The sequence below is a fragment of the Anomaloglossus baeobatrachus genome, chromosome 3 (assembly GCF_048569485.1).
Source record: "Anomaloglossus baeobatrachus isolate aAnoBae1 chromosome 3, aAnoBae1.hap1, whole genome shotgun sequence".
Taxonomy (NCBI): domain Eukaryota; kingdom Metazoa; phylum Chordata; class Amphibia; order Anura; family Aromobatidae; genus Anomaloglossus; species Anomaloglossus baeobatrachus.
The window spans coordinates 71,881,458-72,025,636 of record NC_134355.1 but is presented as its reverse complement, the minus strand read 5'-3'; the positions used below and the strand labels follow the sequence as shown (position 1 = coordinate 72,025,636).

Sequence of the window (144,179 nt, the reverse complement as noted above, 5' to 3'; positions counted from 1 at the left end):
ATGGCGGAGCTGAAAAGATAAACTACCAGCTGGCTTGGGAACGGGATCTGAGGGAGACCATCTCACAGGAGGAGTGGGCGAAAGGTTTCCTATTCAGCCACAAAATGTCAATCGCATGCTCTGCCCAGGAGAAAAATTATAAAATATTAACACGGTGGTATCAATATCCGTCAAAGCTTCACGCGATCTTCCCACAGGTCTCCCAAATATGTTGGAGATGTAACAAGGAGACGGGCACCATGATTCATATCTGGTGGGAGTGCCAGTTGATAAAACCCTTTTGGACGAAGGTATTTGACAATTACCGACTCATAACTGGGAGACAGGTGGTGAGTTCTCCTAAAATTGCCCTACTTTCCATTTTGCCACAGTCAATCTCTTACCACAAAAAAGACATCCTGAGATTCTGCATAACAGCCGCCCACTCGGTAATTCCAAGACATTGGAAAACGACCACAATTCCTCCAATCACAGAATGGTATTCGGAAATGACCGATATCTACAGAATGGAGGAAATGTCGACTGACCTCTCTGGATATGGAGATAAGTTCTATACAACCTGGAGTGAGTGGATGAGTTTCCATGACGCCACGGATTTCCACAAGCTATTTTGAGAGACCTTGACGGGGATATATGGAAGGAAGAAAAGGGACTTCGGTTTGACCCGTGTCCACGGGTTCCCCGGGTGACTTCTTTCCCTTCCCACCCCCCTCTTCCCCCTCCCCCCCTCCCCACCCCTCTTCCCCCTCTCCTCTCCCCCCCTCCCCCCCCCCCCCCCCGCTTTCTCTTTTCTCTCATCTGTATCTTTCACGCTGTTCTTTACTCAATCTTATCTATTGTCTTGATGAAGTCATTAACCTCTCTGGAAGTGACGAATAGTATAATATTTCTTAAGATATTCTGTCCTAGTGACCCAGGACGTCCAAATGTAGTTGTCTTTGGCTACATTCCTATCTTTGAATGAACTCATCTAAAGAAGGTCACGGGGATACGTTTGTGAGGTTCGGAGTGGACGGAGGGATTTGTGTCTTAGGACACAAAAGGACATAACTTAACAGTTCGTTACATTTTTGTGTTGAAAATTTGTAAATGTTTTCAATATACGCTCATGATGATTATTGTAATTCTGAAAAGATACCTAATAAAATAGATTGAACATACTGTGAGTACTCCTGCACCACCCGGTCCAAGCCGTGGACTGCACCCGTTATTCCCCAAACCACCACTCCCAATTGGGCCCCGGGACTACAACTCCCCTACCCGTGGAGGGGATCCCACCTTGCTGCCCCCACACCATCAGTCCCGGGCACGGTCCCCAGAGGCAGCGGCGGTGCCACCACCTTATCACCACAACCCACGGATGGCGTCACGGACAATTTCCCCTACTTAATCCCACTTTTATTGTGGAGCCTGGGATCACAGACCGGGTCGCGCCACCGTGATAGTTACTGAAGTGACCCTTGGCCCGGATCTGAGTACCCCTATCCCCCGGGCGACACATGAACATAGCCTTAAAAGCACAAATGTACTATTTTTTTTTTCAAAGGAGTAAAATCTGTCTATATGTACATACTGTACATCCAAGAGCGGTGGGTAATTTCCCTCTATGGAAAGCTACTTATATACTCCCTTTCCTGGAGGTAACACGTGGACATTTCTCCCACATTTAGAAACGCCATATGGATGAAACTTAAGTAAACAATTTCCATTCTGCCGCCATAGTCGTGTGATAAGATGAGTGCTTGGAGACATGTCTGTTATTTTAGCTGCATTGATTTAGCATTTTATTCTATATATATTCCCATAGAGTCACTTTAATACAGTAGAAAAAGTTCACATACAGATTCCGGACATACTGACTATACTACACCGTGTGCAGAATTATTAGGCGAGTTGTATTTTAAAGGGTTTTTTTTATTATTGATCAACAACTATGTTCTCGATCAACTCAAAAGACTCATAAATATCAAAGCTTAATATTTTTGGAAGTTGGAGTGGGTTTTTTTTAGATTTGGCTATCTTAGGAGGATATTTGTTTGTTCAGGTAACTATTACTGTGCAGAATTAATAGGCAACTTAATAAAAAACATATATATTTCCATCTCACTTGTTTATTTTCACCAGGTAAACCAACATACTGCACAAAATTTATAAATAAACATTTCTGACATGCAAAAACAAAACCCCAAAAAATTAGTAACCAATATAGCCACCTTTGTTTATGATGACACTCAACATCCTACCATCCATATATTCTGTCAGTTGCTTGATCTGTTTACGATCAACATTGCGTGCAGCAGCCACCACAGCCTCCCAGACACTGTTCCGAGCGGTGTACTGTTTTCCCTCCCTGTAGATCTCACAATTTATGAGGGACCACAGGTTCTCTATGGGGTTCAGATCAGGTGAACAAGGGGGCCATGTCATTATTTTTTCATCTTTTAGACCTTTACTGGCCAGCCACGCTGTGGAGTAGTTGGATGCATGTGATGGAGCATTGTCCTGCATGAAAATCATGTTTTTCTTGAACGATACCGACTTCTTCCTGTACCACTGCTTGAAGAAGTTGTCTTCCAGAAACTGGCAGTAGGTCTGGGAGTTGAGCTTCACTCCATCCTCAACTTGAAAAGGTCCCACAAGTTCATCTTTGATGATACCAGCCCATACCAGTACCCCACCTCCACCTTGCTGGCGTCTGAGTCGGAGTGGAGCTCTCTGCCTTTTACTGATCCAGCCTCTGGCCCAACCATCTGGCCCATCAAGAGTCACTCTCATTTCATCAGTCCATAAAACCTTTGAAAAATCAGTCTTAAGATATTTCTTGGCCCAGTCTTGACGTTTTATCTTATGTTTCTTGTTCAAAGGTAGTCGTTTTTCAGCCTTCCTTACCTTGGCCATGTCCCTGAGTATGGCACACCTTGTGCTTTTTGATACTCCAGTAATGTTGCAGCTCTGAAATATGACCAAACTGGTGGCAAATGGCATCTTGACAGCTTCACGCTTGATTTTCCTCAATTCATGGGCAGTTATTTTGCGCCTTTTTTGCCCAACACGCTTCTTGTGACCCTGTTGGCTATTTGCCATGAAACGCTTGATTGTTCGGTGATCACGCTTCAAAAGTTTGGCAATTTCAAGACTGCTGCATCCCTCTGCAAGACATCTCACAATTTTGGACTTTTCAGAGCCCATCAAATCTCTCTTCTGACCCATTTTGCCAAAGGAAATAAGTTACCTAATAATTAAGCACACCTTATATAGGGTGTTGATGTCATTACACCACACCCCTCCTCATTACAGAGATGCACATCACCTGATTTACTTAATTGGTAGTTGGCTCACAAGCCTATACAGCTTGGCGTAGGACAACATGTATAAAAATTATCATGTGCTCAAAATACTCATTTGCCTAATAATTCTGCACACAGTGTACTTACTCTTCTTCTAATTTGAGTTATCACTTGTCTTAACATTTTCTCATGACATTTCTGATATATTTCATATGCCGTCCGCTTCACAATACATACAGTGGGTACGGAAAGTATTCACACCCCTTTGAATTTTTCACTCTTTGTTTTATTGCAGCCAATAGGTAAATTCAAAAAATGTCATTTGTTTTATCGTTAATGTGCACTCTGCATCCCATCTTGACAGAAAAAAAACAGAAATGTAGAAATTTTTGCAAATTTATTAAACCAGAAAAATTTAAATATCCCATGGTCATAAGTATTCAGATCCTTTGCCCAGACCCTCATATTTAAGTCACATGCTGTCTATTTCCTTGTGATCCTTCTTGAGATGGTTCTACTCCTTCATTGGAGTCCAGCTGTTTTTAATTAAACTGATAGGACTTGATTTGGAAAGGACCTGTCTATATAAGACCTCACAGCTCACAATACATATCAGACCAAATGAGAATCATGAGGTCAAAGGAACTGCCCAAGGAGCTCAGAGACAGAATTGTGGCAAGGCACAGATCTGGCCAAGGTTACGAAAGAATTTCTGCAGTACTCAAGGTTCCTAAGAGTACAGTGGCATCCATATTCCTTAAATGGAAGAAGATTGGGACCACCAGAGCTCTGTCAAGACCTGGTGTTACGTCCCCACTGGAGTCCGCTCCAGCGACTTCTGCTTCAATCACCAGGCAATGCCATTTTCCTGCCGTGGATAGTGCTGGTGATCTGAGAGGAGTCGATACCAGTGGCGCTGGTGGGGAGTGAATATGACTGTCACTCCCATAGCATGTAACCAAATAAGATTAACAAGCAGCCCAGCAGAGATTAAAGGTGGCATTACACGAGACGTTATATCGGGCGATATGTCGTCGGGGTAACAGATTCCGTGACGCACATCCGGCATTGTTCGCTACGTCGTTGCGTGTGACACCTACGAGTGACTTTGAACGATCACTAATAGGATGAAAATCGTGGATCATTGACACGTCATTCATTTTTAAAAAATTGTTCGCTTTTGGGGACGCAGCCGACATATTGCTTTGTTTGACACTTTGCCAACGACGAACAACATTCAAACGACCGCCTGGGTCCAACAATATATCGTTGATCGCTGATGCGTCGATTTTGGGATCATTACGTGTGACAGCAAATAAACGACCTATGAGCTATACCGGCAAATCATAAATACGATCTGGGCGTGTCACGTCGCTCATGAGATCGCCCGATATATCGTCCCGTGTAACGGGGCCTTAACTCTTGCTAGCCTGTCTATGAACTACAAGTCTGTGGTTCAACGCCCGAGTCTCCCTGCGCTGATCACAGACATCAGAAAGATTAGAAGGCAGAGTGCAAGAATCTGGAGTTTCTACAGATCCTGACTCTGTCATGACAGTTATCAATCCCTGCAAAAACCTCCTTGTGACAATATTGTAAAGATTTTTTATATTACATGTACTATAAAATCTTGTCATGCGAATGTATCTCATACAAACACTATAATTGTCTTGCATTCTGTTCTGATGTTTCTGTAACAATTTGGACCTGCTTCATCTTGTGCTTTCTTACATTACAGCCAAGACACCATCATTTGGCAGCCAACAAATGTAATAACTATCATTTGCATTATGCATTTAGCTGATGAAGAGAAAACATATACTTTATACTGTTTCCATGCGTGGATGTCTGGCCCTGTTTGTAAGCATTGCAAATATACGTAAAATAGCAAATTTTCGAGTTTCTTGAGAGTAAATAATACTATTGATCCTGGCATTGAAGGAAGGAAAATGGCCATTTATTTTCATATAACCGACCTAAATAAGAAAACACAAATCATCAAGAGGCTTAGAAAAAATCTGATTATTACATTTTATCTGCTGTCTGTTCCCATCTATCTGGCCATGTATTGTTTGACCAGAATTTATCCCATCGTACTGATCAGTTGTTGTCCTGAATTGTTCTTATAGCCATTCAAGTAATATTGTATGCAGGATTTTTGATCCAACAATGCACAATGATCCGATACACAAGGTGCACAATTTGTCATTATTATCATCATTATTATAATAATGTCATTTATTCCATGACGCTTTACATGGGAAAAGGGTACACATAATAGGGACAAGTATGATAATCATAAACAATACAAGGCGCAGACTGGTATAGGAGGAGAGAAGACCCTGCCCACGAGGGCTCACAGTCTACAGGGGATGGGTGAGGATACATTAGGTGAGGGCAGAGCTGGTCGTGCAGTGGTACAGCGGACTGAGGGTTACGGCATGTTCTAGGCTTGGAGGTAGAGGTGGGTCTTCAGGTTCCTTTTGAAGCTTGCCAAGGTAGGCAAGAGTCTGATATGTTGGGGCAGAGAGTTCCAGAGTATGGGGGATTAGCAGGAGAAATCTTGGATTCAATTGTGTGAAGAGGAGATCCGGGGAAAGTAGAGAAGGAGATCTTGTGAGGATCAGAGGTTATATACAGGTAAGTACTGGGAGACTAGGTCACAGGTGTACGGAGAAGACAGGTTGTGAATTGCTTTGTATATCATGGTTAGGGTTTTGAACTGCAGTTATTGGGTGATGGGAATCCAGTGAAGGGATTGACAGAGAAGAGAGGTTGGAGAGTAGCCGAGGGTCAGGTGGATTAATTGGGCAGCATAGTTTAGAATAGATTGTAGGAGTACAAGACTGTTAGAAGGGAGGCCACAGAGCAGGGGATTGCAATAGTCCAGGCGGGAGATTATGAGGGCATGCACTAGTGTTATTGCAGCTTCATGGTTAAGGAATGTACAAATCCGGGAAATATTTTTTAGTTGTCATAAATTCAGTTCAGTTCAGTCAAAAAGAAAAGAAAAGTGGTCAAACACAACTGATACAGTTACAATAAGCCTTAGTGCAGAATCACACTTGCTAGTGCCTCGCGTGTTTCTCACGCTAGTCTCTCATGGTAGAACCCGGCATGGCTGCACACTATGCATACAGGAGCGTCTGAGCTGCATAGAGATACATGCAACCGACCCGCTCCTGTCTTGGGAGTGTGCGGCCATGCCGGGTTCTACCATGAGAGACTCGCGAGAGAAACACGCGAGGCACTAGCAAGTGTGATTCTGGCCTTACATGTCCTGCTGAATGATCCTCTTCACTCAACTACTGAAATTCCAAATGACCAAGTTAAAGAGGTGATCACTCAGTGCCATGCTGTTGGCATCAGTACTCAATATTGGGAGCGATGTAGATAGCATTACGGTGCATGACTGCTGAGGCCACCTATTGTCTGCAACCATCGGGTTAGTAAATAAAGACTGGGTGGACCGAAAAATTGGTCAAAATTTGATCTGAAGCAGAATTGTCATGGTCGTCTCCCTGCTGTTTTGAGACTAGTGATAGCCTTACGACTGGAGCCTCCAATCTCCATCTTGACTTCTCATTTAAACAAGGTTTTCTTTCCTTTGGCGTCTCATGAGTTAATTTCAGGTTTTGTTGCCAGCTGCTCAGAGCAGTGCAGGTAAGCTGTTGCTGCATTGGGTCCACACCCATTTAGGTTAAATACTGGAGCCTGCCCAGCAGTCCTTGCTGCTGTTAGAATAACTTCTGCTTTGACCAGCTTGGTGGAAGGAACTACTGAGGTTCTGTCCTCTGCCAGGTTGTGGTGAGTGCAGGAGGTGCCCCCTCTCGCTAGCGGCAGGAACCTCCGTTGTATCGTGAACCCGGTGTGTCCCCCCATTTTGTGGGTTTTTTTGTAGTGTGTCAGACACTCGTTGGTCTGATTGCGTGTGTCACACGTTGTATAAGGACATCTCCAACTCCATGCTTTCCATAGTTTTCCATTTCCTAACATACAGCTGTTGTATTAAGTTGGATCACGGGGATAAACTGTGGAAAGAGAGCGCAATAAGGTCTTACCCCAAAAACATATAGGGTGAAATGCACGTAGGTTACTCACCAAGTGAAGTTGTGATAGTCACAACCACTATACAGGCATAGACAATAGGTCAGCGGCAGCAGTTACCCCTCAGATGAAGTAGAAAAGGATGGGAAAACAGGTAATTTTAATACCGCGCCAACGACCACTCATGCAGATGATGAAATTAACGTAACTTTATTTCATGCTCAGGTCTACGCGTTTCAGGAGGCTCTGCTCCCTTCCTCAGGACAATACAAGCACAAGAAACATCAAAATCTACAGACACAAAATGGACTGGACACATATACCCTTAGGTGTGACGTCATTGAACCGCCCACTTTACAAAGAAAAAAATCGGCGGGAATTCCATACATTCACTATATGACGTAGTAACATGATTTGAATGCAAAACAAAATAACCTTCATTAAAGATATACCTATGGAAATAAAGATCAACGATCTAGTACAATAAAAAGAAAAAAAGAAAAAATGAGTGACGTGTATTTATTGCTGGTGGTAAAATATATATAGAAAAAACCAAAGGTAGTGATAATCAATATGTGGAAGGCGAGTTGGGTCAGAATCGAACCCACAAGAAACATAGAGTCAGTCTATAGAGCAAGTTTTTTAAGGGTTAAGACCCTTGGGCCATCAGTGTAGACAAGAATGAACATAAGAAAAAATGTTTTATTTCCTCGGATGAACACCATCATATAATAAGGAAAACTCTAGTGAGAAAAAAGTGAAAGCAATGTGAAAACCCCAGGACAAAGGAACTGCAAGTATTGGAATAACAGAATTCAACAAACAGGATTCCAGTGGGAATCAAACCAAGGGAATTATAACAAGAGAGCATGGACAATTGGAGTATCTAGATGGCGTGTGCCATTCCCTACAAGCTGTCAGTAGGGAAAAAAGATTTATATTACATCTCGCATAGATACATTGGTCTGTGTAACCCGAGCGCTTTCTGTTATTCCAATAAAAAAATAAAACTTGCTCTATAGACTGACTCTATGTTTCTTGTGGGTTCGATTCTGACCCAACTCGCCTTCCACATATTGATTATCACTACCTTTGGTTTTTTCTATATATATTTTACCACCAGCAATAAATACACGTCACTCATTTTTTCTTTTTATTGTACTAGATCGTTGATCTTTATTTCCATAGGTATATCTTTAATGAAGGTTATTTTGTTTTGCATTCAAATCATGTTACTACGTCATATAGTGAATGTATGGAATTCCCGCCGATTTTTTTCTTTGTAAAGTGGGCGGTTCAATACCTAAGGGTATATGTGTCCAGTCCATTTTGTGTCTGTAGATTTTGATGTTTCTTGTGCTTGTATTGTCCTGAGGAAGGGAGCAGAGCCTCCTGAAACGCGTAGACCTGAGCATGAAATAAAGTTACGTTAATTTCATCATCTGCATGAGTGGTCGTTGGCGCGGTATTAAAATTACCCGTTTTCCCATCCTTTTGTATTAAGTTGGATGACACTTTTGAAACTATCGTGAGCCATATTTACATTTTGCGCTAAGTCTTCCAGTCACCTGGTCACCCATTGGCATTCACAAGCCTTCGGAGGTACAATTTATAGTTTATGAGGTCTGCTCCCGTCTTACGCAAATTTATAACTATACATAATACAAACTTTAAAAAACATGATAAATGTTTGGTTTTGCCTTAAATGTCCTTTCGCAGGAAACATCCTTCCTACCTGAGTGAATCTGAGTGCGTTCAAGGATAATGCATTATCTGTGATAGTAAGTGTACAGTTTCCATTTTGTCTATATTTTTCGAAGACCTTTTACGAACTGTCTGCTTTAGCTTAATCAGTCAATTATGATATACAATGGCTATTATAGTCACATAGTGTGACTCACCAAAATTATCAGCTACTGGAAACTGCAAGTTACTCCACACTGAAAGAAGTTTTTGTTTAAAAAATAAATTTATATGTATGCATTTATGGCCCACGCTGTGATACATATCCAGATACTTGAAACTTCATGTACTTTTGTCACAGTCCTGAAGAATGTGAATAACGTGTATTTGAAATTTCTCTTATTGTATAAGTTCTGCTTAAAAGGTTCATGTTGGAGCATAAAAAGGTTAAATCCAACAAAAGAGACAAAACTAATCTTAAAATACACAGAAAAATAAAAATCTGGTCAATATAAAGGTAACAAGAGGTAGCTGTTATAAGAGAGGTAACTCAAGAAACATGTGAAGTGGATAACGGGAAAAGATAGAAAAAAATAGTCAATGAAGATAGAAAAGGCACTGTAGAAGTAAAAGTAGAAGAGTTGCACGTAGGTGACCTTTTATATTTTGGGTTAAAATGCTTTTTTATTAATGGTTGTATTGTACTTTCATAGCCATTTTGATGGAGCTAGGCAACCACTCTAATGTTCTAACCAGATATCGATATAGTAAATTCTAGAAAGAACAGAGCCAATGTCATGACAGCTGCTCCTTCTGAGAAGTCATGAGTTCACCAATTTCAGAGGGATCTGCCAAATGCGATATATGATGTTTAAAAGGACAGCTTAAAGGGAACCTGTGAGGTGCAATATGCACCCAGAACCATGAGCAGTTCTGAGTACATATTGCTAATCCTTGATTAACCGTCCCTGTATACACTAGTGTGACGCCCTGGGCAAGCCAGGGGTCACAGGTCATCACACCACCACACACTACACCCCAGTTAGGAACACCTAAGCTACCAAAATCCTTGTTGCCTTCCTCCAGGGGCTGATGTTCACACCAGGGGGTGGGCCAGGTGGTTGGCTCCGCCCACCGAGGAGTTCACAGCCCTGGAGGCGGGAAGAACCAGACAGTTGAGCTCAGGCAGAGCTTGAGTGAGAACAGAGTTCAGTTAGGGAAGTGAAGGAGTAAAGGAAGGAGTTTAGGAAGTGAAGTAGAAGGAAGCAGTAGTGGAGCTAAAGAGAAAAGCTGAAGTGACAGAAAAGTGACAGTAGTAAAGCCTGAAGTTGGTCCGGGTGTGTGCCCCGGACAGTGACAGCAAGGTCAGCAGACGGTGGTGATAGTCTGCAGGGGGACTGCTCGGAGGTTGCTGGAAGGACCGCGGACGGGTGGTGACCCGGCGGTCTGGAGCAGTATACGAAGAACAGTCAGCACCAGGGCAGGGGCCTTTCGGATCCCGGCAAGGCTAGGAGTCGCCATAATTTGCCAAATCTGTCAGTGAAGGGGACGTCTGTCTCCTAACAACCAAGTCCCGATTGAAGGCAACAGTCCAACCGCAACGGAGAGACACCGCCACCGCCAGGGCACCAGTTTCTCAGGGCCAGTGCCTGCGGGCAAAGTAGGGCTCCTCCGGCCCATATCCAAGCCGGGGAGCGGGTTATCGGTGTGAACCCATCGCAACCATTATCATCATAGGTGCAGGACAGAGGGACCGTCACCGTCACCTACTGGGGAAAGCAAGTGCAGCCGTCCGTGGGAACCGTCTTTCCAGCCGTGTGTTTTACCGAGAACTGTGTCATCGTCTCAGGCTGAGTGAGTACCACAGTGCCGCAAGGCACAGCGCTGCCCCCGCGTCCCTGCGCCCACCAAGCCCTGCATCTCCCACCTAGTCACTGGGCCCCGGGATCACCAACCCCTACCCACGGAGGGGCAACACAACAACTGGCTGCTCCATACCATCCCTCCCGGGATCCCCATACAGAGCAGCGGTGGTGTCAACAAATCACCACAACCGTGGGTGGCGTCACGGACAATAAACAATCCCCACACCCAAAAACCCCCTTTCACTCACGGGCGAGGAGCGCCGCTCGAGTCCCCGGGATCCGGCCCATCGCTCGAGCCACCGAGCAGCGGCAGGCCGCAGCAGCCGCAGCAGCCGGACCCGAGCAGGGGGAGAGCGCGGCGTCCCCTCCTCCGCCCGCGACAACTTGGCGTCACGAACAGGATCTTACCGCTCTGCCGTTGGGTAGAGGTGCGCCTTGTGACCGCCGGAGGTATCCGGCTGAAAAATTTCGGAAGTCGCCATCTTTGGCGTGAAAAGTTCCCGCTCGAGCGTCTTTTCGAGTAGCAGAGGCGCGAAGGCCAAAATCCCGCCCCAAGAGAGGAGGGGCCGGAAAGAAGCTAAGGGGGACGGAAACAAGATGTCTGCGCCCGACGGAGCCGACAGAGAGCTGTGCAGCGTGAGATCCGAGCCTTGATGTACCGCCAGCATGTAAACTCAACAGGAGGAGAGATTGGTGGAGTGAGAGTGATGGATGTTGCTCCGTTGCTTGTGCCCCCTAGGAGTGAGATGATGATTTGGTGTAGAGCAGCAGTAGGGCCTCAGGGGCATGACTACCCTGCCATGATGGAGCCCATACCCTCCGAGCACTGGCCCACTGTAATGGCCGCCCGAGGGGTGGTAGACGTGAAGAAGGGGAGAGTGCCCGTGAGGGTGCTGAACTGTGGGGAGGAAGAAGTCAGGCTTCCTCAGTATGCCACCATTGCCAAGCTACTCACCCTGGATCCCCACACCATCCACGAAGCCAGTCCCTCAGTCTCCCCACCTACTACCAGCACTTCCCCGCCTCAAGGGGAGGTAAATGAGTGGCACCAACAGCTACACGTGGGCACTGATGATACCCCTACACATCCCAAAGCAGGGGTATACAGGGTGGTGCGGGAGTATGAACAGGTTTTCAGCAAACATCCACTAGACTTTGGGCAGATCAAGGGGGTCCAACACCATATCCCCACCGGAGAACACCCCCCTATCAAAGAGAGGTACAGGCCTATTCCCCCTGCACATTACCAGTGTGCCAAAGATATGTTGAGGAATATGAATGAGGCAGGGGTTATTCGGGACAGCTGTAGTCCCTGGGCCGCTCCGTTGGTACTGGTCAAGAAGAAGGATGGTACCATACGGATGTGTGTGGACTACCGGAAGATTAATCAGATAACCCATAAAGATGCCTACCCACTGCCCCGTATTGAAGAGTCTTTGGCCGCACTGAGAACTGCAAATTACTTCTCTACCCTTGACCTCACCAGTGGGTACTGGCAAGTGGCCGTGGCCCCGGAAGACCGGCAGAAAACCGCCTTCACCACCCCGATGGGGCTCTGTGAATTCAATAGTATGCCGTTCGGGCTGTTCAATGCCCCAGGAACCTTCCAACGGCTGATGGAGTGCTGTCTGGGACACCTAAACTTCGAGACCGTCCTATTGTACTTGGATGATGTGATTGTGTACTCCCAGACGTATGAAGCCCATCTGGAGCACCTGGCTGAGGTGTTCGCGTCCCTTGCCAAATACGGGATGAAATTGAAGCCCTCTAAGTGTCACCTGCTGAAACCCAGAGTGCAGTACCTGGGGCACGTGGTAAGTGCAGAAGGTGTCGCCCCCGACCCTGAGAAGATCACTGCCATCCAGGGCTGGCCGAGACCAACCACAGAGTGGCAGGAAGCTCAAAACCAGGCGCCGGCTGTCCGCCTCGTCAAGACCCTGGTGGAACAAGGTGCTGTTGGGATGGACACTGCCGCCCCGGCTGAAGCCCAGCGCTTGTGGAAGGAACGGAAACGGCTGTATCTACATCAAGGGAAGCTGTAACGTGAGCTGATCAACCTGAAAACTCATGAGAAAATCTGCCAGTTGGTTATTCCCCAAGCTGAAGTGGCTACTGTTTTGCGGGCATACAGTTAGGTCCAGAAATATTTGGACAGTGACACAAGTTTTGTTATTTTAGCTGTTTACAAAAACATGTTCAGAAATACAATTATATATATAATATGGGCTGAAAGTGCACACTCCCAGCTGCAATATGAGAGTTTTCACATCCAAATCGGAGAAAGGGTTTAGGAATCATAGCTCTGTAATGCATAGCCTCCTCTTTTTCAAGGGACCAAAAGTAATTGGACAAGGGACTCTAAGGGCTGCAATTAACTCTGAAGGCGTCTCCCTCGTTAACCTGTAATCAATGAAGTAGTTAAAAGGTCTGGGGTTGATTACAGGTGTGTGGTTTTGCATTTGGAAGCTGTTGCTGTGACCAGACAACATGCGGTCTAAGGAACTCTCAATTGAGGTGAAGCAGAACATCCTGAGGCTGAAAAAAAAGAAAAAATCCATCAGAGAGATAGCAGACATGCTTGGAGTAGCGAAATCAACAGTCGGGTACATTCTGAGAAAAAAGGAATTGACTGGTGAGCTTGGGAACTCAAAAAGGCCTGGGCGTCCACGGATGACAACAGTGGTGGATGATCCCCGCATACTTTCTTTGGTGAAGAAGAACCCGTTCACAACATCAACTGAAGTCCAGAACACTCTCAGTGAAGTAGGTGTATCTGTCTCTAAGTCAACAGTAAAGAGAAGACTCCATGAAAGTAAATACAAAGGGTTCACATCTAGATGCAAACCATTCATCAATTCCAAAAATAGACAGGCCAGAGTTAAATTTGCTGAAAAACACCTCATGAAGCCAGCTCAGTTCCGGAAAAGTATTCTATGGACAGATGAGACAAAGATCAACCTGTACCAGAATGATGGGAAGAAAAAAGTTTGGAGAAGAAAGGGAACGGCACATGATCCAAGGCACACCACATCCTCTGTAAAACATGGTGGAGGCAACGTGATGGCATGGGCATGCATGGCTTTCAATGGCACTGGGTCACTTGTGTTTATTGATGACATAACAGCAGACAAGAGTAGCCGGATGAATTCTGAAGTGTACAGGGATATACTTTCAGCCCAGATTCAGCCAAATGCCGCAAAGTTGATCGGACGGCGCTTCATAGTACAGATGGACAGCCAAAGCTACCCAGGAGTTCATGAGTGCAAAAAAGTGGAACATTCTGCAATGGCCAAGTCAATCACCAGATCTTAACCCAATTGAGCATGCATTTCACTTGCTCAAATCCAGACTTAAGACGGAAAGACCCAAAAACAAGCAAGACCTGAAGGCTGCGGCTGTAAAGGCCTGGCAAAGCATTAAGAAGGAGGAAACCCAGCGTTTGATGATGTCCATGGGTTCCAGACTTAAGGCAGTGATTGCCTCCAAAGGATTCGCAACAAAATATTGAAAATAAAAATATTTTGTTTGGGTTTGGTTTATTTGTCCAATTACTTTTGACCTCCTAAAATGTGGAGTGTTTGTAAAGAAATGTGTACAATTCCTACAATTTCTATCAGATATTTTTGTTCAAACCTTCAAATTAAACGTTACAATCTGCACTTGAATTCTGTTGTAGAGGTTTCATTTCAAATCCAATGTGGTGGCATGCAGAGCCCAACTCGCGAAAATTGTGTCACTGTCCAAATATTTCTGGACCTAACTGTACCATGATGGTGCCGGACACTTCGGGTGGAAGAAGCTGGAGATGCTGTTGAGAGAGCGGTTCTACTGGAGTGGGATGCGGGAGTCGGTAGAAGCCTGGTGCCGAGAGTGTGGTCCTTGCACGCTGAGGAGGAAGGACGAGGCCAGCCAGAGGGCGCCCCTACACCCGATCATCACACATCAGCTGCTGGAACTGGTCGCCCTAGACCATGTCAAGCTCACCGCCAGCCGGAGTGGGTACGCCTACGCGTTGACCATCGTAGACCACTATTCAAGATTCATGGTGGTTGTCCCCGTCAAGGACCTAACTGGTCGAACTGCCGCTCGAGCGTTCCAGGCTTATTTCTGCTGACCACATGGATATCCAGAAAAGGTGCTTACTGACCAAGGCCCGGCTTTTGAAGCGGAGGTGTTCCACGAGTTCTGCTAGTTGTACGGCTGTAAGAAGATCCGGACCACCCCTTACCATGCCCAGACCAACGGCATGTGTGAGAAGATGAACCACTTGGTCCTGGGACTCCTCAAGACGTTACCGCTGGAAGAGCGGAACCTGTGGCCGGAAAAGCTACCCGACTTGGTCGATATGTACAACAATATCCCGTCCAGCTCCACAAAGTGCACCCCAGCATATCTGATGAGGGCTCGCCCCGGCCGCCTGCCGGTGGACCTGGAAATGGGGTTGGAGGCCCCAGAAGCACTCCCTTCGACAGCTCAATGGGAAACTCGGCGGAGAGCACAATACCGGCAGATTCAAGAATATGTCGAGAAGAATTTAAGTCGGGGTCGGGAACTGCAGGAGCAGCGCTTTAATCAAAAGGCGTCTGCTGGCCCTTTCCAGCCTGGAGATGTCGTACTGAAGCGGAAGAGGAAAACCCACAAGCTGGATGATCAATGGGAACAGAACCCGTACGTCATACAGCCCACAGGATGGGAAGATGGGAAAGCCTACCAAATCAGTCGTGACCAAGGAGGCACTTTGGCCACAGTTTCCCAGGACCATCTGAAAAGGTGCCCACCAGCATTAAGGGCGATGGCTGAAGTACCAGCCCCTCCACCAGCAGAGAAGGCAAAAGAGGTGATCCACACTGTGATGGGTGACTTCCCAGCAGACTGGCCTACACAGAACGGCGCGGTGATTCTTCCAGTAATACTGTTCCCACAACCTGTGGATGAAGAAATGGTGGAAGCGGTGAACCGTGAGCCAGAACCAGTGCCAGTGCCCAGGGATGGACCTGTGCCCAGTTCCCCTATGCTATGCTCTGCCTGCCCCGCACGATAGCCGGGAGGAGGAACCGATTGTTCCCCCTGCCCCACTGCCTAGCCCCACTGACACCGGCCCTCGGAGGTCCACCCGTCTCAACCTAGGTAGACCCCCACTTAGGTACAGGGAGACCGTCCTTTAAAAAGGGGGGGGGAAAGGAGTTTGTCTGAGTTGTGTTTGAAAGTTTAAAAATGAGAATGATTACCGAAGCTTCACCTGATTCTACCGTGATTGTGAGAAAACCGGCCGTTGCCGGCACCGTTGTCCCCGTGGGGACCGTTTAAAAAGTTGCATGGAGGACTTTCCATGGACAAGCCTGTGAACTTGCAGGGCAACCACAAACGTTAGTGGCTTGTAAATAAGTTGTTTTACCGTTACCGTTTCCGCATTGCCGCCTCCGGAGAGGCAGGTTGGAGGGAGGGCCCTCAGCAGAGCAGGCTGGGGCCCAGCCACCACAGGAACCGGTGGCTACCCTCTGGAGGGGAAGGACAGATCCCGCTCGGGTAGCTTGTGCTGGACTTGGGTCAAAAGGTGCTGCCTGGGTTTTAGGGGCAGCATCAGGGCCAGGTTGCTTGGGTGGGAGAGAGCGGAGACCGTAACCGTAAACCGTTTGCAACGTTTAAGAAATGTGCCTCCCGATGTGGGATGATGTCATGAATTGTTATGTTATCGTTTTACCTTTTTATATATTTTTCAGAAAATAAAACCGGTGTTGGACGGGCAGCCCGCGGACGGTCTGCATTTTGCTAAGGGGGAATGTGACGCCCTGGGCAAGCCAGGGGTCACAGGTCATCACACCACCACACCCTACACCCCAGTTAGGAACACCTAAGCTACCAAAATCCTTGTTGCCTTCCTCCAGGGGCTGATGTTCACACCAGGGAGTGGGCCAGGCGGTTGGCTCCGCCCACCGAGGAGTTCCCAGCCCTGGAGGCGGGAAGAACCAGGCAGTTGAGCTCAGGCAGAGCTTGAGTGAGAACAGAGTTCAGTTAGGGAAGTGAAGGAGTAAAGGAAGGAGTTTAGGAAGTGAAGTAGAAGGAAGCAGTAGTGGAGCTAAAGAGAAAAGCTGAAGTGACAGAAAAGTGACAGTAGTAAAGCCTGAAGTTGGTCCGGGTGTGTGCCCCGAACAGTGACAGCAAGGTCAGCAGACGGCGGTGATAGTCTGCAGGGGGACTGCTCGGAGGTTGCTGGAAGGACCGCGGACGGGTGGTGACCCGGCGGTCTAGAGCAGTATACGAAGAACAGTCAGCACCAGGGCAGGGGCCTTTCGGATCCCGGCAAGGCTAGGAGTCGCCATAATTTGCCAAATCCGTCAGTGAAGGGGACGTCTGTCTCCTAACAACCAAGTCCCGATTGAAGGCAACAGTCCAACCGCAACGGAGAGACACCGCCACCGCCAGGGCACCAGTTTCTCAGGGCCAGCGCCTGTGGGCAAAGTAGGGCTCCTCCGGCCCATATCCAAGCCGCGGAGCGGGTTACCGGTGGGAACCCATCGCAACCATTATCATCATAGGTGCAGGACAGAGGGACCGTCACCGTCACCTACTGGGGAAAGCAAGTGCAGCCGTCCGTGGGAACCGTCTTTCCAGCCGTGTGTTTTACCGAGAACTGTGTCATCGTCTCAGGCTGAGTGAGTACCACAGTGCCGCAAGGCACAGCGCTGCCCCCGCGTCCCTGCGCCCACCAAGCCCTGCATCTCCCACCTAGTCACTGGGCCCGGGATCACCAACCCCTACCCACGGAGGGGCAACACAACAACTGGCTGCTCCATACCATCCCTCCCGGGATCCCCATACAGAGCAGTGGTGGTGTCAACAAATCACCACAACCGTGGGTGGCGTCACGGACAATAAACAATCCCCACACCCAAAAACCCCCTTTCACTCACGGACGAGGAGCGCCGCTCGAGTCCCCGGGATCCGGCCCATCTCTCGAGCCACCGAGCAGCGGCAGGCCGCAGCAGCCGCAGCAGCCGGACCCGAGCAGGGGGAGAGCGCGGCGTCCCCTCCTCCGCCCGCGACACTAGCATAGATAAAGAGAGCTTTAGAAAAAGTATTTGTAAAGCTCCCATAGGATATGCTAATGAGCGCAGGGACTAGTCGTGAGGGCGTTACTTCTCCTGGCTAGTTGGCCCCCTTAGTATGTTAGTACGCCCCTTAACTGACTTCAGGCATTACAGTCCGGGCATTGCAGTCCATATAACAGATCATGAAATACACTTGTCTAAACTGCCTTATTCTGACAACCACAGCTGATTAATTGGGGTTTGTCCTGTCATATCTAAAGTGTTCAGATGATCACCATGAAATCTTACTTTGGAAAGATGTTATCCTGGTTGAATAACTCCTTTAACTTCTATGATTAAGGCAACTAGCTGAGACAAGTCACAAGATTCCCTGCAGAGGAATGTATGGATTTTCATACAGATAAATAAAAGTTATTTGTAACTTCAAAGTTCAAACAACCACAATCTGGAACTTACAGATAAATTGGACTTTCCTTTCAGCTTCTTGATATAGATATAAAGCTATCTGTAAGAATAATTAAAGCAAAAGTAACATGTAGTACAAAATGTGAGCCTTTTGGATTTGTTCCATTGAGTCTTGCTTTCAGCTAAAAACATTTAGCTCTTACAATCTACACCAGAAGTTGACTAACTGAAAATATTTTCCTTACTTATCTTTTACTGATTTAAAGCGTTATACGTAAGTTAAAATCCTGCCAGCTCCATCTTGGAATGTGCATGTGTTTTGCATTTTATATTGAGGTGTTGTTCTTACATGGAAATAAATGAAGTTTCCCTGAAAATTCTAAGTCTTAGTTGGTGACTGTCAGGAAAGTGGGGGTGACTGGAAGAGAGCCCCTACGCTGATCCTCAGACTAAGTGACTCGCCCACCCCAGGGCTATGGGACACCCGGTGCCGGGCCGGACTAGTCCGGGGGTCGTCAGTGGTGGCGGGGCCCGGCTCCGTGGCCCTGGTGGGTGTCAATTAATATGTCTGGTGACTTGCGGTGAATAAAGTTTATATTTGTCGTGACGCCACCTGTGGTTTGCGGCTATTAAGCCGCCGCTGCTGTATGAGGCCTCCAGGGTGATGGAATGGCAGCAATAGTGGTACTGCTCCCCACAGGTGGAGCGGTGCCCCGGGGACACTGTTGGTGCTTGTAAGTGTCTATGCAGGCGACAATAACTGAGACAACACCAGAAGGTGTAATTTCAAGGTCTTTACTCACATTTCCTGGGCTGCAGCACACTGGTGCCTTTGGGCGGCTGGAACCCACTGTCAGGGACTTCCGCCGTTCCTGGGCAGATCTTGGAATGAAAGCCGGTACCCACTTCTAAAGTGTTTCTGTCTTCAGCTGTCTCCTTAAGCCTTGCCTTTGTAGGATGGACCTGGCTCGGCCTCCACTACAGCCTCCGGGCCAGGGGCTCGCCTGTCGGTTATTTGCCCCCTTTTCAAAGGTTCTGCTGTGGGCTGTGGCCCGGGGAGTTTGCAACTTTCCCTGGGCCTCGGTTTTTACTGTTAGAGATGATTTTTCACTCCTCCGGTTTCTTGGGACCGTCCCCTGTTGCAGCTTGATCCCTCCACCGATGTTTCTGTAGAACAGGCCACCAGCTCAAAAGCTATCTGTGGCCCTGGAATCCCTTCTTCTCGCTACTTGGTGTCACCTGGACCCTCTGAGTCCCAGGATCTTCACCAGGAAGCGTCACTTTCTTATCTTAGCTCCTGTCTGACTAGAGCTTTCTTTTTTGCTTCTTCTTCCTGTCTGCCTCCTGCAGACCTCCTCCTCCTTCCTCCCTCTCCAACTTCAACCTCCACACTCCCAACTTGACCTTCCTTTCCCTGTCTGCTCTCTGGTGGCTCCTCCCACCTCCCCAGTTGCTATGCTACCACCCTATAGGAGCAGGGATGGGTCTTACGGCCCCTCCCAGAATGCAGCATGGGAGGGTTGCTGCCACTGTTCCTGGTCCCAGTGTGTACCTAACAATGGGTGTAGTGTAGATTTGCCTGGGGACCGGCGTTCACTCCTTTCCTTACCCAGAATGGGACATCACACCGCTGGATGGGGTGCAATGTTCCTGTGGCGACGGAAGCCTCAGGGGCGCCACACTAAGCGTACCCTATGCTTTTCCTCAATCCAGAGGTACGCTTAAAGATAGGGAGGTCTGGGACCCCAACGTCTCCCTATCTCCTGTCCTTGTCTCTGATAGTAAGACCCTTCTCCACAACCCACCACCCGGGTAGAAGGGCAAGGACAGAAGTCGAAAAACCCCACTGATGATATTGATAGACAGGGGTAGAAACAAAACACACCCCTATTACCAACAATAGGGAACAACAAAAGGTGTACAGGGAGGGGAAACACAGAAAGAAGAAAGTAACAAAACAAGTGTGGCGCCCTTGACCTGGCCATCACCACTTTGTACTGCACCTATGCTGGGTCAGTACCTTCAGGTGATCCTAAAGGCTGAATAGGGTGTGTACGCACAGACACATAGTGACCAGGTCTCACACACACCATTGAGGGGACCCCTTGGCAGATCTAGGAGAGGGCGTGCCTCCACATCCAATCAAGGGGTGCGGTAGAGAGGCTGGAAGCTAGGCGGCAGTGGCTGTAAGGAAAGTGAGAGGAGTAGTCAGTCTGCTAGTGGAGAGCGCAGAGTGTGGTCGCAGAAGAGTGAGGGGTGCTGACATGCTAGTCAGACCCTGTCCATGTAGTAACCGTTGGCGGGGGAGAACGGTTGCCAGCAAGTCGGTCAGAAAGCTGCTGAGGAAGCCAGTTGGTCAGGAAGACACTGAGGAAGTCAGCTGGACGAGTACGGAGACTTCTGGTGGCTAGGCACGCAGGGGAAACAGGTTCCTGAAGTAGGCTCAAGTTTAACTACCTACTAAACCTGCCGGTGTGGGGACCACAAGTCCCACACCAACCAACTAGAGTCCGAGCATCCGCAGCAATGAGGGGGCCCATAAGGAGGATTGAGCCTGAAGCTATCCACCTTGGTCCATGCTGCCAGCAAACCGGCCAAAAAGGGGAGAAAAGGCAGTTGCGACTTCCCTGAATGAATCCCACGGAACTTCAAGTCAGGGGTTATCTGAAACAAAAAGTGTTAGGAAGTCGAGTTAACGGTTACCCTTATACCAGACTGAAGGATACCTGGTTCTCTCTTGGTGTATCTCAGCTTCGCCCGGGTACCACTTGAAGCATTTGAAAGTGAGTAAAAACCAGTTGCAAGGCACTTTGGACTGAGACTGAATTATTCTGTGACCTATTGTTCTACACACATACACCAGAGCCCCTCGGACCAGCCTCACTCTCGGGAGGCCACACCATCCGACTGCAGATTCCATCAGCCCCAGACGCTCGTTAAAACTGCAGTGGCAGTCACCCATAACCCTGACCGCAAACCGAGAGTGGCGTCACGACTCCCATGTAAAGTACCCTGACATACCTGTCGCCAGAGAAGATCCCCAAGAGAGGTCCCTGCGGCTTCCCTAGAGGTGGAGCGGTGTCCCCGGGGCCACCGCCGCAGCGGTGGCCGACACAAGCTACCTTCAAACACACCAACGCAACAGGCAGCAGCAGCAGAAAGCACCTCCTCACAGATCCAGGCTTGGATCCAGACTGAACTGAATAACCAGCCCCCTCTGCAGGAAGCAGAGGGCCTATATGATATCCAGGTTGGAAGTGATCAACCGCTGACAGCTAAGCAGGTCTGCTGCTATGCCAGAAGAAGAAGTTAACCCCTTATGTACTCAAAGGAAAAAACATGTTAACTGTGCATAGTCTCAGATGGTAAAGAAAAGCTGGCCGTGACCTGTCCCTAGGCACAAGACACGTACTGACAATCGTTACAGTGACCTCAATTTCAGTATCTTATGACATGGGCAGCTGTACTACGACCCATTAAATCAGGGACCACCAACCCCCATAAATGCAATTAGCATCTCCTTAATGCCTATTGGTTCTCAATCCCAGACAAAAAGTCCTGGTATTAAAAGTTTATGTAAGTCTGGATATCTACAGTATATATCAATTGTGTCTAGCCAGTTGATTTATGACCAAGCTGGACGCAAATTGATGAACAAGATGGGCAACAATTCAGCAGACATAGCCAGACAAAACATGGCCCATAAAACATTTTACAATCCAGCTCCTCGACCTGCTCAGCACAAGCAATTATGAATCAGATGCCAGAATCTATTCCATAGAAAATAATGAGATCAGTTCTGGCAGCAGGTTTTTCTCTTGTGTTTCTGTACACAAAGAAATGTACACCCTTTCTTCTACTACCATTTAAATTTGGCAAATGTGCATAACTTTGACTGCAAAGTTTGGAGTAACTTTTCAACAAAATATTCTAACTTATCCAATATATACCTCAAGGAGGTAATAACAAGTTTGTACAAAGAGCCAATAATAGTAGCAGCCTCATATCTCAGAACAGGGGTCTCATACACCCGACGCCCGGGTCGCATGTGGTCCCTGAGGCTGCTTCATGTGGCCAGCAGGCACCAGAGCTTCCATGACGATGTGGGGCTGCAAAGAATCAGCACTTCATTTCAGGTGAATGTGTATCCTTGGACGCACATTCAATTGAAATGCTCAGAGACCAGGTCCCTGCACCACAATATCAATAACAGCCGCCGACCAGACCAATTAGAGGACGGCAGCTGATGTTGGTATGCTAGGTCAGGGCGCATATGACATAACTTCCATGCGTGGTCCCAACTGTGGAAGAGAAGAAGAGGCCAAAGGAGCAAGATCACGTGATAATATTTTTTTTTTATGTGTATGTGACCAGGATGGGGGACAGTACTACAAGAAAGGATCAAAATGGGCAAATTACTACAAGATAGGTACCAGGATGGGGTCCTAACTAAACGATGGGGACCAGGATGGGAGTTGGTACTACAAGATAGGGAACAGGATGGAGACAGTATTACATTGCTGCTGATAAATCTTTGGCTTTACCCAGAAAGAAACGAGATAGGATGATGAAACTTTACATTTATTCCACATACTCTCCACTGATGTCAACACACTTCTTACATCGGTATTCCAAGTTCTGTAAGCCTTGCAAAAAGAAGGATTTTGGTTGTGCCTCAAACCAGGCATGCATAGCAGCCATGGCATCAGAAGTGGTATGACATTTGGAACCCTTAAGGTGTTTCTTCAGGTTTGGAAACAGATGATAGTCGGAGGGAGCTAGATCTGGTAAATAAGGTGGTGGTCAACCACCTGGAAGCCCAGCTCTGCCTGTTTTGTCTTGGTCGCTTGTGCAGTGTGAGCGGAGGCGTTGTCTTGCAGGAGCAAGATTCCTTTGTACAGCTTGCTGCACCTTTTGGCCTTCAGAGCTGCCTTTAATTGGTCCAAAAGTTCAATGTAATACCTTGCATTGATGGTGGAACCCTTTTGAAGGTAGTCCACTAGCAGCACACCCTCCTTATCCCAGAACACAGACGCCATCACCTTATTGGCTGATTTTTGCCCTCTGAACTTCTTTGGATGAGGAGATCCACTTTGCCTCCACTCTTTTAACTGCTCCTTGTTTTCAGGGTCATACAAATAAATCCAGGTTTCATCCATAGTGACCAGTCAATCCAGGAAGTTCTTATCAGTCCAGAAACACTGACAAATTGACCGGGAAGTTTTCACTCGCATGCTTCTGATCTATTGTCATACATTTGGGGACCCACACAAACACATTCACGGGAAATCCCCATGATGTCTGCTATTACTTTAGCTGAAATTCGTCAATTCTCCAGTATGAGGTTGTGCACAGCATCGACAATCTCCAGAACAACAACCACTCTTGGTTGTCCAGGACGTTCCTCATCATTGGTGCTGAAGTGGCCCATTTTAAATTCGGCAACCCAGTTCGTAACTGTGGAATATGAAGGGCATTGATCCCCCAATGTCTGCGACATATCACCATGGATATCCTTCACGGAGTTTTCTTGCAGAAACAAGAATTTTCTCACTCCTCTGCTCTCGGTTGCTGTGAATATCGCATTAGACTCTGCCATTTTGTTTTCCCACGTGTGTAGCACACTGTTGCCATAAGCAACAAACGCAAAAATTTGAAAACATATATTAGACACATAAGTCTTTCATGTGATGTAACATTTGTTACCATAGAAACAAAAAAAGATCATAAAGCCAAAGAGGTATCAGCAGCCCCTTGTATAAGATTAGGACCAGGTTGGCAGTGGTTACTACAAGTTGGGGACATTACTACACAATGGAAACCAGGATGGGGGCTGTTACTACAAGATAGGGAACAGGATGGGGGTCCCTACTTCAACATGGAGACCAGGATGTGGATCTTTACTACAAGATGGGGACCAGGATGGGGACATAACTACAAGCTAGAGACCAGGATGGGGTCTTTACTACAAGATGGGGACCAGGATGGTGGTGACTACTGTAAGATGGAGACATTACTAGACAATGTGCACCAGGATGGGGGATAAGACTACAAGATGGCGATCATGATGGAGACCTATATCTTCATAGATCCAAACTTACATATCAGAAAGGACAAAATACAAGTTGTAAAACCTGATAATGAAGTATGAAAATAGCTCAACAGCAAAAATATACACATACAGTGATGCAAATACCGAAGAGGAATCCTGTCCATGAAGTAGATGCATTGCTGTTAATATAGCCTCATCTCGTATCATATTTAGTTTGAATCTACACTGGATTTTTTGGATTTCCAATTGACCTCAATTTATTATTACTGTATTCCTGTATTAGGTCTTATTACTACCTTAGTATTTGAAAGAAATTCACCAGAAAATGATTGATAATAATTGTGGCACACTGACAAAAAGTTTCGCCACCCCCATCTTGGAACATTTTCCATGTTCTTCCCTGCCTATTCTGCTGGTTAGTTAAATAAATGATATAAAAACATACAAGCTGATTGCTGATAAGTTGTGTTGTTCTGTGGTCTGCCAGTTCCCTGATCACCCCGTGAGTCCTCAGACCGCAGTCAGTCACTGGCCGCCCTCCAATTCTAGGATATCCTGTACCTTCACTACGCAGCTCCACTTCCTTTACTGCTAAATTGAAGTAGAGAAATGCAGGGTTACAAGTGTATGAGGATATCTGCATGCAAAAAAGGAAAAAAAAAATTATATAGAAGGAAAGTGCCGCTACCTTAAATGTTGACGTGACCTTTTAAACATATTCTGTGACATATCGAGTCTACGCTGCTTAATATAGTCCGGAGTGTCACTTTTTATCAATACTCTTTTTATTTGAATAGTCAGGACGCTTCTTTTTGTACTTTTTGTGCTTGTCACATTTCATTTTCTGTCATGCTGACCCAAGTAAACAAAAGAGAAAAAGGACATAAAAATAATCCTAGTCATGCTGCGCTAAAGGCTTTGTGCCGAGGAAGATCAGGGACGCTTTACAATAAAAATGGTACACTTGCCACGTAAAGAATAGAGGCAGGAAATACTTAGTTGCCTTTGTTCTTTACCTCATGAGGCCCCATTGCATTTCCTTCTTGCCCTTTTTTTTGTATGTTTCCCGAGAATTACATTCTTGATGGATTCACAAAGAAAAAAGATTTGTTAGATTTGTTATAAAAGTGACAATGTACAACATTTATATTATATCTTATTCTAAGCTATTTTGATTATCCATTTGGTGTTGCCAGAGTTGTATAGGTAAATGGCTTGAATTAATTATTGCATTTCTCTATCAGATGAAAAGTTTTCTAATAGAAATTTTATTTAAAAAAAATGCTTCTAAATATTACTAAGCCCCAGGGGACAATTGTGATTTATCCCTTTAGGTGGTACAGGGCTCTGCCAGGTATACGGGAACCCCTGGCGAGTGCCACAATACACAGGGTAGAGGATACAATGGTGGCCCTGGCACTAGGGAAAAGGAATCAGGGTCACCTCTTAAACTCACCTAAGACTAATCTCTGCACTACCTAACGTCCCTATACGGGTTCTTTTACCCCGTTGCCGATTGCTTGCCTATCCCTGTCTTTCCCTGAACTCAACTCTGTATAGTGCGTAGGGCAGTGGGAACGCTAGTCCTGCTCTAGGTTAAAGACACAGAGAGGATTAGACAGAGAAGGGTAAAATAAACAGCAATCATACAAAGCACTCTTAAAAACAAGATGTAATAATGAGGACTGGACCAGAGGGGAAAATCCCAAAAAGGACAAAGGAAGGGAATAACTCAACACAGCAAATGTTCTCTGAATGTCTCCCTGGTCCATAGGTCACAGGTTCCGTTTAGAGGCAAGCAAACCAGAAACTATCACCAGTGATTACCTGAGCTAGGAGGGAAGTCTTTATAGCAGACATAAAGATAAAGGAAAATCTGCACAGCCAGCAGTATTAACCTGAGAAAGTGTGTATGAAGCCCTGTGCTGTGATCTCCTGACATCAGAAATAGGAGGGACCCCTCTCCATTGTGGTACCCTCGTGACAACATTAGAAGCTAATTTGCATAATAAAGGACAAAACACAATGGCCTCAATTCAACAAGCAGTTTATTATTAAGGTTTATTCTGATTTCATGTCAGATAGTGAGAAAAACATGTATATGTGTCTTTTTAGATAATGTATGTACACTTCTGGTTTCAACTGTAATTTACATAGAAAATGTACTTTGTTTATACATTGCAATATTTATTTAGCATTGATTCTAAAGTACATATTGCATTATAGCGTTATCACAAAAACACCCCGCCCTTCTGTTCTACCTTTGCACCTGACCTGCCTGGTGGCCTAGTCTCAGATACGAGTGACATATAAGCAATATGACCATTGGTGTTAACATTGTCTGATTATGGGTTATTGGTAGTATTTGTGTTGAATACTGAGGACAATTATGCAATAATTTAAGAAGTTTTCACAAGGATGTATTGTTATTGAGGTTGTCAATAAAATAGAGTATAAAAAAAGAGTGAATCAGCTCACCACCATGTAGTCATTCCAGGAAGGAAAATCCGGACGGTGCTCGTGGGTCAAGAAGGCTGTAGTCAATCAAAAAAAGGCTGATCATGACTAAGGATGATCGCGTCTGAAACGCATAGATCGGAGGAGTTATGTTTTATTCCTTCTTTCCCCTTTTTTAACCATTATTGGAATAAAATGAAATTTTAACTTTATTTCAAGTTTCTATGGACGTTCTTTGTGCTGGGATCTGCCTTTTTTTTTTTAATAAAATAGATTAACAAGTTCAACCTGTTATTAACTCTTAATGTATGATACTAATTCAGAGGATAGAAGAACAAAAGCCACACCGCAGGACGTCTGACAAATTATGGTCCTTTCAAAAGACAAAAATCCTTTTTTTTTTTCAACAAAGTATTTTTACGTATCACTTAAAGTGAAGCTATCATTAGAAAATGGCCTATTATTTAAATCAGGTTTTTGTGTTGCATGTGTTTTTAAAAGAAAATTTGGCAATATTTTTTTTTTCTATTACAACCTTTTGCAAAAAAACAGACTAATACTTCCTGCCCTTACAGGAAGAGTTTACCGGCTCCATGTTTTCAGAAGCAGGATTCCCTTGCTCCCCTTCTATTCACAATGACCTTTGTTCAGGTTTATTAGATGCTTCAATACAAAAGATAGGGTCAGGGTCATTGTGGCTATGTACATGTGTTGTTTCCTGAAACAACAGGAAGTTAAAGTCTAAAAAGCCCTAGTTTCCAGTCTATAAATAGAAAAGCTGTTGAAAATAAAGCGTAATAGGGTCTTACCCTAATATGTATAGGGTAGGGAAGGGGGGAGCAATACTACTCACCAAATGTAGTTGTGACAGTCACAACCACTATAATCGCACGTAGAAATGGCCTAAGGCAGCAGCAACCCAAAACGGCAGATAAAAGAAAGAGGTAGAAGACGGGTTTGTAATGCCGCGCCAATGATCACCAGTCAGAGGATCAGATTCATGTATCTTTATTGTGGCATAGGTCTACGCGTTTCAGGAGCTCTGCTCCCTTCCTCAGGACTGTCAGAAATAAGACCACATCAAATCACAAATCAAATTTGATGTCGTCTTATTTATGACAGTCCTGAGGAAGGGAGCAGAGCTCCTGAAACGCGTAGACGTATGAAACAATAAAGATACATGAATCTGATCCTCTGACTGGTGATCATTGGAGCAGCATTACAAACCCGTCTTCTACCTGTTTCTAGTTTCCAGTCTACAAATTGAAAGATTTCTAGTTTTTTATTTTTAGTTTTGATTGTGATATGTAAAAACAAACCACATTGCCAAAAATATTTTAAAAAGTACATTTAACACAAAAACCTGTCTTACGCAATTAGTTTGCATTTAGATCTGGCTGATTCATGGGCTGAAGAATTTAGCAGCAGATAATATTTCTAAACATTTATGCTACATACAACAGATATTTGTGATGGACCCCAGACTGGAGCTAAAGGGTAGGACAGTCCCTACTACTGATGTGTGATTGAGTGCCCAGCTGTCATTCACAGAGTAGGAGATGTCCATATATAACGCATGACACACACGTTCAGACCACTGGGCGTCTGATGTACTACAAAAACACCAAAAACAAAGAAGGAGGTAACGATACAATGGAGGTCCCTGCCACTAGGGAGAAGGGTGAGGGGGCACCTCCTGAGCTCACCTCAAGCTGACTCCTGAGCTCCCTAGCGTCCCTATACAGGTTCTTTCAACCTCTCAGCAAGCAGGATACCTTGGACCCTCAGCTGGTCCTAAACTCACCCTGCTTAGTGATAAACAAGGAGGCAAAGGAAAGACAGATGGGGGAATAAACAGAAGGATATAAAACACCAAACTTAACAGTAGCAGATGGACACTAAAGTTACAGATGGATGGGCACAGGAATATTCCTCAGCAGTTCCTTCCACCAGGTTGGCCAAAGTAGAAACGATTTCTAGCAGCAGCAAGCTCCAGTATTTAACCTAAATGGGGATGGACCCAAAGCAGCTACAGCTGACCTCTTATGCTCAGAGCAGCTGGCAAAAAAACCTGAAATTAACTCATGAGACACCAAAGGAAAGGAAACTTCTTTTAAATGAGCAGTGAAGATGGAGATGGGAGGCTGCATTCCTAAGGCTGTCACTAGTCTCAAAACAGCAGGAAGACGACTGTGACATCACTTTTAATTGTGTTGAGGAGATACATGTTGTGAGAAATAGAGAGTGTCACACTGTACTAAGGGGGACGCTTCAGCTCCAAACAGTGTAGATTCAGAGTGCAGTTAGCAGGCAAACCTCCAGAGGGCAGTAGAGTTGTCACTAAACCAGGTCAGCAGTGGGAGGTCTCGTCAATAGCACAGGGATAATCAAATCGTGGTCAGGTGATAGCCGAGAGTCGGAAGCCGGAAAGTAACGTATGCAACAGAGGGGAGAAACAGAGTTGAAGTTAGGAACAAAGATATAGGTCAGATGCCAGGAAGTTCAAGTACAAACAAGGGAGGAGGAGAAACAGATCGGGACCGGGTTAAAACAGACAGGGAAATGTACACAGTAGACAAGAGCTGGTAGTCAGGGACTGGAATGGACAGACAGATGAATAAACAGAGGAGGGTACGGGTCAGAACAAGGTAGCTGAGAGGCAGGACAGATTAGGTTACTCACCAGAGCCAGTAACACACACTGCAGAGCATAAACTATGACTGGCACTGAACCGGAGGTGCAGCACCAGGATATAATGTCCCGAAAACCAGAGTGAGGCAGGGAGGAGTTAACCCCCTGTGAGGAATGTGGATGCAGACAACTATTCTATTCAGCATTGGACTACATAACCAATACTTGGGGATCCAGAACCCTAAAATTGGGATTGCTAAGTGTCCCCAAAATTTAAACCCCAGCAGTCAGCAAAGTATCTTGTCCAACATATGGGGGCATTCTTGATTTTTTTGAGGAAGATCCCTTCAAAATAAAAATTTAGTTAACAAAGGTTTAAAAGGGTATTCTCAAGCTATCCCTTCAGCAGCTCAGAGCAATGTAGTCTCCTTAGTTTCCTTACTTTCTGGTTGCTGGTAGGACAGGCTCTCCTTCTTGAGTGACAGCTCTGGAGAATAGGAGAACTGTAATATTAGTACAACTATAAAGCTCAGCCTAAATTTTAATGTCAAATATTTAGATATTAGTGGTTTGCTCTCATGTCAATACCCTTATCATTGTATTTAAACATAGATATAAAAGGCCATTTGAACAAGTAAACAGCTGTGGACATCTCCCCATGATTAGGAGTGCTGCTCTTAAAGCTGTGAGCTAGTGATTTGTAACTTTGCCTCATCAGTAGCTGAGAGTGAAGGGGAGGGAAAAGAACAGCTAACATCTGGGTAGAAATCAATGAACTGGAGAGAGCTGACTTGCTGATGGTAAGAGTTAACTCTTCTCCTTAAATGAAAATACTGTGCACTCTCTTTCTTGGCCAGTGTATGGTTGCTGAGCTCATTGGAAAAGAGCTGGGCACCATTAAAGATAAAAGTTCTCAAAAGAGGATAAAGAAACCTGATAGAATAACCAAGTCAATTGCAAATGTTCTTGTTTTCATGCTGTCTAAATAACTAAAGCAATTTAAGAACTTTAGAATACACTTTTAAGACTGGAGTCACACTACACTGACTTGTGTAAAGATCGGATTGACCAGACCGACCGGCGGCTCTCCTGACACGAATGTGTCAGCTACATAGAAATACATAAAGCGGACACACTCCTGTCAGGAGAGCCACTGGACGGAAAAATAAAAAAACTATAGCCTGCTAAATTCAGTGATGCAAAAAAAAATGTATTTTGTAAAAAAAGTGGATTTTTGTGTGATATTAGCAAAATCTAAAAAAACACTATAAAAATCTGGTATCCTGCCTAATTTCTAGAGTAAGGTAATCTTCTCTGATGAGTCCAATTTTCAGCTTTGTCCAACACCTGGTCATTTAATGGTTAGACGGAGACCTGGAAAGGCGTACAAGCCACAGTGTCTTGCACCCACTGTGAAATTTGGTGGAGGATCGGTGATGATCTGGGGATCCTTCAGCAAGATTGGAATTGGGCAGGTTAAACTTTGCAAAGGACGTATGAATCATGCCGCATACAAGGTTATCTTGGAAAAACAGTTGCCTCCTTCTGCTCAGGCAAACTTGAGGACTGCTTTTTCCAGCAGGACAATGCGCCATGCCACACAGCTAGGTCAATCAATGTGTGGATGAAAGACCACCACATCAAAACCCTCTCATGGCCATCTCAATCTCCAGACCTGAACTCCATTGAAAACCTCTAGAATGTAATCAAGAGGAAGATGGATAGTCACAAGCCATCAAACAAAGAAGAACTGCTTGAATTTTTGTACCAGGAGTGGCATAAGGTCACCGAAAAGCAGTGTGAAAGACTGGCAGAAAGCATGCCAAGACGCATGAAAGCTGTGATTAAAAATCATGGTTATTCCACAAAATATTGATTTCTGATCTCTTCCTGAGTTATAACATTATTAGTATTGTTGTTTCTAAATGATTATGAACTTGTTTTCTTTGCATTATTTGAGGTGTGAAATCGATGCATTGTTTTGTTATTTTGACCATTTCTTATTTTCAGAAAATAAATACAAAATTTATTGCTTGGAAATTCGGAGACGTTGTCAGTAGTTTATAGAATAAAATGAAACAATTTACATTTTACTCAAAAATATACCTATAAAGAGAAATATCTGAAAAACTGACAGTTTTGCAGTGGTCTCTTAATTTTTGCCAGAGCTGTATACTGTAACAATGTACTCAAGAGAAATTGCAAAACAAATTGTATTATTCATATGTTTCTGATACCCTTGTGAAACTGCAAAATTGGGGCTTAAACAACATTTTTGTGGGAAAAAGTAAAATTTTTTTCCTTCCAGATTGCTTTAATTCCTGTGAATCACCTAAAGGGTTAATAAACTACTTGAATGTGGCATTTACCACTTTGGGGAGTGCAATTTTAAAAAAGATGAAACTTTTGGGTATTTTCTGTCATATAGGCCCCTCAAAGTCATTTCAAATATGATGTGGTCCCTAAAAAAATGATTTTGTAAATTTTGTTGGAAAAATTAGAAATTGCTGATAATTTTTTAACCCTTCTAACTTCGTAGCAAAAAAAAAAAATGTTTAAAAATAGTGCTTATATAAAGTAGACATGTGACAAATGTTACGGTATTTATTAACTATTTTGTGGAACATAACTTTGGTTTAAGAGCACAAACAAATTTGAACATTTTCACCAAAATTCCAATATTTTTAAAAATAAACATAAAAATGTCTACCTAAATTTACCACTACAATGTGTCACTAAAAAACAATCTCAGAATCACTGGGATCCATTGAAGCGTTCCAGAATTATTACCATATAGCGACACTGGTCAGAATTAAGAAAACTGACTTGGTCAGGAAGGTGAAAACCAAGCTTCAGCAGTAAGGAGTTAATGGTTTTTTTTTTTTGTTTTTAAATTATACTGTTACCTATAAGGTCTTTACTGCTACAAAGCTGAACATTTTTACAATTACCTTAAGAGAAGGACACATTTCCTTTGTAATGTAATATAGATCTATCACAATGTGACCTCTAAATATAGCAAGTTGGCATTTGGTTCCCATAGGAAATTTAATAAACAAAACGATAGTGACTGATATCTGATATATGTAGTTTTGTCACTTAACCAAAGATGATGAGTGATATCTGATATAGATCATTTTGTAACTTAAACACTGCAGCTTTAGACTCAGCTTTGATGTCACTGAGAACATGGAAAACGTAGCTAAAATGTAAGAAAACAAGGTATAAAGGGGATGAATATCACCCTAATGGAATCAGTCCTTGCTCCCCCGCCTCAATAGAATAGGTTAAAATATACCTGCAGCGATATCTATATCTATACATATATATATATATATATATATATATATATATATATATATATATACATAGAATGCTTACTGTATTATGTATACTTGCTTTCACCTGAAAAATCAGTCGTTTGTGCTGCAGATCTCCCAATAGTGCTGAAGCTGCTGTGCTGTACAAGACTATTAATTAGTAAAACTAGATGGACACTGGCGCTCTCAGACGGTGGGGTTGAAAACCAGGCTGAATGCTAGTGGACTGAGGGTAGAGTCGCTGTAAAGGGTTTATATACGGCCATAAGCTGTTGGCCTAGTATGAGGTTCAATGTGCCAATTCACTATATTTATCAAAACACACTATTTAAAGGGAACCTGTCACAGGTTAATCATAATACTTACCTAACAGTAGAGCAGACTGGTTGGATGGGTGTCTCCGTTCTCCGGGTCCCGCGCCTCCTCTTTCGACCATCTTTGTCCTCTTTCTGAAGCTAGTATGGATGACGCGTTCTACGTCATCTACACTAGCCGACATCCGGGTCCCGCACCGCTTCTTTTGGCCATCTTTGTCCTCCTTCTGAAGCTAGTGTAGATGATGCGTTCTACGTCATCTACACTAGCTGACATTGACTCACTATGGGCTAGTATAGATGACGTAGAACACGTCATTCACACTAGCTTCAGAAGGAGGACAAAGATGGCCGAAAGAGGAGGCGTGGGACCTGGAGAACAGAGATGCCCATTCAACCAGTCTGCTCCGCACCAACCGTTAGATAAGTATTATGAACATCCGGTGACAGGTTCCCTTTAACACAGTGAGAAACACTCCCACACCTTTCTTTCTCACTTTTTTAGGTCCTACATTAATGCAGCCATCATTATCTTTGCCCGGACACCTGGATCTTGGCGTTGCCATTTGATATATATTTTTTAGCATTTTAATGTTTTATATAAAATAAAAATACTTTTAATTTAATAAAACTTTATTCCAGACTTTTTTATTCCTCTTTGTTCCATATCTGTTTCTTTTACTTTTACTAAGACTATTATAGTAATTAGACAGATTTCTTTATATATTCTTACATGTAATTCCCTGTTTGGGTAAGATATTTAGGTTACTTTAATTCTATCACTCATTCTCTATTTCTCTGGCTATTTCTTTCTTGCTAAGCAGGGAGGAAGTAAAGGGATGCAGCAATTTAAGTCGCATTCTGACACCATAGAGCACATTAAATCTAGATAGAAACTTGAATTTTATAGAATAATCATTTGTTTTTAGTTGTTTTGTTTTATTTGATTTATTTTTTTTTACTGGAGTTATTCTTTAAACATTGGTGTCGTGGTTGCGGGGTGAGCATGGGATTAGCGGACAAACTGGGCCACAGTACACAGAAAACCCTGAGTTGCTTGACTATGGAACCAGACCTGGTTTTCCCCAGAGCCTCTAAAGGTGAGGGTGTTGCCCTGCAGGTGTGAGACCAGGTACCACTCAGGAAAGCTGATTATACAACAGCTTGCCCCATGGGTACGAGCTCTTACAGTCTCAGATGATAGGAACAGCGGAAGCAGCTGGGGTGGATTCGGCCAGGATGGATGGACGCAGTAGCAGCAGTCGATGGGGATACTTGCAGAAGCGGATATCATAATAGGCGGCTGGGGTGGATGCTTGCAGCAGCTGATATCGTAGGAAGTGGCCTGCGTGGATAGCTGCAGCAGCAGACTTGTGTAAGACTGAAACACAGTTACGAATCAGTACCAGAATACAGATAGCAGCAGCGCTGAAGACCTGAGAACTAGTTACGTATAGAAGTCATTGCCCAGTCACGTCCCTTAAAGGAAAGGTGCCTTAAATAACTGCAGCCTCTCAGCTGAGCTGCGAGGTCACTTCCGGCTCAGGGCATACGGGCGCTTTAAGAAAAGAGATGTGTCCGCACACGCACCCTATAGGCATTCCCAGGAGGCCTGTGCGCAGTGCGCAGGCCCTAGGAGACAGCCGCATGAACTAGGGATGAGGTAGCCACCACAGGATGGCCAGGAAGGTGAGAGTGCCAGCGTTCCCATCGGGGGAGTGGGGCAGGACAGAGTGGGGATGCCGGTATGGGGGTTACAATTGGTGGAGGCTAAAAACAAAGAATATATTTTAAACTTAAAAGCATACATTTCTCTTGGATTTTGTTCTGGCCATTCCTTTAGGACGGTGTAGGCAGGCAGAGACCGGATGGTCTGTTTTAGAACTGTGCAAATTCCTTGTGGAAAAACAGTAGAATATAAATTTGATTAATTTTTTTTGTTGCTGCATCTGAGCAACAGTAATAGGTAGGCTGAAGGGGGACAGGAGAGGAAAACCTTTACCCCTGTGCTGCACCACATTTTACATGTTACCTTCTTGTAATTTTTATTATTCAACTATTTTCAAAAAGCATAAAACTACATGATATCTTCTAACAAGATTCAGTCGGTATGCGCCGCAGTGATTACATTGTACTGCTATTTCCGATTGGCTGTAGTACAAAACTAATAGCATTGTTAGTACGTGATTATTTTTGTAACATTGGAGCTTGATAAACCTGCTGTATAACGTGATCACTTTAGGATAGGAGTCACGTGAAATCTTTATCGTGCGCACTGTGTTCTGTATCTGTACTTCCAAAGTATGTAAGCAAAGGCATCACATGGAAGACAATGATAGGGTTATGTGTAGGAATCTTATATCTCAGAGCCAATTCATTGTTAAAACACTCTTTTCATGGGACATAAATAATTAACGTGTCTGTATGTTTTCCTTATCATCGCTCATGTAATGGCTCAGGAACGCTAATACCTATGATTTTCTGATTCTACATTACGTGCTTTTTAGAGGTGGACAGTGGTCTGCATGAGCAATACAAACAGTATATACTTACACAGCACATTACGCAGGAAGCTAGAATGCTGTGTTTACATGAACTTTTGAAGTAAAAATGGCACTCACCAGTTCTTGCTGTGCAGAGGATTCTTTGTTCAAATGTAGAGGTTACATGCGTGGGTCTAGCGGGGAGGGAGAGGACCACCTGACATGTCAGACGACGGCCATTTCGCACTTTCACTCAGTGCTTCAGCTTCAGACCAGCTGAAGCACTGAGTGAAAGTGCGAAACGGCCGTCGTCTGACGTGTCAGGTGGTCCTCTCCCTCCCCGCTAGACCCACGCATGTATCCTCCACATTTGAATAAAGAATCCTCTGCACAGCAAGAACTGGTGACTGCCATTTTATCTTCAAAAGTTCATGTGAATATATTCTTTTCTAAAATGAGCACCCCAGAGCAGCACCGATATTTGCCTGTTTGCTACAGACACTGATTTTACAGCAGGAGAACAAGTGTGTGAAGCAGTGCTCCATATTCTCCTCTAACTCTTTGAAGAATGCTGTGTTTACTGACACCTATGTAATATAGATAAGAGTAGCTTTTTATGCAATTTGTGTTACCAATACCTTTCCCCCCAATGTGCATCAATGGGCCTTTAGTGCCTATAACTGAGATCCTGATTCTGTCACAACCGTCTCTCTGCATTATGAGACTAGTGACAGATTCAGGACTTGAAAATCATTGTCCATTCTTGACTCTTAATATTAGGCCTGTTTCACATGTCCGTGAAAATCACGCACGTTTTTCACGGACGTGTCAAAAGTGCGTATTGCCCTCTGTGTGCCGTGTTTATGGCACATGTGTGTTCTCTGTGTGCTATCTGTGATAACACATGGAGAATGGGAACTTTATGCTCACCTGTCCCTGGCATTGCTGTCCGTGGTACTCCGATCCTGCCGACTCCCCGTTGCTGCTGCTTCCGGCCCGTAGTGGAGTGAATATGCGATGAGCATAATGAGTGGGGGTCGGAAGCAAGTGACAGCAGCGGCAGAGACAGCAGGGCTGGAGAAGGTGAGTATAGAAATTCTTTTTATTTCACAGGCACATGTGTTTTCTCCGGTGCGTGTCACACAGATCACATCCGTGCGTTCCGTGTGCGGTCCTTGTGACACCCGTGATGCCGGAGAAAAACGGACGTTTATGTGTGGAGCACACGGGCACATGTATGCTCCACATGGACACACGGTCCATGGCAGAACACGCACGTGAGTGCAGACCCATTGATCGTGTTTCCGGCACGTGAGGAAATGGACCAAACACGTACCGGAGACACGGACGTGTGAAGGAGGCCTTAAATGTGTTTTCCTTTCTTTTGCCAGTTGCAGGGTTAATGTCATTATTCCTTACCAGCAAGCACGCTAATTACCAGCTCAGGTGTTTCCGGTTTGGGACCATTCCCAGTTCCTTTATATACCCTCTGCTACCAGCAGAGGGTGCTAGGTATTCTCTCTGAACTGATTCATTTGGATGTTTGGCCTGGAGGTGTAAGGATCTGTTGTAGCCCTCTCTTGAAGTTGCTGTGGTTGGTGCATTCTTGGGCCTGACTGCAGCAGATATTTGTTGTTGTTCCCCCTGTCTGTCTTCCTTCCCTTAATGTGTTGTTTCAGTGCAGCGGTGAGACTGGAGATCCTTACCTACCCACACCCTAATCAGGGAATATAGTAGGGACTTTTTAGGGCTTCAGGTGCCTGCTCAGGAACCAGTATAGGGACTGGCTAGGAGTGCAGAGTACAGTGGTAGGTAAGTATAGAAGGTGTCCATCTTCCCCTCACTAGTGCTAAGCCCCACCGTTGTTAAAGTGTTCCCAGTGCACCCCTTGTTTGTTGTGGTTTTACCAATGTTTAGTTGTAGATTTGACCTCCTGCTGGACCATCCCCAGTCTGTGTCGTGACAGATTCACCATTCGTCCTTTCTTGGACTAGGTACTACATACCAGAAACATCCCAAAAAACTGTTGTTTTGAGATGCTTTGAGACAGTCATTTGACATTTGTCAGCGTAGCTTAGACCCGCTACAATTTCCTATTTTTCCTGCTTTAAACACATTAACTTCAAAAACTAACTGTTCTTTTGCTGCCTAACAAAGCCCATCCCATAACTGATGCCATGGTCAATGTTAATAGCTATACTTGTCCATAATTTTAGGCTGGGTCATGTGGTGGGTCACCACCAGAGTATTCAGGTAAACAAAAACAATACATATGGCCCATTTTGTCAGTAAGAGAGGCTGCACAATAACAGTGTTACCCAATGGCAGCTACCATTCTAGACCAATCCAAGTAAGCATACAAACAACCAAGAGAAAATGAGTTTTTGGTCAATAAAATGTACAAAGTTTATTTAACTTTATTTAACACCATTAAAAGACTAGACAAGGTTAACAATTAAGAAAAAACAAAAATAAATTGACATAAAAAAGGATGTGATGAAGTCAGCAATAGTCTGCACACATTTGCAATGCGATAGTTAAATCTCATATGTCACAAAAAACATGCTAAATGTATAATGGTAAAGGATACACATGATATAAACAAATAGTTTGCAGGGAAAGTGAAGCATAAAGTTCAGATATACAATGGGGAAAAAAAGTATTTAGTCACCCACCAATTGGGCAAGTTCTCCCACTTATAAAGATGAAAAAAGCCTATAATTGACATCATAGGTGACCACAACCATGAGAGACAAAATGAGAAAACAAATCCAGAAAATCACTTTCTCTGATTTGGCAAGATTGTTTTTGCAAATTATGGTGGAAAATAAGTATTTGGTCAATAACAAAAGTTCATCTCAATATTTTTTTATATATTCTTTGTTGGCAATGAAAGAGGTCAAACATTTTCTGTAAAGGCCCCGTCACACTAAGCAACATCGCTAGCAACATCGCTGCTAACGAACAACTTTTGTGACGTTGCTAGTGATGTTGCTGTGTGTGACATCCAGCAACAACCTGGCCCCTGCTGTGAGGTCGTTGGTTGTTGCTGAATGTCCTGGGCCATTTTTTAGTTGTTGCTGTCCCGCTGTGAAGCACAGATCGCTGTGTGTGACAGCCAGACAGCAACAACTAAATGGGCAGGAGCAGGAGCCGGCTTCTGCGGAGGCTGGTAACCACAGTAAACATCGGGTAACCAAGAAGCCCTGTCCTTGGTTACCCGATATTTACCTTTGTTACCAGCCTCCTCCGCTCTCACTGTCAGTGCCGGCTCCTGCTCTGTGCACATTTAGCTGCAGCACACATCGGGTAATTAACCCGATGCGTGCTGTAACTAGGAGAGCAAGGAGCCAGCGCTCATTGTGCGCTGCTCCCTGCTCTCTGCACGTGTAGCTCCGTGCGGTGGTAACCAAGGTAAATATCGGGTTGGTTACCCGATATTTACCTTAGTTACCAAGCGCAGCATCTTCCACGCGGCGCTGGGGGCTTGTCACTGGTTGCTGGTGAGCTCACCAGCAACTTGTGTAGCGACGCTCCAGCGATCCCTGCCAGGTCAGGTTGCTGGTGGGATTGCTGGAGCGTCGCAGTGTGACATCTCACCAGCAACCTCCTAGCAACTTACCAGCGATCCCTATCGTTGTTGGGATCGCTGGTAAGTTGCTTAGTGTGACTGGACCTTAAGTCTTCACAAAGTTGGCACACACTGTTGGTTGTGTGTTGGCCCAATCCTCTATGCAGATCTCCTCTAGAGTAGTGATGTTTTGGGCCTGTCGCTGGGCAACACGGACTTTCAACTCCCTCCAAAGGTTTTCAATGGGGTTGAGATCCGGAGACTGGCTAGGCCACTCCAGGACCTTCATATGCTTCTTATGAAGCCACTCCTTCATTGCCCTGGCAGTGTGCTTGGGATCATTATCATGCTAAAAGATCCAGCCACGTTTCATTTTCAATGCCCTTGCTGATGGAAGAAGGTTTGCATTCAAAATCTCACGATACATGGCCCCATTCATTCTTTCATATACACGGATCAGTCATACTAGTCCCTTTGCAGATAAACATCCCCAAAGCATGATGTTGCCACCCCAAGATTCACAGTAGGTATGGTGTTCTAGCATTCTGTCTGCTCCAAACACGAGTTGTGTTTCTACTAAACAGTTCTACTTTGGTTTCATCAGACCATATGACATTCTCCCAATGCTCTTCTGGATAATCCAAATGCTCTCTAGCAAACATCAGACGGGCCCGGACATGTACTGGCTTAAGCATTGGAATACGTCTGGCACTGCAGGATCTGAGTCCCTGGCGGCCTAGTGTGTTACTGATGGTGGCCTTTGTTACGGTAGTCCTAGCTCTATGCAGGTCATTCACTAGGTCCCCCCATGTGGTTCTGGGATTTTTGCTCACCGTTCTTGTTATCATTTTGACCCAACAGGGTTAGATCTTCTGTGGAGCCTCAGATCGAAGTGGTTTTGTAAGTCTTCCATTTTTCTATTATTGCTCTCCCAGTTGATTTCGTCACACCAAGCTGCTTGCCTATTGCAGATTCAGTCTTCCCAGCCTGGTGCAGGGCTACAATTTTGTTTCTGGTGTCCTTTGACAGCTCTTTGGTCTTCACCATAGTGGACTTTGGAGTGTGACTGTTTGAGGTTGTGGACAGGTGTCTTTAATACTAATAACAAGTTCAAACAGGTGACATTACTACAGGTAATGAGTGGTGGACAGAAGAGCTTATTAAAAAAGTTACAGGTCTGTGAAAGCCAGAAATCTTGCATGTTTTTAGGTGACTATACTTATTTTCCACCATAATTTGCAAAAAAAAAACCTTGCCAAATCAGACAATGTGATTTTCTGAATTTGTTTTCTTATTTTGTCTCTCATAGTTGTGGTCTACCTATGATGTCAATTACAGGCTTCTCTCATCTTTTTATGTGGGAGAACTTGCCCAATTCATGGCTGACTAAATACTTTTTTTCCCCACTGTACATACCCAAATAAAGTGCTGTGTGCATTCTCAGTGCAAAGTAAGCATTCCAAGTGAAGACCCCCAAAAACTCGAGATCTTCACTCGGAGTACTTACTTTAAAATCCCTGCTGTAGTATGTGCAAAGTTGGTCAAGAACTACAGGAAACGTCTGATCTCTGTAATTGCAAGGGTTTCTGTACCAAATATTAAGCTCTGTTTTTCTATTGTATCAAATACTTATTTCATTCAATAAAATGCAAATTAATGTATTTTTCGGACTATAAGACGCACCGGACTATAAGACGCACCCTGGTTTTAGAGGAGGAAAATAGGAAAATAAAACTTTAAGCAAAAAAAATGTGGTCATGACACACTGTTATGGGGCAAGGATCTGCTGCTGACACGGTTAAGGGGGTAATGTCCCCAAATTCTCTACTAAGGTACCCCATCCTGGTAATGATCCTCCTGCCTTGTATATGATCCTGCTATAAACCCCCATGCTGCTCATATACCAGCATCCTGCTCATATTCCCCCATCCTGCTCATATACTCCCATCCTGTTCATATACCCCATCCTGTTCATATACCCCCATCCTATTGATATACCCCCCATCCATCCTGCTCAGATACTCCCATCCTGTTCATATACCCCCATCCTGTTCATATACCCCCATCCTGTTCATATACCCCCATCCTGTTCATATAACCCCATCCTGTTCATATACCCCCATCCTGTTCATATACCACCCATCCATCCTGCTCATATACTCCCATCCTGCTATATGCCCCCATCGTGCTCATATACCATCCTGGTATATGGCCTGTATCCTATAGCACAGATAAAAAAAATAAACGTTTATACTCACCTTTTCCTCACTCCCTCCAGCACTGATCATATCTTCCTCTCTGGCACACTGACCTGTGTGTGTGGAGCCGTTCCCCTGCAGCACCGCGATGTCTTCCTGTCTGTGCCGATCAGCTGACCGGCACAGATCAGCTGACCGGCACAGACAGGAAGACTTCGCGTGCTGCAGGGGGACGGCTCCACACACGGGGATGGGTGAGTGTACTGATTCACTGCACCCCGCGCTGATGATGACGCGCGGGGGGCAGTGAATACAGCCGCACATGATCACTCCAGGCTGTAATTGCCAGGGGTGATCATGCGGGCCGGCTCTTTGCTATGCGTGCGTCCCCGCTCGTCATCCCGCCCACCTGGCAGCGCCGGCTTCTGCGCTGAGAAATGGGCGGGGGATGGGCGTGCATATGTAATGAGCGGGCCCACGTGGTCACGGCAGGCGCTGCTGCTGCCTGCTCGTGCCCCCGATGACCCGCTGCACCGCAGCACCCTGATTCCCGGCCGCAGCCCTATAGTCAGACCATAAGATGCACCCCCAACTTTCCCCCAACATTTGGGGGGGGGGGAAGTGCGTCTTATGGTCCGAAAAATACAGTAATTATTTACCAATCATACAATGTGGTTTTCTGGATTTTGCGAGGGATTCTGTCTGTCACAGTTGATGTTACCTATGATAAAAATTACAGACCTCTCCATTCTTTGTAGGTGGGAAAACTTGCAAAATCAGCAGTGTATCAAATACTTATTTTCCCCATTGTGTGTGTATACATATTTTGTATGGCAATAAATAAGTGGTTCAAACCAAATGATATTGTGGATCTAATACAGGATGAACCCTACAGTGATATTTTCATTGATGTTGCGGTTTTTTTCTTCAGCCAAAACTTGCTTTCATGGCAGTAAAACATTGTGATCAAAAGTCCATTTTTTTGGCAATTTTGTGATTTTACTGCATTTGTTGTGTTTTTTTGGTGTGGAATAAAAATGTGCTTTGATCTTAGTACATGTTTAATAATGTTAGTTTCATTCACCATAAATTCTTCAAAAATGACACAAAGAATGCGGTGAAAATTCAACAAAAACGTTTTTTTACATTATTCCAGGGTGACCCCCTAACCAACATTTCACTGGCCCCTGACTCTCATGACCACCCTAGATAGATTCCGCACATATGCATCGAGCAGGATACCTGGCCCTGGTTGACCCTGAACTGGGCCCTATGGAACAGATGGGATGAGCGCTTAGTCAACCTCACTAAGTTCTAAAGAATACACAGGGAACACACACACAGGGGAAAGTATATAAACAACTTCACAAGTCTATGAGTGCTTGTGAAACATTGGACTGTACTCGGATGTCATCTGAGTGCAGTCCCATATACATAGAGACAGGCAATGGAGAGGATGGAGAAATTCTCTCACTCTTCTCTGCACCTGTGCTCCAAATCTCGCATGAGAGAATCGGAGGACAGTAGTAAACACTTGGCTCACGCTCGCAGCAGAATTTGAGCCGAGTGTCATTAGCATATCACATCCAGCGCTATCGCATTGTAGGCTATATGCTAGTGTGGCCCCTGCCTAAAAGTGCTGCGTTCTGAGCTAGCATGGGGCGCCAGTCACACTGAGACGTGGGATGCACAATGTCCAGTTTACAGCCTATTAATGATGCCTATAGTATTAGATAAGGCGGGCTGCCCAGCACTATATAAGTGCACCCCACAGGACAAACACCGCAATACACCCAACCAACACTAAAGGGCCTGGCTGCATCCTGCATAAAAATGGAAAATATGTGCAATAAAAAGATGAAAATGATTTATAAAATACATGAGATATTGGTTAAAATACGCAAGCTCACCACCCACGTGATGGGTCCCCATACTGGCGAGTCCTTATACTAAATTCAAAAACGGCTGACAAAAAAGGGCATAAATATAGACCTGCTGCCAGTTCCCAGAGATACTGGATTTTTATTAAATCCACAGCCCATCCATAATCTGCACACGGTCATAACTACTTGGACAACCCCTTTTCAATGGGAGTGTTTGCCCTTGTTAACCCTTTCATTCCTGGGCAATTTTCGATTTTTGTTTTTCCTTCCTCTTCTTCCAAGAGCCATAACTTTTTTATTTTTCCGTCAATATAGCCATTTGAAAGTTTGATTTTTATGGTAAGAGTTGTACTCTTGGAGGACGCCATTCATTCTGCCATAGATTGTACTGGAAAATGGGAAAAAAAAAATTCCAAGTGCAGTGAAATTGCAAAAAATGCAAGTCCCGGATTGTTTTTTTTAGATTTTTTTGTATTTACCATGTTCATTATATGGTAAAACTGACATGTCAGAATAATTCCCTAGGTCAGTACAAGTTTGTAGATCCTAAACATGCATAGTTTCAGATCAGCCGACATTTGCGGGGGAAAGATGTGGGCTCAGCACGTGAGCCCACATCAAAGTCAGGGACACGACCAATGATGTAACTATATGTCATTGGTCGTGAAGGGGTTAAAATAACAACACTCATACACATCTGGTGTCGGCACTCGCTCTCTGGAACTCACATGATGCTGTTACATCACACAAGTCCTGTGCCCAATCAGTACCGACTTCACTGTCCTGCTTTCGGACGTATCAAACATCAATAGGAAGCGAGTGGCTTCCTTCCTCTTGATGTTCAATTTGTCCGAAGGTGGCGACAGTGAAGCCGGCGCTGATTTTGCGCAGGGCTCGCATGACGTAACAGCATCATGTGAGCCCCGGAGAGCGAGTGCCGACACCGGAGGTGAGTATAAATGCTACTGTTTTAATAGGGGCAAACACTCTGATTGAGAAGGGGTTGACCGAGTAGTGGACAACCCCTTCAAGCTTAAAATCTATTAATTATATGTTTTAGATGCTCATTTAACACAGGACCACAGCTTAGAAGCTTAGAAGAGAATGAAGTGTGGGTAAATTTGCACCAAAATGTAATTACAAAGAAGTAATTGACGGCAAACAAGTCAAGACGTGGTGTAAAATTAGACCAGGGAGACTAAAAACGGCACAGATTTATCATTCAGCATAAGCCAAAAATGTAAATTTAGTGCAATATCAGACTGCCAGGTCTAAGTCTACTGTGGATTAGTAAATCAGCCTCAATGTGTATCTATAGCCTCAGGATATTGAAAATTAAACATAGTACACGTTAAAATGGAATTCACAGATATATACTGTAAGGAGCAGTTAAACACTTCTTTAAGAAGCACCCGGGCCCGCAGGCCACATATGTTATCACTTGTCCAGGAATGTACTGAATACTGTAAACTATTTCACATACATTTTTGTTAATATCATGTGCGCCTTTTCAATAAGAAACTATTACTCATATATTCCAGATAAGTCACGTAAACTGCACACTCATCAAAATCCGAATAGCTGAGATATGACGCTTTACAGTCTGCAAACATTATATAATCATATTATTAACACTCCGTCCTGCCCTGCCCATTGTGAATGTCTCACTGATGACTTCATATTATTGGAAACAGGTTGAGTAAGCCGGCATCCTGGGTCCTGCTTCAGTTTAGAGGATCTCGAAATACCGGTACTGGCAACTTCACAAACTACCAAGAGAGTAATTGGAACAAACTCTTTACGAACTCTCTCCGGCGCTGGGCTTTTCCTTGACAGACGATATGGTGCTGCGGGAAATCCTAAATTATTCTACTTGCATTATGTAATGGAAACAATAAGAGATGACGCCCAGAAAAACACATATATGATTTTTGGGGGGCTTTTCTCAATATTGCCTAATGTTGCAAACTGAATTTTAAAAGAAGTTGATTGATGAATATTTTTTCTCACAAAGCCATTGACAGATTAATCCCGCAGAAGTTCTGATATTCTGATCATAGTGAAAAATCACTTTTTTAGATTGTTGTAGGCCAATTTTACATAGTGCAGTTGTAAGGGGTGGGCAGACCCCTTACAAGGAGGTGCAGTTTCCCCCTGAAGATACCTCACTCTGGGGTAGTTACTGTTGATGTTATTAATAAACATGTTTTTACTGTGCAGTGGGTTTCCCCCTAGAGCCCGGGTGGGACGGCTGTCCCCATAGAAACAGGGCAGGAGAGAGGAGGAGCCGGCAGCTTAAGGAGAGAAGTGTGTGTGTGTTGAAGTCAGTTGTGTCCGGGACGGGAGAGAAGAAACAGCCAGGGGCAGAGTGTGGAGCTGAGTGGGCAGAAAGAAAGAAAGAAAGAAAGAAGGGAGCTGGAAGAACAGGGAAGCCGGAGAGAAAAGGAGCGGACGGAACCTCATAGTGCGAAGCAGTCCCGGTGTGGGTCCGGGCTGTGGGTAGCCATAAGTGGGAGCCAGGTGAAGTAGAGTAGCCGGGCACATCCCCACTGGAGGAGACGTCAGTGTAGGCTTTCCCCAGCTAAGAAAAGAACGTAAAGTCATCTGTAACTGCCGGTTTTTGGAAAGAGTTGTGAAATAAAGAATGTCTTTTATTTGCATCGAACCATGGCTGGAGAGTGTTTATACGTCGGACGACATCTGCACCACCACACTCTGCCCCACCAAGACATCTCCCGTCCCGATAGTGACGGCGGAGCCAGGGGTAAGCCTGACAGAAGGGGCCACGACTACAAGCCCAGAGGCGCCCCTGGCACCCCGTTACATGTGGCGTAGTCGGCAGGATCCGGATCATATGCAAGGGGTCCCGCTCCAAGAAGAAGGAGATCAAGTGATGCCGAGGACACTGGATCTAGATTATTGGAAAACAGTCCCGATCCCATGGTGGGAAGAGGAAGAAGTGCCTAAGGCGTTGGACCGGGCACAAGATGGCGGCAAGATGGCCGTTGTCTGTGAAGACACAGAAAGCGTGCGCAGAATTGGCGCCCAAAGAAGAGCCTGGGGCTGGCCGGTGCCGAAAAAGAAGTTCGGAGTACTCCGCCCAAAGAGGGGAGGTGCCGGTCCCAGGGCACGAAGGAAGATATGTGAAGTGGGCGGTGTTCCAGAGAAAAAGAAGAACCGCCGCGTAGGGGTCGACCTGATGTGTGAGACTGGGGGTGGAGTATACCCAAGAGCGGGAAAAGTAAGCCCGCCTCCACTTCCTCCAGCATCTCCACTGACCCCGACGCCATTACCAGAAACGCTGACTCCGAGCAAGATGGAGACTCCAGGAAGACAGCAAGCTGCAGTAGCCGCACTAGTAGCGACTAGCCTGGGCAGAGGATGCCCGAAGCAGACTGCGGCTGCGGAAGGACCCACCCTTAACCTACCGGCTGTGCCAGGAGGACCGGAGCGGCCCACTACACAAGAGGCCGCACAGTGGCAACAGGAAATCGAGTGGGAGGAATGCCAATACCGGCGGCGGTCGCAGCAAAGACCGGTGCTAGCTGAACTCTCCCACCCGAGACGTTGGAGCAACCCGCCAACTACGAGCCCTTCCGGAGGCTGCGCCGGTTGCCCGGACAGTCCCTGTCGGAGTACGTGCAGGCCCAACGACCCGAATGGCAACGTGCATATCATCCAGAGTGACTTTTCAAGACTGGAAGATGGCGGGCCTGTTTTTGTTCAACACCGGCGTTGTTTTGAGCTGGAAGAAGGTCTGTTGTTTGTAACCGTTCAAGTTGCTGAGCCCGGAAGAGAGCCTGATGCTGGACTGAGCCAGGGGCTCCCTCCGCGTCGTTAAGAAGATTTTTGCCGAGTTGTGTTCCTGCCAGCTAACGTCTAAGACCGGGAGTGCTGCAAAAGCCTCCGGGCAGAAACTCCACTAAGACCGTGAGTGCCTGCCGACGGCCTCCGGGCACGACTAAGACCGGGAGCTTCCAGGAGGAACTCCGGGCGCTGGACTGGTGTGCCCTTGCGGGTGCCCTCAGGTGAACATGTTCGCAGTTTCATTAAAATGACTTTGTTTAGTTTTAAAATGTGATTTTAGATTTGTGCCTTGCCGGGAGGCTTAGGCTTAAAGAGGGGAGGTATGTAAGGGGTGGGCAGACCCCTTACAAGGAGGTGCAGTTTCCCCCTGAAGATACCTCACTCTGGGGTAGTTACTGTTGATGTTATTAATAAACATGTTTTTACTGTGCAGTGGGTTTCCCCCTAGAGCCCGGGTGGGACGGCTGTCCCCATAGAAACAGGGCAGGAGAGAGGAGGAGCCGGCAGCTTAGGGAGAGAAGTGTGTGTGTGTTGAAGTCAGTTGTGTCCGGGACGGGAGAGAAGAAACAGCCAGGGGCAGAGTGTGGAGCTGAGTGGGCAGAAAGAAAGAAAGAAAGAAGGGAGCTGGAAGAACAGGGAAGCCGGAGAGAAAAGGAGCGGACGGAACCTCATAGTGCGAAGCAGTCCCGGTGTGGGTCCGGGCTGTGGGTAGCCATAAGTGGGAGCCAGGTGAAGTAGAGTAGCCGGGCACATCCCCACTGGAGGAGACGTCAGGGCAGGCTTTCCCCAGCTAAGAAAAGAACGTAAAGTCATCTGTAACTGCCGGTTTTTGGAAAGAGTTGTGAAATAAAGAATGTCTTTTATTTGCATCGAACCATGCCTGGAGAGTGTTTATACGTCGGACGACATCTGCACCACCACACTCTGCCCCACCAAGACATCTCCCGTCCCGATAGTGACGGCGGAGCCAGGGGTAAGCCTGACAGAAGGGGCCACGACTACAAGCCCAGAGGCGCCCCTGGCACCCCGTTACACAGTAATAATCCTATTACCAGTGAATATCATATTTGTTCAGATAATAAATATATCCACATCTGACATAGCATCAGGGTTGTTTCAGCAAAAGGCTTTGATTAGGGCTTTTCATTTTGGGTTACACTGGAAGAAAATGCACATTTTTGTATGATAAAGTTTACCGAGACTATAAATGAAAATGTATGCCATGGAGCCAAAGGCAAACAATATGGCTACTATTGTGGATCACTGTAAATCACTACTGATTAGTCTTCGCTTCTCCAACCTGTTCTGACTGTAGCAGCCAGATAAACCTACACCTCTATGCTGTCCCAGTCACTGCACTGGTTACCCATTAACTTTAGAATTACTCTCTCTCATAAAGTTATCTGACACGCCCGCACCGGGGACTGGGGTTACTAGCTACCGGACCGCAGTTCTGTTTCTGGGATGCTGCGGTGGCAAGGCCTGGTTTCGTGACCCCGGTGGTGTTGTTATAAAAGGAGGATTATTTACAAGGGATGATGATAGTTATTTGTGACGCCACCTGTGGTATTCGGCCAGAGATAGCCGACCCTCCGGGATGGGACCTCTGGGCCAGATGGTGTCACAGCTTGGTTGGTACAGCTCTCCACAGGTAGAGCTGGGTCCCAGGACAGTTGGGAGTAGTAGTCGGTGATGGCGGGGGTGCAGGGTCGGGGGCGCAGGCGAATAACGGAGTGACACAGGGATGCAGTCTCAAGCTTTTTACTGACTGTAGCAGGTTCCAACGTAACACAACTGGTCAGTGATCACCTTTAGAGTGCTGGGTTCCACTGTGATGGGCTCTAGTCGATCCCGGGTAGTTCTAAGGTCAAGACCGCTGCACCCTTCTAGTGTTCCTTCCCTGGTCATCTTCCTGCGCTGACTTCTCTTCCGCCTGTCCTGCGCCTACGCACACAGTGCCCTAACCGGTGCCCACGGACCCTGTCAGGTGGCTTGAAGCTCTATACCTTGGCCCTATGTTGACACCTTCCAGCGGATTCGTGTGCGGAGTTGACTTTGGTACTAGATGTGTTCTTAGCCTCTGGCTAGCGGAGCATGTTGGTTCTTCTCCTCGAGTCTAGGAACCAGTCCCCTATCTGCGGCCAAGTCCCTCCACTCCAATATGTCGTATGTGGAATGAGACCACGGGTGTATGGCACACTTTCCCATGGACTCTAGGACCCCTTCTGTCTTACGCCTTGGTCGAGCTGCACCAGCTCCAGACCACAGGTCTTCACTCCTCCACTGCTCCTTCTCGACTCCCTTCTCCCACTACAGTGTCCCCTCACTAACCAGACTCCACCTCAAGCTCGGTCGGATTAGGGGGAGGAAGATGCCATCACCAGTGGTGGCTAAACATAGCATTGATGGTCCCAAGCCCTAACCCTGACCAGTGGCGACCTGCTAATTTAGAGTGTTGTGTGGTTTGTGTGCATAGTGGTGGATGACCTCTTCCTTATCCAGGATGGGGCACCACACCTCTGGCAGATTCAGTACCTCTGTGGCAACTGAAGCCTCAGGGGTGCCACATATCCACAGTGCTGCAGAATTCAATGTCCTCCTTTGTTTCTATCTACTGCCCTACCCATGTTCTCCACTGTTCCGATGATCTAAAATGCAGTTTCTCCATTATTCCAGTGTAGCGCTCACGGCTGGTGTAGGGGCAACGAGCAGGGTTAGTGGCTCCACTAGACCACAGGGGGGACCCGGGCTTACCCTTTGGTGGGAGGGGCTTAACAAAGCGCCCACTGCAAGGCAGACGCCAGGTACCACTCCCAGGGGAGTGACTGGGACTTGGGCAGCTGACCCCCAGGACAGGAGACAGACTCAGGTACCGACAAGGATGCACGCAGGTACAGGTGGGATGATTGAGGCAGGTAGGCAGGCAGGAACTGACAGATATGTTGGGCACAGCAGAGACAGATAGGTATGGGAAGGCAGGTATAGGTGACTGACACAGGGATAATGGGACCTGGTAACTAGCTAGCAGACTGGTAGCCAAACACATTGCGCAGGTGTAGCACCTACAGGGCAAGGCGTTAAACGTACTTGTCGCCGGGCCGGTGATGTCGGGTCAGTGGGATGTCACGGGTGGCCCTTGCCCAGTTTCGTGGGTCTACAATAAAAGGGGGATTGGAGGATGGAGGATGATTGGGATGAGGAGAGTTTGTGAGTTTGTATTGTGACGCCTCCTGTGTTTCGCGGCCAGTGATTAGCCGCCGCTGCGGGTGATGTCCTGCGTGGCTGATGAAGATGTCGCAGCAAGGAGGGTCCTGCTCCCCACAGGTTGAGCGGAACCCGGGGAGGATGATGGAGGTTGTAGTCGTGGTCGTTGGTGCCGAAGCACGGGGTGACGGTGTCGGCAATAAGAGGCTGAGTCAGCTGCTGCGGTTCCAGGTCTTTTTACTTACAGTTTGTAGGCTGCCCGGAGGCACCGGTCTCCACTGCGATGGACTCCAGCCAATCACGGGTAAGTCAAAGGTCAGAACCGGTGTGGTAGACTGTGCGCCCTTCCTTCTTGTGCTTTTTAGTGTGGATTCCTGTGACATGAAATGTCCCGTGTGCAGGTGGTATGGGTTCGCTGTGGGGCCTGACTGCAATAACGACTCCCAACCCTATGTGCCACTGTGCTTCAGGACCTTGTGGTGGCCAGCGGGATGTGGAATCCCCCTGTCCTGCAGATTCTGATGGTCCACCATAGAGTATGTTCCACCCTAGGGCTCTACACCCTGAATAGCACCAGTTCCAAGGGAGCAATGAAGCTCTCCCCTCGGCAACTGAGTTCCTCCTATGTCCCACAGGAGCTACCAGTCAGCCAACTCCTCCACTGTCATCTCCTGCTTCTTCCAGTCTACCCGGTACTATCTGTGGAAGCTTTTAAGCATGTTCTGCAGCGACTGTGTTGTTCTCAGTCTCAGACTATTCTGTGTGTTCTCTCACTTCCCCTGTGAGGCCCGCACCTTTCTGATAACTCACTGGTGGCTGAAAGGTATTTCCTTGAAATAGCCCACAGGTCCTTTAAGAGGAAGTCCAGCGCACGCGCGCATGCCGTAAGCACACTTCCTGGAGACCTGGACTGCATGCACAGGCCCTGCAGGGAGACCGGTACATGGATGGCCGCGAAGCTGTGGGAGGATGGTAATGAGTAAGCCAACGTCCCTGCAGGGACACCAGCGCTACATCCAGTCTCCAGTACAAGACTCAGGGTTGCCAACTTTTTATTTTTTCTGAACACCTTATAAAAACAATCACAGACAATCAGTATTTTTACAGACACATTGGAAAACCATAAAAAATCATTATGATTATAAGTGATACATGTCTACAGGCCATCATTCTGATATGAAGACAACAGCTGAATTCACTGTAAACTGGAAAATGATGATAACTACAGTTATAATAATCTGTATAAGTTTCTTCAGTTTAAAAAAAATCGCGGATGCCTTAAAATTAAAGGGCAAAAAAATTCCCTATTTTTACGGACTGTCCTGGAATTTCTGGACGGTTGCCAACATTACCAAGAGTTCTCTTGTGCTACAACAGTTCTCTGGAATGCGCTACCTTGGCAATCTAATTTATTCCCAATACCCAGTTTTTAGTGAACCCTATAAGCACATTTATTTAAACAGGCCTACTATAATATCTAATTTAACCTTTCTCCATTTCCCCCTTCTCATTTCAACAGTTTCTCCCACACTCCATGCTCTCAGTTGCACCTCATATCTGGACATATACAAATACTGGCTCTTGACTGTTTCATGAAACTTTATATTAATACACTTATTTAGTAAAAAAAAAAAAATCTGACTGGACCATACAATAGAAGCCATTCTTACTTTTTGTGTTACCCCTATCTTCCTCACAGATTGTAAGCTCTTGTGTGCAGGGCTCTCACTTCTTCTTGAATTGCTGACTAGTCCATTACACTGTAATGTCTGATAATGTTTGTATATGTTCTCTCTGAATTGTAATGTTGGCGCTATATAAAGGTCATCATTATGATTATTACAGTGGGATTCTTGAAGAGAGGTGAACGCTCTCTGGTTCGTCCTTTCTCCTCATAGGTTCAGAGAATATCCTGTACTATCTGCAGGAGTGGAAAACAAGAAAGTGGAGAATTAACCCAGTGGTCATAAAAAGTGGGAAGGTGGAGGGAGGAGACCGGGAGCCATACTAAGGAGGCTCAAATTGATCTTGGTTATGGGGCCACCAATTTGTGCATGCCACATGCCATAGTAATTAAAGGGATAAGACACCCTAGCTTTATTTTCTCAGGTGCGTTGTAGACATGATTTTATGGCACACACTAATATACTAGTATTAAAGATTTTTCGTCTGTACCAGTTATTTCCACCTTCCTTCCCGACTGCACAGCTCTTCTGTTCTCAGTATGGTCGCTAATGGAGGAACAAGTGACCAGACATGCCCATCAGCCTCCTCCAATAGAAAATCACCACACATGGAAACACTGGTTTTGATTGGAGGAGGCTAATGGGCGGGTCTGGTCACATGCTCCTCTATCAGCAGTCATGCTGAGAACAGAAGAGCTGTGCAGTCAGTGAGAAAGGAGGAAAACCTGTAATACTTATATATTAGATTACAAAAATCCATGCAAACAAAGAAATGGGGTGGGTCATACACAATCACCACCCCACTTCAGAGCTACTCTTAGAGTACATCAAAACCAGGAGAACAGAGTAAATTTGCTTCAAAAGATATCAAAAAGTTTATTAACAACTCATTGAACATATAGTATCAAATATAAAACAGGCACAAGGAGAGACAGTGATGTAAAAGGCAATAGCACCTGGGGGGCTGCACGACTAAAAAGGATTCAAATCTCTATCCCTCAGGCCATATGTGTCCAATAAAGCAAGAAGAAAGCCCCAGTGGGCTCATTTATCAAAGGCACAGCCGAATTTATTAGATGAACACACAGACCCGAGTAGAGAATAAAGAGAAGGCAAGCAGTGAATATACTGAAGGAGCACATGCATCGGGTAGTCCCCAGTATGTTAAGAGGCCCATAGAGGTTCAATATGCAAGGTAAAACTGGGAAAAGCCAAATGCACGTGGACCCAATACAACACCACTGCTAACCTGTAATGACCGAAGATCGTGCAGCCAACCAGGGGTGACAGGAGGGGGTTTGAACCCCTAATACAGACTCCAACGTACGTTTCACGGATGGTGAGGTGTTCGCTTCGTCAGGGAGTGTGTACATAGCACAGAAGGGCTGCTATAAATAGCCCTTAACACAGCTGGGGCACCGCACTGGTAAGAGGCGGCGCATGCGCACATCGCGCTACACAAACCCAGCACCTCCCACCGGCCGTCACGATCCGGCGCATGCGCGGGAGCGGGGACGCGTCTCCATAGCTCCCGCGCATGCGCCCCGATCGGTCAGAGACAGCCGCGGAAAGCCGGGTCGGCGGCGAGAAATGCGCACGCGCACATCAGTGCGGCACGGAGCACAAGAGCCAGGTATACACACTGATATAGGATCACAGAGCATAGATAAGACCAGCAGTTCGCGATAAGAAAATGTGACAATACAGTTGCATAATCCGGCTCCAGGAGTCCCTGTGTAAATAAAGATCTAACAGGATCACGGAGCACAAAGAACCGGATACGCAAGCTGATATACAGTCATGAGTCATAAGTAAAGACAACAAGTCATAATAAGATAACAGTACAGCCACATAATCCGGTTCCAGGGGTCCGCATATACATGTAGAGTTAAGATGTGTCGAAAGAGATCATATTTGAAGACCCAGATGAGAAATCTGTGCTAAATGACAAAAATAGAAATAGGGTAAAACACAGAATAAAGAAAAAATTTAAAACATGTTTGACCAACAAACACTTTGGGCCACAGAGGTAGTGAGCCACCGTATTGAATATATAAAAAACAATAAAAGACCCCTAAAAAAGAAGAAAGAAGGGGGCGGGGGCAAACCCAAGGTGGTGTTAAAGAAAAGAGGCAAAGCTCAGAGCCTCGTTGAGACCAGATGGGGCAACTGTTCCAAGAGTGACCATCCATCTAGTCTCACGCTGGGCCAGCTTCCGCTTGATGTTGCCACCACGGATGCCACTGTGAATGACTTCAATGCCGCGTACCAATAGGGATTTAGGGTCACAACCGTGGTGTAATTTAAAATGACGCGGCAGCGTCTTCAAAGTGGCAAAATCATCCACTGTTCGAGCTGCCGCAATGTCTCGCACGTGTTCCCTTACACGGATGCGAAGCTCACGGGATGTCAACCCAATATAAATGAGTGAGCACCCGCATACCGCGTAGTAAATCACATTAGATGTACCACAAGAAATGTAGTCTCTGATGTGAAACTCACGCCTCCCATCAGCAGATGTAAATACGAAACTGCGCGAGACATTGCGGCAGGCCAAGCAGTGGCCACAAGGGAAGCAGCCAACTCGAGGTGAAGTAGAGCCAAGAAACCCGGACGGAGGCGGAACATAATGGCTCTGAACAAGCTTATCCCTGAGATTTGAAGACCTTCTGGCAGTCATCAAGGGATAGTCAGATAATGAATCCCGAAAAGCGGGATCAGTCCTCAGGATAGGCCAGTGGCGATTAAGAATGGCCCTCATCTGCTGCCACTCACTATTGTAAGTAGTAATAAATCTCACACTAGAAAAATCCTGAGGAGGTTTTTGTCTAGAAAGAAGGAGCTGAGAGCGAGAAGTGTTCTTAGCCCTGAGGTACCCACGTTTTATACTGCGATTACTATAACCCCTCTCACGGAAGCGAACCATCAGGTCAGCGGCCTGCTCCTCGAACTTGACATCCGAGGAGCAGATCCTCCTCATCCTCAGGAACTGTCCGGTGGGGACAGAACGGATTGTAGATGCGTGATGGGCAGACGAGGCATGAATCAGCGCATTGACAGATGTTGACTTGCGAAATACATCAGTTTGAATCACATTTCCATCATCAACATCAATGAGAATATCTAAAAAGTCAATGCGCTTGGTGTTAAATTTATAAGTCAATTTGATGTTAAAAGGATTCATGCCAAGTCTGCCCATGAATGACTCCAGCTGCTCAACCGTACCCCTCCAAAAAAACAACAAATCATCAATATACCTAAGCCAGCACTGCACATGGGACACGGCCATGTCACCCTCGTCGCCAAAAATCGTTCTCTCCCAGAACCCCAGGAAGAGATTAGCATACGAGGGTGCACAGGCCGCGCCCATCGCAGTGCCGCGCTTCTGTAGGTAAAAAGAGTTCTTAAAAGTAAAAAAATTATGGGTAAGGATAAAATGGAGCAGCTGGAGTATCAAGTCACACATCTCACTGTCCCGACCGGAGGTCCCGAGGAAGAAGCGAACTGCCGCCAACCCGTCCTCATGGCGGATGCAGGTGTAAAGAGATTCAACATCCGCCGTGACTATTAACATGTCCGCTTCCATAAAGATACCGTCAATCCTGTTGAGCACGTCCGTTGTGTCCTTGAGGTAGGAGGGAAGTGTCTCAACCAGGGGTTTAAGTTGTTGGTCAAACATGTTTTAACTTTTTTCTTTATTCTGTGTTTTCCCCTATTTCTATTTTTGTCATTTAGCACAGATTTCTCATCTGGGTCTTCAAATATGATCTCTTTCGACACATCTTAACTCTACATGTATATGCGGACCCCTGGAACCGGATTATGTGGCTGTACTGTTATCTTATTATGACTTGTTGTCTTTACTTATGACTCATGACTGTATATCAGCTTGCGTATCCGGTTCTTTGTGCTCCGTGATCCTGTTAGATCTTTATTTACACACGGACTCCTGGAGCCGGATTATGCAACTGTATTGTCACATTTTCTTATCGCGAACTGCTGGTCTTATCTATGCTCTGTGATCCTATATCAGTGTGTATACCTGGCTCTTGTGCTCCGTGCCGCACTGATGTGCGCGTGCGCATTTCTCGCCGCCGACCCGGCTTTCCGCGGCTGTCTCTGACCGATCGGGGCGCATGCGCGGGAGCTATGGAGACGCGTCCCCGCTCCCGCGCATGCGCCGGATCGTGACGGCCGGTGGGAGGTGCTGGGTTTGTGTGGCGCGATGTGCGCATGCGCCGCCTCTTACCAGTGCGGTGCCCCAGCTGTGTTAAGGGCTATTTATAGCAGCCCTTCTGTGCTATGTACACACTCCCTGACGAAGCGAACACCTCACCATCCGTGAAACGTACGTTGGAGTCTGTATTAGGGGTTCAAACCCCCTCCTGTCACCCCTGGTTGGCTGCACGATCTTCGGTCATTACAGGTTAGCAGTGGTGTTGTATTGGGTCCACGTGCATTTGGCTTTTCCCAGTTTTACCTTGCATATTGAACCTCTATGGGCCTCTTAACATACTGGGGACTACCCGATGCATGTGCTCCTTCAGTATATTCACTGCTTGCCTTCTCTTTATTCTCTACTCGGGTCTGTGTGTTCATCTAATAAATTCGGCTGTGCCTTTGATAAATGAGCCCACTGGGGCTTTCTTCTTGCTTTATTGGACACATATGGCCTGAGGGATAGAGATTTGAATCCTTTTTAGTCGTGCAGCCCCCCAGGTGCTATTGCCTTTTACATCACTGTCTCTCCTTGTGCCTGTTTTATATTTGATACTATATGTTCAATGAGTTGTTAATACTTATATATTAGTAACTATCCCAAAATTAAAGAGGCAGAAACAAGAGGGAGGAGACCTTAGAATACATATATATTAGTAACTATTATAAAATTATGTTTAGCCCAATTATCACAATGAAAAAGTAGCTAAACCCTTTGATTCCACTTTTCTAGAAACCCTTAAAAACTTATACTGTATACATGATAAATTTGATCTGCAGACGTGAGATCTGCAAAGAGTACAATACATCCGTCTGTATGATGTCTGTGCAACTTAGGCCGGGCTTGGATCACAAAACCCGTCCCAACCATCAGGTTTCCTGAATTTAGCTAATTTCCCCATATACATGTAGTCACAATGTGACTAGTTGGATAACAAGGGATAAGGGCCCCTATGCTGTCCCTCATACTAGGGGACCCTATTCTAGCCCTAATCTCAGGGATACTCCTAATGGTGGAGATGCCTGATTCCTGTTCCTGGCCCTGCTCCTGACCAGACCTAGTCTGATTTCCCCCCTCACTCTCCCAACCAGGGAAGAATGGGGCATGAGTGTCATGTTAAATACAGATGAGGACAGACAAGGGAAAACCAAAACTCTGACATACTGCACGCACACATACAGGATAGGACAATAAGAGATTCAGGAGGAAAACAAGAGCAGGAAGGAAACTACAAAAGACCTACAAGCACCAAAATGGCTGGCACACCACACCAACTAAGACAAATTATAGCTGGCATAGGAGAAAGGACCCAGCCAGTAGGGCAGCAGATGTGATAGGCTCCCTTACAATAGGTGATCAAAAAGAGCAAATAAGCAGACTAGCAGAGATTAACTCTTGCTAGTCTGCCTATGAATCAGCACACAGCAGGTTGACGCCTGAGTCTGCCTGCATTGCTCACAGACACCAGAGAATCTCTCAGGCGGAGTATCAGAATCACCAATATGAAGAGGACCTGACGCCGCCATGACAGTCAGCGAAACTAGAGAAAATCTCCGTGTGACCTTTGACCAAGACAGGAGATGCAACGGTCACTATCAGAGCACAGTTCATGTTTCATGGACACGTGGGACCGTTCTCTGTAGAACTTCAAGTGCTACTATAGCAGCTTTCAGGGCTCACAGATCAGCAGGCAACATTAGCTAATAAAGGAGACTTCCAGGGAGAAATGACTTGTGGAAGAAAAGCATTGTGCAGAACAAATGTGAAAAGAGATGATTCAGAAACCAATGGGGGATGTTACTATTCTGATCCCTGGGTGATGTGTGTCTCTTTGTGACATCAGATCACTGGATGACATCTGCGGCTGCTGAACTACTGTACTTTGTTCCTGGAAGTGAGATAATTCTCCCGCAGCGGGATCTGAGGGATTCTTCATACAGGCGGCAGCTGTCTGTGAATAGTGGGAACCAATCTTTTATACTTCCATGTATAAACAGCAGCAATGCTTCATGAAAAGAATTGGGCCAAAGTCTGCAAAATGCCCAAAAATGAAAAATTACTCATGTGACCCCTGCACTGTAGCCTCAAATTGTGTAGTGTCCATAATGCATCAGCAATAGATGTAATATGACGCTACTCAGCCCTAATGGAAAATCCGTAACAGAACCCTCCAACCACCATGTACCATTTCTGCTGCTAGTGCCTTCTTACGGGGCAAAGACACTTTCAAAACCCTTCCGGGACAATAGTTACCTCTGCACCTCCTATAACTATGGTACCATCATCACCTGTATGCATCCTCTCCATGGCCAGAAAAAACTCATTACCTTGGCCACAACAAGGCGTGTTGGGATATAGTCATCATTACAAGGGTTGCACTTCAATGCAGAAAACTTGGAGGTTGGAAACCAAATGGCTTGGTTTTCTGTTTTTAAGGGGCCCTTTAAAGCACCACTCAAGCAGGTGAGGGGTGTTCAGAGCCGGAGTGGTGGTTAAAGTTTGAGGGTATGTGCACATGATCAAGACTCGCTGCGTCCTGGACTCAGCAGGTCCTGACCTGTGGGGCCATAGGACTCATCCGCAGGAGACGCAGCTGCTCGTGGCTACAATCAGAGTTCGGGGCACTGCAGTCTCTCGTTTGTGTTCTCCCTACGGAAGACACTTGCGACTCTGCAGCAAACAATTGACATGCTACAGCTCAGAAAGTCGCACCGCAGATCAGTGTTTGCTGCAGGAAAAGCAAGCACAGTGACAGGGGATTTCTAGAAATCCCATCCACTCTGCTTGTGCTGTACAACGCAGCATTTTGGACGCCGCTGATACATGCTGCCTCTAAAACGTTGTGAACACTGATCGTGGGCATGTACCCTAAGGCCTCCCATCCCGGTCTTATACTTTACCTTTTGTCGTCACCTCTCCCGTTCTATGGCGCCATCTTATGACCACAACTTCTGCCTGACCGGAAGTCAGATGTTACATCACAAGCTTAGAGGGTGAGTATAAGACCATGGGCAAGGACCTTAGATTAAAAGCACCACTCCAGCAGTGAAAAACAGTGCTTTAAAGGGCACCTTAAGAACAGAAAACCAAGCCTTTGAGTTTCCAAACCCCTGTTTTAAATGCATTAACAGTGGGGAAAATAAGTATTTGATACACTACCGATTCGTTTTCCCACCTACAAGGAATGGAGAGGTCTGTTATTTTTATCGTAGGTACGCTTGTAAAAGTCCGATCTATCAAAATTTTAAAATAAATTAATCTGATTTAGTAAACAGCTTAAGAAGAAAAAATCAAAAAGCCAGAAATGCTGTTTTTTGTCCTCCGCAACAACAGTAAATATAATAATAGGCAATCAAAACATCGTATATACCCCCAAATAATATCAATAAAAATATCAGCTTGGGTACGAAAAACAAGCACTCACATAGCTCCATATCCTCAAAATTTTAAACGGTCCGGTTTTCGGAAAGTCACAAACCAGATTTTTCGTTTTTTTTACAAAATTTCCCAAAAATTTTTCAACACTTAAAGAAAACAGAAACTATTCATGTTTGGTATCTAGCTAATCATGCTGACCTGGAGAATTATACTGCCACGTAAGTTTTTTGGTAAAATGAACTCATTTTTTTGAGGAATTTCGCCACAATTGGAATGTTTTCCTTGTTACTATTCCATGATATGATAAAATGAATATGTCATTCAAAAGTACAACTCGTCCCGCAAAACAAAAATAAGTACGGCAGATCAAAGTGCGCCTGGGCAGGAGCACAATGGAGGCCTCTGTGGAAGACGTAGGACGCATCATGCGCACGGGTCTCAGAAGGAGGAGGATGGCTATCATACAAGATAGAGGAGGCTCTGGACCGAGAGCAGCATCGGACCGGACTGGCCACTAGGTGAGTATTATAAAGGTGTTTTTTACGTTATACAGATGGGCCTGGGCTCTTATATTCAGTATTCTGGAATGCTGTATATAAGGGCTCACTGGTGGTGGCTGCAGGTTATAAGGGAAAAACCTGGTGATAGGTTCCCTTTAAAACCCCAAGGATAAGTCGTCACCTGCTAAGTTGAGGATGTGCCATCTTCCCTGCGTAATATATCTGTTCGCTGTCCTATGTGGATGGGTGACGTTTTGCTATCTTAATAGAACTCCTTTAAAGTGGTTGTCCCATCTGGGACAATAGATGTGAGTCTCATAACTGTGACCAACATGTACCCCAAAAATGAGGCCCCATTGGGCACCACAAGGAGGGTAGTGGTAGCCTTGCATGCACTATGCTCTCTAGTCACTTGTATGGGATTTATAAAACTTGTCAAGTAAGATGACTCAGCCATTTTCATGACAATGTGGCGCCCTGGACAAACCAGGATGTCACAGGTACTGCAACAACACACCCCACACCCCGGTTAGGCACACCAACCACACACACACAAATCCTTGTTGCCTCCCTCCAGGGGCTGATGTCCACACCAGGTGGGGCGGAGCCAGGTGGTTGGATCCTCCCACTGAGGAGTTCACAGTCCTGGAGGCGGGAAAGAAGGTCAGACAGATAGTGACAAGGAGTGAAGGAAGTAGTAGTGGAGGAGCAGACTGACCGTGTCCGGGTGCGTGGCCCGGGCACATACAGCAAGGTTGGCAGACGGTGGTGACCGTCTGCAGGAGAGGCAGATTGATGCACAACCGTAAGGACCGGGGATGGGCGGTGGCCCGCCGGTACCGGACCGGGGAGCGAAGAGAAGCCAGCCCCATCCAGCAGGGCCTATGGACCCCGACCAGGCTAGGAGTCACCGTTAAACCGGTCAAATCCGTCAGCGATGGGAACCTCCGGGGTTTCCCAGCAATAAAGACCCGACTGAAGGCAACCGTCCAAACCGTGAGGGAAATAAAGCTACCGCCAGAGCTAGAGCTCCCAGGGCCAGAGCCTGCGGGCAACAAAAGGGGCTCCCTTAGACAACACACCGCTGGGGAGCGGGCTACCGGTGGGAAGCCATCGGGGCCAAGGACACTCCCGCCAACCGACCGGGAGTGACCGCCGCAGCCGTCTGTGGGACTCATCCATCCAGCCGTTTGTTTTACAAGAGACTCCGTGTGCGTTACTGGCTGAGTAAGTACCACCGTGCCGTCTGGCACTGCGCTGCCCCGCAACCCTGCACCTGGCCAGGCCCCGCAATCCACCAAACAGACAATAACTCCGGGCCTCGGGACTACCAAAATCCCCCTACCCACGGAGGGGAGAGAAACATCCCAGCTTCTCCCTGTCATCGCTCCCGGGATTCCCGTAATGAGCAACGGTGGTGCCCCAACCTCACCACACACCGTGGGTGGCGTCACAAACTGACATCCCAAACCCCAACAAACCCCCCTTTTCGCTCATGGGTGAGGAGCGCCGCTCGAGTCCTCGGATCCGGCCCACCGCTCGAGCCACCGAGCAGCAGCAGTGCCGGACCCAAGCGTGGTGAGTGCAGCGTCCCCTCCTCCGCCCGCGACAACTCCATTACCAACGGAGCACTACAGGACCCCATTTGTGAGCTAGATGTGGGCTCCACCAATGGGACTCTCATCCATCAGGCCCTATGACATCTCATGGTTCTGCCATATATGTCTCAGATTATTATTATTATTATTATTATTATTATTATTAATAATAATAATAATAATAATAATAATGATTATTATACTGCCATTTATTCCATGACGCTTTACATGTGAAAAGGGGTACACATAATAGGGACAAGTACAATAATCATAAACAATACAAGGCACAGACAGGTACATGAGGAGAGAGGGCCCTGCCCGCGAGGGCTCACAGTATACAAGGGATGGGAGGATACAGTAGGTGAGGATGGAGATGGTCGTGCAGCGCTATAGTGGTCTGAGCGTTATTGCAGGTTGTAGGCTTGTCGGAAGAGGTGGGTCTTCAGGTTCCTTTTGAAGCTTTCCACAGTAGGCGAGAGTCTGATATGTTGGGGTAGAGAGTTCCAGAGTATGGGGGAGGCACAGGAGAAATATTGGATGCGATTGTAAGAAGAAAAGATAGGGTGGCAGGAGAGAAGGAGATCTTGGGAGGATCGGAGATTACGTACCAGTAAGTACCAGGAGACTAGGTCACAGATGTATGGAGAAGACAGATTGTAAATGGCTTTGTATGTCATGGTTAGGGTTTTGATCTTGAGTCATTGGGCAATGGGAAGCCAGTGAAGGGATTGGCATCGAGGAGAGGTCGGGGAGTAGCCGGGGGTCAGGAGGATTACTTGCTCAGCATAGTTTAGAATAAATTGTAGGGGTGTGAGAATGTTAGAAGGGAGGTCACAGAGCAGGAAGTTGCAATAGACCAGGCGGGAGATAATAAGGGCATGTACTAGGGTTTTTGCAGCTTCATGGGAAAGGAATGTACGAATCCGGGAAATATTTTTGAGTTGGAGGCGGCAGGAGGTGAAGAGGGTTTGGATATGTGGCTTGAAAGAGAGAACAGAGTTTAGTACTCCCCCAGGCAGCAGATGTGGAACTTTTCTTTAAACAGAGTGGAGCGAGAAGCTCTAGGTAACGACTATGAGACGTGAGAATGTATAAACTGTGCGGGATAACATCTGACAAGACTGCGGAATGTTTTGTGTCATAGTCATAGACAAGCACAGGGGTTGAATACGTTGTCTATTCAGTATTGTGTGATCACATGTTTTGATAAAAACTGACTGCTCATCCTCATTAGTCACACAGTTTAGAAAAAAATGGAAATGGCTGGAAAAGTGTAATGTAGGAGAGATTTCCTGCATTCTGGTAAAGGAAATGACACAGGAAGCCATAAGAAATCGCTATGTACAGAGCAATGACCGTGAATATCCCGAGAGCAGCACAGCATGTCCTGAGCATACCCAGCGCGGCAGGTCTGACCACATAGAAAAGAAGAGAAATGCTATAGAATAATCTGAAAGGAAACTTCTACCTTAATAAAGTTTTATTGTGAAATCTTAAATTGTTGTCCACTACTTTTACATTGATGGCCTATCCGTAAAATAACCCCAAGCTCCAGTTTGTTGTTGCTGCTTAACTAATTACCTTAATAAAAGATGTTGGCCACTACATTTACATTAACTGCCTTTTACGCCATCACTGCCTGATTGTCACCGCACACCCCCTCTGATCAGCTGTTCTGGGTGCCAGTGGCGGCAGCAGACAGCCGGATATGCTCAGTTCTGTACCTGCCCCATCAACTGACAGCAGCCGTGTGGCCGGGTACTGCACATCCATCTCCTACTGATTTAAATGGAAGGTGGTTATGCAATACCCAGCCGCTATCAGTTGACAGGGCAGCTGAGTACTTCAGGGTGCATGCTGCCGCCACTGACATCCAAAACAGCTGATCAGCGGGTGTAACAGATGTCATAACCCGATCAATCAGACGTTGATGACCTATTATAAGGATAGGCCATCAAAGAACTTGTCACCAGATTTGGGGCCTATAAGCTGCGGCAACCACCAGTGGACTCTTATATACAGCATTCTAACATGCTGTGTAACATTCTAGGCCGCTGTGTAGCACATAAAAATCACTTTATAATACTTAAATAGTCGGTTCGGTGCAGAATGGTCAAATGGGTGTCTCTTTTCTCCGGGTGCGGCGCCTCCTCTTTCGGACATTTTTCTCCTCCTTCTTCTGAAGCCTGGGTGCATGACGCGTACTATGTCATTCACACAAGCCAGCAATGAGGTCCTGCGCAGGCGCACTTTCATCTGCCTTGTGCAGGGCAGATCAAAGTATTGTAGTGCGCATGAGCGGGACCTCAATGCCGGCGCGTGTGCATGATGTAGGACGCTTCATGCACCCAGGCTTCAGAAGAAGGAGCACAAAGATGGCCAAAAGAGGAGGCGCCGCACCCAGAGAACGGCGACACACATCTGAACATTCTGCACTGAACCGACCGTTTAGGTAAGTATTATAAAGTGATTTTTATGTTCTACACAGCGGCCTGAGTTCTTATATATAGCATGTTAAAATACTGTATATGGTATAAGACCCGCTGGTGGTGGCTGCAGCTTATAGTCACCAAATCTGGTGACAGGTTCCCTTTAAGGTAATTAGTTAAGCAGCAACAACATACTGAAGCTGCTGGGATATAACTTGGGGTTATTGTATCACTTTACCAATGTAAAAGTCTTTATTCATCATCTGCAGTAATGTCGCCATTGCTGTACAATGACCCGGAACATGATTCTCAGTAGAGAAATTCTTAGCAAAGCAAAATTGGATGTGAGCATTATAGGCATGTTATCCTCTGGAACAGAAGTCACACTCATCTTTTGGAGTTTTGGACTGACATAAGCTTAAAGAGATGTCCACTACTTTAACATTGATGGCCTAAGGCTGAAGGTCATCAATACAATGTTGTGGCGACGAAAAAAATGTTGGCGTTTGGAATTTTTTTCTCACTATGCCATGTACCGATCAGTTTAATTGATTTTATATTTTGATAGATCAGGCATTTCTGAAAGTGGCGATACCAAATATGTGTAGATTTTTATTATTATGGTTTTATTTTCAATGGGGCAAAAAGGGGGTGATTTGAACTTTTAGGGTTTTTTTCTTTTTTTTAAAACTTTTGTTTACATTTTTTACTGATTTTACTAGTCCCCCTAGGGGACTTTATGCCTATACAGTCCAATTGCTTCTGCTGATCCCCTGTGAGTGACGGGGCTATGCCGGCATTCAGAGGAAGTGAGTCATAGCAGTGACAGAGGTCATCATCTCACCCCGCGCCGTCATAGCAACTTATTGCTGCTCGGTGATCACGTCATAGGGGCGCCGATGGTGGTGGGCAACAATGTAATCCCTGCCAGAGCGCATTAGACAGCGCTGTCAGAGTTTGACATGGTGATCTAAGCGGTTACCAGGAGCTAGTGGATCAGAGATCCACCCGCACCTGTTAGCTGCACATCTGCTAATCAGATCAGTAGACATGTGCGGGGAATAATGCGGGCTCGCCAGACTTGATCAGTCATCAAAATTCTCAATTCTGAGGTAAAATTTGTAGTTGGTGCTGAGATTCTATGATGGAGGAGCTAGATGTGGTGGGAGGAGCTAGATGTGGAGGGAGGAGCTAAAGGCAGAGATCCACCCCCTCCTCAAGTCGGTATAGAATCTCATCAGTACCAACTGTCATCTCCTTTCTCAGTCAGGGCCACCATCAGGGCATTACAACCGTGACTCCTGTAAGGGGCACAGTGAGCAGAAGCCAGGAGGGGGGCTCAGTCGCTGACAGCTCGGGCCCCTCCTATTTCATCCCTCAGCTCACGGGGCCCCAGGGGGCGGGGCTGCCATGAGGGCAATGAGGGGGGCCCGGGTCGCTCATAGAGAGCTTCCCTCTCTCTTCCTGCTCTGCACTGATTTGTGATCGGTGCAGAGCAGGACAGGAAATGTACTGGACCAGAAAGGAGGCTGAGAAGGTGAAGGACCTGTGAGGTCATCTGACTAATCATGCGCCTGATCACATGATCGGTGAACTAGCAGGTCCTGTTCAACTCAGCTGCTGCAGCCTCCATGCAGCTCCCAGTGGCTCTTCTCCTGCCCTGCACCGATCAAGAGCTGCAAGATGTGGTAATGTACAGTGTGTGTAACTGTCCATGTAGTCTGTCTGTCTCTTTCCCTGTCAGTCTGTCACTCTCATTCCCTGTCTGTCTGTTACTCTCATTCCCTGTCTGTCTGTCACTCTCATTCCCTGTCTAGCTGTCTCTCTCATTCCGTCAGTCTCTTAACCTGTCTGTCTCTGTCTTTTTCCTTGTCTGTCTGTCTCTGTCTCTTCCTTGTCTGTATCTCTCTCTCCGTCTCCCCACCGATATCCTATAACCTCACACATCAGCTTCTTACACTAAGAATGTCCTTTGTTGCCTATAGCAACCAATCACAGCTGCTATTAATGACCTGTAGCTCACAGCTCCACTGACTTTAATGTAAGGAGGTTTTTTAGCGAATAACTGTAAAGCGTAGCGTTAAATTTTCCCCTCTGTGACGTTCCCTGAGTCACATGAGGTGTGTGTGTGTAAAATATCGTGATTGTAAATGAGACGGTGCGGATTCCTTTAGCGGACATACATACACACACACACAGACACATACACACACACACAGCTTTATATATTAGATATATGCATATGGCTGACGATTCTGTCTGGGGCTCGTCATTTTGATGTCCCAAGAAACGGTGCACGGAGCTTTTTTCGGGCTGTCAAAATGACGACTAGCAGTTTGATTGTTTGATTGGTGAGGACTATTTGCAGAATTGGAGATTTCCAAGAGTGATGGTGGGACTGTGGAAGGTTGGAGGTCAGTATGCTAAGGAGGATCTGAGCTCACCACCCGGTAAATGCATCACCTGGGTCATTTCTCTGGGGGACGGTGAAGGGGGGGTCAGCTCCATGTTCAAAGAGGCAAAGTCCGGCAATAGAAAAAAAGTGTTTCCAGCATCACGTCCAAGAAATAAGGGTAAAAAACAATTTTATTCCATAACTTGTGCAAATCTAGCAGGATATGTCTAAGGCCCGCAACACACATCCGTGCCTCCGGTACGTGTTGGTACGTTTTTGCACGTACCAGAGACATGGAGACACGGAGACCCATGTTATTCTATGGGTGATGGCACACACGCGTAAAATCACACGGAACGTGTGTCCGTGTGATAAGTATGTGTGTGCGTTTTCCTGCACGGACAACATGTCCGTTTTTGGCAGTCAGCACGCAGGCATGGACCCGCTAAAGTCAATGGGTCCGTGCCTGCACGGACGACACACGGAGCATGTCCATGTTCAGCACGTTTCGTCCGTGTGCGTTTTTAAACAAGCGATTTATTTTTTTTTATTCTTTTTTTATTAAAGTCAGTCTACTTACCTTTTTTTCTGCTGTTGTCAGTCATACTTACATTGGCGCTCGGTCTTTTTCTTCCCCCGGCTCATATCGCTCCCCGATCACCAGCGCGGCGAGGAACAGCTGTGCTGAAAATACGCGGCTTCAATTCATTTGAAAATGCCGGCCGCTCATTAATCAATCTTGTATTCCCTGCTTTCCATGCCCACAGGCGCTTATGAGTGGTTACAATTACACACGCCCCCACGTTGAGTGACAGCTGTCTCACTGCACCCAATCACAGCAGCTGTGCAGTGAAATAAATAATTAATTAAAAAAAATGGCGTGCGCTCCCCCTCAATTTTGATACCAGCCAAGATAAAGCCATACGGCTGAAGGCTGGTATTCTCAGGATGGGGAGCCCAACGTTATGGGGAGCCCCCCAGCCTAACAATATCAGCCAGCAGCCTCCCAGAATTGCCGCATACAATAGATGCGACAGTTCTGGGACTTTACTGGCTCTTTCCGATTTGCCCTAATGTGTTGGCAATCGGGGTAATAAGGAGTTATTGGCAGCCCATAGCTGCCAATAAGTCCAAGATTAATCATTGCAGGTGTCTATGAGACACCCTCAATGATTAACCTGCAAGTTAATGTAAATAAACACACACAATGAAAAATCCTTTATTTGAAATAAAAAACAATAACAAATTCCCTCGTTCACCAATTTATTATGCCCCAAATACCCATCCATGTCCGGCGTAATCCACGGAGGTCCAGTGTCGCTTCCAGCTCTGCTACATGATGGTGACAGGAGCTGCAGAAGAACACCGCCGCTCCTGTCACCTCCACGCACCAACTGAGGTGAGTAGCGCGATCAGCTGTGCTGTTACTCAGGTTACTTGCAGCCACCGCTGGATCCTCCAACTGAGACAGCAAGTCGCCCGAGTGACAGCGATGAAGTCACAGGTGAGTTGCGGTCTCGGGTGGAGGATCCAGCTAGCCGCGGGTAACCTGAGTGACGGCAGCGCTAAGCGCGCTGCTCACTTCAGTCACCCAGGGGATTAGCGGTCACCGGTGAGTCCTTCACGGGTGACCGCTAATCAGTACGCGACACCCAGACAGAGCCGCGGTATGAGGATGAAGTCGGGTGAAGTTCACCCGAGTTCATTCTCATCGTGCAACTCTGTCTGCTGTCAGCGGGTATGTATCAATGACATTTTTCCACACACACGGACATTTCACACAGACATTTCACGTACACATACACCGACATTCCACACGCACACACAGACATTCCACACGCACACACAGACATTCCACATGCACACACGGATGTCATACGTACCGGAGAAACGCCCAAAAAAAAGGAACACGGACCATAAAAACGGACCGCGTCACACGTACGTTTTTTATGCGGAACTGTGTTTTCGGCCTAGACTAAGAACCTCTTTTAGGTGTGAAACGTGTAAGCCATTGTTTTGTACTTCGTGGACGTCCATCCAAACTAGTGCTGGTTTTAACCTTATGGAATAAAATTGGTTTTTAACCTTATTCCTTGGACGTGATGCTGGAAACAACTTTTTTCTATTGCCAAAGATTCAAGGGGTAGAGGCGGAGTCTGAAGGGGCCCGACAATTTTGGCAGTATGGGGCTCTGAAATTCCTGGTGGCAGCCCTGATCTCAGTAATGGGAAAATCTTCACTGATTACAGATTTTACCCCAGAATTGAGGATTTTGTTAATGACTGATCAATTTTGGGAGGAAAGAAGCAGATTTGTCTGATGAGATACATTACAGAGCTGCTTATTCTCACATGTACTCTTGATTGATGACATAAAAATTAAAGCTGCGGTTAGGCTTTAAATCACGTTTTCCTCTTGGAACTACATTTCCCATGATGACTTTCTCCGGCCGTGCGTCATGACGTTGCACGTAGTGGTCGTCTCCTCTGTGTTTATGGCCCTGCGTGCTGACGTCACCGCCTGGCGATCCCTTCGCCTCCAGCAGTATCTCCGTCGTTGTCGCTGCCGTGTACAGTTCCTGCCTTGCAGCCGGGAGTGGAGGGCGCGGAGCTCTGCCGGGCGGCCCCTCTGCAGCCTCGGGAGTCTTGTCGCTGCCATTATCGCCCTTATTCTGAGGAGCTGCTTCAGAGACCACCGTCATCGTGACCGCGCCGGCCGGGCTAGTGACTGCTGCTGCCGCCGTCCACCGAGAGGAGCGCCGCACTCTGCCGCTGTAAGTCGCCACATCAGCTGCTGCCTCCATTGTCACTGAGGGCTTTGTTCTGCTGTGATGAGTGCCGCTCTGGAGGGCGCACTTTACGGCACATAGTCTGGAGGGGGAGATGTTGCGTCCCATCCTCTCCAGCACTGGGGCCATTCATCATCACTGCCTTGGATATTCCCTAATAATCGCAGCATTTCTGCACATGGTGGCCCCTTATTTTATGGGGGCAGCTAAAATCCATGGTGACTACTGGATTATTGCGCTGGGCTAGCGGTGGATGTAACGTTTTCTGCCCGGTGCGCGGTCACTGTGACCGGATTGGAGCAGATTCCCCCTTTTTCATTTGTCATTATTGGGGTTTGGCTGCTCTGTGACCGTGATCATGTGACCTGGAGATCGCAGCGATGTGACGCGCCATCATACACCTCAGTAGAAGTCGCGCGTTATTTTTTTTCCCATTGTGGTCGTGTGATCATAGTCATGGCCAAAACGCTCTATGTTGCTACTACAACGCAACGTAATGACAGTGAACCGAGTCGCAACGTGAAAGCCGTAAAAAGTCGCAGCCAGGTGTTTTTATTTTTTTTCTTAGGATTAGTTTTTCGCTTTATTTTTCCGCTTTGCTGTGTGACACCATCCACTTGCACCGCGGTGTGGCTGACCAGTCACCGTGTACCGCAGCCTTCTGGTAAAAATGAATGTGCCCTGAAGGGGTCAGAGCAATCGCCAGACAAGTAATAGCCCAAAATGTTGAGATCGCCCCTTTGTTCACTTGTGGCACCTTGTAAGAGAGCGTGATCATACCCACTGCGAGTAGACAGCCTGACGCTAACCCCCTCGCATACGGGTAACATGTGCTCATGCATCATCTTCAGGCTCTTGTGAGTTGATGTAACATCTGTGATCATCATATTCTCACGGCCTTGTGGGGGATGCTGGGAATCTGGGGGCATTGACTACTATGCTGATTGTATGGCTGTGTGTGATTCTTAGGCAGCATTGATCTTACAATGAGTAGCCGGTCACTATACACGCCGGTGGCCACTGCACAGCAGTCGCCCCACCCCCACTGGTCCACATCCCGGTGGCCACTACAGCAGTCACCCCACCCCCCCACACACACACACTGGTCCACATCTTGCTGGCCACTACAACAGTCACCCCCCCCCCCCCCCCACTGGTCCACATCCTGGTGGACACTACAGCAGTCAAACCTTCCCCGCCCCACACACTGGTCTACATCCCGGTGGCCACTACAGCAGTCAAACCCCCTCACACACTGGTCCACATCCCGGTGGCCACTACAGCAGTCACCCCCTCCCCCTTCACTGGTCCACATCCCGGTGGCCACTACAGCAGTTAAACCCCCCTTCACTGGTCCACATCCCGGTGGCCACTATAGCAGTCAAACCCCCCCCACTGGTCCACTTCCCGGTGGCCACTGCAGCAGTCAAACACCCCCCCCCCCAACAGGTCCACATCCCGATAGCCACTACAGCAGTCAAACCCCCCCACTGGTCCACATCCCGGTGGCCACTATAGCAGTCAAACCACCCCCCCCCCAACAGGTCCCCATTCCGGTGGCCACTACAGCAGTCACCGTCCGCTGGTCCCCATTCCGGTGGCCACTACAGCAGTCACCGTCCGCTGGTCCCCATTCCGGTGGCCACTACAGCAGTCGCCCCCAATGGTCGTTTGAATCATTGTCTTTTACATGCAGAATGATTGATTTCAGGATAAACTGTCATGGCTACTAAACCCAGACAGCTAGCTCCTCAGCACATGAAGGGTTATTGTGCACAGGGTGATATATGCGCTCTTTCCAAGTTTGCTCAGGCTGTTGATTTTGGTGTTTAGTTTACGTTGTGTTAGAGGGAACTGCAGGCATTGTCAGGGAAGAGGGGGTTAAAATCTGCTTTGTTGATTAATTCGGAGTGTCCCACGCTGCCCCCTCAGGAGGGGCTTACATCTGTCTTCCTTGGCAGGACCACAAGTCTTTGTCACGAAGGCTGCTGCCTTGGGAGTCAGTTTTGGAGATTTGTTCCTGGTCCTATCCCCCCTCCTTGTGATTTGGGTTTCCTGTCCCGGGCGTCTGGGGCCTTCCTTTAATGTGTTTGGGTGTTTTGTGACCATTTTATTTTCGTTCTCTTTAGTCTTTCGATGTATTTCGTTACATTTCCTGTTCCTCTTGTTTCTTATTTTGACATAAACAAGAAGGAAACGAGAAAAATACTGTGAACTCTGCAGATAGAAGACTATGGAAGACTGTGAGCAAAAGCAGTGCAAAGAGACAATGGTGGGATATCCAAGTCAAACATCCAGATTGAATCCGTCTTATTGGATGCTATGGGACTATTTTTCACCTGTATGTATGTTCTTCACAAATTCTTAGCATATAAAGCTCCTTGTACACATTAGGTGGCTGATGATTATCTTCCCTGACTATAAAGCAAGCGCTCCTGTGTACTGAGCCCAATCCTCCGGCAGCGGCTTATGTCCTGGAGAACAATAGGACGAGCCTTTGAAAATCTGACCTGAATTCGTCTTGACATTGTCGGGAAATTTGGGAGGCCCCCATTCACATTGGTCAACCCCACCAATTTCAGTTGGATTGTCTGATTTTAGTATATGTAGAGGGTAGAGTTGAGATTCGCAGGACCCTGGTCTTGTGGCCTTGGTCAGAACCTTCCGGACCTCTTCCTATCTACCAACATACCCGGCGCCTCTTCTAATTTGCAGAGCTCTGGTCCGGCGACCAAGGACTACTGACGTGGCCGGTGGACCAGGGTCCTACAAATCTTTTCGCTCAACTTTAGTATGGGGTTCTTAAGTCTGTATTACACAGATACACAGCGAAATCTGGACACCTTGTGGCGCAATACTCCATTGTCTGGTGTATGGTACTTGCACTAGAGTAGCCCTGTGATGTTGCATGGAGCAGAATTCAACAAAAAGAGGCTCGGTTTACGTCTGTATGAAATCCAAGACACATCGAGATACCCTGGGGCCTTATAGGTGTTGTATTGTGGTTATTTACAAAGTGGAAGTTGAATTCTTTATTTTACTCACTTATAGAGTGCAATTCCACAACACTTTATAGATGTGATCATCACTGTCCCCATTGGGGCTCACAATCTAAATTCCCCATCAGTGTGTCTGTGGAGTGTAGGAGGAAACCCATACAAACTCCTTGCAGATGTTGTCTTCAGCGCTGCAAGGCTGCCGTGCTAACCACTGAGCCACCATCTAACGTGTCACCCTCTTTCTTTTCACACGTCCGTGTTTCCGGTACTTGTGACGGCCATTTTCACACGTACCGGAGACACGGACATAGCTAGAACCATTAAAATCAGTGGATCTGCGCACATGACGATGTTTTGACATGGACCACGTGGAGCACATGTGTGTTCGTCTGCTCCACACGGTAACATGTCCGTTTTTCATCGGCAGCATGGGTGTCAGATGGACTGCACACCGATGTGACGTATCGTAGAAAACTGGTCTTTTGAAATAAAATGATTTCTTTTTTATACTCGCCTATCCCTGGTGCTGCTGTCTTTATCGATGCTGTCACTTGCTTCCAGGCCCGCTCATTATGCTCATGAATATCCCCTGCATTGCAGACCCAGAAACAGCAGCTGCGCCGGAGGCAGCAGCAGGGACAGGTGATTATAAAAATTTCATGCTGTCCGTGTGCTATGCGGATGTCACACATATAGCACACTGACCGCACATACAACACGCACACCTACACTACGGACAGTGTAAAACGTGTGTTTTGCATGGAAGAGTGAAAGAGGCTGTAGGCTGTGTGCGCAGAGCGCGTTTTTTGATGCAGATTGTGGCCCAAATCTGCATGTCTATATTTATGCCAATGACAATTCTGAAGTGTTGTGCACATGTTGCTTATCAGTTTCCTTCCATATTTGATGCAGAAAATAATCTGCAGCATATCAATTGTTGGTGCGTCTTTTCCTCTCTCCCCCCCCCACCCCCCCCCCCCCCCCATTTTCCTTTTCTCAGCCCCGCATTTTTTGCATGCATTTTTCTTAAGCCTCTCTCACAAGTCAGTGATTCTGGTACGTATGTGACAGTTTTTATACGTACCAGAATCACGGACATGCGCATACCCATTATAATAAATGTGTCTGCGCACACATCAGTGTTTTGTTTTTTTTTTTTTTTCCCCTGACCGTGTCTGTGTGGCATGCTCCGCACAGAGACATGTCCGTTTTTGTTTTTTTATTAGCATCAACTGATGTCCCACCGACACACACACACACACACACACACACACACACACACACACACACACACACACTATGGTGTGATCCGTGAAACACGTACCAGAGAGACACAGACATAAAAATAAAAAGCATTTTATATTCACCTTCTCTGGCCTCAGCTGGCTGCTGCTTGAGCCGGCTTGTTATGGTCATGTATATGTATTTATGCATGACACCATGACTCGGAAGTAGCTGCAGCGGTGGCTGGAAACACAGCAGAGCCAAAGAGTTCAGCACCAGGGATAGCAGGAGCGGGACAGGTGAGTTTATCGCCCTGTGCAATGACGGATTGCACATGGACAACCCACGTGCGCCGTGAATCACGGCAGGACATATGCGTTTTTAACACGTCAGTGAAAACATCTGTGTTTTTCACTGACATGTGAAACTGGCCTTACAAGACTGTGTAGCTTTCATGCAGAAAATTTCTGCACCAAATCTAATGTGCGCTCATAGCCTTAAAGGGACTCTGTCAGCACAGAACGACTGTTCAAACCAGGCGCTTGGTGCATTGTGGTGTGGCTAATCATTTAAATCCACTCTCCCCTCTTCTTTGACCACTCTTGCCTCATAGAGGCTCTCTGGCCTCCCTTCCAACACTCTTGCACCCCTCCAATCTATCCTAAACTCTGCGGCCCGCCTAATCCACCTCTCCCCTCGCTACTCCCCAGCCTCACCACTCTGCCAATCCCTTCACTGGCTTCCCATCACCCAACGACTCCAGTTCAAAACACTAACCATGACATACAAAGCCATGCACAACCTGTCTCCTCCCTACATCTGTGACCTAGTCTCCCGGTACCTACCTGCACGCAACCTCAGATCCTCACAAGATCTCCTTCTCTGCCCCTCCCTTATCTCCTCTTCCCACAATCGCGTACAAGATTTCTCCCGTGCATCCCCCATACTCTGGAACGCTCTACCTCAGCACATCAGACTCTCCCCTACCGTGGAAAGCTTCAAGAGGAACCTCAAGACCCATCTCTTCCAACAAGCCTACAACCTACAATAGCCCTCAGTCCAGTAGACCACTGCGCAACCAGCTCTGTCCTCACCTATCGTACCATCACCCATTCCCTGTAGACTGTGAGCCCTCGCGGGCAAGGTCCTCTCTCCTCCTATACCAGTCTGTTTTGTACTGTTAATGATTGTTGTACGTATACCCTTTCACTTGTAAAGCGCCATGGAATAAATGGCGCTATAATAATAAATAATAATAATAATAATAATAATAATAATAGAGCCAGAGAAGTGTGGAAATCACTGGAATACCAGTAGGTGGGAAGATAGATTTACTTGGCCACACCATGATGCATGGAGCACCTGTACTTGGTTGACACAATCATCCTGTGCTGACCGTACCTTTAATCCGATTGTGACTGTTGGCTGCAATATCAAAAACCACAGTGTGCTCTTCATAGCCACATAAAAAGCGGCTGAGTGTATATATGATGTTAATTGCTGCTTGGTTAGCCTTGCCTCGTTAGTTTTGGTTGTGCCTGTAGTCTGACTCATTCACTAAGGCTGGTTTCACATCTCCAGACAAATCAGTACAGTTACATTCATTTACAATGGAAGCAAACACCATGCGGACACCTGCGGTTGTGTATGAAGCAGGTGTCCACACGGTGTCGCCCTTCCATTGTAAATAAATGTAACTGTAATGCATTTATGCCGGATCCGGCTTCCGGCAAAATACCGGAGAGTGAAACCAGCCTAAATGTGACTGGTCCGGTCACACCTTTACTGCGTTTGTCCGCATCTTATCCCCATTATTGAAAAATTATCATTTGAATTGATTTGCACGAGACTGCAGGACTATGGTAAATCTGAAGCCTCTGTCACTCCAGCTCTTATCGCGCAGTGCGACCGCCTCCTGCTTAACTGATGGCTCTTTTGCCTGAAGTCACTGAGCATAGAGACTGTCAGTCAAGCAGGAGGCAGCACTGGGCGACGAATAGAGCTGGAGTGACAGAGGATTCAGATCTATCATAGTCCTTCAGTCTCGTGCATATCAAATCACACTGTTTGTTTGAGTAATGGATGAACAATCTGGCCATGTAAAGTTATTGCTGGACTTTTTTTTTTTTTTTTATAAAAAGAGCTACATGCACATATAAATTGGGGAATGAAATCCTGCTTTAAGTACATATAATGTAATGTTATCAGCTGCACATGTCCTGTTTACGCTGCGTTCTGCAGCTGATCACAATAATATGTACACCTTCTTGAAAATCTGAACGAGTTTTTGCCTCATTCATCAGGTGATTTCCGACCTGTTTAATTAGGATGACTAGTCGGGAGGGAGTGTTCCTGCAAACTGTCATTTTCTATCATCCCCTTTAAATGGGCCTCTACACCTACCAGCAGTATAGAAACGGGTGATGAAAAGCCGTTCCTAAATTACCTCTCAAGATTAAGATAAATATCAGCAGTGAGAAAGGCGATAATACATAACTTTTAATGGAATTGTTTAAAGAGGACTCACCAGTGTAATATACAGTGTGGGGTTAATCCAGGAAACACCACTGTGATCTTGGATGGATTTTTGTTAGGTTAAGGTTGGTAATTTTTGCTGTTTACATGTATGAAAAGCCTGTTTTTGGGGGATTTATTAACCCCACACTGTATATTACACTGGTGAGTCCTCTTGGGAGGCTTGGTTCCCACTGGAATATATCCTCCTATGACCCCAACCTAACTAATAGATAGGATTATAGGTTTATGTCATCACTTTACAGTGTCTATGAACCTTGGACACTGATTTGGTGTTGAAGCCCCTCGATGTCCATCTGGTGATTATGGTCTATTACTGACGGACACCACCGGGGGGGCTCCAACACTATTTTTGTTGGTCCTCTTGGACATGAATATTGTTTCATTTGTTTGCACAAAAAAATATTTTATAAATTGCAGCACTACGCAATTTTTTAAATAATTCCATTAAAAGTTATGTATTATCCCCTTTCTCATTGGGCCTCTACACCTACAACACATGGTCAACATGTGGTACATGTTCAATAAAGCGTAGGGGAAGAGAGATCATGATCAGCGGGTAAAGCTTTTTTTTTTTTTTTTTTTTTTTTTTACTCATTACTTCCACACTAACATATTCCCATACTTTTGCGATTTTCACTCTTTAATACCTGGATACTAGACATGAGCATTTGTTCCAGCTTTGAGAAGTTTTTCACATTTACATACTTGACACTGCGAATGCTAAAGAGTGTCCTATTATGGCATATAGAGGGCATAGCTGGGGGTCCTGCTCCACTGCCCCTAGGAGCCGAGAGCCACTGACCTCTGAGAGGTGAGGGCCTGTGCTGATTTGCTATCACAACTAGCAGCATATTCTGATGGTGACAACAGGAGTTGTCATAGGGGAAATAATGTGTTGCATTCCTAATTTTAAGGTTGAGTGTCTGTGTCAGTTTTTCAGTGCATCCTGTTCCCACGGGACATTAGTGCTGCAAAAATAAAGCGGGGAGATCCGGTGTGGAATTTTGTTGCAGAAAAGTGTAATCTGCCGCACGTTTCATACAAAAAATTTCAAAAGATAAATTTGCTGATGTGGCCTAAATTGCCCAAAACAACTGATTCCATCATTTTAAGCACAAAGGGAAAAATCTGCAGAAGCCTATATGGAGCCGCTCCGTCTGGCTGTGCCCTGTCCGTGCAGCATCCACATCCACATCGCCATGAGCTTGGGTTTTGCTTTGCAGGTGAAGTCCAGGGAGTAATTTCCATGACTTGCAGAACTAATGTCCCTGATGGTTTTGACAGGAAATCCCTGAAGATGTTCCAGCCATCTGAGTACATTGGTGGTACTGTATTTAGCCGCTCAACTCGTGTCCTCACAAGCAATCTGTCTATGCTAAATTTGGTAAATGAGCGTAGTAATGGCCCAAAAGTGGTAAAGCATCAGCGGGATGCCGGCTTTTCATCTCAAGGTCCTTTTTTTTTTTTTTAATATATTAGGCTACTTTCACACATCCGGTTTGAGCACTGCGGCTCAATCAGGCTGTGAAAACTATGCAACTGATTCAGCGAAAACACTGCATCCTTTGCATAAGTTTTTACATGCGGCCTGTCCGTTTTTTTCCGGTTGCGGCATGCTACTGAGCATGCGCAGTGGAAAAAACCGCATGCGGCAAGCGGATGCGGTTTTTTCCGCATCGCGCCGCATCCGGCCTCCATAGGTATGCATTGAAAAATGCGCCGCAGCGGCCGGATGCGGCGCGATGCGGTGTTTTTTGCCGGAGCAAAAAACGTTGCAGGGAACGTTCGATCCGGCCGCGGCATCGGCTAAATCTGCCGCATGCGGCAAAAACCGGACCGAACGCAAGCCCCTGCGGCACAATACGGCACTAATGTAAGTCTATGCAAAAAAAAACGCAACCGGCGTTACAAAAGCCGGTTGCGGTTTTTCTGCAGAACGCCGTATTGTGCCGCAGAGCAAAAATCCGGATGTGTGAAAGTAGCCTAAGAAGTTTCCTATGACATTATTTGCTCTATGCTCAGGAAGTATTCATCCTATTCAATAACTGGTCATCTTTCTTTTTTTTTTCTCCTGTGACATTAGAACCAGGCTATACGCTTTTGAAATAAAGCTGACCGTCCACCATAGACGGCTTCCGGTCAGTTTTTCGTATCTGTCTGAAATTTTTCCAGGAGTCTCTTAGTGTTGTAGGTTGAGTGAACGACCTGTGAATCAAATCGGTCAGCAGCGAGGATGCGGCTAGGTAGAAGGATCTGCGTGAGGCTGAGGGGCTGCAATTGCATTATCACAGGAGGCTAAGAATCTGCCAGTGCCTAGTTGCGGGAGGCTGCCAGTGCCTAGTTGCGGGAGGCTGCCAGTGCCTAGTTGCGGGAGGCTGCCAGTGCCTAGTTGCGGGAGGCTGCCAGTGCATCATAACGTCCTACTGCACCTCCACACAACTTCAAGATTTCTCACTGTAGAGCAGGACTCTACACATAAAGGGAGAAACTTGGGTTTTTGTTTTTTTGGGGGGGCGGGGGGGGGGGTTTATTGTTTAGCATTGAAGTGCTGCTTTTAGCCCAACGTTTCTTCCCCTACTTATACTCACCATGCAGCATCTTTGCCCTTTTTTTTTTTTTTCTTTGCACCACTTTTTTCCTGTGACGCCATCTTGCCTGTGCAACTACAGAAGATGACACAAGCTCTCAATGTAAGTCTGAGAGCCAGAACGAGGCTCTCATAGACTTGTATTGAGTTGTGACCTCCGGACGCTCCATGAAACACTGGAGTGGCCGGTAGGTAATAAACTTAAGCAGCAGCCGATAGGAGAAGCAGCGCTAGCAAATGAAAATGCCGGCAGGAGCGTATAAGACAGGGAGCAGGGTTGGGAGCCTAAACGGGATAAGTGTCCTGCGGTTATATCCGCAGGAGCTCCCAGAAAACCGCAGCACAACGTTGTCTGTTTCCATGCTGTGGTTTATTTGCGGAATGTCCTGCGGATATGGTGCGGGCATTCTGCATTGAGGATACAGTACCATGGCTTCGGCATTGGATCCTCAATGCAGAACAAGTGCTGGAGTGATCGGGGCGTTCATACTTTCCTCCATCACGCAGCACTTCTCTCCGGTGGCCATGTCACTCTGTTAGCGTCTGCTCTGCACTGTGCAGGAGAAGGTGGGCGGGCCTGCACTAGCTCTGGCTGTCACATGACCGGAGCTCGTGCAGGCCCCGCCCACCTCCTGCTTCCTGCTCCTAGCTCCGCTGCCATCCTCTACAGCGAGGGAAAGTGACCGGGTGTCTGCTATCAAGGCAGGTAAGTATGGGACCAAGGCAGATTTCCGCAGGTAAATGCGCAAGAATAATTGACATGCAGTTATGTGCGGCTGCGGGAAATCCGCAACATATTCCGCAACTGCACATACCACAGCATGGACACAGACACTCCCCATGTCCAATAGGATAACATGGGGAGTGTCTGTACTTGCTGAAACCTGCGGATTTATCTGGAAAATCCAGATAAATCCGCAGGTTTTCCGTGGCAAAATCCGCAGGAGCAAGCTCCCGTGGGCACATAGCCTTAGTCTGTTGCCCCATCAGCTCAAACGTTGTAATCCTGTTTTCCAGGACTTAAGTTGTAAGCCATGAAGAAGCCACTGATAGTAGGCTACCATGCAATGCGACCAGAGCCTTAACTTTACATTTGGCATTGTATTTGGGGTCTAGGAGTTGGGTTGCATGAAGTAAAGGCCCCGTCACACTAAGCAACATCGCTAGCAACATCGCTGCTAACGAACAACTTTTGTGACGTAGCAGCGATGTTGCTAGTGATGTTGCTGTGTGTGAAATCCAGCAACAACCTGGCCCCTGCTGTGAGGTCGTTGGTTGTTGCTGAATGTCCTGGGCCATTTTTTAGTTGTTGCTCCCCCGCTGTGAAGCACAGATCGCTGTGTGTGACAGCGAGACAGCAACAACTAATGTGCAGGCAGCAGGAGCCGGCTTCTGCGGAGGCTGGAAACCACAGTAAACATCGGGTAACCAAGAAGCCCTGTCCTTGGTTACCCGATATTTACCTTTGTTACCAGCCTCCACCGCTCTCACTGTCAGTGCCGGCTCCTGCTCTGTGCACATGTAGCTGCAGGACACATCGGGTTAATTAACCCGATGTGTGCTGTAGCTAGGAGAGCAAGGAGCCAGCGCTAAGCATTGTGCGCTGCTCCCTGCTCTGTGCACATTTAGCTGCAGTACACATTGGGTAATTAACCCCATGTGTGCTGTAACTAGGAGAGCAGGGAGCCAGCGCTCAGTGTGCGCTGCTCCCTGCTCTCTGCACGTGTAGCTCCGTGCCCTGGTAACCAAGGTAAATATCGGGTTGGTTACCCGATATTTACCTTAGTTACCAAGCGCAGCATCTTCCACGCTGCGCTGGGGGCTGGTCACTGGTTGCTGGTGAGCTCACCAGCAACTCGCGTAGCCACGCTCCAGCGATCCCTGCCAGGTCAGGTTGCTGGTGGGATCGCTGGAGCGTCACAGTGTGACATCTCACCAGCAACCTCCTAGCAACTTACCAGCGATCCCTATCGTTGTTGCTGTGACTGGACCTTAAGTGTCTGAGCTGAGGGAGAAAGTCTTCACCGCTGTGTGATTGTGATCTTTATTCCTGATCCACATACGCAGTGATCTCCAGAGCGGATACACAGCGTTAGGAAACGACACAGAATGGCTTGTATTGTGACGTCCATTATCATACTTTGAATTAGGTCTTATATGTTCACTCTGACCGGTTTCCTTCCTGCCTCAGTCACTTTTTTTTTTTTTCCTTCTTCCTTGGAGAGCACCTCTTTCCTGTTCATGAGAAATTATAGTTTTTGTTTTTGTTTGCTTTTTCTTTCTGTATACTCCTTTTTGCCTGAATTTAGTTTATAGGTCACCCACAAGTTTTATGGATGCTTGTCTACTGTAGCAGAGCCTTAGTATTTTACAGCACTGCCATTGTGGATGAGATCTTACAAAATCATGCATATGGTTAAGAAAATCCACAACAGAAATTGACTAATACTGCTAATTTGAAATCTCCATTATGTCAATGTAGACTCCAGATTGTCATCACTGGGTGAAAACTGTGGCAAAGCCGTAACAATTGTGCGGTGAAATCCGATACGTTTTGTGTGCACATACCCTTAAGGTGGCTTTACACACTGCAACATCGCAAACGACATCGCTGTAACGTCACCGGTTTTGTGACGTAATAGCAACCTCCCCAGCGACATTGCAGTGTGTGAAACACATCAGCGACCTGGCCCCTGTTGTGAAGTTGCTGATCGCTACAAATCGTTCAGGACCATTCTTTGGTCCTTTTGTTTCCCGCTGTGCAGCAAAGTCAGTGTGTAAAGGGGACTTAAAACACTGGAAACGAGTGATGTGTCACAATATCTGTCAGTCGGTCTCTCCCTCTCGGTCTCTATTCTCTCTCTGTCGGTACGTCACTATCTCTGTCCCTCTCAGTCTGTCGGTCATTTTCCCCTCCTCTCTCATACTCACCGATCCCTGATCCCCGGCGCGGCACTGCACGGCATTCACACTGCTGCGGCGGCTTTTCCTCTTTTGAAAAAGCCGGCCGCTCATTAAACAATTTCGCTACTTTCGCAAATTCCCTACTTTCCCCACCCACAGGCGCCTATGATTGGTTGCAGTGAGACACGCCCCCACGCTGAGTGACAGGTCTTACTGCACCCAATCACAGCAGCCGGTGGGCGTGTCTATACTGTGCAGTGAAATAAATAATTAAATAATTAAAAAAAAATGGCGTGCGCGCGCCCCCCCCCCCCCAATTTTAATACCAGCTAGATAAAGCCATATGGCTGAAGGCTGGTATTCTCAGGATGGGGAGCCCCACGTTATGGGGAGCCCCCCAGCCTAACAATATCAGTCAGCAGCCGCCCAGGATTGCCGCATACATTATATGAGACAGTTCTGGGACTGTACCCGGCTCTTCCCGATTTGCCCTGGTGCGTTGGCAAATCGGGGTAATAAGGAGTTATTGGCAGCCCATAGCTGCCAATAAGTCCTAGATTAATCATGTCAGGCGTCTCCCCGAGAAACCTTCCATGATTAATCTGTAAATTACAGTAAATAAACACACACAACTAAAAAAATCATTTATTAGAAATAAAAAACACAAACAAATTCCCTCATCACCAATTTAAGAAGCCCCCAAAAAGCCCTCCTTGTCCGGCGTAATCCACGGACCTCCAACGTCGCTTCCAGCTCAGCTGCATGCAGGTGACAGGAGCAGCAGAAGACACCGCCGCTCCTGTCACCTCCACGCAGCTAATGAAGACAGCCGCGCGATCGGCTGAGCTGTCACTGAGGTTACCCGCTGTCACTGGATCCAGCGGTGGATCCAGCGGTGGATCCAGCGGTGGATCCAGCGGTGGCCGCGGGTAACCTCCATGACAGCTCATCTGATCGCGCTACTCACCGCCGCTCCGGTCAGCTCCACGCAGCAACTGAGGTGAGTGCGCTAATCAGCTGAGCTGTCACTGAGGTTACCCGCGGCCACCGTTGCATCCACCGCTGGATCCAGGTAACCTCAGTGACAGCTCAGCTGATCGCGCTATTGCCTTCATTAGCTGCGTGGAGGTGACAGGAGCGGCGGTGTATTCTGCTGCTTCTGTCACCTCCATGCAGCAGAGCTGGATGCGACGCTGGAGGTCCGTGGATTACGCCGGACAAGGAGGGCTTTTTGGGGCTGATTAAATTGGTGATGAGGGAATGGGTTTGTGTTTTTTATTTCTAATAAATTATTTTTTTAGTTGTGTGTGTGTGTTTATTTACTGTAATTTACAGATTAATCATGGAAGGTATCTCGGGGAGATGCCTGACATGATCTAGGACTTATTGGCAGCTATGGGATGCCAATAACTCCTTATTACCCCGATTTGCCAACGCACCAGGGCAAATCGGGAAGAGCCGGGTACAGTCCCAGAACTGTCGCATATAATGTATGCGGCAATTCTGGGCGGCTGCTGACTGATATTGTTAGGCTGGGGGGCTCCCCATAACGTGGAGCTCCCCATCCTGAGAATACCAGCCTTCAGCCGTATGGCTTTATCTGGCTGGTATTAAAATTGGGGGGGGACCGCACGCCGTTTTTTTTAATTATTTATTTCACTGCACAGTATAGACACGCCCACCGGCTGCTGTGATTGGGTGCAGTGAGACACCTGTCACTCAGCGTGGGGGCATGTCTCACTGCAACCAATCATAGGTGCCTGTGGGCGGGGAAAGTAGGGAATACGAAATTGTTTAATGAGCGGCCGGCTTTTTCAAAATAGTAAAAGCCGCCGCAGCAGTGTGAATGCCATGCAGCGCCGCGCCGGGGATCGGTGAGTATGAGAGAGGAGGGGAAAATGACCGACAGACTGAGAGAGGGACAGAGATAGTGACGGACCGACAGAGAGAGAATAGAGACAGAGAGGGAGAGACCGACTGACAGAGAATAGTGATTGACAGATATTGTGACACATCACTCGTTTCCAGTGTTTGACTAGCTAGGTAGTTCTGCAGGTCCGAATCGCTGTTGCGTCGTTGGCCAGGTTTGCCTGTTTGACAGCTCACCAGAGACTCACCAGAGACTTTGTAGAGATCCCAGCCAGGTTGGGATCGCTGGTGGGATCGCTGAAAGTCTGTGTGTAAAGGGGCCTTTTAAATAGTATCTGTCAGGTGACTTTGTAGTACAATACTAATGTTCTCTTTTAAATAGGGCTTAAGGAGATCTTTCAGATCAGTAACTTTTATTACTCTACCTTATCCTGTTATCTTGCTGTAAGCTCCATAATATTGTGTCTCCTGCACACTAGTCAAGTGTATGTAAATACAATTTGCATATTCACTGCTCCCCCCCCCACACCTCCCAGTGCATTCATGATCACTGCTGAGAGGTGGGAGATAGTATGGGTGGGGGCAGTGGTGCAATTTCAGTTCAGATTTACTATCACTGATACCAGCTCAGAGATGGGAAGGGGAGCAGTGAATATACAGTTTGTATTTACATATGCTTGACTAGTTACTATATCACACTGAATTCTACTGAGCTTTTTTACAACAAGATAACAGGAGAATGTAAAGCAATAAAACTTTTATTAAAACATTGTCTGGTTGTGTGGTATTGCAGCAGCGTACAATTCGCTTACAGACCCGGCCATGGACAACAGTGGCACTATTTTTGGAGTATAATGAACGGTAGTTGTCCATGTTTTTCTAATCTTTCATTTCCTAAGCTAGTTTGTTCTGTCCAATATGTAATAGGCTGTCCCTGTATATTATGAAGGCCAGTTGGAAGAGGAAGATGCAGTTACTTAGGCTACTGTCACAATTTAGCGACGCTCCAGCGATTCCCAACAGCGATCTGACCTGGTCAGGATCGCTGGTGCGTCGCTACATGGTCACTGGTGAGCTGTCAATGAGGCAGATCTCACCAGTGACCAACCAGCAGCGACGCGTGGAAGCGACGATGCACTTGGTAACTAAGGTAAATATCGGGTAACCAAGGGCTTGATTACCCAATATTTACCTTTGTTACCAGCGCACATCACTTAGCGCTGGCTCCCTGCACTCCTAGTCACAGTACACATCGGGTTAATAAGCAAATCGCTGTGCTTATTTACCCGATGTGTACTCCAGCTACGTGTGCAGGGAGGCGGCACTGACAGTCTGAGAGCAGCGGTGCTAGTAACTAATGTAAATATCGGGTAACCAAGAAAGGGCTTCCATTGGTTACCTGATATTTACATTGGTTACAGCTTAACGCAGGCTGCCAGACGCCGGCTCCCTGCACATTCAGATCGTTGCTCTCTTGCTGTCACACACAGCGATGTGTGCTTCACAGCGGGAGAGCAACAACCAAAAAAATGAACCAGCACTGTGTGTAACAAGCAGCGATCTCTGCTCCAGTGTCACACACAGCGAGATTGCTAATGAGGTCACTGCTGCGTCACAAAAACCGTGACTCAGCAGCGATCTCGCTATGTGTGAAGCACCCCTTAGTTTACTGCTGCCTGTAAGTTTGGATTGAATAGAAACAGACGAGCACAGCAAACTGAAGAGAAGCTGTGCCAAGATTCTCAGGTGTTGTTTCTACCTTTACATGCTGTTCCATAATGCACCAGAATCCATTTTCTATTCTTCTTACATAACTATAAGATACCATGAAGTTGGATGACTACATAGATCTCCCTTGTGTTTTCAGACTACACACCTCAAGTCTTTGCCCCCAAACAGTGGTGTATCCCAGCTGCGATGCAAGAAGTCTCACACTGCTATCAAATTGTGAGACAACAGAGAGCCCAGCTCAAGTCTCAACTTCCGTAAAGTTTTCCTAACTGTAGATTTGAGAGGTTTTATATATTACTGTTTGTAGTTGTTGGTGTTTGTGGTTTTTCTTATATTTTTTTTTTTGTCTTCTCATAATTTTATGTTAAATATGACATTCGAGTCATTACTGTCCCCCGGCTATAAGAATGTTCTCTCAACATTAAACGGTCTGTTGTTGCAGCTTTTCTTAATGTGCCCACGCTAGAATGTCCATGCGGATTTTTTTGCCTGAAAATCCGCAACTTTCGCGGCAAATCCGCACCCGTGGATTTACCGCGGATTTGCCGCGGATTTTGATGCGGATTTCATTTTTTTTTTTTTTTTCCCCATTCAAAACAGAAAATCCGCACCAAAACTGCACCAAACAATTGACATGCTGCAGTTTGTTCCGCATCAAAATCCGCGGCAAAATCCGCAGCGGAAAAATCCGCAGCATGGGCACAGCATTTCCAAAATGCCATTGAAATGGCTGGGGAGTAGCTGTGCTGCAGATTTTCGGCAAATCCGCGCTAAATCCGCGTCAAAATCCGCGTCAAATCCGCGATAAATCCTGTAGCGTGGGCACATAGCCTTAGATGCCTATACAAATTGGATGAATGCCGGTTTCCGTATAACTGACCTAATATCTGTGGGGGGTGCCCTCACTTTCCCCTGATGACATATCTGGACATGATTTGGATTTCAATGTGCCATATCCTTTTTGTTTTCTTGTTAGATATGCCACAAGCAGAGATTTCTGGTAGTGATCTATTGAAAACACAAGAATATTTGGCCAAAATAAACAATGTGTATGGTAGAGATGGGAGAATTTGTTGTTGAAGGATATAGTCACCACATTAATGGTCTTCCTTTTGACATATTTGGTAACCTCTTTCCTCCAACTGAAGCCTGCGCTGTATCCCACTGAATGGGCATATTGGACCTATTGTGAATAGAGCATATATTTGTTGATCTTTCCTCTATGGGTATGCTGAGAGTATACAAGCTTTGCCCGGTGAACTCGCTAAGCGCATATCATGTATATGTCGTGCCATGGTTATGTGAAATAGGCTCCTAGTCTCAATGCACCGAGGACTTTACAGACCGGCATTGGTGACTGTTGGGCAGATCCGTTGCACAAACCTTCATAATCTAATCATTAGCTCTCTTGTGTTATCTGACCTCGTTACTTGGCTCTGAACCTGTTTGACAGAAATATGAAACCTCTGGATTTGCTTCTGGATTCTTGTTGCTTTTTTGTTAACCTCCAGGGAAAATTTGATTGATTGCATTCCCACTTTCATTTAACAACTAGATATACAATTCACTCCAGTGTAAGATATAGTGGACGATTTGGTGTTTTTAAAAGATGCAGGACCACAACACACAATAGTACCTGACAAACTTTTTCATCTCAGGAGGAAACTTGGAGCCAGTTTGGCTATTTTAGGCTCTCGGCACTCTCATTGAGACCCTATCAAAGCTTGAGGTTCCTCAAATTGTCCTTTGCCTTGAAGCATCTATTAAAGCATCATGAAACCATTAGTAAGTGCCATTCAAAATGCTCTAATAGGACATTTCTAGGCATATTGGTTACCTGGTTCCTGGGATGCATCCAGTACTCTTTACCATGTACAGAGGGTAAAATCAGAAACCATATAGCCCTAAAACAGTGTACTTCAAGGGGATCTCTCTCTGCCTCTACCATTGGTGATTCACATGTATAAGCTGTCCAAGGGGGCAGTGGGACCCTCCTTTTTTATAAATGCCTCGGGCATGGGCCAAGGGTAATGCACCCTTCCCCGTCTCCACCCATCCCTTAGGACATTGATGGAGAAGCCACTATGTAGTTGCACATCCCTGGAGAGGTGAGAGTAGCTCCCCTTATAGTTTTGTGCCTGATGTATTCTGTAAGCACTCCGATTAGCCAGCACACTAGGTCGGCATATTAAAGGGAACAAATTGGCAGGATTTTATATATAACCTAAAGCCAGTGCTATACTGGCACTATCAGGCTGATTCTATACATACCTGTAGTGCTCAGCTCGGATGTTTAGGTTTTGAAATCCAAAAAAGTAAAGTTTATAAAATTTAGCTGCTTGGTGATTGACAGCAGCAAAGGAGCAGATAATATATTCATAGTTATCCCCTCCCCCTGTTAGAATTTGCATAAGTATTATACAAACTATTCACTGTCTCTTGCAGGACCTGTGATGTCATACCCATGTGACTAGAAGGGGCGGGGCCTCAGCCAACAAAGCTGGATACCAGGTCACATGGGTATGACCTCACACAGGTCCTGCAAGAGACAAAGTGAATCGTTTGTATATCACTTATGCTAATTCTAACAGGGGGAGGGGATAACTATGAATATATTATCTGTTCCTTTGCTGCTGCCACTCAACAAGGAGCTAATTTTATACACTTTCGGTTTTGAAATCCAAAAAAGTAAACATCCGAGCTGACCACTACAGGTATGTATAGAATCAGCCTGATAGTGCCAGTATAACACCGGCTTTAGCTTGTATACGAAAATCCTGATGATTGGTTCCCTTTAAGCAAAACTTCCTTAGGGATAAATACAAAGTGTTTTTATAGGAGTTTGCCTTTAAACAATCCCAACATTACCGAATGTTTCTTTCTCGGGGATTTACAGTTCCCGGCTGCTGAGCTCTTTCTTGGCTTCCTCGAAGATCCCTTTCTTCCCAGTAGCGCTCTGTCTTCCAAAATAAATGTATCTGCGCTGGGGTTTCATGTTCCCATTCAGATCAGTGTTGCTCAGTAACTAGGTCAAAGAATCAGAAAACGGCCTCTTCTAAGATCGATTGTTCACATCTCAGGATTAGGAAGGCATTCTATTGGCTTCGCCAAATCCACGTCCAGATTTGTTCTATGGATGTAGTGACTTATTCCAGGGAAACCATTTATGTACATGGGTTTTCCTTACCTTGACAGTAAAAGCTATTGGGGTGGGGGGGTGAAACCTTTTTAAAGACTTAAAGGGAATCTGTCACAAGGTGTTTTTTTTTTTTTCTCCCCCCCCCCCCCCCCCAATCTGAGAGCAGCATAATGTAGAGACAGAGACCCTGATTCCAGTGATGTCACTTACTGAAATGTTTGCTGTCATTTCGATAAAATCAATGTTTTCTCTCCTGCAGATCTAGCAGTTATACAGAGATCATGAATATGCTGGACTACCTGCAGCACGCCAAGTAGTCCTGTAAAGATTATCTACTGCTGATTAACAGTGATTTTATCAAAACTACACTAAGCAGCCCAGTAAGTGACACATTGCTGGAATCAGGCTCTCTGCCCCTATGTTATATTGCTCTCAAATTAGGTGGCAAAAACCTGGTGACCGATTCTCTCTTAAATTCAGTTAGCAGTTCATTAATTTTTTTTTACGTTAATGAAAAAAATAAACTAGAATGGGGCCTCCAATCACCTCTCTATCCTCTCCTGTGGGATTTCCAAAATCTGCTGGATTGGTACTCTTAAGCTATGTGTGCACGTTGCGTAAATACATGCAGTTACGCTGCGCTTTGTAGCGCAGCGTAACTGCATGCGTCCTCTGCACAGTCTATGGAGATTGTGCAGGGGCCGTGCGCACGTGGCGTTTTAGAGCGCAGCGCTTCGGCTTCTGCCGAAGCGCTCCGTTCTAAGAAGTGACATGTCACTTCTTCCGTGCGCTTTGCCGGCAGCCCATGCTCTGTCTATGGCAGGAGCTGCAGGCAGAGCGCATGGAATCGGCTTTTTTTTTTTTCACTACGGACATTTCTGCAGCGATTTAAAGCGCACGTGTGCTCTTCAGATCACTGCAGAAATTTCTGCAGTGACTGTACGCAATGTTCGCACATAGCCTAAGTCCGGAGTTCCACTTGCGTATGACTCCACCAAGTCTCACATCGGTATCGCCCGGCACGGCCTGACACTTTCCAGACACGAGCATGCAGCTGCATGGGAATATATGCAGCCGACCCACTCCTGTCAGTGTGTGGCTGTGCCGGGTGATACGGATGTGAGACTTGCACGAGTCATATGTAAGTGGAACTCTGGCCTGATTCTAAGTCCCCTGCCCCCTGTCATATGCTCACATTTCAGCCTCTCCATTTACTGGCACTGTTGCGTTCAATCTTGTGACTGGACGAAAGCCATAAGTTAAACATCATAAACTCCTAGTTCAAGTCTATGAGAGCCATAGACTTGTATTGAGTTTTAACCTCCGTTGTGCTCCGTGAAACATTAGAGCTTCCAGCAGGTCACAAATCGGTGCGGCGGCACTAGCCGGTGAGTCCGCTGGAAGTTGGGTATAATACAGGGGTCAGGGGGGCCTTCATTTAAAGCTCCACTCCAGCAGTGCAATAATAATAACAATGCTGGAGTGGTGTTTTATACACCCCATCGTGTCACATGGCAATATGCAGTGTGAATAGGGACCTGTGAAGGGTACATGACATCCAGCGGGTGAATGTTGTCATGCAGCACCATTTTATGTGGCTGTCTCCGGTATGTTTAGTCTTAATAGGAAACACAAGCCCCTTTTTTTTTTTTTTTTTTTTTTTTTTTTTTTTTCTTTAATCTGATTTAGACATGAAATGAATCCCCCGTTGTGGACACGTGAACACCTCTTGCACCTGATGAGGGCGCGGAGTATCACATGACGGCGACAGGCTTGTGTTCCCCGCTCCGCCGGCTGGCTGTGCAGTGTAGGAGTGTGCGCGGAGCTGCTGGCAGGCGTGAATCCTCTCACTTCCTTTTCTTCCTTTTGAAGCCACAGATGACGGTGTGGCAGCTCCCGAGCTCTGAGTCAGATCGCAGGCTGTCCTATTGGTTGCGGATGGTGTTTACCTGTTTTGCATAGCACCTTCCCACCCGTCTGAGTCAGCACGCCTCACCAAACACATAAGTAAAAGAAAGCAGGCAATCAGGATATTGTGCGTGCCAGCAGGCAAGCAGGAGATTGCCACACTGCGCTCTGGATTGTACTGCTCTCCTCCGTACCGTGTGCTATAGAGGTAGGTGAATGGGATCTCTTCTGACCATTTCTGTAGGTTTTCTCCAACCTGGCGTCGCTCCCAGGCAGCCGATATGTGGACAGAGTCCTTATAGAAACATTACGGGGGTCTACACTGCTTACGAGAACCACCGGACGAGCTAAATCTGAGCCTCTCATCCTGATTTACTCTATTGGCCATTTGAAAATTGATTTTGTGTGTGTGGTGATTTACTCTATTGGCCATTTGAAAATTGATTTTGTGTGTGTGTGTGTGTCTGCCATCCCGAGCTTGTCCACTTTGTGACGTGAAGGGCCACCAAATCTAGGGTCCTGTTAACAATGGATTGGGATTGTACCTCTTCTGTGTTCTGGCTTTTCTGTACGGACCCTGGAATAAGTTTTCCTTTTATTGTATCACCCTATTGACCATGGCTGATGAGGTGACTATCACTTACCATAAATGGGGGGCTCTTCTGTCATTATTGCGTCGTACCGATTGCTCCATGCTTTGTCCTCTTTCGTATATGTGTGTATTATACTATATGTGATAGAGGTGAGTGGTCACCAATATGGCATCATGGCTCTAATTATATCGTGCTACTTCGTTATTGAAGAAGGTATCACATGGCCTCATACTTTACTAGACATTTCTCTAGGGAAGTTGGGTGAGATCTGACTATATTGGTTGTCACCCAACTTTCTCCGAAGCGATGGCCTTTACCAAGGCAATGGTTCATACAGTCTTGTGGATGTTTTTTTTCTTTCTTCTGTGATATTTTGCACACTTATTTCTTGTTGTGCATCATGTTGTTACTACCCATCCATTAAGGCAGATTTTTCCCAAGTTGGATAGACGGCCGCCCCTTTCGCAGCATGTAACCAGGGTTCAGCACACAGCTGCGGGCCTGTGTGGTGGGACAGATGGCTTCTTTGCGGAGGGCCTCCCACATTTTGCCACCTGTCACTGCTTTTTCGGAGGTGTAAATTCAGGCAGCGGAGCTAATCTGCAGCAGAGCACTGCCTGTCACACAGGAGAGGTTTACATTCCTCTCGGGGACGTCAAGCCGCTCTCGACTTCGAATGGGGAAATTCCAGCCGATTGCGCATGTCACATGGTGATTATACAAGGAAGTTGTCCCTTTTCTACATCCAAGCCATATGGAATTGTGAATTATAATGAGCTGTTGGACTGCAGAGGGCCTACCATATTTTTCGGACTATAAGACGCACCGGACCATAAAACGCACCCTGGTTTTAGAGAAGGAAAATGGGAAAATAAAATTTTAAGCAAAAAATGTGGTCATGTCACGTTATGGGGCGAGGATCTGCTGCTGACACTGTTATGGGGGTAATGTCTCCAAATTCTCTACTAAGGTACCCCATCCTGGTACTGATCTTTCTGCCTTGTGTGTGTGTATATGTATGTATGTATGTATGTATGTGTGTGTGTATATGTATAGAGATAGATATATATCTATAGCCCTCATCCTGGTATGTGCTCCCATCACCCTGCTCATATACCCCCATCACCCTGCTATATGTCCTGCATCCTGTGGCACACAGAAAAAAATAAACGTTTATACTCCACCTTTCCTTGCTCCACGCAGCATCGCTCCTCCTCCTGTCTGTCGGCTGCGCTGTGGGAGCCGGCCACGATCCCTGCAGCACCGCGATGTCCTCCTGTCTGGAGGCCGCGCTGTGTGGACACATGCGCACAGCGATGACGTAATCGCTGTGAGCACGGCTAGTCTCCACACAGCCGCGGACGGCACAGACATCGCGATGCTGCAGGGATCGTGGCCGGCTCCCACAGCGCGGCCGGCACAGACAGGAGGAGGAGCGATGCTGCAGGGGAACAGTAAGTGTACTGATTCACTGCCCCCCGCGCTGATGATGATGTGCGGGGAGCAGTGAATAAAGCTGCACATGTTCACTCCAGGCTGTAGTAGCCAGGGGTGATCATGCGGGCTGGCTGTTTACTATGTGCGCGTCCCCCGCCCATCACCCCGCCCACCTGTCAGTGCCGGCTTCAGCGCTGAGAGATGGGCGGGATGATGGGCGTACATATGTAATGAGCGGACCCACGTTGTCACGGCAGGTACTGCTGCAGCCTGCTCGTGCCGTTGATGACCCGCTCCACCGCAGCCATGCCCTACATTCAGACCATAAGACGCACCCCCCACTTTACCCCAACATTTGGGGGGAAAAAAAGTGCCTTATAGTCTGAAAAATACGGTATATTTTGTTATTGCACAGGAGTCCTTTTCTGTCTGTCCGCTTGTGCATTTAGGTCTGTAGTGGAAACCTTTAGATGGGGGCGTGTTTAGTTTTGCAGCATATTTTTTTTTTTCTTTTTTGTTCAGTTTTATGATATATCTGCACAGGACTGCATACACTAAGCATTGCAAAAGCTGAAATCCAGGGAGAAAAGTGTAAATTCTCATGCCGTGGAGTGAATATCCATAGCTAGGTAAGGCAATGCTGCAGAATTTTTAGTGTGTATGAGATTTGCTGCAGATTTTCAGACAATCCACAACATATTTGCTACATAGGAATAGACCCTGCGGTGCCAGAAACCAACCCTATGAGAGAGAGCCCTAACCACATCCTGCAAAGGCCTAATTACATTCTCTTTGGATCACATCCTCTAGAATCTAAATGGAGAATTTACTTTTCCCAACAATATGATGAAAGGCAATAGTGAATTAGTTTTACTCCTATAATTCCATAGTGGGGAGAACATAGAAACTCCTTGCAGATGTGCCCTGTGTGGGACTTGAATCCAGGTCCACAGCGCTGCAAGACTGCAGTGCTAACCACTGAGCCACCATGCTCCCTCTATTTCTAACCAAAGTCAATTTTTGGGCCTGAACATCACTGATGTAATGGATAGTAAGTCGCCTGTCATGTGGTGTTCTGCTCTAATCTTATCAGATGTCTTGGCGTATTCAGACTCTACAGTGTGAACAGTCTGATACAACACCTGGTGCTGTTGAGTTAGTCTGTCAGAGCCGGGTGTTGACCGGTTTTGTGCTCACTGTTGATTGGTCTAGCAGGAGTTAATTCCTGCTGGCCTGTGAATTGCTGGAGTCACAGGCTGCTGAAGACCTATCACAGCTGCCTGTGGCCTTTAAAAGATGGTAGAACCTGGTCCCTCATGCTGATTATAGCACTAGCTTTGCTGCAGTGGTACTGGTCTTTGTACGTGGTGATCCTTTTGTTGGATTTGCTGTGCGGTGGAAATAACCTTGTTGTTTGTTTATTTCCTCACTGTACATTTCCTCCCTGTACTTTATTTCTCCCTGAGCACGTATTTTCTTTACCTCAGTTTCCTTGCAGTGAGTTTGCATTTTCGTTGTCCCCTGTTTGTCAGTATTTGTGGGTTTCAATACTCCTATCCCAGCCCTCCCCTGGAGTAGGGGAGAAAGGGTGTTCGACCAGGCCAATTCAGGAATCAGGGCTACGCTGGCGGTCCACACCTGGCTACCATCAAGCCTACTTCTGGAATAAGGTACAGATTAGGGTCCCTAGTCTGAGGGCCAGTCTAGGTGCCCCTACTCCTAGTTACTGTATCATACACCATTGAATTGCTCAATACTAAGGTCTGATTGATTGAGACATCATGTCCTTGTACCTTTTGTGCTCCTCTGGTAGAAGGCCGATGACAGCGGGCACATATACACAGTTGTGATGGATTTGTAGCTCGTGTTCAGCGCTCGGTCAGTCATGACTATGGATGGACAATGCCGGAGACGTCCTTCAGTAATGTGTGCTGCGGGCTTAGTAATGTGGGCACTCTCCTTCTTTACGTGTGGGTTTTATCTCTCTGCTTTTGGTGCCAGCTGCTTTAAATGTCTATCTTATTAATATGTTGAATGTTCCAGACAGCCCACACATCGATCTGAGATACGGCATCTTAATGTGGAGGAAGACTGCGCGGCTTCATGACGGAGCGTCAGCTGCTCTCCCCAGCCTTCATACCGGGGGCCATGCATCTTACAAGAAGGGATTTCTTATATTGGGGTACATGGGAAGCTCCGCTACTGCCTCTTTCCATAACATAAGCCCTAGTTTGCTTGTGTCTGACTCTCATGTCCCTAATTACAAAACTGATCCTGTAGTCTTCCATGGGGTCTGTTGTTGAGGCAAAAGAGCGTTGGGTATAACTATGGACCCCAAACTGGTGCTAAAATGACACAACCTCTGACCAGCTAGGAGCAAAGCTTATGTAAGGTTGTATGACTGGTTTTTAGCAGCCGTCAATAAGGATGTTCAGCATCTAAGGGCCTAAATACAAAGCAAATGAAAATTAGATGATTGATCAATTGCAAGATACAGACTACATTCACCAATATTGATGTCATTTCTGCAGATGGTGAAGCTCTGAAATTGTCCCTTTCATTCAACTTTATACCAATGTACTGGCACGCACACATTCCTGATTCTTCTGTTCCCTTATATCTCCCGCTTTCTTCTTAACCTTGTTTCGCTTTCTGACATCATGATGATCCCGGATTACATAATCCCATCAGTGTGCAGGTCACTGCTTGCTGCAAGAACCGCACAATCCTCTTCCGATGTAAGCCTTATTGTTATGAATACTTTAATTGTGTGGTTAGATTAAAGTACCACTCCAGGTTTTGTTTTTTGTTTTTTTTTTTTTTTTTTTTTGTTTTCTTTTAATATTTCACCATATTCCTGACCATCTCCTAGTCTTACCTAGAAAAGTGACTTCCAGTCCACCCAGCAAACACTGGCGTGATCACATAGTGCGGAAGAGGACCAGAGCAGCGCTGGGAACGGCAGAAGACTGTGACCGGTATCTGAGCACTTCCAGTCACCACCTCCCAAATAGAGGCAATTCCTTCTTTGCTCTTTAGGGTATTTTCTCACTTGCTTTCAGCGGAGTCCGTCACTATGGAGAATAGCGCAGTCCGTTAACATACTGCGCTATTCTCCATAGACTTGTATGGACGACGCACTGTAACGCAAGTGTCAGCGTTGCATCCACTGGACGACACAGCGTCGTTATTTTGACGCTGCGTCCAGAGGAAGGAACGCTGCATGTAACGTTTTTTTGAGCAGCGGAAACCTTTATTTTTCACTGTGCATGCTTTTTTTTTTTTTTTTAATTTTTTTTTTTTTTTTTTTTTGTTAATCACAAACTTTATTTTGTTTCTCGGTGGCCGAACGTTCAGCTGAGCGCCCGGCCGCCGGCTATTGAGAGCGCTCAGCTGATCGTTCACATTAGTCTGCTGCCGGTAAAACTGTAATGAAGAAAAAAAAATAAAAAAAAGCTTTCCGTTAATTTGTACGATCCGTAGCATCCGTTGCATCCATCATACAACGCAATGCAACGGAAGCCGTCCAACACAAGTGTGAAAGTAGCTTTACTTTTTTTTTTTTTTTTTTCTTTTCAGGGGCACAGACTTTATTTTTGCTGTTCATATTCTGATGAATGTAGTTAAAGGAGTTGGATGAACTTGTAAAACTGTTGTATATAATTTATCAGCTGATAACATTCACTCACGTGTCGGGGTTCCTTGTGAATAATCCCAATTTTGACTACTGCAGTCAGCCTGACGTGGCCTCTAACCCGGGACAATAAGTTGCAGTCGTCTATGTAGATTGCTGCTGTTTATTTACTTACTGCTATGCACTTTGCTCTGCATTAGTTGCTGACGGTCCTGGAATATGGCTGCTCTGAGCTGATAGTAATGAGCTTAAAGTGTAACCATTGTTTTATTTCACAAATCAATAGTACAGATGAAAATAAGCAGCTTTATCATATATCTCATCAGACAAATCTGCTTCTTTCTCTGCCAGAACTGATCAGTCATAAGCAAAATTCACAATTCTGGGGTAAAATCTGTATTCAGTGAAGACTTTCCCATTACTGAGATCGGAGATGGCAGCTGTTACTGATGAGATTCTATGTGGATAGAAGAGGGAGGAGGGGGGAGCTCTGCCGCTGGGGCCTTCCCCCTCTGCCGCTGGGGCCTTCCCCCTCTGCCGCTGGGGCCTTCCCCCTCTGCCGCTGGGGCCTTCCCCCTCTGCCGCTGGGGCCTTCCCCCTCTGCCGCTGGGGCCTTCCCCCTCTGCCGCTGGGGCCTTCCCCCTCTGCCGCTGGGGCCTTCCCCCTCTGCCGCTGGGGCCTTCCCCCTCTGCCGCTGGGGCCTTCCCCCTCTGCCGCTGGGGCCTTCCCCCTCTGCCGCTGGGGCCTTCCCCCTCTGCCGCTGGGGCCTTCCCCCTCTGCCGCTGGGGCCTTCCCCCTCTGCCGCTGGGGCCTTCCCCCTCTGCCGCTGGGGCCTTCCCCCTCTGCCGCTGGGGCCTTCCCCCTCTGCCGCTGGGGCCTTCCCCCTCTGCCGCTGGGGCCTTCCCCCTCTGCCGCTGGGGCCTTCCCCCTCTGCCGCTGGGGCCTTCCCCCTCTGCCGCTGGGGCCTTCCCCCTCTGCCGCTGGGGCCTTCCCCCTCTGCCGCTGGGGCCTTCCCCCTCTGCCGCTGGGGCCTTCCCCCTCTGCCGCTGGGGCCTTCCCCCTCTGCCGCTGGGGCCTTCCCCCTCTGCCGCTGGGGCCTTCCCCCTCTGCCGCTGGGGCCTTCCCCCTCTGCCGCTGGGGCCTTCCCCCTCTGCCGCTGGGGCCTTCCCCCTCTGCCGCTGGGGCCTTCCCCCTCTGCCGCTGGGGCCTTCCCCCTCTGCCGCTGGGGCCTTCCCCCTCTGCCGCTGGGGCCTTCCCCCTCTGCCGCTGGGGCCTTCCCCCTCTGCCGCTGGGGCCTTCCCCCTCTGCCGCTGGGGCCTTCCCCCTCTGCCGCTGGGGCCTTCCCCCTCTGCCGCTGGGGCCTTCCCCCTCTGCCGCTGGGGCCTTCCCCCTCTGCCGCTGGGGCCTTCCCCCTCTGCCGCTGGGGCCTTCCCCCTCTGCCGCTGGGGCCTTCCCCCTCTGCCGCTGGGGCCTTCCCCCTCTGCCGCTGGGGCCTTCCCCCTCTGCCGCTGGGGCCTTCCCCCTCTGCCGCTGGGGCCTTCCCCCTCTGCCGCTGGGGCCTTCCCCCTCTGCCGCTGGGGCCTTCCCCCTCTGCCGCTGGGGCCTTCCCCCTCTGCCGCTGGGGCCTTCCCCCTCTGCCGCTGGGGCCTTCCCCCTCTGCCGCTGGGGCCTTCCCCCTCTGCCGCTGGGGCCTTCCCCCTCTGCCGCTGGGGCCTTCCCCCTCTGCCGCTGGGGCCTTCCCCCTCTGCCGCTGGGGCCTTCCCCCTCTGCCGCTGGGGCCTTCCCCCTCTGCCGCTGGGGCCTTCCCCCTCTGCCGCTGGGGCCTTCCCCCTCTGCCGCTGGGGCCTTCCCCCTCTGCCATTTTCATAGAATCTCATCAGTAACAGTTGCTCTCTCCTATCTCAGTAATGGAAAAGTCTTCACTGAATACAGATTTTACCTTCAGCATTGAGAATTCTGCTAATGACTGATCAGTTCTGGCAGAGAAAGCAGATTTGTCTGAGATATATTACTGAGCTGCTTATTTTCTTGTCTACTATTGATTTATTAAATAAAAATTAAAGCAACTGGTATATGCTAGGTTCATACGCCACGGTTATTCCCGGACATGTACATTGGCCTTTATCAGACATAATAGACTACTACCCCCACCCCACCCCCTTCCCCGATGAAGCCCACCGAGCTCACTCTTTCGTCCTCCAAGTAAATGAGAGCCTATAGGTGTGCGGTGCACTCCTTAGGACTTTCCTGGGGCTCTAAAGAATTGTGCCCTAGTTTGGTAACACGGAAGGGCCAGGAAAAGTGCCATGTCTACTAGGCTTTGGCACCAACCTGCAGGCTGTACAAAGTGCAGAATACAGACTGCCTAGAAGAACCATCGATTATGTATAGTGTCCCACCGGTTCCCTGACTGACGTTGTGGGAAAAGCAGGGGTGGACATGTTTAATTTTCAGCATTTCCGATCTTTGTGATGGCGGCTTATTCCCTTCTCCCCACTGAGAGCACATGCAGGTCTATGTATTGTGGCGTTGGAGAGATATCTGGCAGCCAGGGGAGTGTCTGGTCAGCTAAACTCTGCCTGTCCTAATTGAGCAGATCAGCCATTCATGTCTGTGCTGTCCGTTACAACACCAAAAAAAGTCCATGTGCTCTATATATTTTTTTTTTTTCTTTTTTTGCATATGCAAAATCGGACACCATGCTGTATATATCACCTTAGGATGATTGCCGTAGGAGATGTATGGCCAGCTATAGTCTCAGGCCCACTATTGGCTGTAGTTGTTAAAGGGAACCTGCCACCAGATTTGGGGCCTATAAGCTGCGGCAATCACCCGTGAGCTCTTATATACAACATTCTAACATTCTGTATATAAGAACCCAGGCCGCTGTGTAAAACGAAAAAAATGACTAATACTCAGTCGGTTCGGTGCAGATGGGTCAAATGGATGGCTTTGTTCTCCCGGGTCCGGCGCCGCCTCTTTCGGCCATCTTTGTCCTCCTTCTGAAGCCGGGCTGCATGCCGCGTTCTACATCATGCACACGCGCCGGTATTGATGTCCTACACAGGCGCACTACAATACTTTGATCAAAGTGCGCCTGCACAGGACCTCAATACTAAGGCTACTTTGACACTTTCATTCAGCGCAGTCCGTCACTATGGAGAATAGCACAGTCCGTTAACGCACTGCGCTATTCTCCATAGACTTGTATGGACGACGCACTGTAACGCAAGTGTCAGCGTTGCATCCGCTGGACGACGCAGCGTCGTTATTTTGACGCTGCGCCTGGCGGATGGAACGCTGCGTGTAACTTTTTTTGAGCAGCGGAAACCTTTATTTTTCACTGCGCATGCTCTTCTTCTTTTTTTTTTTTTTTATCACAAACTTTATTTTATTTTTCACGTTCAGCTGAGCGCTCGGCTGCCGGCATGTTATAGCGCTCGGCTGCCGGCATGGGAGAGCGCTCGGCCGCCGGCTATTAAGAGCGATCAGCTGATCGTTCACAATAGTCGGCTGCCGATACTGTAAAGAAGAAAAAAAAAATTAACGCTTTCCGTTATTTTGTGCGATCCGTAGCATTGCGTTGTGCCACTATATGCAACGCATCCGTTGCATCCGTCACACAACGCAATGCTACGGAAGCCATCCAACGCAAGGGTGAAACTAGCCCAACGTGTATGTATTGACGGACCCTATGCAGGATAAATCAGTCTGAGTTAGGCTAGTTTCACACATCCGGCTTTTCGCCGAATTCGGCGCACTCCAGTACAGTGTATACAGTACAATGGCAGCGCGACAAGCTCCGGTCACATGCTGTCATGTGACCCAGAAGTTGCTGCGCTGCCATTGTACTGTATCACACTGTACTGGAGTCCGCCGAATCCGGTAAACCGGCGAAAAGCCGGATGTGTGACACTAGCCTAAAAGGAAATCTGTCACCAGGATAGAGATATTGTAAGGAAGGAGACCCCAGATGTCACTTATTGGGCCGCTTGCTGCAGTTTTGATAAAATCACTGCTGCAGATCAGTTCTGACTGAGCTCTGTATAACTGCGCACACACCACTGATTGGCAGCGTTTTGCCTATGCACACACAAAGCTGCCAATCAGTGGTGGGGCGGGTTACTCAAAAGTTCATGAATATGGAGCACTACATGGCAGCAGGTTTACTAGTCCTCTAGTGAAAGTCTCATCATGATTAAACCTTTTTTTTTTTTTTTTTTTTTAAACTACAGCAAGCAGTTCATCACTGGAATCAGGGTCTTGCCCCCTACATCATGCGGCTCTGATTTGGTTTGCAAACACTTGCTGACAGATACACTTTAAGATTGTCTCACACAGACCTACCGGAGCCCATCTTTTCCTAGTAATTACTGAAAAGGTTGGGGGGTCTGATGAGACCACTCACTTGGTCCCCAGTGCAGACGAAGCATTGGACCAACCACTATTACCCAGTAGATTATTCTCCTACACTGCGGGGATTGTATTGCACAATAGAGGATGCCATCACTGTTCATAGTTTGTTTATTTTGGACTTTAGTGACCCTTGAAGCCGTGGACGGGGCCACGTCTGAATATTATGAGCAGACAGTGTGTGCAAGTTGGCGTAACACCGGATCAGGTGCAGTCGCCCGTACACAGGCTGCCTCTGTGAGCCGCCTCATCGACACGTAACTCCTGCTGGAAAGCAGCGCTCTGTGTCTTCCAGAGCTAATGAGTTTACCTTCTAGGAATGACTGCGGCGTCTTTTACCTTAGTTGGTCTTCACTGCAGATACGATGGGTAAATCCTAACAAATGCCGCCTTTTCTACGTGCCAGCTATTGGCCTCGATATAGAGGCTTTACTGTGCATTGTGGGTGAGACATAATCAGAGCATTGTGTACGGCTGTGTAGGATCCAGCACATCTGGGGTTTAATTATTCATGAACGTCATTATCCAGAAGGAGCTGTAGACGCTCCCTACACCTGGATCCTGAGTCGCTTACCCCCCAGGTTAAAAATAAAAAAAAAAAAATTAAGAAGCACTATACATAGTATAGTGATGAAGAAAAAACAAAAAGCCAGCACCAAATGTGCACTTCAGCACTAAAAATTCCAAACTGTACTTATTATAAAAATTGAGATTTTTGGCAAAAAAATTGCAATTTCTTGAGCTACCCCGCCACGTCACAGCAAATCTCATTTGGGGCAGTCCTACACTAAAATATTTTTATAAAATGTGCCATACGGCCTCACATATGAATAGTAGAACTGCTCTTAGCAGTCCCGCTCACAGCCGTGACTCAGTCATGGGTACGGGATTGAAATAGACCAGGTGAGTGCTGCTAAGAGCAGTTCTACTATTCATATGTGAGGCCGTATGGCACATTTTATAAAAATATTTTAGTGTAGGACTGCCTCAAATGAGATTTGCCGTGACGTGGTGAGGCAGCTCAAGAAATTGCAATTTTTTTGCCAAAAATCTCTATAATAAGTACAGTTTGGAATTTTTAGTGCTGAAGTGCACATTTAGTGCTGTCTTTTTGTTTGTTCTTCATAGTATAGTGATGGCGTGTGGCTTGAATATGCTTCACTTCATGTTTTTTCTTTGCTCCTTCCATAGTTCTGTGCGTCTTATGGTGTCCGGGCTGCTATAGATCACTCTCTCATTAGTGGGGGTATACAGAAGGACTGGACTGATTAGTCACAAGCTACAGGCATATACAGTGGAACCTCGCTTAACGATTAACCCACTTAACGAGAATTTCGCTTAACAAGCAAAGCTTTCTGCAAATTTGTAACTCTATTTACGAGAAAGCTTTGCTGTACGAGCAAATCCTCACCGCACACACTTCCGGTTCCGTACATCCACCGCGCTCTGACCCGCACTTGAAGTCCACACAAACACACACATGTATGCACAAAACACACACACACGCACACACATACAGTATTATGCTCACCTTACCTTCTGTTCCACTGCCGGTCTCATGGTTCTTGTAGTTCCCAGGTACATCGCGACGTGCTTGCAGCGAACTACAAGACCCAGGAGGCCTGCGATGGAACAGAGGTAAGGTGAGCATATAATATAGTGTACCTTGCGTTTCATCGCCGGCCTCCTGGGTCCTGTAGTTCGCCGCTCCACTCCAGGCTGTGCATCGGCATCCGTAGCGACGAAGCAGGAACTTCCTGTCACCGCTAGTCAAAGGCAGCGCGCTGCCCAATCAAAGGGAAGCGACTCTGCCTTTGACGTCAGTGCTCTGGCCGCAGAAGTTCCTCCCTCGTCGGTATGGTAACCTGATACACGGCCCGGCCCCGTACCAGAGAACAGCAAATCCCAGGAGACCGGCGATGCAACGGAAGGTAAGGTGAGCATATAATATGTGCATGTGTGTTTGTATGTGTGGAATGACACAATAGGGGACCAGGATGGGACATTTAACAAGTTGTGGAACGAACTGTCTGCATTGCAATGATTTCCTATGGGAAATCTTGCTTTGCTGAACGAGTAACTTGGTTAACAAGCACATTCCCAGAACGGATTGTTCTCGTTAACCAAGGTTCCACTGTATAGGAAACAGATCGGGTGCTAGATATAGTTGTTCAGGGTGCACAACCTTTGTCACCTCACAAAGGGGTGTTCCCATCTCAACATTTATGGATTACCCCAGAAGGTCCCCCATCTATCTTGGATATGGGGGTACCATGTCTTTAGAGAGGATGGTTATAAATGCAGTTCTTTTCCCATCAACATTCTTTAAATAGCGGAGCAAGTGATGTCTCACATGTGCAGCCATCTCTCCATCCATGCTGATCCTATTCTCAAGGTTCTGCACCCATCAGGCATTTGTGACACATTGTCATTGTAGGCCATTATATAGTCTTCTGTGCTGTGACATTACACACAGGCAGCGGTGATGTCACACCATCTCATCAGCGGATGACGCAGTGTACACGGATGTGACTCCTGACTGATGCGCTATCCAGCTGTATGAAGACATAATGGGTTTGCTCTTGACAGGGTTTTTAATAAAGCTCTGTGAATCACTGGGGTAGTGCGCACTCCCAGATACATTAAATGATCACTGATGTTTCAACAAACTGCTTCATCAATTGTACATACAAGATAAGGCAGAAAAGGGGTTAATGCTGCGCATCAGCCAAATGAAGACGTATAATGTTGATGAAGATGAGTATTCTTTTATTTCATAGGTCTACGCGTTTCAAGGTGACAACCTCTTCCTCAGGACCAATGCATCACCTTGAAACGCGTAGACCTATGAAATAAAAGAATACTCATCTTCATCAACATTATACGTCTTCATTTGGCTGATGCGCAGCATTAACCCCTTTTCTGCCTTATCTTGTATGCTCATCCACGTGGGGCTGCAGCAGACGCCATTATCTCATGCGCACTAGTGGTTGTGACTGTCACAACTGATCCAGGTGAGTGTATATTTTCCAGGTATACCCCACTGATCACTTTGGTGTTACACTATCAGCGCTCCTTATTTTCAGATCATCAATTGTACAGGCACAGATAAAAAACATTGTATTTCTTATCAGATATGCGATTTCTAAACTTAAAGGGGTTTTACAACAAACAAAGTTTAATTTAACATTATTCTAAGATCTATTGATTAAAATTCAGTTCCACAATTGGATGTTTAAAGAAAAAAAAAAAAATGTTCTTGTGCTGTGATGTTATATATGCATAATGGCTGTATGACTGTACAGCGACATGGTCTGATCGTACCACATTACAGCACTTGATTCTTTTTGTGAGGTAAAACATTTCCTTATTTTTTTTAAAAAAAAATGTTTTACTGCAAATAATTATTTGAAATCCCATCCTGTCATGTCTGTAAACGCGTTTTTTTTTTTTTTTTGTTTTTTTTTAAGCATCCAATTGTGGAACTTAATTTTAATCAATAGATTTTGGAATAAGTAACTTTTATTAACGACCCATGACGTACTGGGTACGTCATGGATCGTGTGCCAGTAAGCCCCGCCCCCTGCCGCCGGCAGGCGGCGGCGATCCGCGCACATATCAGCTGTTATCAACAGCTGACATGTGTGCCTGCTAGCCGCGGGTGGAATCGCTTCCACCCGCGGCCATTAACCCCTTACATTTCGCTGCCAAACTCTGGCAGCGATATGTATATGGGCGCCGCCATGACAGCCACTTACCCCGCCCCCACCGGAAGTCACGTGACATGATCATGTGACTTTCGGTGGTTGCCATGGTAGCACAGGGTCATGTGATGACGCCTGTAGCTAACATGACTCACTTCCTCTCCATGCCGGCATTGAAAGTAAAGCAGCAAATCTGCAGTTCTCAGCTCTGTAGCTGAGATCTGCAGATAGTGCAGAGCGATCGGATTGCTGATCGCTATAGCCCCCTAGGGGGACTAGTAAAATAAAAAAAAAGTTTTAAAAAATTAAAAAAATAAAAAAACCTAAAAGTTCAAATCACCACCCCATTGAAAATTAAAGAGTTAAAAAAATAAAAAATACACACATTTGGTATCGCCGTGTTCAGAAATTCCCGATCTATCAAAATATAAAATCAATTAATCTGATCAGTAAACGGCGTAGCGGCAAAAAAATTCCAAACGCCAAAATTACGTTTTGCCGCAAATTTTGCGCAAAATACAATAACAGGCGATCAAAACGTAGCATCTGCGCAAAAATGATACCGTTAAAAATGTCAGGTCGAGACGCAAAAAATAAGCCTTCAATGAGCCTCAGATCCTGAAAAATGAGAACGCTACGGGTTTTGGAGAATGGCGCAAAACGTGCGCCGCTTTTTTTGGACAAGCTTGTGAATTTTTTTTAACCCCTTTAGATACAAGTAAACCTATACATGTTTGGTGTCTACAAACTCGCACTGACCTGAGGCATCACATACGGTATATACATCAGTTTTACCATATATAGTGAACACAGTGAATAAAATATCCCAAAAACTATTGTACGATCACACTTTTTTTTTGCAATTTTTCCGCACTTGGAAATTTTTTTGCCGTTTTCCAGTACACTATATGGTAAAACTTATGGTTTCATTTAAAAGTACAATTCGTCCCGCAAAAAACAAGCCCTCATATGGCAAGATTGATGGAAAAATAAAAAAGTTACACCTCTCGGAAGAAGGGGAGCAAAAAACAAAAAAACGGAAAGTGCCCGGGGGCTGAAGGGGTTAAGACTTTTTTTTTTTTTTTTTTTTTTTTTTTTTTTTTTTTTTTCCCCCATTTTTAATTTTTTCTTCTTCCCTCCTCCACACCCAACCCTTCCTCGCCTCCTTAATTCCTCAAACATACTTAAGGCAGCTAAAAATCCTTCCTGGTAAAAACAAGATGGGCAAGCGCGCTCACTGAGGGATCATAATACATCTGCCTATTGAAGCCTATGGAGAGGTCAGGCAATAGGTGATACAGACTGGTTTTACGGCTTTACAGTGTTTACTCCATGTTGCTCCTGTGGTGCATAGAGACAGGAGATCTGAGCGGTGAAGTTTCTCCTTGTGGCGAGCAACAAGTTGGTGTAGGGAGACTTAGGCTGCTTTCACACATCCAGTTTTTGCAGTGCGGCTCAGTCCGGCTCAAAAACCTATGCAACGGATGCTGCGAAAACACCGGATCCGTTGCATAAGTTTTTCCATGCGGCCCGTCCGTCTTTTGACGGATGCGGCTTGATACTGCCGCAGTGCAAAAAAACTGCATCCGGCGACCGGATGCGGTTTTTGCCGCAGGACGCCGCATCCGGCGTCCATAGGTTTGCATTGTAAATAGAGCCGCGATGCGTTTTTTTTTTCGGCTAACAAAAAAATGTGCCAGGCAACGCTTCATCTGGCCGCCGCATGGGCTAAATATGCCGCATCCGGCAAAAAACGGACGCAACGCAAGGCCATGCGACACAATACGGTGCTAATGAAAGTCTATGCAGAAAAAAACGCAACCGGCGGAAAAAAAAGGTTGCGTTTTTTCTGCAAAGCGCCGTATTGTGCGGCACTGCAAAAAACGGATGTGTGAAAGCAGCCTAATAGGTGTGAGAATTTGAATATGGAAGTAGCCTCTTCAGAGAGCGAGACAGGATCACTAGAGCCACCTAATGGAAGTAGCAATACTAAAAGTTAATATTGAATCTTTAAATGCTTTTGGCACATGACTTAGAGTAAGAAGCTAGACTAGAAACTCCCATTTGAATGCATGTAGTTCGGGGTTGTGTGTTACAAAGACACAGGAGAGCCAGAGTCCCTGTCATATGTGTGTGCTGTGTATAGGAGACATCAGTTAATCTCCATCCACTAGCTCAGAGTCAACTGAAGACTATAGAACAAGCGTGCAGAGGCGACAAACTGATGACTGTAGGCTATGCGTCATGTACCGGGCAGAACCAGTGTTCTTTGTTTCCACAAGCTGTTTAGACATGCCTGACACATGAGCCAGGTACGCTGTCATTATTTGATACCCCGTTTCGCCGTAGGTGCAGATCTTCAGGGACCACAGCTGTGTTCGCTTATTTTTGCACTGTGTCCGTATTCTAGCCGCAATATTAAAGACCACCTGCAGACACGTTATCCAATATATACTGACGAAACCTCTGTAGGTGCCCTATGACTTGACTGCGCAGTTATAATCCGGCACTGACCAGCGCTGCTACCTAATATATTTGCATCGCCTCTTTCGGGTAATTGCAGATCCTTTTCTCTGTCGGGATGTTGGCGAGCTCTTTGTACAATGTTATCTCGGATAATGTCTTCTGGAGCTTTATGTTCCTTTTCTATAGTGCATTAATGGCACAGGTATATAATTGAACCACACATCACATCCTCCGTTCATTTTTACGAACATGTCGCTTGTAATGAAGCAGCGGGGTGCGGAGTCAGGTCTGAATCATGGCTCACAGGAGCCTATAATGATAGTGCAGTAACTCCCACTTCTCCAGCGCTCTTTGTGCCACAGACTTCTTTTGATTTACTGCAACCAACTAAGTTTCTATCTCCCGTGTCGTGCTGCCTGTAGTTACAGTTGCTATGTTCTGGAAGTTGGTTTGACACAGCACTAAGGAAATGTGAGCCCAGAGTTTCCTTACCAGATTAGTGCAGGGCTATCCTGCCTTTCTAATTAACCCCTTGCATGTTGATGGGGACGAATGTCAAGGTTGCATGCTGTTGGTCTCGTAACAGCAGGCGTCCTCACATGTATGAACCTGAGATTGTGACTGACCGGTCTGAAAGATGACGGCTATTCCTCCTGATCCCCAACCACCCCATGGATGTGTGTCTTCAAGACAGAGAAGCCATTGCCAAATATTATTAATATTATTATTATTATATTATATAATTTTTATGTATCATTAATCATTATTATTATGAATTAATAATATATTTCTTAAATTAAATATTTTATTTTCATTATTATTTATTTATCATTAATCATTATTATGAATTAATATATTTCTTTGAAAATATATTTAATTTAAGAAGTTATTAATTCATAATAATATAATAATAATAATAATTAATAAATATTATTAAATGAACATAATATTTAATTTAAGAAATATATTAATTCATAATAATTAATGATAAATAATAAATATTTAATTATTTTATATTATCATTAATCATTATGAATTAATAATATATTAAATATTTTATTAATTTATTTATAAAGCACCATTGATTCCATGGTGCTGTACATGAGAAGGGGTTACATACAAAATACATATACAAGTTACAATAGACAGATTGGTATAGAGGGAAGATGACCCTGCCCTTGCACACTTACAGTCTATAGGATAATGGAGAGGAAACAGTAGTTCTGGCGGTGGTGAGGCGGCAGCTCTGGCGGTGGTGAGGCGGCAGCTCCAGCGGTGGTGACCCCATGTCTTCCAAATCTGTTATACAGAACCTACAAAGATGCATGGAGACCCCCGACTGTACATCTAATCGCCTCAATTTTGATATTTTGGACAATACATGACATTACAGCACTTATTTGATCATGGTATGGTAGCACACAACCCTGGACTCCATAATACTACAGTCAAACAATCTATGGACAGAAGTATTGGGACACCTCCACAATTTGCCTGCAGGAGCTTCTGTGACCTCCCTTTCTACATCCATAGCATTAATATGTAGTGATGAGCGAATAGTAACTATTCGTGTTCGGATAATGTTCAGAGTACTATTCCAGTATTTGTCACTGCAATAAAAATCTTGGGGTTCCCCATTGACTTGCATTAGGTTCGTTATTCATGATGAATACCGGAATAGTACTTTGGGATTCGTACGAATAATCCAAATACGAAGTTACTATTCGCCCATCTCTATTATTATGGCGTTGGCCCCTTTGCAGATATAACATCTTTCACAATCATGGGAAGGTTTTCTATAAGATTTTGGCGGTGAGTTTTTGCTCATTCATCCGGAAGAGCATTTATGAAGTCAGACACTGGAGGCCAGGCGCACAATCTCTGTTCTAGCTCATCTCTAATTTTATTTATTTATTTTTTATTTTTTTTGATGGGTCTAAGATCAAGACTTTGTACAGTTAAATTGTTTCCCCACTCCACAATTCAGTAGTAGCGGCTTTACACCACTCAACCCGATGCATGCCATTGTACTTGGTGATCTAAGGCTTACGTGTAGCTTCTCAGCAATTGAAACTCCTATAAAAAAAAAAAAAAATACTAAACAGAGAGAAGCAACTTATTTAAAGCACCACTCCAGCGTTTGTTTTTATTTTTGTTTTTTTCAGCACTAGAGTGGTGCTTTTTAACCTAAGGTGCCTGCACCTACTCCTCCGGCCTTTTCCATTTTATCGGCATCGCTCCGGTCCTGCGGCGCCATCTTGTGACTATCTGACCGGTCAGAAATCAGAAGTTACGTCACAAGTGCTCAATACAAGTGTATGACAGCAAGAACGTGGCTCTCATAGACTTATATTGAGTTGTGTGCTCCATGAAACAGTGGAGCTGCCGATGGGAGCGGACTGTAGGTTAAAAGCACCACTGTATTAAAGCACCACTCCAGAGGGGAAAATAAAAAAAATGGTGAAGTGGTGCTTTTAAAACTCTTATTAAAACAAAAGGCTCCAGGCATGGGCAGTTTTTATGCTGATGTTAATGGAAAATGATGTTTGGACCCTGCCGGAGTGGAGTCAGCGGCTTTTATGCCCTCTGCTCCTCCGCAGCTATTACAGGGCGGCAATGTTATCAGTGAACCTTTTGGAACAAGCCATTCTGTCACCATTGTTTATAAATGAGAAATTCAATGATTGATGTGTGTCCCAATACTTTTGTCCATAGCAGTGCCTCCCTGGTGACTCTGCCTGTAAGGTGCCTCTTCTCCACATTCTGACCATCTATGGTCCTGAACGACCACTTTCTGCTCTGATTCTCCCATTGGTGTGAGATTAGTAGTAAGTGTGTGTGTGTGTGTGTGTAATACGTGCTCATACAATGTGTGTAATGTATATGTGATGAGGAATGTTCCTGGCACTGTGATTGCACAATGTTTGGTGAGAGCTTTCCATTTGGGTAATGCCAGAATTCCCCCTGTTCTAAAATATTAAATATTTTGAGATGAGACCCTCCCTCACATATGTGATAAGGTCTTTAGTGCTGGAGAACATAACAGTCCACGTGGCAAGTGAGATCTGTCCTGTACACATTGTGCTTTGGGTTGTTCATCCTCTTGCATCTGTTTTCCTTTTGACTGGATGTGATCTGCAATGTCTGACTTTTCCACATCTTTCGTTAGAAATCTGGGGTGCAGGACTAGTGTCGGGAGGATGTCTGCTGAGATTAGAGATGGCACATTGGCCCTTTTCTGTCTCTGTTACTAATTTAAGATCCGACACTATCCAAAATGTAATTTTATTGTAATTCATATTTCATTACTATGAGAAGCCTCTCACTCGGGCTGCACATCAGAGCCGGCCATCATTTCACTTCATATGCTTTGGATTTAATCAAACAGTTAAATGCATGATGAATTATATTGGTTCTGTACCTTTATTTAAAGGCACAGTAACCATAACCCACAAATCCCCCTGTGTGCAATCACCATTTATATAAGCGCTGCGTATAATGCATTTCTGCATGTCATTCTCTATGCCTGAGAAACAGTGTGATATGCAACCTGGTCTGGCCCTTAGTTGGTCCCGAATCATTATTGTTGTTCCCTCCTTTTTTGTTTTTCAAACTTTTATATATCTTAGCACCTATTTTATTACCGTTATGTGGCACACATAAGGACGGAGTGATTAGGCTTAAAGGGAATTTGTCACCCAGTTTTTCCTGCCCATCTGAGGGCAGCATAATGTAGAGACAGAGACCCTGATTCTAGCGATGTCACTTACGGAGCTATTTGCTGTAGTTTTAAGAAAATCCCTGTTTTCTCTGCTGCAGGTTTAGCAGTTATATAGAGCTCATGAATATGCTGGACTACCTGCAGCACGCCAAGTAGTCCTGTAATGATGATCTACAGCTGATTAAATAGTGATTTTTATCAAAACTGCGATAAGCAGCCCAGTAAGTGACACATCGCTGGAATCAGGATCTCTGCCCCTACATTATGCTGCTCTCAGATTAGGTGGCAAAAAATACGTGACAGATTCCCTTTAAAGGGAATGTGTGATGAGAAAATGACCTGTTTAGATTTATGTTCTATTTTAATTAAGTGCAATTTATAAGTTGTTTTTTTTTTTTTTTTTAAAAAAAAAAACTTTTGTCACTAGGGATAATTATCACTTTTTTTTCTGCACAGATGACTTTTCAGTAGTCTCATTATCAATAATCATAATATACAAATTACAATGAAAGATTGACACCTGTATCTGTAGTGGAAAATACAGAATCAACAATTATAAGTGATAATCACAGCTCGCCTCCTCCCCCTCTCTTCAGTGATCTTGGCCTAGCTGATTACATACTTCACTACATTTCTGCAAGGTCTCAAACGGTCTGTGGCTGCTAAATTCTGTCTGCCTAAATGCAAGTGGGGGTTGATTATTACACTTCGTCACCAGTGTGAAAATCGTAAAATAAATAGTGAAAATTAATAAAAAAATAAATGCATGTGTGTAAACTATTCAAAAGGGAAAAAAATAACTAACGTCATTCTCTGATGACACATTTCCTTTGGTCATTGCAAAGACAAAAATGTCAAATGTTCCATATGTTTGTATTTGGACACTTTGCATTTCACATGCAACAATTGGAGGGGTGAGGGGAGTGTTCAATAGTAATGATTTTTACTTTTTTGTTTATTTCCTTGCAGACTAAATAATGAAAAAAGTGCACCAAAACTCTTGATAATACTGGAGTATAAGTAACAGCCACTCATGTTTTCTCCTGATCAAGAAAACCACCCCGCTAAAGCACCTGTGAAGTATGGGGAGCTCATTGTACTGGGGTGAGTTGCCTTATTACCTTTTGTATGTGATACTGTATATTGTATACAGATATGGGCAAACTATTAGATCAGTGTGCGTCTGATATTTGGGACCCGCACCAATCCCCAGAAAAAGGGGCATGTTATCTTTCTTCTCTGGCTAAAACGCCACGTCCACCAGGTATCCGTCTGCTACCAAATGAATTTTAAATGACCCATACCTTCATATCGGGGACTTGGCACATATAAATATCATACTAGTGCTGTATATATTACTGGTAGATTGCCTTAGAATATAGATATAGATAAAGATAGAGGTATAGATATATATAGATGTGTGTGTGTGTATGTATGTATATGTGTGTATATATATGTATGTGTGTGTGTGTGTGTATGTATGTATGTATGTATGTATGTATGTGTGTATATATGTATGTATGTATGTGTGTATATATGTATGTATGTATGTATGTATGTGTGTATATATGTATGTATATATATAATATATGTATGTATGTATGTATGTGTATGTGTATATATGTATGTATGTGTGTGTGTATGTATGTATATGTATGTATATATATATATATGTATGTATATGTATGTGTGTGTGTGTGTGTGTGTATATGTGTATATATATATATATATAAAATAAATAAATAAATTAAATAAATATATGTGTATGTATGTATATGTGTGTGTGTGTGTGTATATTATAATTATATTATATTTGATGAGGGGCTTCAGTGCACCAATACTGTAGCCACAAGCTTGGTGCACCTCTGCACCCCTTTATTTTGCACTTTAAAGGGAACCTGTCACCAGTTTTTTGCCCCATAAGCTACGGTCACCACCCCTGGGCTCTTATATACAGTATTCTAACATGCTGGGTATAACATAAAAAAACACTATATAATACTCACCTAAACCAGTCGCAGCAGTGGATGTGGGTCAAATGGGGGTTCTCGTCCGCCGGTGCCGCCTCTTTCGGCCATCTTTGTCGCCGCCTCTGTCGTCCTTCTGAAGCTATGGTGCATGACGCGTCCGTCGTCATACACATTCGCCAGCATTCAGGTCCTGAGCAGCGCAGATCAAAGTATTGTAGTGCGCCTGCGCAGGACCAGCGAGTGTGTGTGACTTTGGATGCGTCATGCACACAGGCTTCAGAAGGAGGAAGATGGCCGAAAGAGGAGTCTCCGACACTGGAGGACGAAGACTCCCATCTGAGCCACACACTGCAGCTACCGGTTTAGGTGAGTATTATAAAGTGATTTTTATGTTCTACACAGCGGCCTGGGCTCTTATATACAGCATGTTAGAATGCTGTATATAAGAGACCACTGGTGGTGGCTGCAGCTTATAGGGCAACAAACTGGTGACAGGTTCCTTTTAAGAGCTTTTCCCACTGATAGACAGCACTTGCTTCCCAGAGTGAGCACTGCCTGAAGTTAGCCTGCGTGTTTGCACACTGACACTGCCCGTGGGTCTTCTCCCTGACTCCTGTCTGCTGATACCGTGCAGGGAGGAGAATAACAATGCTTGGATTTTAATGAAGTTATGTTCTCCAGCTCTGTATCAGTAACGGGTACAGATCCTGTAAGAATTTCATAGGGTCAAAGTCCCTAATATCACTGTGTAGATTGTTTTATAATCCATTTTGACAGTGACAAACTCTTTCAGAAGACGCTATATAGAAGTATCAATGTGCCTCATTGTATAACGTATCCTCTGGGGGTTTCTTGACTTTCTGTAGGTACAATGGCTCTCTACCAAATGGAGACAGAGGGAGAAGGAAAAGCAGGTTTGCTTTACTCAAAAGACTGAAAGCAAATGGGGTGAAGCCAAGTACTGTCCACATTGCCTGCACGCCGCAGGCAGCAAAGGTGAGCGCTCTTCTTTCCTGGATTCGGAGGATCCTGTTGCACTGGCCTGCGGTGTCCTTTAATGCATTTCTATAGCCGCTCTCCCAGCTCAGCCTCTTATTGCTGGTTGTATGCTGCACGCATTGTGATATCTAGTGACATGTATTGGTGCTGACATTACAGCACTGGTCGGGTAGCAATAATTAGTGATGATGGATTTACATAGACTAATCTGTATTGTTCAGAAGGATCAGTGGAGATGTCTGGCAGCATCTGAACCCTCCACTGTCCGGTCACATCACAGGTACATATCCTGGAGGCCTCCTGGCTATATGCACTGCTATCTACGTGTCCGTGCAGCCTCCTAAGCCTTTTAAAAGCCGCCATACACCTAAAATAAGTAAGAAGAGCCTGCCAGTGTCACGGGACCATCCGACCGCCCATCTGCGTGTAGAAGGGTCGTCCGTCAGGAGCAAAGGATCGGACTATTGGGATTTTAATGTCTAATTCTAGCTTTCAAGGAATATTAGCCATTCATAGGAGTCTAGTAATGGCTCTTTCCTCTATCTCCTCATTGTAAATACATAAATACTTGGTTGAGCCAAGTTTTCATTCATGGCTGACGGCTATGTCCCGTTTATGGCCAGCTGAAAGGGATTGTACCCAGTTTAGAGGTTAACCCTTTTCAATATGATGAGGGATAACATTCTGATTGCTGGGGGGTCTGACCGCTGTGACCTCCCGCCCCCCCCCCCCCCCCTTCCCACTCCCCCCTCCCTTCCCCCTCCCCAACGATCTCAAGCACTGAGGCTCCATGTGACTTGAACTGTGGTCGGTCATGTGCACCTTCACTCCATTCATAATAGGATTGTCCAAGTCTTGCCAAACACTGCACTCTGCTTTCTCTTGTTGTCCCATAGAGAAGCATCGAGGTGCCCATGATCAGCCACCACTCCATTCAGAGGAACCCCTGTTTCCTGAAATTGGTGGGGGTCACAGCAGTCCCAGTAATCGGGAAGTTGTCCCCTATCCTCTGTATTATTTGGGGAACCCCTTTAAGACTATAAATGTTTGTGTAACGGAGTCATACTGCTAGAGAACTGGTCCTTCAACGTTTTAAGACATTGGTGCTTTACAGTCTTATTTGCTTTTAAGCCTGAAAATTCAGATCTAGATAGTTACCATCTATATATTCTTAATTGGTAAATACAGTATTGGCAATGGAGAAAGTCGGGTGCATAGTAAGTGGAGGTGACTGGCGGGAACCCCTGCTGCTGGGCGTGGAAAGGTTTGACTCTAGGTGCTGGGTGATGGTGGGATTCTTTCGGCCTTGACTTGGGTATTTAGGTGATTGGTGATGGAAGCAGAAGGATTATTTGCCCCAGATGATGTGTAATAAATAATAATCTATTCCATGGCATTTCCATGTGAAAAGGGGCATACATCATAAAAGCATAAAAGCAAGTACAACACCCATGAGCAATACAAGGCACAGACTGATACAGACCCTGCCCACGAGGGATCAGTCCCCAGGGAATGGGTGAGGATACAGTAGGTGAGGGTAGATGTGGTCATGCAGCGATTTAGTGGAACGAGGGTTACTGCAGTTTGTTGGCTTGTCAGGTCTTCAGTTTCCTATATACGGTATGTATTTATCTATATAAATGTATAATATGTGATACTTGTATCTTTTAGGCAATAAGTAACAAGGACCAGCACAGCATATCTTACACCTTGTCCCGGGCACAAACGGTGGTGGTGGAGTACACACATGACATCAACACCGACATGTTTCAGGTAAGTGTTTGGTGAATGCAATGGCTGCCATTACTTATAGTCCCCCGGCATTTAGTTTTCTGTATAGAGGATCCCATTGCCAGTCCTTTTTTTTTTTTTTTTTTTGTTGAAAAGTCCAATTTTAGTTATATTAATCTCTATACAGATGTCAAATATATTGTTTGGATTTATTTTTTCTTTTATTTTTCTCTGCTGTAATGTATTTCTAGATTGGAAGGTCGACAGAGAGCCCTATTGATTTTGTGGTAACCGACACAGTTCCTGGAAGTCAGAGTAACACTGATACGCAGTCCGTTCAAAGCACCATCTCCAGATTTGCATGCAGAATAATATGCGAAAGAAACCCCCCCTTCACTGCAAGAATATACGCCGCAGGCTTCGACTCATCAAAGAATATTTTTCTTGGGGTAAAGATAAAACTGAAAAGATTTACCGTATCTCAGATTATAAGATGCACTTTTGCTCCCCAAAAATAGGGAGGCAAATGAGGTGTGCGTCTTAAAAACCAAATGCACCTTACCGGGAGGTGGTGGAGAGGGGTCGCAAGTGGCGCGCTGTGCTGGGGCCACTGCATCCTGAAAATGTTGGCGGTGCAGGGTTCAAATATCACCCGGAGGTGGCGCGTGCGCGGATGGAGCTCTCGGCTCAAGACCTCATCTGCGCATGCACTGCCTCCGGCCCATTGATCTCACAGGGGTGGATTTAAAGAAAATGGTGCCTGGAGGTGCCGTGGCACATGCGCAGATGGGATCTCTACTTGTCATTGAGCAGATAGCGCAATCTGCGCATGCGACGACTACGAGCGCTATTTCTTTGAAGCCCACACCACCGACCGTTTCTGAAAATTACCTACCTCACAGCTTCTGGAACACTCGCAGCATCGTGCGGCTTCACCACCGCCCTTGCCTCCTGTGACCCCGGTCCACTGCCATCCCCTTCCCCCGGTAAGAGACCACCTGATTGTAAGATGGACCACATTTTTTTTTTTTTTCCTTTTTATCTAAATTTGGGGTGCGTCTTATAATCTGGAGTGTTTTATAAACCGAAAAATACGGTCATTTTTTTTTTTTTTCCTTATTTTTATTATTGAAGAATGCTTGATTTGTTTTTGGCTTTCCTCCCCTTTTAATAGGAGAAAGCTGCCAAGTGGAAGACTGTAGATGGACAGATGGATGGGTTAACAACAAATGGTGTCCTTGTTATGCATCCACGCCATGGTTTCACCGAGGATTCGAAGCCGGGTGTCTGGAGAGAGATATCAGTGTGCGGCAATGTGTTTAGTTTGAGAGAAACCCGCTCTGCCCAACAGAGAGGAAAAATGGTATGTGCAGCCCGGTAGGCACTTGAGCGGTCTCCCGGTAGGCACTTGAGCGGTCTCCCGGTAGGCCGGCAAATACTCCTGTAAAATGTACAAATGTTTACTTGATCGGATTTCTTGAAGGAATAAAAAAAAAGTCTATTTTCTCATGCCATGAATATATTTATAGCACTTTTCAAGCGAATTTCATCTTGTCAAGCTCAGAACACGCTGTTCCTCTTTGAAAATATGGGAATACTGGATGATGATTCATCGTAACATGTTTTCCTTTATATAACTGGGCTGTTCTTTGACAGATTGAGTTGCAAAAGGCCTGGCATTTGATGTCATTTCTATTAACCACTAGGCTGCTGCTTTTGATTAGACATTAGGCAAGCATGGCACAGGCCAGATGTGTCGCGTGTATTGTACATGTAGAATTTTAGTGCACCATAGGCCTAGAAATCCCTCCCAAATGCATTTGTGTCTTGTCTTTTGCTTCCAGGGGTTTAACTTGTCTGGACCCAATGCATAATCTGTACTAGACCACCCTGGCTAGCATTTATTATAGTAGTGTCATATGTGATAGAAGTGCCTGAAAGGGTTTATTCCCAAAATTGAAATTACTCCCTAACCATAGAATAGGTGCAAATTTCAAACTCTGACCACTGGGACCCTCAACGATCCTGAGGTGTGGATGGGGGCTCTGCAGCCTGTACTGAATTGAGTGCAAATGTGTCTGTGGGGGCTGCGCTGGCAGTGTGTGGGGGGCTGCGCTGGCAGTGTGTGGGGGGCTGCGCTGGCAGTGTGTGGGGGGCTGCGCTGGCAGTGTGTGGGGGCTGCGCTAAGTATCCAAGCACAATGCTCGGCAGCCCCATAGAAAATGAAAACAGTTCAGGCTGCACGTGTGCACCTCTGTTCAAGATAGGACTGCATAGCCTGTTTCCAGAGCCCTGTTTTTGGGATTCTGGGTTTCTCTGTAATTAAACTCCAGCAATATGGCAGTTACCACCTATCCCATGGATAGGTGATTTTAATTTTTTCAGAATAACCCTTTAAAGTCCCCATACGCATTATGCTATCTGAACCTTCCTACTTTGATGTGCCTGGTCAGTCATCTAACTATGGGACTCCTGGCATCATATGTCAGAGGAGAGAAGGATTGAGCAGTGCAAGAAGTGTCCTATAGCTGAATTAACCCTTTGCTGAGCAGTTACCAGTTTGAGAGTCAGGAGGGGTGGCCTTTGGTCACCTTTTACTAGGGCCTGAGTGTATCGCCCCCAGTACATCCATTCTATACACCTCTGGGTCCATCAGTTGATGTTGGTGCAGAATCATTAATTTACTGCGCTACAGCATTTCTTGCCTACTGAGTTGTGTGTTTATACTGGGTGACCCCTCCATGTACTCGGCTTCTGATTGTGCCAGACAGGAAAGAGCTGTGTTTGCCACATCATACACTTACAGCACTTGTCTGACAGGTGCACTATGACTTGTATGATTCACGGTCTTTGGGAAAGGCCTAGGTTTAGAAACGCCAGTATGAAATCTCACTGTTTTATCAGATACATACCAAGATAATCACGCTGTTATTGAGCAGGGCCCCGTGTATACATAGCGTGATGCTCTGCTAAGCTCGGACCAGAAATTCCTGGGAATTCCCGCCAGCCAAACTACACCAGCTCTCATTCTGCTGCCTTCAAGAGCAATTCACACATGGCAATTACTGCGGCCTGACATTGTGTGATCCCAGCCCAGAGGACACTTACTGTCCATTTCTGTCATCAATTAGAAGACCGTTACATAAGAATCATTTTACAATACCCAGTGGGTTAAATGTGTGGGTGCTAATAAACCAGACTGTACTTCTTGTAGAATGGTGTCTGGCATCTAGCTGAAAAGGACATTCGGCAGTAGCATTGCAGACTAATAAAAAAAACCGCGTGTGTGTGTGTATGGATGTGTGTGTTTTCCCCTCTGAATAACCAGAATCCTTAATATTTTGCAGGTGGAAAATGAAAGCAACGAACTTCAGGATGGGTCCCTGATCGATTTATGTGGAGCCACCTTGTTATGGCGCACGGCCGAAGGCCTTTCGAGAACTCCAACTGTGAAACACTTGGAAGCCCTGAGACAGGAAATAAATGCCGCGAGACCTCAGTGTCCGGTGGGGTTTAACACCCTAGCTTTCCCCAGCATGAAAAGAAAGGACGTTGTTGATGAGAAACAGCCTTGGGTCTATCTAAACTGTGGACACGTGCATGGCTACCACAACTGGGGGAACAAAGAGGAACGGGACGGGAAAGACCGGGAATGTCCGATGTGTCGTTCTGTGGGACCATATGTTCCTCTATGGCTGGGATGTGAAGCTGGATTTTATGTGGACGCCGGACCTCCAACTCATGCCTTCAGCCCCTGTGGACACGTGTGCTCAGAAAAAACAACTTCCTACTGGTCCCAGATTCCTCTTCCTCATGGTACTCACACTTTCCACGCGGCGTGTCCATTCTGTGCACACCAACTTTCAGGGGAACAAGGTTACATCAGACTTATTTTCCAAGGACCTCTGGACTAGGTGGCTTTCTGTTTCCTTTTTGTCAGGGCTTGCACTGATCACATAAGCTAAGATGGGTTTAGTTCGCTTTTCGGCGGACTTTTCAGAGTTACCAGGACCCCTCGGCAAGTTTTTATCGGAAAGGAAGGAAACTATACAGAGGCATGGAGAACCGCGGGAGGAAATGGAAAAACGTCTCTGTGCAACCAGACATTTCAACAAAACGGGATTATGCAGATCTGATTTAATTGCCTTCATTACTCTTTCTGAATGACCCACCTCAGTATTAAATTATTTTGTGGAAACTGGGGAGAATACCGTCAGCTCAAACTACATTAGTTTACAGTTCAACACGCATTGTAAGATATAGCATAGGACAATTTTTGTATTTAACTTTTAGTACGGAAAAATTCCCAGCGACTCGCTCGAATCGTCCTAAATATTGACCCCCATGTACTTTGGATGCGCAAAGTACCCCAGGGACAAGTCATCACGGCAGGACAAAGATTGGTTATTTCCTTTCCTTTCTGTGTTGCGGGACGGGACGGGACGGGCACATCTCACTATTGAATCATTGAGGAGTCTGAGGGATCTGTAAATACGCAGCTCATTGATGTCCTCCGTGTTTAGTCTTATCAGATACTAGTCGGTGTGCAGACGTTTGCAACATTTCAGGGTTTTATTTATCGTTAGTAACGTTTATTCAGATTTTATTCCTGAAGTACTTGTGACATTAAGTGTGTCCTTTTTTGAGCCATGTTGGGATTTTTTTCTTTTGGGCAAGTGAGAACCTTTGCACCATTGTACATGCAGATCTTCGTGGGGAACTTATGATTCCTATATTTTTTTTTTTTTCTACTTTTTTTTTTAAATATATTTCCCAGAGCCTACATCCTCTTGCGATTAAATCCTATGATTTCCGTGTTGCAGCAGCAGATTGTACTGTAGAATTTTTTATTTTTTTTTTCTTGTGAATGGTTTGATGATTTTTGGCATAGTGTTCGCTTAAAATCATCTTGATCTTGGTTGGAGAGGTGGAAAAAAAATTAAGCCTTTTAATGGTGAAGCATTCGTGATCTTGAAAAAATGGACAGATGAAAATTGTTTTTTAATTTGCCAATGTAGGGTTTTTGTTTTGTTCCCCCCCCTTCCTCCCGCACACTCAGGAAAAAAAACTACATGGATTGCTACAAAATTTTCACAATCTAATAGAGTAGGTGGGTGTTAAGTTTTGGTTTTGTGGCGCAGTTTTGGTATTCTGAAGTTTTTGCAGAGCCAGAGTTTGAAATGTCATCAAGACAAGTGTCTTAAGCATCAACATACTTTAAGAAGTATAGGCATGTCAACCATGGGGACATGTGGAGGCTGCCTGGTCCTTACTGGGCTCCTCTTTTATAGGCAGGTCAACCATGGGGACATGTGGAGGCTGCCTGGTCCTTACTGGGCTCCTCTTATAGGCATGTCAACCATGGGGACATGTGGGGGCTGCCTGGTCCTTACTGGGCTCCTCTTATAGGCAGGTCAACCATGGGGACATGTGGGGGCTGCCTGGTCCTTACTGGGCTCCTCTTATAGGCAGGTCAACCATGGGGACATGTGGGGGCTGCCTGGTCCTTACTGGGCTTCTCTTGAGCAGGTCAACCATGGGGACGTGGGAGCCTGCCAGGTCCTTACCGGGCTCCTCTTATAGGCAGGCCAACCATGGGGACATGAGGGGCTGCAAGGTCCTTACTGGGCTCCTCTATCGTTGGTAGAATGAATGGGTTATCCTAAACACCCTCCATATGAATGGACAGACATTTTTGGCTGAGCCGAATATGCGTATCCGTAGGGAAGGAGATCTCTGGTTATATATGCTCTTATGATTATGGGCAGCTTGTGCTCAACATTTACATGATGGGAAGACAGCCATTTTGTGTTATTTTTGGGAATGTAGCCTATCAATCCACTAGCAAGTGATTGAGTATGTTTGATCAGCATAGCCATTCTTAGTGTATTGAATTTTTAATCTAATACCCAGCCCCCAAATACCATTCTTATTTCAATTGGTTTAATATTCTGTGCGGATTTATTTCTTAAAGGTGTTCTCCATTTTGGGCAATCTTTTTGCGTTTTTGAAGGGTCACCTCGAGAATAAGCATGCCCTCTAATACCCCAGCAATTGGCGGCAAACTGGGCAGCCCCCGACAGTAAAGGCCGCTTTACACTCTACGATTTATCTGACGATCTCAGTAGCTATGTGACACGCCCAGATTGTAATTACGATTTGCCGAGATCGCACATAGGTCGTTTATTAGCGTTCACACGTAACTATCTCAAAAACGACGCAACATCGTTCAGCGATATATTGTTTGACCAAGGCGGTCGTTTTGATGTTCGTCGTTGGCAGGGTGTCAAACGTACGAATATGTCTGCTGCGTTCCAAACAACAAACAATATTTTAAAAATGAATGACCATTTTCAACCTATTTGCGATAGTTCGGCGTCGCACGTAGGTGTCACGCAACAACGTCGCTAACGATGACGGAAGTGCGTCACTGAAACCGTGACCCTGCTGACATATCGTCAGATAAATCGTAGCGTGTGACGCCGCCTTAAGAGGATCTGGCGTAGAGATGAGGATTCTGAACATTGAGTCCTCTGTTATACCAGAGCTTCTTTGGATACGTGATTTTTATTTATTTTTTTTAGGACAAACCTTTAATATATCAGTGACTTATGGAGCTGAGCAGAGCTTCAAATCTGCCGCATAATCCTAGATTGAAGACCCAACATTTTGGCTGCCGATTGGAAAAATAAGAGCCCCCCCCCCCCCCCCCCCCATATGACCCAATGGAGAGGTATAAAAAAAAAAGGTTAGTTTTTCAATAAGAGGAGATGAAAGTGACATTTTCTTCATATTTGTCCCTGTTCCCATGACACGATGGTTGGTTGTGGATGGGGTGATACTCCTGTGGATCCGAGCCCCGTGCTGGCCTTCAGAGACTGTGGCCCATGTTATCATTTGCATTTTTATTTTGTTTTTCTTTTTTCATGTGTTGCTATTCATTGCTGTTTTTTGTTCCAAATTCTCCAAAACATGATAGATGGATGAATTTTGCGTAGAGTTGGAAATGGTCTTTATTTTTGTCTTTAATTTTAATTTTTTTGTTTTATGACTAAGTCATCTCAAAAATGGCATAAAATTACACTATCGTGGGACCTGAAGTATATTTACACACACATTTTTGCAAATTTTTTTTTTTTTTTTTTTTTAATTTGCTAGTGATGTGGCGAGAAAATCTTGAAATCCCTAACCCTGTTCACAGTGGGGAATATAAAGAAAAGGCATACACAGGTTTGTCTATGTAATAATATATAGAATAAGCTATCCAGCTATCACAAGTCAAGTCCACAAAGGAGTCTAAAAATTTATTTTAAAATAAATAAATTAAAAATTAATCATTCTTTTTCTACGATTAAAAAGGAACATTCAAAATTTAAAATAGTCATATTTGGTCTCGCGGGGTCCATTAATTTCCGAACTTGTGAAATATAAAACTATTTAACCTAATACGGTAAATGCCGTAAAGCAAAAAAATTAAAACACCGGAATTGCTATTTTTTCTGATGCCGTGCCTTCCCAAAAATGTAATAAAAAGCGATCAAAACAAAGTATGTATAATACCGTATTTTTCGCATTATAAGGCTATGTGCGCACGTTTCGTAAATACATGCAGTTACGCTGCGCTTTGTAGCGCAGCGTAACTGCATGCGTCCTGCGTCCCCTGCATAATCTATGGAGATTGTGCAGGGGCCGTGCGCATATGGCGTTTTAGAGCGCAGCGCTTCGGCTGCTGCCCGAAGCGCGCGTTCTAAGAAGTGACATGTCACTTCTTTCGTGCGCTTTGCCGGCAGCCGCTGCAATGTCTATGGCAGGAGCTGCAGGCAGAGAGCATGGAATCGGCTTTTTTTTTTTTTCACTATGGACATTTTCTGCAGCGATTTGAAGCGCACGTGTGCTCTTCAGATCGCTGCAGAAAATTCTGCAGTGACTGTACGCAACGTGCGCACATAGCCTACGCTGCACTATTCCTCCCAAAAATTTGGGAGGAAAATGAGGGGTGCATCTTAAAATCCGAATATAGCTGATCGGGGGGCTTTCTCTGCGGCTACTGGGTACGCTCGGGCGACCGGGTGCCTGTCTGTGCCGGCTGCCTCTGTGTGTGCGCGGGTGGCCTGCTGGCTGCCTCACTGCAGGCGGGTGCGGCAAGTGTCCTAGTGTGTCCGCGGTTCCAGTTTTAAATGATAGCGCCGGGAGTCAGCGCATGCACAGATGGAGCCCTTGGATGAGGGCTCCATCTGCGCAGGCGCCATAATTTGAACTGAGATCGCAGACTGACTGGGACACTCATGACATCGGCCTGCTCCACCACTCACCCGCCGCCATTGACCCGCCACTGCTGCCTCCACTGACCCGCCACAGCTGGCAGCACAACCTCTAACCTCCTGTGACCCTGCTTCACCAACATTGCTGCCCCCCTCTGGTAAGGCCGGTTTCACACATCCGGCTTTTCGCCGGTTTGCCGGATCCGGCGCTCTCCCGTACAGACAATACAGTACAGTGACAGCGCTGTAACTTCCGGGTCACATGCGCCGGTCACATGACAGCATGTGATTGGCGCTTGTTGCGCTGTCACTGTACTGTAGTCACTGTATGGGAGAGCGCCGGATCCGGCAAACCGGCGAAAAGCCGGATGTGTGAAACCAGCCTAAGAGAACACCGGATTATAAGATGGACCTTTTTTTTTTTCTCTCTAAATTTGGGGAGTGTCTTATAATCCGGTGCCTCTTATAAAACGAAAAATACGGTGCATATATAACGATGTGAGAAAAAAAAAAAAACCTCACATGTCATGTCTGAACCCATTTATGGGCTAAATGTTTTTCATAGATCCACTGTTTGTAGATAGAAAACCAGACACGGTCGTGTAAATACGGCCTTGGGTGCCTGCTGTTTTTTTTTTTGTTTTGTTTTTTATTGTTTTTTTTTCTTTCTATCCGTATGCCAGCAAAGCCAATAAGAAGTTTGTAGTACTGTGCGCACGTTGCTTTTTTTTACTTGTGATGGTGGGTGCAGAAAAAAGAAGCAGCATGTTAACTGTTGGTATGGTTTCCCTCCTGCTCCCTGCAGCTGCATTTCTTGGGGGGCATCTTTCTGCCTCAAGGTGTGGGTTTTTTTTGTTTTTGTTTGTTTTTTTTTTTCTTTTTGTGCAGAAAGTTTCTGCAGCGTACGCACATGCCCTAAAGGTTACACAGCCTTTATATGAGCAGTCAGCACCCTTCAAGTGCAGAAATTGTTATATACCAGCACCGGAAACTTTTCTCTTTTGTTGAATACAGGGCTAAAAATTGAGTTCTCGGGACCAGGACTGTAAGGCCATTTTCACACAATCTTGCCTGACCATCTTCTATGCTGACCTGAGCAAACCGCCTCATTGGCACATGTAATGCTGTAATGCCGTTATCTCTGGTCAGGATCCTCAGCATTTGGCCAGGGTATTCCGATTCAACCACAGACCTTTGAAATCAGGCAGGTAGAAAATATATTAAGTTTTATTAATGTAGGACCACGAAAGAACGATTATATATTTTTTTTTTTGTGGAAAAACTATTTAAGGCTAAAATTAGACTGGATATTTAATGAACTAAGAAATTGGCACGGAATTTTGTACCAAAAGTTGCGTGGTTTTTAAAAGGTGGAAGCTGGCACTAAAGAGGACCCATGGTTAGATTTTGCTCTTACTTTGCTCCCCTCAGAATCCCTCATTTTTGGTTCTATAAAATCTGAAATATAGTTCTAGATATGGGATTTATTTAGGGCTAATTCGTATGATCTTTACAAGGGGGTTTGCCTCAGAGGATCCTCTGGGGCGTGTCTTTAGACTGCTCTGCATAATTAGACTGCTAGCTCCACCCTCTTGTAAAAGTCCAAACAAGGCACATATCTCTGAAACAGTATGGCTCATATATATTCTCAATCGGCCATAATGTTCCAGAGATTAAACTTAGACATATGTGAAGTTTTTTTTGCCTATTGAGAAAAAAATGTCTGCCATCTTTCTGTGTAAATGACTGAATCACTTTTAAGCTTTTTACCGCCCCCCAAGAGCCACTTTATATTCGTAATTGTAAATAACTTGCAATTTTAATTTTTTATTATTTTTTTTTTTAATCTATATATATGTGTGTAAAGAGTCCATACTGTAAGATTGAGTTTTATTTCATTTACCGCATAATTTATTTTCTTTGACAAGGAGATCCGGCTTTTACTAGCAGAGGTTGTAACAAAGTTTTTATGGGCATTGGGGTTGGAACGGGTTAATGGGAACCATCCATGATTTTACAAAATGTTATTTAAAAAAAAAAAATAGAAAAAAAATTTGTCTTACTATGCATTTACTTACTGCATAAAAAGATTGTGATTGTAGTTGTCTATGAAGTCATTTTTCTCTTGCTTTTTGTGGCGGCCGTGGCGACATATTTGGATATGAATGTTAAATTATGCAATTTCTGGTCAGCATTATCAGTATGCCTTTTTGTTTCCGGTTTACACCTGCAGCCTGTACATTGGTGAATGTGTATCCACTCTTAAAGAGATATCAGGAATATCTTCTGTATTAGGTGGAGCATTTTTATTTCACTCATTTATAAAGCATTCCTTCTACAAGAACTCTGTTTTAGAGCTAAGCCATAATTGGTGCCCTTTGTGCAGACGAGCATACTGTGTATGAAACCTACATCGAAAATATCTATGGGGCAGTTACTGAGAAACCTTAAGTATCTTTGCATATTAAATGAATTATGTGAAACTTGACATTCTCTTTTTAAGCGTCCACTTTTCTTAAAGCGTTTAGGCATTCTGCCTCTTAAAAACTCATGTAAGTAATAAGAACTGTGAACCGGGCCATACATATCAAGCAACTGTGCGACAGAGGACTACGATCTACCTTGCTGTTAATGTTCATGTGCTTAGAAGGACGTGAACTGATTTCACTTGCTGCCAATGTTCATGTGCCCAACAGGATGTAAGAGTCTAATATCAATCCCAGTGGTCAGCATGAAAATTGCACCCCCACTTCAAAATATATATATATATATATATATATATATATATATATATATATATATATATATATATATATATATATATATATATAATTCTCAACATGTGGGAACAAGAGGATTGGGCATGTTTGAAACCAACTGCCCCATCCTTTTCTTTTAGTCCCTGACATCTGTCTGTGTGTAAAACTGGAGACTCCCATAGACATTAGATGGTCCCCTGAGCCTGCAGGCAGGTTCACCCAACAATTCCTGAAATATACGGCCAGCTTGAATGAAATGGGTAATCAGAAAAGCACCTACTATTTAAATCGGGTTTTTGTTAATTTTCTAAAGTGTCTTTTTTTGTTTGTTTTTTTTCCTCTCTCCGTATCACTATATAAAAAAATAAATAAAATGTGACTGTTAAAATGTCCTCACTGGCCATTAAGTGCAATATTAGACTCCTACTTCTATATAGTTGGCTTTTCAGCAGTCTTTTTATCATCACAGACAGTATTGCAATGAATGGTAACCACTCTATATACAGTAAATAAAGCAGGGTCCACTTCTAACAATAGTTGTCAGTCACCTATTACCACCTCCCCCCTTCTTTTCACACGGACCATTGCCCAGATTTGAGCATACGCAGAAAACTTCTATATAAAAGACAGGATCGGAGTACCGTCTATTGCTGCTAATGTTCCTTTGCCAAACGTGAAGTAGGAATATCATTATCCCTAATGGCCAGGGTAAAAATTGGAAAAAAAAATTATTTTTTTTTTACAATTATAGATTGTGATTTAAAAATAAAATACATTTAACGAAAAAACCTGATTTGAAAACTGACCTGTTCACACATCAGGCACAATCCGGAAAAAAAACGGATAAAACTGATCCGGCGCTGGATCCGTTTTATCCCCATTGATTTGTATTAGCGCTGGATTATGCCTGATGTCCTTGCGTTGCATCTGGCTTTTGACGGATCCGGCGTAATGTCTCACTGAACGTTTTTGGTCTCTGGAAAAAAAATGTATCGCGCCGGATCCGGCGTGATTTACAATAGAAGCCTATGTACGCTAGATCTGGTGCGATGCGGCAAAAACCGATGCGGCCTCAGGATCCGTTTTTTTAAACTGAGCATGCTCCAATTTATTGAAGAAAAACGGATCTAGCAAAAAACGGACGAAACGGATGCAAAAAAAAAAAAAAACGGAAGCGCTGGATCAGTTTTTTTGACGGATCAGGTATACCGGATCCATAAAAAAAATCAGGTGCATCCGTTTTTGCATATTCTGCGCCGTATTCGTTGCATCAAGCACACGCCGGATTGTGCCTGATGCCAAAAAACTGATGTGTGAACGTAGCCTTAGTCATCTTTTCAGAATGTGTGTGTGTGTGTGTGTGTGGCCATTTATGACTTGTTCCTTGAATTTGGCTCCAGTTCTCCTCTGCAGGATTTATCTCTACTTTTCAGTTGACTCTGAACTAAAGGTTGGAGACAATCTGCTCTGATGTCTCCCATACACTGTACACAGATGGATTCCTGCACTTCTTTCTCGGTAGCACTTATGCTGGCTGCTGTGTGGCTGTGACTCCAGCGACTCCAGCACTGGTGTGAAGTATTACATTTGCTTGACGCTGCAGCTCAATCTGCCTGTGTCTGCTTGTCTTTTACTGCTGAGTGTTAAACACACACAAAAATAAAAATAGGTGTCGCCTGACTGTGCTCACTATCTTGCTTTTACCACAACAGATTTGAGCTATTTTTTTTTCCAGAGTGGATGGTGAGGGAAAGGAAAGACGTGGCTCATAAGTGGAGACAAAAAAAAGGTTTCTCTGATGAAATATTACAAAGTTTCTAATATTTACTTTTACTATTGATTTATGTAACAGTTGCTGAAAGGATAGCGACTATTTCAAAGTGTTCGAACAAGGGGGTGGGTGGGTTGTCCTTGCTGATAGAGGGAAAGTAACACAAGATTCATTATTGAATTAAGGGCCACATGCTAATAACTAGGTTCACAGGGCTATAAAAAGATTCTACTTTAAAGGGAATCTGGCACCTTTTTTTTTTTTTTTGCTCCCCCCATCTGAGAGCAGCATACTATAGGGGCAGAGACCCTGATTCCAGTAATGTCACTTACTGAGCTGTTTGCTGTCGTTTTGATAAAATGTTTGTTCTGCTGCAGATTTAGCAGTTATATGGAGCTCAGGAATATGCTGGACTACCTGTAATGATGATCTGATTAAATATTTAATCAAAACTACAATAAACAGCCCAGTTAGTGACACACCACTGGAATCAGGATCTGTTCTGCTGCTCTTAGATTAGGTGGCAAAAACGTAGTGACAATTTCCTTTTTATAGGGACTCTATTAGCACAGGATGAGCATTCACACCGTTACGAAGTACAAGTGTTTGTCCCCGCCATGGTGCACAATCCTTTAAATGCTGGTTTTCGTTCTCCTCCCTTATCTGGATCTATGAAACTGTAAGAGCTGATAAATGCAGAAGAGGAGGGTGGAGATTGGGGGAAAAACAAGCAGGTGGGAAGGCTGAATTTAAATTTGTCCCGCCATGATGCACAAATGCCTGTACTTGGTGTGGACAGTCATTCTGTGCTGACACTGTCCCTCTAATGACCTCTCGAGTCTATAGATAAGTCTTTATGTGGTTTGTCACCATAAGAAATGTACTATATCATCGACTGGAGTTCATTTCTGATGGAATTTCGCACCACGTTTTTTGCTTAAATTGTGACTGTCGGTTGGGCTCTGTGTCATGACAAAGCTCTACCAACCTTGCAAAAGTAGCAACATTTTTGGACAAGTTGCGCAATAACTTTGCCCACGTTTTGAGCACTTTTATGGTAGAAAGCTGCCCGATTAAATGAGGGCCTTTATGGAAAAAAAAATCGAAGTTTCAAGCTTCTGGTAAAAAAAAAAAAACTTAGTGCCAATAAATCACTGGTGATTGATTGGTTCTCTATCAGGCTAATTCTATACATACCTTTAGAGGTCAACTTGGATGTTTAGGTTTTGAAATCCAAGAAAGTAAAGTTTATAAAATCGGCAGCTTCTCGAGTGACAGCAGCTGAGGATCAGATAATATCTGGGGAGGGTATGCATAGTTATCCATACCCTCTAAGAATTAGCATAAGTTTTATATAATCAACCTAGCAGGACCTGTGATGAGGCCATACCCATGTGACCAGAAGGGGCAGGGCCTCAACTAACAGAAAAATGTTGCTTCCTGATATCAGCTTTGTTGGCTGGGGCCCTGTCTCTTCTGGTAACATGATCACAGGTCCTGCTAGGTCGATTGTATAATACTTATCCCCCTCCCTCTTTTAGAATTAGCATGACTATGCATTCCCTCCCACCCCAGATATTATCTGATCCTCAGCTGCTGTCACTCAAGAAGCTGATTATTTTAGAATCTTTACTTTCTTGGATTTCAAAATCTAAACCACCAAGCTGACCACTACAGGTATGTAGAGAATCAGACTGATAGTGCCAGTATAGCACTGGCTTTAGGTAATATAGGAAAATACTGGTGATTTGTTCTTTTTAAAGGGAATTTGTCAGGTCTAATATGCACCCAGAACCACAAGCAGTTCTGGATCCATATTGCTAATCCCTGCCTAGTGGTCCCTGTATACACTAGCATAGATAGAAATACTTTTTCTAAAGATCTCTTTAAAGATCTTTTATCATATGCTAATGAGTGCAGGGACTAGTCCTACTACTTCAGTTTGAAGCCAGGACGCGTACACCCGGCTTGACAGTGCGCATGACCGGAACTCCAGGGTCATGTGCACTGAGCCGGAATCCAGTGATGTTAGTGGAGAAGTGAGTGAGATCATCCTCGGACGCTGCACCTATATTAGCATGTTGGCATGCCCACGGGGGCGTACTAACATGCTAATTGAGCTGACTACCCAGGGGAACAAATGCCCAGGGGACTAGTCTCGCTCATTAGCATATGGTAAAATTTGTTTAGAAAAAGTTTTTCTAAAGATCTCTTTATCTATGCTAGTGTATACAGGGATGGTAAGGCAGGGATTAGCACTATACACCCAGAACTGCTCGTGGAACTACATGATATTCATAGATCTACATGCAGCTGACCTGCTCCTGTCAGGAGGGTGTGCAGCCATGCTGGCTGATGCGATGTGAGACTTGTGCAAGTCCCTTGCAAGTGTGACTCTGGCCTAAGAGGAACCGCAAGCGGTTTGTTTTGGGTTTTTTTTGTATTTAAATAAAAAAAAAAAGTGTAGTCCCCCCAATTTTCATACCCAGCCAAGATAAAACTCCACAGCTGACGGCTGGTATTCTCAGGCTGGAGAGACCCAGCCTAAAAATATCAGCCTCCAGCCTCCCAGAATTGCCGCATGTATTAGATGTGATAAGCCCGGCACTTTACCAGCTCTTCCCGAATTCCCTTATATGGTGGCAATCGGGGTAATAAGGGGGGTTAATAACAGCACACAGCTGCTACTAAACCCTAGATTAATGATGGCACAGGTGTCTGAGACACCCGCATCATTAATCTGTAAATGAAAGTAAACAAACACTGAAAAAAATCCTTTTTTTCCATTTAAAATTCAAAAACCTATACTCTTTCACCACTTTATTATCCCCAGCACACCCTGCAGGTCCAAAGTAATGCACACGAGGTTTCACAACTATTCAGCTCTGCTACATCTGAATATCACAGTGAATGGCCATAGAGCAACATGGCTGCCCGCTGTGAGTGCGGAATGAATGACCTGCAGTGAGCGGTGACTAGATGCAGGGAGACGTGTCACACAGGCTGGGGTCACGTCTGACTGCAACCAATCACAGATGCCAGGACGGCCTGTGGGTGGGGAAAGCTGTGCATATGAAATGAGTGGCCAGGGAGGCCACAGGAGCAGCGTACAGCCGGGCCCGAGCCTGGGTAAATATGAAGCACTCGCTTCATTCTTATTTTCTTTATTTTTCCTCCTATATATTTTTTTTTTCTTCATTTTCTTGAGTTCCGGATCCGGCACTTGGGCAACTTTTTCAGTCTGGGTCCGCCCAGTCCTACTGCTAAGCGATTCTCTTTATGGCCCCTTTATATGAGTAGATGATGGTTAAGATTCAAGCAGTTGCGACTCATGGTCCAGGAGGATAATTGTGTAATGTAAAGGGGTGAACGCCTGAATGATACGTCCAACAGCTTGTTCATCGATCATTGATTGTGCAGTGTAAATGGAGTAGTCACTCTTGTTCAAGCCCATCCCCACACCAGCACCACTATGTAAAATTTAACACATGAGAACAACGTTTGATATAGCGAAAATTGTACATTGAGTTATTACAATATTCATGTAATGTAAATGCTCGTCTGCCATCATGTTCAGGTCCTTTATTCCGATCGTATTATTATAGCGCCATCACCTCCATGGCGCTTTACATGTGAAAGGGGTGTACATAATAGGGCAAGTACAATATTCATAAACAATACAAGGCACAGACTGGTACAGGAGGAGAGGTCCCTGCCCGCGAGGGCTCACAGTCTACAAGCGATAGGTGAGGATACAGTAGGTCAGGGTAGAGCTGATTGTGCGGTGCTGTATCAGACTGAGGGTTACGGCAGGTTGTAGGCTTGGATCAATCTTGTACCCGATTATCTGCTAATCTAAGTAGTGGTCACATTTGCATAGAAAGCATCTATATAGGATTGACTGGATGAAAAGCAAGATTACAACTCCTGAAGATGTACTTTGTGGGTATCTGGCATAATTTCACATCTCTACTGCAAGCAGAAGCCATCTTGCCCAAAAAAGAAAAGGAAAGTCACCAAAGTGCAAATATTTCTATCTTTCTTATGGTTAGATGACTTACACAGATGTTACTTCATTAACAATTGTTGAAAAAGACGTGGCCGCATTCATATAAATAGTAAAAAAAAAAAAAAAAAAAATGCCTTTTTTGTGTGTGTAGTAGCGCCCACATTCATTGTGTTCTGCAAAGCGTATATACCGGAGCTGCCTATATACAGTGCATGGGCCTGTGCTGTTCTGACTCCGTTAACTGCTTCGTACCAACCGCCGCTAAAGCTGAAAACTGATGATCTGGGTTTCGAATTCTCACTGCATATTGATGACCTAAAGCTAGGTTTTCAGTATCATAATCCTGGACAACCCCTTTAAGACCTGTTAGTCAGTGGCATCTTTGCGGATTCATTATCAAATTACATCTGTTTTCCCTAAATCATTAATTTTCAACCTGCTCCTCTCCAGTTGTTGAAAAACTACAGGTGCCAGAGTGCTCTGACAAGAAGTCACTCCCTAAAATTAAAGGATTGTGCTTCCTTGGAGGGTGGAAGAGAACAAATTATCATGCTTAGGCTGGATTCACTCGATTGTAAGGCATCCAATGTGAGTGCATCAGATGCGATATGCTAATGACCCTCGGCTCCCGCGGTGCTGCCACCATGAGCCGAGTGTCATGCAACTGTGATCCGATTCTGCAATCGGATCACAGCTGTGGAGGAGAGGGAGAGGTTAATCTCCCCATCTCATCCATTGTCAGCCTGTGCGTATATTGCACTGCACTTGGATGACATCTGAGTGCTGTCCGATGTTTCACTCGCACCCATAAAGTTGTATGGGTGTGAGTGACACGTCTCTCGCTGACAATTGCACCATGCTACGACTTCGCTCCTCCAGAATCTGGATGAGAAAAAGCTGACCATCTGCTCTCCTTCCTTGAATGAGATTTACTTGCATTTATTTGCATTGCACTCGTCCGAGTCATACGCTCGTGTGAGCGTACCTTAAACAAGGCTCTTCAGGGGATAGGTAAAGACCCCATACACATTAAACTAAAGTTTGCCAAACCTGTCAATATCAATGGGAACGGTCAACCGTCTGGCTATGGGGGCCTTCCACCTCTTCCTGGCCAGATATTTTCAGGAGAGAGAAGAAAAAGGCCTGTTGCCTTCCAATGGCTGATCTTTTTCCGCTTTATGAAGATAATCCACTGGCAGAGAAGTCTGAGGCTGGGACTCATAGAGAACACAGAAGCTCATGGCCAAATTGGGGGAGTTGACTGTCAGCTCCTAATGCATATGCGGGGCTTGACATTAGATTGAGATTTAAGTGTGGATGAAACGCATCTGGATTTTAAGCATTGTTTGTTTTGTTTTGGGGTTGTTTTTTTTTTTTTTTTTTGAATCTTCTAGAACTTCTGTAATACAGTAAAGTACGATGGATGGATCAAAATTTTAAAACCAATGTTTAAGATCTGGAATTGCAATGATTCATCTCAATGATCTGCAGTCGCCGGAGGCCGTTCTATTTCATAACTGCAACCTCCAATGTGAATGATTAATGTCCTATAAAGAATATATTAATCTTTTATCCTGATCATTGCCCTATCTAATCCTCTGTTCATGAGATACATAATGATAAGGTCGGAGCAGAGGCAACATTAACGAATATAAATATTACAGAATATATCAATAACGACATTATACATGGATGTAAATGATACTGACCACCATAATACTAATATCCCACAAGAATTGCTTTACTCATTAGCTTTTTGAATGTGAGCATAAATCAGATTGTAATTGGGCCCCAACCCTCCCATTTATTATGCATGCTTTTATTGGGTTACCCTGGTGGACACATCCAGCAATGGGACAGTTTGCCCATAAGGTGGCCTTACACATTAGAGCTTGGTCAATTTGACTATTTTAGTGGAACCAGTGGTCTAATGTGGTTGAGACTGTACCTAAATCTGGCCATACACTTGAGCTTGCTGTCTCTCCCATCTCCCCCATACATGACTGCACCGCTCGGAGAGGAGATCATGTGGTCTTCACCATGAGAGAAGAGAAAGCTGCTGCCTGCCTGAACACAGAAGCATCGACTGGAAATGTCAACTGCCCGATCCTTCTCTCCCCCAATATCATCAGTTCGGGGGATGTCAGATGCTTGGCCAGTCCCACTGAAATAGGTTGGATGACCTTCATCTACATTGTATGGGGGTTATACTCTATCAGACATCAGATGGGTAAAGAGGACCCAGTTATTTTGGCTTTTGACTTGCCCAATCCTTTTTTTCTGAGGTTGTTAGTTGATAGTCCATTTTAAGGTAGTGGGTTCTGAGTTGCAGTACAGGACACAGCCCATGGTCAAGACTATTATTCCTAAAGAAGGGAGTTGTGTCTTCTAATCTTTCCTTGGCTGTTTTAGAGCTACAAATCTCATCCCAGTGAACTATCGTAATTACATCATAAAGTAGATCTTCATGATATGTAACTGTATTATGGACGCTACAAGATTCCTATATGTAGAGCAATTAAAGAAGTCATAAACTATAAGGTCGAATTCCGACGTCCCTAATACCCGACCTGAGTAAGGACTGTGATTTCCTGACTGGCCACGGATCTCATAACCAAAACTTATCATCCTTATGTATGAGCATGATACTGGTAAGATCAAAGAAAAAGACTGATAGCACATCCTACCTTTCTAATGTGAACAGGTGCAAACTGAAGATGACACATAGAAACAAAAAGGAGACAGTAGTGCTAATGTGTGGAACAATGAATATGGGAATATAGACGTGCATTACTGCTGTGATAAACATGTAAAAATTGAGATAATTAGCACACAAAATGGCCAGTTTTATGTGAGCCCAACAGCAAGGCGACCTATTTTTGTTGGGCCCCTTTCAAACTAATGCCTCTCTTTGGGTTAAATAAAACCCTACAATTTATAGGTGAACAGGAACCTGCAAATTGAGAATTAAAATCGTCTAAAGGGGGTGTTACACGCAGCGATATCGCACCCGTCGTTTGTGCGTCACGGACAAATCGTTGCCCGTGGTTCACAAAATCGTTTGTAGCGGTCACACGGGACTTACCTGCTTAGCGACGTCGCTGTTGCCGGCGAACCGCCTCCTTTCTAAGGGGGCGGTTCGTGCGGCGTCACAGCGGCGTCACTAAGGGGCTGCCCAATAGAAGCGGAGGGGCGGAGATGAGCGGGCAGAATATCCCGCCCACCTCCTTCCTTCCGAATTGCCGGCGGCCGCAGGTAAGCTGCAGTTCATCGTTCCCGAGGTGTCACACGTAGCGATGTGTGCAGCCTCAGGAACGACGAACAACCTGCGTCCTCAACAATCAATGATTTTTTAAAAAGGAACGACGTGTCAACAATGGACGATAAGGTGAGTATTTCCCATCGTTAACGGTCCTTCCTTGCTGTCACACGCAACGACGTCGCTAACGATGCTGGATGTGCATCACGGAATCGGTGACCCTGGCGATATATCGTTAGATATATCAATTTTCTATACATCAGCAGATAATAAAATGTAAGACCAAATAGTTTTCTGTTAGGTCCATCCAGCCCATGTGAAAAAAATGCCTTTGGTCAATCTTCTATCCGATTTTAACACAGACAGAAGAAGAAAATCCGCTCACCAAGGAATGTCCATCATCAACAAATGTAGGAACACGGATCTTCATGGCTGGCACCCATGAGTTTCAGAAGATGAAGTACAAAAAGTTTGATCCAGCACCAGTGTAATTAAAAATCTCAATTTATTTATAATCATTAAAAAGATTAACCAAAACGAAAATAAGGCCATATTAATGAATGAACACACCGGGGTACCATTACATAGTGGCCCCCGGGTGGGTATGTTCTTCAAATAACATTATAACAAGGGAGGACAAAAAGAACGGAAACCAAAGAAGTAATAAAAATTTATACACATTTTATTATACAAAAATTGTAAATACTACAAAAATGTTACACAAAAATCAGGCAAGAGATAGGGATAGCAATTATTACATGAGAACCTGCACCACGTGGACAGGGGTACGAGATTAAGCCCCCCTTCCAGCCAGTGTGACCACTGTGTGAATAAGGGTTTTTTTGAAAACCGAAAAAAGTGTGATAATAACTGCCAATATTTAGTAACATATGCCTTTCTCGGTAAAGATAATATCATATAACTCCGATTATGGTCAACAATGCAAAAGGAGTCAAATAAATGTCAGAGACTTGATACATCACACATATGGCCGTCTGTAAACAGAAGATGACAGTAAATGACTGAGACCTTAAAATTACTGCAGCTGTACAACAGCTGAAAAATATATTGTGATGCCAAATGGGTATCTGTGTACTATGTACATAACAACGGCATTAAAGGGGCTGGCAGTCAACTATAGAAAGCATGATAACAGACAACTCAGCTTTCATCTGTGTCCTGGGCGGCTCATGGCAATGAAGTCATGCATTGCAATAGAACCGACACCAATGAAAGCTGCTGCCAGTGTGCACTGGCTACTCAGGAGGATGCTTCGTAACGTGGGAGCCAGGGACCATGAGTACAATGGGGGTTTTTTTTTTGCATTAGGCAGAACTGAGACATATTTACCAGGATGGGGACAGTATACACCAGGAGGGCCCCAGGAAGGGGACAGTAGATACAAGGAGGGGCCCAGGATGGGGATATATATACCAGGATAGGGACATTTTTACCAGGATGGAAGCTAGAATGGGGAACATATATACTAGGATGGGGGACATATTTACGAGGAAGTAACCCAGGGTGGGGGACATTACTACATAATGGGGGGGTCAACTTGTATGTCTTTATCTAATATATAAAGCTGAGTGTATGTATGTGTGCATGCGTGTATGTCCACATGTCCACTAAAGGAATCCACACCGTCGCATTTACAATCACAAAATTTTGCACAGACGCCTCATGTGACACAGGGAACATCGTAGACTATGTTTTGACAGGAAAATTTAACCCCGTGCTTTACAGTTTACTCTCCAAAAAATCTGCCTCCATTAAAGTGAATAGAGCCTGGAACTACAGGTTATTAATAGCAACTGTGATTGGTTGCTATAGGAATAAAGGACATTGTTAGTATAAGAAGCTTATGTGTGAGGTAATACCGGTATGATGTTGGTGGGGAGACGCAGAGACAGAGAGACAGAGAGACAAACAGACAGGGAAAGAGACAGATAGAGACAGACAGAAACAGGCAGTGAAAGAGACAGAGGTTGAAAGAGACAGACCTGGAAAGAGACAGATCTTTAAAGAGACAGATGGGGAAAGAGACAGACAGACAGGGACAGAGACAGACAGAGAGACAGACAAAGACAGATGGGGAAAGAGACAGACCTTTGATAGAGACAGATGGGGAAAGAGACAGAGAAATAGAAACAGACAAGGAAAGAAAGGCAGACAGGGAAAGAGACAGACAAAGACAGACAGGGAAAGAGACAGGAAAAGAGATGGGGAGACAGACTTGGAAAGAGACAGATGGGGAAAGAAACAGAGAGATAGAAACATACAAAGAATGAGACAGGCAGACCTGAAAAGAGACAGACCTGGAAAGAGAGAGACAGACCTTGAAAGAGACAGACCTGGAAAGAGAGAGACATACACAGAGATAGAGACAGATAGACTGATACAAAGACAGACAGAGACATAGACACAGACAGACAAGGAAAGAGACAGACAGAGAGACAGACAGCGACACACAGACAGAGACTGGGAGAGAGACAGTTATTATCCCGAGCAACGCCCGGGTACTACAGCTAGTAGGATATAAAATGCTAAATGTATAGATACATCTGACCAACATAAGGGGTAGCCCATGTCCAAATTTTGCACCAGGGCTCATCGAACTCTAGTTACGCCACTGATGGCAACCAATGTTTTTCCACACAAATCACACCGAGGCAGTATACCAAGATCCAGGAGTTCCAACCTTACCTCCATTTGTATCTGCTTTTCTGTGTAGGGCTACTCACAAAAGGCACTATCTGGAAACCTGCTTTTCTGTTTGCTAGACCTGGTACTTATGTACCATGTTTAAAGACAGCCGCAAGCCACATATCATGGGCCCGTGAGCCACATGTGGCTCCAGAGCTACAGGTTGGGGACCTCCTCATCTAGAGAATGCACAAGATTTGATCGGAAATTTAGGTGCTCCCACAATAAATCCATATCTCCCTGCACTCCTACCTTGTGTCCAAATTTTTATTGTGGGAGCTCCTAAACTTCTAATCTCGCTGCACTCCTACCTTGTGTCCAAATTTCTAGAATGTCATTTGGAAATTTATGGGCCTGTTTTGAATGCCGACAACCAGAAAAACCAGTTAACGTATAGACGTCATTAATCTCTCTGTACTCTGGAACTTTTCATACCTCATGACCTCAGAGTCAATAAAGATTAATAGAACCAGTTGTACAAAAGTCTGTTTGATTTTTTTTTTCCAGTGTATCATATCTCAGGAATTTTTTCTTCAAGTCATAAGCATAAGACTGTAATACTGTAATCATCATTTAATCAATGCAAAGAGGCGTGGGTGTTTATTGTCTTAAAGGATCGAAGACTGAGGAGGAGGGGACAAGTATAATTCTGTAGTGCACCAGGAGACTAAACATATTAAAGTGTAGCTGTCAATTCAGTTGACTTCAGAATAAGTTGGTGTGTATGCATATGAGAAATGACACTATTTCTTGCATAGGCCCAATCTCTAAATTTTAGATGTCTTTGTGTAGCGCCCCTGAGCCATTCAGGGCACTACAAGGAACTGCATCCTCTCGGGGATGCAGAACCTACCCCCTGGGACCTGGAGTATCACTGCCGATACCACCAAAGCACAACCAAAATCCTAGTTATCCACTCCACACCGGTACTAAAGGGTTAATCAAGTAAGGAGATGGTCGCCTAGAGAGAGTCCAGGGATTAGCCAGCCTGGTGGGAGGGTACGAAGAGAACCGTGGCACACAGAGAGGTGTGCGGACGTGCTCAAGCTGGGTCCATGCAACAGTGACCCGATGGCACAGGAGAGAGGTCGCCAGGGCGGGTACGGACAAGTACCGCTGGGACCGGAGCACGCACGGGGCACAGGGCCCTAGATCAGGTGCCAGTTCTACATGGCTTGATAATGACCTGCACGGTGAGGACACCTTCATGGACTTCCCCGAACCAAATAATCCAGGGGCATCAGCAGTAAACTAGGATCCAGGATCGGATACTTACCTCCCCACAGGGACCGCACTGCCCGCCGTACGGAGAAGGAGACTGATACCCCAAAAGGGACAGTCGGGCCCCAAACGCTCTGCTATGGGGACCCAATCAACAGTGAGTGCCGGGGACAGAGCAACCTGGGTCACTAGATTGGCACTGATACTCCATGGGACCTAAACCAGTCGTCCATGGCTCTGAGTAAGTAGAGACTGTTCATTACAACCTTGTGTGGTCTCCGTTATTGCCCTTCACATCTCCCGTGCACTGCTCTACCTGCGGAGGGCCCAACATCATTGTTGCAACACCACCAGCCCTGGGAGTACCTACATTCAGCATCGGCAGTTCTAGATTCTTAACCGCAACCCGCAGGTGGCGTCACGTACACTAACTTGCATCCCTACTTAAAATAATTCCCTTTTACAAGAGAAGCCCCAGGGCACGGGACCGGGCAACGGCCACCAGAGTGACATTCCCATTTGCAACTGCCCGGGAGCGAGTACCCCCTTCCCTGGGCGACACATTTGGATTATTTTAAAAAAAATTGTCTGCTTTGATGTCCCCCCTTCCAGAAATCAGAAAAGAAGAGCTTCTGCTCCCTTATATCTCGGTGGTACACACACAAGCAGCATAGAGAATATTACACAGCAATACTGAGCAGTGTAGATGTGAATACATCACTTATTGAGATGAACACTAGAAAACAGCATTGAATAAGAGGAAAAAATATCGGCACATCCAATGTAAAATAATTTCTTTCTTTATTTTCACATAGTATTAAATAAGTCCATCCATATTCAGAAGACCCTGACGCGTATCTGACGCAAAAGAGCGTCCTTAATCATAATCAACAGAGATTTCAGTGATGTGTCTCTTTTCACACTATGTGTTGTTCTTTACATGTAATGTATGTTTTAGCTTCAGAAGATTATCATTGCTGGACTAGTGTAGCTAGTCCATCATGCCCCCTGCTGTGATTACCACCTCATTGTGTATAGCAGGGGTCCCCAACCGTAGCTCAGGAGCCACATGTGGCTCACAGGCCTGTGATGTGTGGCTCACGGCTGTCTGTCAGCTCGGTGGATTAGCACCAGGTCTAGAAAACAACTATGAAGAGCAGATCTCCAGATGGTGACTTCTGTGAGATACCCATTGATCTTTGTATATTGCCTAGGTGTGATTTCGGTGGAAAAGCTCTGGCTGTCATTATACAGTAATGGGGGCTCTGGGTGCCACTACGGTGAGGGGGGCAGGAGGTGTATATGGCTCGCGACCCTTTCTCAGAGCTGAATGTGACTCTCCCGATCGGAAAGGTTGGAGACCTCTGGTCTATAGAAATGTACATAGAGAGCCTGATATAGGTGGGCAGCTTTTCCAACGCAGCTATATGCTAAATCTAAAAATTGTGTTAGAACCATTGCACACAGTAATCTAAGTGATACATTGTTGGATTCAGGATCTTTTTTCTTACATCCTGCTGTTCTCCAATGAGGTATCAAAAAACAGCTGACTGATTCTCTTTAAATTATTTACTATGATGTTTTTAAAAAAATACAATTTTTTTTTAACATGGAGAATAGCAATGATCCTGAATTATAATATTTTTTAAATTTCAGACACCGGAAGTAGCAGGACATGTTCATGTCTCGCACCAATATTGAGTAAGGACCGTAGAGTCTGAAAGGCGTCACACGTTTTCCTCCTATTTTTGTAATATATTTTTAATACACTATATACATGTTCTATATATAAAAATCAAAGTCATATTTATGGAACAATGTGCTTGTGTTTGGTTGGACTGTCGCATATTTTAAATCAGTATTTACCTGCAGATTACCGCTATGGCTGCAGCTAAATAACGTCTTTTTGGATGACCGGTTTTCTTAAATAACTCCTATAACTCCGTGTAAACCTCCTTCTGTGAAATCATAAACTTTGAAATATAAGAGATATGAAAGATTTGCAACTGCGATTCTAATGACTGTAACAGATTATGAGGCTAGGTGCAGGCGACCATATTTGCAGTCTTAGTCTAGGGCCCCACTTTGCGTTCTCCTACTTGCAGTTCTAAACGCACGCTTTGGGCTTAATTGATTTGACCAAAGTTGCCTTTTTCAGAAATTTAGCGCTGAAAACGCATGCGTATTTACCGCGTTTTAGATGCGTTTTCAGAGCTTTTTACCTGCTTTTCAACCTGCGTTTTGATAGATGCGTTTTGAACATCATGACACTGCTAAATAAAGTTTAAATAGTCAAACTCAATGAAAAAATTGGAAAAAAAGAAACAAATCTATATTTTTTTTAAAAAATAATGAAAATAGATTAATTTAATGAAATTATAGCGGTAATATGATATTTAATGGAAAAATAGCAATAATTTATTAAAATTCTTATTTTTAATTGTTTGACTATGTGTGTGTGTAAAGGAACATATGAAATCATTACTTTGAAGTCCAAAACGCATGTTTTCTGCACTGGAAAAGCAGGTAAAACGCAGGAATTTGCTGGAATCTTGTTTTTTGCCATTTTTCATAGACTTCAATGGTAGCAAAACGCACCCAAAATGGCAAAAACAATTGAAATGCTGCTTCTTTGAACGCATGGATTTTGCCACAAAATATGCAAATTAAACGCAGCATTTTGAAACGCAAAGTGTGGTCAGATATTTCACAATTTCCGTAGGATAACATGGAAAAACAAAACGCAAGCCTTTTGGCCATAAAACGCTGCAGCTCAAAACGCTGCAGAAACGCAGGTTAAAAACGCAAAGTGGGGCCCTAGCCTAAGGCGGGCTTTGCACACTACGACATCGCAAGTGCGATGTCGGTGGGGTCAAATTGAAAGTGACGCACATCCGGCATCACATACTACATCGTAGTGTGTAAAGCCTAGATGATACGATTAACGAGCGCAAAATCGTCGTAATCGTATCATCGGTGTTGTTCCTCGCTCCTGCAGCAGCACACATCGCTGTGTGTGAAGCCGCAGGAGCGAGGAACATCTCCTACCGGCGTCACCGCGGCTTCCGTAGGATATGCGGAAGGAAGGAGGTGGGCGGGATGTTTACATCCTGCTCATCTCCGCCCCTCTGCCGCTATTGGCCGCCTGCCGTGTGACGTCGCTATGACGCCGCACGACCCGCCCCCTTAGGAAGGAGGCGTGTCGCTGGCCAGAGTGACGGTCGCAGGGCAGGTGAGTGCATGTGAAGCTGGCGTAACGATAATTTTCGCTACGCCAGCTATCACACAATATCGTACCTGTGACGGGGGCGGGGACTATCGTGTGCGACATCGCAGCATCGGCTTGCGATGTCGCAACATGCAAAGCCCGCCTAAGTGTCATCTGAAAAACATTGGATCACACCCCGCCCATGTTATTCTATGGGGCCGTGCAGAAGCCCGATTTTTTTTCCAAGGAGTCGTCTGTCCAAGGAAAAACTTGCTCCATATCCCAATTTGAATCGCACTCGGCCATGCAAGTCAATGCAAAATATTGTACCGCACTCTGATGACTGACAGAATGAGAAGAAAATCGGATCTCATTCTGATCAAACTCAGATGAGTCTTATCAGAGTGTGATTGGTATAATTGATCCAATTTTCTCAGATGAGAAAGAAAACGGTTGTCTGCACCTAGTCTGAAAGGGAATATGTCACCAGGTCTTTGTCACCTAATCTGAGAGCAGCATAATGTAAGGGCAGAGACCCTGATTCCATTGTTATATCACTTACTGGGCTGCTTAGTGTACTTTTGAGAAAATCATTAATCAGCAGTAGATTATCATTACAGGACTACTTGGCGTGCTGCCCAGTAGTCCAGCATATTCATGAACTCTGTATAACCCCTCCCACACCCCTGATTGGCAGCTGTTTAGACGTTATATGGGCAGAAAACTGCCAATCAGTGTTTTGGACAGGGTTATAGAGTTCCACATTCAAATAATTGCTAGATCTGCAGCAGAAAAAAAACAGGGATTTTATCAAAATGACAGTAAGCAGCTTAGTAAGTGACACATCGCTGGAATCAGGGTTTCTGTCTCTACATTATGCTGCTCTCAAATTAGGTAGCAAAAACCCGGTAAGTCGCGGAAATTTCTGCAGCAAAATTTGCAGCGTGTTAATTCCATCTACAAGTAGCCTGTTGATCAAACCTTCCATGGTCTAATACACCACCAATGAGTGCTGTGAAATAGTGCTCAGAGATAGTTAACATTTCGCTCCAGCTGCCTTTGAATTAATGGCGTATTCATGGTGCTGACCCAGCTGCTCGCCCCTTCCTAATGACATTCCTCTATTTGATTTCCAACCAGTGCTATGTATTCACAGAACACAACTGTGCTGAATGGTTATTTGTGAAATGCACAAGACGCGTCAATTTCATCTCCTCTCACACAAAGACGTCTCATTAAACATTCTGCATCTGTAGCCGCATGTGTGTATGAGAGCGACAGCACTAAATAGTATTATGTCCCAAAACACCGAGGCAAAAATCCTCCATGTGGTTAAATAGGAGGATCAAAAATGATGCATTTACTGTACTAATTATAATGTCTGCATAAAGGAGAGGGGCGCCGGCAAGCACACATTGTTCCTGGCCCTACGCTTATGGCTGCTATTAGCAAATTGCAATATTTAAGAAAAAAAATAGAAAGTCTAATGAATGCAATAAATAAAATTCATGCTGAAAATCTGAAAATGCTTAGAATCTGGAACAAATATTTTACCGGTCGTCCAGGATTTGAAAAAAGGATCAGTTTGGGGGTTTTTAACCTAGAAATAGCGCCATTTTCATACATGGTCGAGTTCTGGTGTTGAAGCTAAGTTCAATTCCTGTTTATTTCTCTTTTAATTACTAATATCTCTGTAAGGGTATGTTCACACGCCTCATTTTCGCGTGGAAATAAAACGAATAAAAACACTGGTATTCTAATCAGCATTTTTCTTTCCAACACTGCAGAAAAATCCACATGTGAACATAACCTACAGGCATGATTTCTGTGGCTGAAAAATCCACATAAAAATTACATTTAATTATTTTATTTATGAAGACTAGTGATGAGCGAGTACTAAAAAGCTCGGATGCTCGAGGCTCGGGCCGAGCATCCCAAGATACTCGTGTACTCGGCCCGAGCACCGAGCCCAATGTTATCCTATGGGAGACCCAAGTATTTTTATGAAATGACCCCCGGCAGCATGTAGAAACCCTAAAAATGTCACAAAAGTCTCAGAAGAGTGCTCAAATGACATGGCAACAGCATGGGGAAGACCCCTTGAAGCATTTATCACTCAAAAGTCACAGCTGTGAACAATTTTGTCCGAGTTTTACGCCATTTTTACGGA

General features: G+C 45.5%; 1 protein-coding gene across 1 annotated transcript; it reads left to right on the top strand.

Moving 5' to 3' along the window:
- The first annotated feature begins 68,990 nt into the window (after positions 1 to 68,990).
- On the top strand, positions 68,991 to 121,505 carry PELI1 (pellino E3 ubiquitin protein ligase 1). Its single transcript, XM_075339255.1, has 7 exons — positions 68,991 to 69,233; positions 111,085 to 111,219; positions 112,952 to 113,081; positions 114,756 to 114,857; positions 115,067 to 115,264; positions 115,990 to 116,178; positions 118,163 to 121,505. The coding sequence occupies exons 2-7, from the start codon at positions 111,149 to 111,151 to the stop codon at positions 118,727 to 118,729; spliced, it is 1,257 nt and encodes a 418-aa protein (XP_075195370.1). The 5' UTR covers positions 68,991 to 69,233; positions 111,085 to 111,148; the 3' UTR covers positions 118,730 to 121,505.
- The last annotated feature ends 22,674 nt before the right edge of the window (positions 121,506 to 144,179 follow it).

Coding starts and splice junctions, on each gene's coding strand:
- PELI1 (XM_075339255.1), top strand. CDS start 111,149: ATGTTTTCTCCTGATCAAGAAAACCACCCCGCTAAAGCACCTGTGAAG. Junction 113,082..114,755: donor GCACGCCGCAGGCAGCAAAG/GTGAGCGCTCTT, acceptor TGTATCTTTTAG/GCAATAAGTAACAAGGACCA. Junction 114,858..115,066: donor TCAACACCGACATGTTTCAG/GTAAGTGTTTGG, acceptor ATGTATTTCTAG/ATTGGAAGGTCGACAGAGAG.